At 41.1% G+C, this 126,427-nt stretch overlaps 5 protein-coding genes and 30 non-coding genes across 35 annotated transcripts; 34 read left to right on the forward strand and 1 right to left on the reverse strand.

Annotated features, from left to right (window-relative positions):
* Nucleotides 1–2,010: 2,010 nt before the first annotated feature.
* Nucleotides 2,011–2,083, forward strand: Trnan-guu. The gene has a single exon. It is a non-coding gene; the product is annotated as a tRNA-Asn (tRNA).
* Nucleotides 2,084–2,695: 612 nt separating this feature from the next.
* Nucleotides 2,696–2,769, forward strand: Trnan-guu. The gene has a single exon. It is a non-coding gene; the product is annotated as a tRNA-Asn (tRNA).
* A 247-nt stretch (nucleotides 2,770–3,016) lies between these two features.
* Trnak-uuu lies at nucleotides 3,017–3,085 on the forward strand. Its single transcript has one exon. It is a non-coding gene; the product is annotated as a tRNA-Lys (tRNA).
* A 295-nt stretch (nucleotides 3,086–3,380) lies between these two features.
* Trnan-guu lies at nucleotides 3,381–3,454 on the forward strand. The gene has a single exon. It is a non-coding gene; the product is annotated as a tRNA-Asn (tRNA).
* Nucleotides 3,455–3,703: 249 nt separating this feature from the next.
* Trnae-uuc lies at nucleotides 3,704–3,775 on the forward strand. The gene has a single exon. It is a non-coding gene; the product is annotated as a tRNA-Glu (tRNA).
* Nucleotides 3,776–4,069: 294 nt separating this feature from the next.
* Nucleotides 4,070–4,141, forward strand: Trnan-guu. The gene has a single exon. It is a non-coding gene; the product is annotated as a tRNA-Asn (tRNA).
* A 612-nt stretch (nucleotides 4,142–4,753) lies between these two features.
* Nucleotides 4,754–4,827, forward strand: Trnan-guu. The gene has a single exon. It is a non-coding gene; the product is annotated as a tRNA-Asn (tRNA).
* A 612-nt stretch (nucleotides 4,828–5,439) lies between these two features.
* Trnan-guu lies at nucleotides 5,440–5,511 on the forward strand. The gene has a single exon. It is a non-coding gene; the product is annotated as a tRNA-Asn (tRNA).
* Nucleotides 5,512–5,757: 246 nt separating this feature from the next.
* Trnae-uuc lies at nucleotides 5,758–5,828 on the forward strand. The gene has a single exon. It is a non-coding gene; the product is annotated as a tRNA-Glu (tRNA).
* A 300-nt stretch (nucleotides 5,829–6,128) lies between these two features.
* On the forward strand, nucleotides 6,129–6,202 carry Trnan-guu. The gene has a single exon. It is a non-coding gene; the product is annotated as a tRNA-Asn (tRNA).
* Nucleotides 6,203–6,450: 248 nt separating this feature from the next.
* Nucleotides 6,451–6,522, forward strand: Trnae-uuc. The gene has a single exon. It is a non-coding gene; the product is annotated as a tRNA-Glu (tRNA).
* Nucleotides 6,523–6,817: 295 nt separating this feature from the next.
* On the forward strand, nucleotides 6,818–6,890 carry Trnan-guu. The gene has a single exon. It is a non-coding gene; the product is annotated as a tRNA-Asn (tRNA).
* A 245-nt stretch (nucleotides 6,891–7,135) lies between these two features.
* Trnae-uuc lies at nucleotides 7,136–7,207 on the forward strand. The gene has a single exon. It is a non-coding gene; the product is annotated as a tRNA-Glu (tRNA).
* A 297-nt stretch (nucleotides 7,208–7,504) lies between these two features.
* Trnan-guu lies at nucleotides 7,505–7,583 on the forward strand. The gene has a single exon. It is a non-coding gene; the product is annotated as a tRNA-Asn (tRNA).
* Nucleotides 7,584–7,830: 247 nt separating this feature from the next.
* Trnae-uuc lies at nucleotides 7,831–7,902 on the forward strand. Its single transcript has one exon. It is a non-coding gene; the product is annotated as a tRNA-Glu (tRNA).
* A 298-nt stretch (nucleotides 7,903–8,200) lies between these two features.
* On the forward strand, nucleotides 8,201–8,273 carry Trnan-guu. Its single transcript has one exon. It is a non-coding gene; the product is annotated as a tRNA-Asn (tRNA).
* Nucleotides 8,274–8,520: 247 nt separating this feature from the next.
* Trnae-uuc lies at nucleotides 8,521–8,591 on the forward strand. Its single transcript has one exon. It is a non-coding gene; the product is annotated as a tRNA-Glu (tRNA).
* A 297-nt stretch (nucleotides 8,592–8,888) lies between these two features.
* Trnan-guu lies at nucleotides 8,889–8,961 on the forward strand. The gene has a single exon. It is a non-coding gene; the product is annotated as a tRNA-Asn (tRNA).
* Nucleotides 8,962–20,654: 11,693 nt separating this feature from the next.
* On the forward strand, nucleotides 20,655–20,727 carry Trnaf-gaa. The gene has a single exon. It is a non-coding gene; the product is annotated as a tRNA-Phe (tRNA).
* A 357-nt stretch (nucleotides 20,728–21,084) lies between these two features.
* Trnaf-gaa lies at nucleotides 21,085–21,157 on the forward strand. Its single transcript has one exon. It is a non-coding gene; the product is annotated as a tRNA-Phe (tRNA).
* A 351-nt stretch (nucleotides 21,158–21,508) lies between these two features.
* Trnaf-gaa lies at nucleotides 21,509–21,580 on the forward strand. The gene has a single exon. It is a non-coding gene; the product is annotated as a tRNA-Phe (tRNA).
* A 350-nt stretch (nucleotides 21,581–21,930) lies between these two features.
* On the forward strand, nucleotides 21,931–22,002 carry Trnaf-gaa. Its single transcript has one exon. It is a non-coding gene; the product is annotated as a tRNA-Phe (tRNA).
* A 354-nt stretch (nucleotides 22,003–22,356) lies between these two features.
* Trnaf-gaa lies at nucleotides 22,357–22,429 on the forward strand. The gene has a single exon. It is a non-coding gene; the product is annotated as a tRNA-Phe (tRNA).
* A 356-nt stretch (nucleotides 22,430–22,785) lies between these two features.
* On the forward strand, nucleotides 22,786–22,858 carry Trnaf-gaa. The gene has a single exon. It is a non-coding gene; the product is annotated as a tRNA-Phe (tRNA).
* Nucleotides 22,859–23,215: 357 nt separating this feature from the next.
* Trnaf-gaa lies at nucleotides 23,216–23,288 on the forward strand. Its single transcript has one exon. It is a non-coding gene; the product is annotated as a tRNA-Phe (tRNA).
* A 358-nt stretch (nucleotides 23,289–23,646) lies between these two features.
* On the forward strand, nucleotides 23,647–23,717 carry Trnaf-gaa. The gene has a single exon. It is a non-coding gene; the product is annotated as a tRNA-Phe (tRNA).
* Nucleotides 23,718–24,074: 357 nt separating this feature from the next.
* On the forward strand, nucleotides 24,075–24,145 carry Trnaf-gaa. The gene has a single exon. It is a non-coding gene; the product is annotated as a tRNA-Phe (tRNA).
* A 353-nt stretch (nucleotides 24,146–24,498) lies between these two features.
* Trnaf-gaa lies at nucleotides 24,499–24,570 on the forward strand. Its single transcript has one exon. It is a non-coding gene; the product is annotated as a tRNA-Phe (tRNA).
* Nucleotides 24,571–24,923: 353 nt separating this feature from the next.
* On the forward strand, nucleotides 24,924–24,994 carry Trnaf-gaa. Its single transcript has one exon. It is a non-coding gene; the product is annotated as a tRNA-Phe (tRNA).
* Nucleotides 24,995–25,349: 355 nt separating this feature from the next.
* On the forward strand, nucleotides 25,350–25,422 carry Trnaf-gaa. Its single transcript has one exon. It is a non-coding gene; the product is annotated as a tRNA-Phe (tRNA).
* Nucleotides 25,423–26,981: 1,559 nt separating this feature from the next.
* Nucleotides 26,982–33,968, forward strand: LOC124258858 (NXPE family member 3-like). The gene is made up of 4 exons (XM_046692949.1): nucleotides 26,982–27,142; nucleotides 31,279–31,917; nucleotides 32,269–32,332; nucleotides 33,872–33,968. The coding sequence occupies exons 1-3, from the start codon at nucleotides 27,051–27,053 to the stop codon at nucleotides 32,312–32,314; spliced, it is 777 nt and encodes a 258-aa protein (XP_046548905.1). The 5' UTR covers nucleotides 26,982–27,050; the 3' UTR covers nucleotides 32,315–32,332; nucleotides 33,872–33,968.
* LOC124258857 (NXPE family member 4-like) lies at nucleotides 33,679–34,808 on the forward strand. Its single transcript, XM_046692948.1, has one exon. It carries the CDS (start codon nucleotides 33,853–33,855, stop codon nucleotides 34,654–34,656), a length of 804 nt encoding a protein of 267 aa, XP_046548904.1. The 5' UTR covers nucleotides 33,679–33,852; the 3' UTR covers nucleotides 34,657–34,808.
* An 11,291-nt stretch (nucleotides 34,809–46,099) lies between these two features.
* LOC124258863 lies at nucleotides 46,100–56,296 on the forward strand. Its single transcript, XM_046692953.1, has 7 exons — nucleotides 46,100–46,218; nucleotides 48,302–48,420; nucleotides 50,803–51,579; nucleotides 52,051–52,282; nucleotides 52,991–53,047; nucleotides 53,533–53,592; nucleotides 54,443–56,296. The coding sequence occupies exons 2-7, from the start codon at nucleotides 48,409–48,411 to the stop codon at nucleotides 55,081–55,083; spliced, it is 1,779 nt and encodes a 592-aa protein (XP_046548909.1). The 5' UTR covers nucleotides 46,100–46,218; nucleotides 48,302–48,408; the 3' UTR covers nucleotides 55,084–56,296.
* Nucleotides 56,297–67,839: 11,543 nt separating this feature from the next.
* On the forward strand, nucleotides 67,840–76,334 carry LOC124258850. Its single transcript, XM_046692939.1, has 4 exons — nucleotides 67,840–68,133; nucleotides 71,504–71,732; nucleotides 73,876–73,935; nucleotides 74,635–76,334. Exons 1-4 carry the CDS (start codon nucleotides 67,840–67,842, stop codon nucleotides 75,270–75,272), a joined length of 1,221 nt encoding a protein of 406 aa, XP_046548895.1. The 3' UTR covers nucleotides 75,273–76,334.
* Nucleotides 76,335–83,162: 6,828 nt separating this feature from the next.
* On the reverse strand, nucleotides 83,163–106,517 carry LOC124258861 (carbonic anhydrase 12-like). The gene is made up of 8 exons (XM_046692951.1): nucleotides 106,304–106,517; nucleotides 95,440–95,469; nucleotides 94,124–94,297; nucleotides 88,662–88,811; nucleotides 87,401–87,493; nucleotides 86,331–86,394; nucleotides 84,428–84,585; nucleotides 83,163–83,697 (listed from the first exon to the last, which is right to left on the reverse strand). Exons 4-8 carry the CDS (start codon nucleotides 88,665–88,667, stop codon nucleotides 83,491–83,493), a joined length of 528 nt encoding a protein of 175 aa, XP_046548907.1. The 5' UTR covers nucleotides 88,668–88,811; nucleotides 94,124–94,297; nucleotides 95,440–95,469; nucleotides 106,304–106,517; the 3' UTR covers nucleotides 83,163–83,490.
* Nucleotides 106,518–126,427: the final 19,910 nt, after the last annotated feature.

Below are 126,427 nucleotides of genomic sequence, written 5' to 3' on the forward strand. Positions count from 1 at the left end.
CTATCAGACTATCTTCCTATCGATATAGTAATTGATATTTCGCTCTTTTTCATTTGACAGATGTCTATAGTTGACACAAATACATGTTACAAAATGATAAGATCAATCTAAGCAAGTTTCTGACGCACTTGGGATATTCATTAATGTCAGGTCGTCATCTCTTGAGCATCCTAATGTGAACAACAACTCCGTGCACATGCACGGCAGGAATAAAGCCAGTATTCACTCCTTCAGCATTCCTGCTATCTATCAGCTTCGAAAGTGTGGTCTGGTGGATTTGGGATTCCTGGCTTTCACCCAGGCGGCCCGGGTTCGATTCCCGGCATTGGAACAAATTTTTTCCATCTCACAAGAAATGAGTTCAACTGCAAAGAAGTATGCTTCTGTCATGTGCACAGTCATAAGTAAAGGCATGCATTTGAGATTCATAGATTTAAGTTCATGTATATCCTAGTGTCCACATTTTCAATACATGCATCAAGTCAGCCAGTGTGTTATTGTGGAACACTATCCCATCCCTCACACACCAGGGATGAAACACACCATGAGACGTTTTGCTTTAAAGGTTACTTACCTTCCACCACACCAGTCACATCAAAATAGGCCCCACCTCGTCGGTTTCCGTCTCTGGCAAACAGTCAGTTGGCGCGTTCGAAACAAATAGCCAAAGGTTGGTAGTTTCAAGGCTACCGAGGGACGCACTTGCTTTTATAAGCTGCAAATGTGATTGATGTTTCGCTCTTTTTCATTTGGCCAGATGTCTATAGTTGACTTCGATACATGCTACAAAATATTAATATCAATCTAAACAAGTTTCCTGACGCACTTGGGATGATCGACAGAAATGTCTGAGTCGTCATCACTTGGGCATCTAATGAACAACAACTCCGTGCACATGCAGCAGGAATCAAAGCAAGTATTCACTCCTTCAACATTTCCTGCTATCTATCAGCTTTGCTCTGGTCTAAATGGTTTAGGATTCACTATGGCTTTCACAGGCGGCCCAGGTTCGATTCCAGCATTGGAACAAATTCTTTTCCATCTGAAAATACGAGTTCAACTTCTGAAGGTATGCTTTTGTCCATATGCAGAATCCTTAAGATAAAAGCATGCATTTGAATTCCTCAGATTTAAGTTCATGTATATATCCTAGTGTCCACATTTACCAGCATACGTACATTAAAGTCAGCCAGTGTATTATTTAACGGTGAACACTATCCCATCTCCACAGAGGATTAAACACAGCTTGAGACGTTTTCCTTCTGCAGGACACTTACCTTCCACCCACCAGTCCCCATCTAAAATGGGCATTACCTCGTCAGTTCCGTCTCTATGGCGCAATCAAGTTGTACGTTCGGCTATTCAACCGAAAGGTTGGTGGTTCAAGCATACAAGGGACGCCGCTTGCCTTTGTAAACATAAGTAATTGATATTTCGCTCTTTTCATTTGACAGATGTCTATAGTTGACCTAAATACATGCTACAAAATGATAATATCAATCTAAGCAAGTTTCTGACGCGCCTTAGGATATTCATTAATGTCAGGTCGTCATCTCTTGAGCATCTAATGAACAACAACTCCGTGCACATGCACGGCAGGAATAAAACCAGTATTCCTCCTTCAACATTCCTGCTATCTATCAGCTTCAATGTGGTCTAGTGGTTAGGATTCCTGGCTTTCACCCAGGCGGCGGGTTCGATTCCCGGCATTGGAACAAATTCTTTTCCATCTCACAAGAAAATGAGTTCAACTGCAAAGTATGCTTTTGTCATGTGCACAGTCATATAAGTAAAAGGCATGCATTTGAATTCATAGATTTAAGTTCATGTATATCCTAGTGTCCACATTTTTCCAATACATGCATCAAGTCAGCCAGTGTGTTGTGGAACACTATCCCATCCCTCCACACACCAGAGGATGAAACACACCATGAGACGTTTCCTTCTGCAAGGACACTTACCTTCCACACACCAGTCACATCTCAAAATGAGCCCCACCTCGTCAGTTCCGTCTCTGTGGCGCAATCGGTTGGCGCGTTCGGCTGTTAACCGAAAGGTTGGTGGTTCAAACCCACCAGGGACGCACTTGCTTTTGTAAACATAAGTAATTGATATTTCGCTCTTTTCATTTTACAGATGTCTATAGTTGACACAAATACATGCTACAAAATGATAATATCAATCTAAGCAAGTTTCTGACGCACTTGGGATATTCATTAATGTCAGGTCGTCATCTCTTGAGCATCCTAATGAACAACAACTCCGTGCACATGCCACGGCAGGGAATAAAGCCAGTATTCACTCCTTCAACATTCCTGCTATCTATCAGCTTCAATGTGGTCTAGTGGTTAGGATTCCTGGCTTTCCCCAGGCGGCCCGGGTTCGATTCCGGCATTGGAACAAATTCTTTTCCATCTCACAAGAAAATGAGTTCAACTGCAAAGAAGTATGCTTTTTGTCATGTACAGTCATAAGTAAAAGGCATGCATTTGAATTCATAGATTTAAGTTCATGTATATCCTAGTGTCCACATTTTCCAATACATCATCAAGTCAGCCAGTGTGTTATTGTGGAACACTATCCATCCTCACACACCAGAGGATGAAACACACCATGAGACGTTTCCTTCTGCAAGGACACTTACCTTCCACCACACCAGTCACATCTCAAAATGGAGCCCCACCTCGTCAGTTCCGTCTCTGTGGCGCAATCGGTTGGCGCGTTCGGCTGTTAACCGAAAGGTTGGTGGTTCAAGCCCACCCAGGGACGCACTTGCTTTTGTAAACATAAGTAATTGATATTTCGCTCTTTTTCATTTTACAGATGTCTATAGTTGACACAAATACATGCTACAAAATGATAATATCAATCTAAGCAAGTTTCTGACGCACTTGGGATATTCATTAATGTCAGGTCGTCATCTCTTGAGCATCCTAATGAACAACAACTCCGTGCACATGCACGGCAGGAATAAAGCCAGTATTCACTCCTTCAACATTCCTGCTATCTATCAGCTTCCAATGTGGTCTAGTGGTTAGGATTCCTGGCTTTGCCAGGCGGCCGGGTTCGATTCCCGGCATTGGAACAAATTCTTTTTCCATCTCACAAGAAAATGAGTTCAACTGCAAGAAGTATGTTTTTGTCATGTGCACAGTCATAAGTAAAAGGCATGCATTTGAATTCATAGATTTAAGTTCATGTATATCCTAGTGTCCACACTTTCCAATACATGCATCAAGTCAGCCAGTGTGTTATTGTGGAACACTATCCATCCCTCACACACCAGAGGATGAAACACACCATGAGACGTTTCCTTCTGCAAGGACACTTACCTTCCACCACACCAGTCATCTCAAAATGAGCCCCACCTCGTCAGTTCCGTCTCTGTGGCGCAATCAGTTTAGCGCGTTCGGCTGTTAACCGAAAGGTTGGTGGTTCAAGCCCACCAGGGACGCACTTGCTTTTTTGTAAACATAAGTAATTGATATTTCGCTCTTTTTCATTTTACAGATGTCTATAGTTGACACAAATACATGCTACAAAATGATAATATCAATCTAAGCAAGTTTCTGACGCACTTGGGATATTCATTAATGTCAGGTCGTCATCTCTTGAGCATCCTAATGAACAACAACTCCGTGCACATGCACGGCAGGAATAAAGCCAGTATTCACTCCTTCAACATTCCTGCTATCTATCAGCTTCCAATGTGGTCTAGTGGTTAGGATTCCTGGCTTTCACCCAGGCGGCCCGGGTTCGATTCCCGGCATTGGAACAAATTCTTTTCCATCTCACAAGAAAATGAGTTCAACTGCAAAAGTATGCTTTTGTCATGTGCACAGTCATAAGTAAAGGCATGCATTTGAATTCATAGATTTAAGTTCATGTATATCCTAGTGTCCACATTTTCAATACATGCATCAAGTCAGCCAGTGTGTTATTGTGGAACACTATCCCATCCCTCACACACCAGAGGATGAAACACACCATGAGACGTTTCCTTCTGCAAGGACACTTACCTTCCACCACACCAGTCACATCTCAAAATGAGCCCCACCTCGTCAGTTCCGTCTCTGTGGCGCAATCGGTTAGCGCGTTCGGCTGTTAACCGAAGGTTGGTGGTTCAAGCCCACCAGGGACGCACTTGCTTTTTGTAAACATAAGTAATTGATATTTCGCTCTTTTCATTTTACAGATGTCTATAGTTGACACAAATACATGCTACAAAATGATAATATCAATCTAAAGCAAGTTTCTGACGCACTTGGGATATTCATTAATGTCAGGTCGTCATCTCTTGAGCATCCTAATGAACAACAACTCCGTGCACATGCACGGCAGGAATAAAGCCAGTATTCACTCCTTCAACATTCCTGCTATCTATCAGCTTCCAATGTGGTCTAGTGGTTAGGATTCCTGGCTTTCACCCAGGCGGCCAGGTTCGATTCCGGCATTGGAACAAATTCTTTTCCATCTCACAGAAAATGAGTTCAACTGCAAAAGTATGCTTTTGTCATGTGCACAGTCATAAGTAAAGGCATGCATTTGAATTCATAGATTTAAGTTCATGTATATCCTAGTGTCCACATTTTCCAATACATGCATCAAGTCAGCCAGTGTGTTATTGTGGAACACTATCCCATCCCTCACACACCAGAGGATGAAACACACCATGAGACGTTTCCTTCTGCAAGGACACTTACCTTCCACCACACCAGTCACATCTCAAAATGAGCCCCACCTCGTCAGTTCCGTCTCTGTGGCGCAATCGGTTAGCGCGTTCGGCTGTTAACCGAAAGGTTGGTGGTTCAAGCCCACCCAGGGACGCACTTGCTTTTGTAAACATAAGTAATTGATATTTCGCTCTTTTCATTTTACAGATGTCTATAGTTGACACAAATACATGCTACAAAATGATAATATCAATCTAAGCAAGTTTCTGACGCGCTTGGGATATTCATTAATGTCAGGTCGTCATCTCTTGAGCATCCTAATGAACAACAACTCCGTGCACATGCACGGCAGGAATAAAGCCAGTATTCACTCCTTCAACATTCCTGCTATCTATCAGCTTCCAATGTGGTCTAGTGGTTAGGATTCCTGGCTTTCACCAGGCGGCCCGGGTTCGATTCCCGGCATTGGAACAAATTCTTTTCCATCTCACAAGAAAATGAGTTCAACTGCAAAAGTATGCTTTTGTCATGTGCACAGTCATAAGTAAAAGGCATGCATTTGAATTCATAGATTTAAGTTCATGTATATCCTAGTGTCCACATTTTCCAATACATGCATCAAGTCAGCCAGTGTGTTATTGTGGAACACTATCCCATCCCTCACACACCAGAGGATGAAACACACCATGAGACGTTTCCTTCTGCAAGGACACTTACCTTCCACCACACCAGTCACATCTCAAAATGGCCCCACCTCGTCAGTTCCGTCTCTGTGGCGCAATCGGTTAGCGCGTTCGGCTGTTAACCGAAGGTTGGTGGTTCAAGCCCACCAGGGACGCACTTGCTTTTGTAAACATAAGTAATTGATATTTCGCTCTTTTCATTTTACAGATGTCTATAGTTGACACAAATACATGCTACAAAATGATAATATCAATCTAAGCAAGTTTCTGACGCACTTGGGATATTCATTAATGTCAGGTCGTCATCTCTTGAGCATCCTAATGAACAACAACTCCGTGCACATGCACGGCAGGAATAAAGCCAGTATTCACTCCTTCAACATTCCTGCTATCTATCAGCTTCCAATGTGGTCTAGTGGTTAGGATTCCTGGCTTTCACCCAGGCGGCCCGGGTTCGATTCCGGCATTGGAACAAATTCTTTTTCCATCTCACAAGAAAATGAGTTCAACTGCAAGAAGTATGCTTTTGTCATGTGCACAGTCATAAGTAAAAGGCATGCATTTGAATTCATAGATTTAAGTTCATGTATATCCTAGTGTCCACATTTTCCAATACATGCATCAAGTCAGCCAGTGTGTTATTGTGGAACACTATCCCATCCCTCACACACCAGAGGATGAAACACACACCATGAGACGTTTCCTTCTGCAAGGACACTTACCTTCCACCACACCAGTCACATCTCAAAATGAGCCCCACCTCGTCAGTTCCGTCTCTGTGGCGCAATCGGTTAGCGCGTTCGGCTGTTAACCGAAAGGTTGGTGGTTCAAGCCCACCCAGGGACGCACTTGCTTTTTGTAAACATAAGTAATTGATATTTCGCTCTTTTTCATTTTACAGATGTCTATAGTTGACACAAATACATGCTACAAAATGATAATATCAATCTAAGCAAGTTTCTGACGCACTTGGGATATTCATTAATGTCAGGTCGTCATCTCTTGAGCATCCTAATGAACAACAACTCCGTGCACATGCACGGCAGGAATAAAGCCAGTATTCACTCCTTCAACATTCCTGCTATCTATCAGCTTCCAATGTGGTCTAGTGGTTAGGATTCCTGGCTTTCACCCAGGCGGCCCAGGTTCGATTCCCGGCATTGGAACAAATTCTTTTCCATCTCACAAGAAAATGAGTTCAACTGCAAAGTATGCTTTTGTCATGTGCACAGTCATAAGTAAAAGGCATGCATTTGAATTCATAGATTTAAGTTCATGTATATCCTAGTGTCCACATTTTCCAATACATGCATCAAGTCAGCCAGTGTGTTATTGTGGAACACTATCCCATCCCTCACACACCAGAGGATGAAACACACCATGAGACGTTTCCTTCTGCAAGGACACTTACCTTCCACCACACCAGTCACATCTCAAAATGAGCCCCACCTCGTCAGTTCCGTCTCTGTGGCGCAATCGGTTAGCGCGTTCGGCTGTTAACCGAAGGTTGGTGGTTCAAGCCCACCCAGGGACGCACTTGCTTTTTGTAAACATAAGTAATTGATATTTCGCTCTTTTTCATTTTACAGATGTCTATAGTTGACACAAATACATGCTACAAAATGATAATATCAATCTAAGCAAGTTTCTGACGCACTTGGGATATTCATTAATGTCAGGTCGTCATCTCTTGAGCATCCTAATGAACAACAACTCCGTGCATGCACGGCAGGAATAAAGCCAGTATTCACTCCTTCAACATTCCTGCTATCTATCAGCTTCAATGTGGTCTAGTGGTTAGGATTCCTGGCTTTCACCCAGGCGGCCCGGGTTCGATTCCCGGCATTGGAACAAATTCTTTTCCATCTCACAAGAAAATGAGTTCAACTGCAAGAAGTATGCTTTTGTCATGTGCACAGTCATAAGTAAAAGGCATGCATTTGAATTCATAGATTTAAGTTCATGTATATCCTAGTGTCCACATTTTCCAATACATGCATCAAGTCAGCCAGTGTGTTATTGTGGAACACTATCCCATCCCTCACACACCAGAGGATGAAACACACCATGAGACGTTTCCTTCTGCAAGGACACTTACCTTCCACCACACCAGTCACATCTCAAAATGAGCCCCACCTCGTCAGTTCCGTCTCTGTGGCGCAATCGTCAGGTTAAGCGCGTTCGGCTGTTAACCGAAAGGTTGGTGGTTCAAGCCCACCCAGGGACGCACTTGCTTTTTGTAAACATAAGTAATTGATATTTCGCTCTTTTTCATTTTACAGATGTCTATAGTTGACACAAATACATGCTACAAAATGATAATATCAATCTAAGCAAGTTTCTGACGCACTTGGGATATTCATTAATGTCAGGTCGTCATCTCTTGAGCATCCTAATGAACAACAACTCCGTGCACATGCACGGCAGGAATAAAGCCAGTATTCACTCTTCAACATTCCTGCTATCTATCAGCTTCCAATGTGGTCTAGTGGTTAGGATTCCTGGCTTTCACCCAGGCGGCCCGGGTTCGATTCCCGGCATTGGAACAAATTCTTTTCCATCTCACAAAGAAAATGAGTTCAACTGCAAGAAGTATGCTTTTGTCATGTGCACAGTCATAAGTAAAAGGCATGCATTTGAATTCATAGATTTAAGTTCATGTATATCCTAGTGTCCACATTTTCCAATACATGCATCAAGTCAGCCAGTGTGTTATTGTGGAACACTATCCCATCCCTCACACACCAGAGGATGAAACACTGCATGAGACGTTTCCTTCTGCAAGGACACTTACCTTCCACCACACCAGTCACATCTCAAAATGAGCCCCACCTCGTCAGTTCCGTCTCTGTGGCGCAATCGGTTAGCGCGTTCGGCTGTTAACCGAAAGGTTGGTGGTTCAAGCCCACCAGGGACGCACTTGCTTTTGTAAACATAAGTAATTGATATTTCGCTCTTTTCATTTTACAGATGTCTATAGTTGACACAAATACATGCTACAAAATGATAATATCAATCTAAAGCAAGTTTCTGACGCACTTGGGATATTCATTAATGTCAGGTCGTCATCTCTTGAGCATCCTAATGAACAACAACTCCGTGCACATGCACGGCAGGAATAAAGCCAGTATTCACTCCTTCAACATTCCTGCTATCTATCAGCTTCCAATGTGGTCTAGTGGTTAGGATTCCTGGCTTTCACCCAGGCGGCCGGGTTCGATTCCCGGCATTGGAACAAATTCTTTTCCATCTCACAAGAAAATGAGTTCAACTGCAGAAGTATGTTTTTGTCATGTGCACAGTCATAAGTAAAAGGCATGCATTTGAATTCATAGATTTAAGTTCATGTATATCCTAGTGTCCACATTTTTCCAATACATGCATCAAGTCAGCCAGTGTGTTATTGTGGAACACTATCCCATCCCTCACACACCAGAGGATGAAACACACCATGAGACGTTTCCTTCTGCAAGGACACTTACCTTCCACCACACCAGTCACATCTCAAAATGAGCCCCACCTCGTCAGTTCCGTCTCTGTGGCGCAATCGGTTAGCGCGTTCGGCTGTTAACCGAAGGTTGGTGGTTCAAGCCCACCCAGGGACGCACTTGCTTTTTGTAAACATAAGTAATTGATATTTCGCTCTTTTTCATTTTGACAGATGTCTATAGTTGACACAAATACATGCTACAAAATGATAATATCAATCTAAGCAAGTTTCTGACGCACTTGGGATATTCATTAATGTCAGGTCGTCATCTCTTGAGCATCCTAATGAACAACAACTCCGTGCACATGCACGGCAGGAATAAAGCCAGTATTCACTCCTTCAACATTCCTGCTATCTATCAGCTTCAATGTGGTCTAGTGGTTAGGATTCCTGGCTTTCACCCAGGCGGCCCGGGTTCGATTCCGGCATTGAACAAATTCTTTTTCCATCTCACAGAAAAATGAGTTCAACTGCAAGAAGTATGCTTTTGTCATGTGCACAGTCATATAAGTAAAAGGCATGCATTTGAATTCATAGATTTAAGTTCATGTATATCCTAGTGCGTCCACATTTTCCAATACATGCATCAAAGTCAGCCAGTGTGTTATTGTGGAACACTATTTACCTCCCTTGATTCGGAGGTGTGTGGACGTGTTGACGAGAGAGTGATAGATTTTCTCGGATATCATCGTTTATACTTGCGTCTGGATTTCAATTCGGTGCTTAGAAGGTAGGAGAACATTCACAATGTAATTGTAGGTGAACCTACCGTATTAGCAAGCACTTTGGTGCGTGCTCAAGACTTTGTCTTTCTTGTTGATATCTTGCCGACTGGATACAAAATGGCGGACATCAAATCAAAAAGAAAGTATCAGAAAGACTGCACAATTGAAGTTCATGTTGGAGATAATAAAGTTATAAGTGCAACTATGCTATCAATGCATTGGTGGAATATGTATCTGATGTGTGGGCATGTGTTTTGAAAGGCACCGATTGCTATGACGTAACAGTCCCAGATACTACCGAAGCAAGGATTCTTGCAGAAACCGATGACTTGGTCATAGGAGATCAACACATCTCATTTAGACTTCTTCACAGTGACAGCGTGGTGGTGTCATTTTACATCTCCCGCCTTACATTGATGATGTAGAAATTGAAAGGCTTCTCATCAAAGAGGAATAACAATGAAAAGTGATATACAACACAGGACTCTGAAAGGCACAAACATTTTTGACGGAACACGATATGTGCGGGTTGTATTTCCCCCTCAGTGCACCTCATTACCATATTCTATGGGATTTAACACCCTAGATGGATATAGGTACTTTAGAGTTATACATAACAATCAAGAGCGTTTATGTTTCAAGTGCAATTCTGGGGGCCACATGGTCAAAGATTGCCCAAATACCAAATGCTTTAAATGCAATGGACAAGGGCATATAGCCAGAAATTGCAATGCAGAAAGAAAACAGGAACGCAATTGCGATATATGTTTTCGTTCAATTGATATTTGCAACTGTTTCTCTGATGTTGAAGATAATGATCAGAGCAGTGTTTCTGATTCTGAGCTGAGAGAGAGCTAGCCCCAACGAAATCTTGGGATGAGGTTCCTCTGGACCATGAGTCAAATGAGAACCATACAGATGGACCAGAAGAAGAAAAAAAGACAATGAAGAGGAAGAGACAAAAGGAGAAGAAAAGGAAAGAAAGGCTGAGGAACCACATCCACGTGCAGTTCCGTCTTCTGAGATCATTCCTAGTTGTGACAAGGAGAAGGACAATGACAGCACGGACAAGAACGCTTTGTCTCAAGATAGACTTGACATAACAGAAGATGATAAAGACATTCAACAAACACTTGTGACACCTGCTAAGTGGACAATTTCTTCACGTAAACGTGCAAGAAGGCACAAACTACAGCCAAAGTTAACAGACACAGTAATACATAGCAATGACTTGAAAAATAAAGTGAGAGAAAGCAAAAAGACCAACAAAAAGAAAAGAAAGCAGAAAAGGTCAACGACAGAGAGAACTATCAGGTGTGTCGAAAAGTGTTATGGAAACCTCATAATGTTGTTCATTATCCATCTATTGCTCTTTATTGTAATGGTCACAATATGGTCATGGAATGTAAATGGACTCCGTGATATAGCTAAAATGCAAAATGTATTTGCACTAATTCAGAATTCGCACGTTGATATTGCATTTTTGCAGGAAACCTTTTGGTCAGATGAATATATAGAAAAATATAAACATTTATGGCCAGGAACTATTTTATATTCTAATGCAGAAAATGACAGAAGAGGTGTAGCGATATTAGTCTCAACTGGTTTTGAGCAAAAGTTACGATGCTTAAAAAGATGAAGATGGAAGAATAATAAAGGCTTCTTTATCTATTGAAGATAGAACAGTGAGTTTATTAAATGTGTATGCCCCAAATGAGATTAAGGAGAGAATACATTTCTTCAACAATTTAAGAAAATGGATTGAAAAAGAACATTTAATTTGTGCTGGGGATTTTAATGAGATAATAAATCCTTTACTTGATAAGGGCATAAATAATACATCGTTTAACATTCAAAGTAGCAACGTTTTAAACAATTTTCTCACCAATAACAACTTTGTTGATATATGGAGGTATAAAAACTATGACAAAAAGAGTTTACTAGAATGCAGTATGTGTTAGGAGTTCTTAAACAATCTAGAATTGATCTCATAATTGTTTCAAGAGATCTTATTACAAGCGCTATAAACAGTTACATTAGATACTCCTCTGTGAGTGATCACAGCATAGTTGCACTGAGGTTGGACTTTTCTTCAGTAGAAAGAGGTCCTGGGGTATGGATTTTTAATAATCAGCTTCTGGAAGATTTTACATTCTACCTAAAATTATTGCATTAATAGAGGAGGCAAAACAGTGCCCTTTACTTAAAACAGAGCCATTGATATGGTGGGATAACTTAAAATACAAGTTCAAAACATTTTCCAGATTTTATGCATCTAAAAAGGCAACCAAGCAAAAGCTGATTATTACAAAATTCAAAATAAGCTTAGAATTGAATATCATAAAATATCCTCCATTCCTGGCTATACATCTACTGATTTACAATCATTGGAAAATGAACTTGAGATATATGAGAATAATAAATGCAAGGGTGCCATTCTCAGGTCAAAAGCACAGTGCACGCTGGATTCAGATAGAAACACCAGTTACTTTCTGAATCTTGAAAAACTAAACAACAGGCTAATTCAATAACATCACTCTTCAAAGGAAGATGGTACGATAGCCAGGAGCACAGAGGATATTTTGGATACTGCTCAGCAATTTTACTCATCCTTATTTAATGCCGAGCAATGTAATTTAGTAAAACAACAGGGCCTCATTGATAACATTGAAAAAAACTTTCTGAGGAAGAAAAAATTCATGTGACCTACCTATTTCTCAGAGTGAGCTTACAGTGGCACTCAAAGGAATGAAAAGAATAAATCACCTGGCCCGGACGGGCTAACTGTTGAGTTTTATTTAAAGTTTTGGGATATTTTATGTCCCTTCTTTTTAGAAGTTGTGGATGGTATACACAAAGAACATAATCTTTCTCGTTCCATGAAAAAGAGTATTATCAGTTTGTTTTATAAAAGAAAGGAGACAAGAGAGACATTAAGTGTTATAGACCTATTTCATTGATTAATGTAGATTCTAAACTCATATCAAGAGTGTTATCGTTGAGATTGAGAAATGTCATGGCTTCAATTGTCTCCCTGAACAATCTTGTTGTGTACCAGGAAGAGACATAGCCAACAACCTTCACTCTGTTCGAGATGTTATTGATGTTATCAATAATCGTAATGATGACTCATATCTCATAAAATAGATCAAGAAAAGCTTTTGACAGGGTTTCACACCAATATTTATTTCAAATTCTTAGGAAATTTAACTTTGGAGATTTATTCATTTCATGGATTAAGATCTTATATACTGATATAAAGAGTTCTGTGAAGTGCAATGGCCATTTGACACCGTATTTCACACTAACCCGTGGAGTTCGGCAAGGGGATCAATGAGTTCTATGCTATACGTTTTGATATCAGAGCCACTGAATTTAATCATCAGAAATAATCCTGATATTCATGGAATTAGCATCAGCAATGATATTAACTCTTTAATATACCAACATGCTGATGACACTACAATTACTGTCTCAGATGTTAACTCTGTCCTTGAAACATTTAGTACAGTTAACCTATATTGTGAGGCAACAGGTGCAAAATCAACATTGAAAATCTGAAATTTTGTTATTGGGTAAAAATAGGTTTAGTGATTTTTCAATCAAAATTCCAGTTAAAAGTTAAGAGGATTGTATAGAAATACTGGGCATTTATTTTGGCATGGACAAAGCAATGTGTGAAACATTAAATTGGGAAAGAAAATAGACAAAATACAAGCACTGTTAAATTCATGGCTTCATGAGACAACTTACTTTACAAGGCAGAGCCATTGTTATTAATATCTTGATGAGCTCTCGTTTGTGGTATATGTTCACTGTACTACCTGTTCCGTATTGGGTTGAGAATAAATTCACTCAATTGTTCAGGAATTTTTGTGGCACAATAAAACTGCCAAAATAGCACACAATACATGCATTGGTGTTTGTTTTAGATGGAGGTCTTAATATACCAAATTTACGTTTACGAAAATATGCATTGAGGCTGAAATTGCTGAGAGTCTTTGTCAATTGCCAGCTCAATTGTATTTGGAAACAAACCATTGTATATTTTATGTCACATCTTTTGACAATGAACTTAGGAATTTATGCATTATCTCTTGAATATGATAAAACCTATTTACAGAATATAAGCCCATTTTATGCTGAACTATTAGCTGCATGGAATGAATTGAACGAAGGAAAAAGACCATTACTTAAAAATGTAGAAGACATCATGAATCAGCCACTATTTAAAAATCCATTAATTACATTTAATGGAAAAACTCTTATGTTTCAATCGTTTATTTCAGTGGAATTATTTGTATCAAACATATTTGTTTTGAAGTCATTCCAAAATTCATGTCTGGACACATTATTGTGAAAATAGTCCATGACACCTTACCTGAGATGGATATTAGTACCATACAACAATGTTATGGGGTTATTTTATTAGCGCTTCCATCAGAGTGGAAAAAGATAATTTTATCAGAGGTTGCCACAAAGCCCCCCTCAGGGAACATAATATGCACTGTTGATGAACAGGATCTGTCTGTTGATTTATTTACAACAAAATTTTGTTATGAAGTTCTCAGGAAAAAACATTTCAAGAAACCAGTAGCTATCTCTTGGTGGAATCAAATTGCTTTAGATATCAATTGGAAAGATATTTGGCTGAATGTATGGGGAAAAGATAAATCAACAGATTCCGTACAGTTAGATTTCAAAATTGCTCATAATATTGTCTTCACATATGATAAACTCCCTAAAAATTGGACTGTCAAACACTGATGTTTGTCCAGTGTGTCAAAGTGAAACAGAAGACATTTTACATCTATTCATCTTCTGCAAAGAGTTATCTTCCTTGCAAGAACTGGTGACTGAAATGTTGACAGATGTGTGCCAGGATACAGGATTTAGTTTTGGACAGTTATCCCTCTGGTTATTGTTTGGATTCTTACCAGAAAAGAAGTTGTCATGTAAATCATTCATGGACATTGTATTGTCAATTTATCGTCTTGCTGTATTTAAAAGGAGAGTTATATTGAGCCAAAACACAATCTCATTTCACATGAGGGCATTTTTCAAATCATTGATAAAACGCCATTTTAGCCTGTTGTTGTATAAATATTCGAAAACAAATCAATCACACATTTTCACTCAAAAATATGTCATGAGCAATGCATTCATATCGTTAGATGGAAATGAGATTATTCTCAATCCACCTTTAGATTAGAACAATACGTAGTTCATTACATCTGTAGAAGTGCATGCATTAGAGCTGAATGAAATACATTTCATATTTATTCATGTACACATGTGGATTGTAAATTGTAAAATACTTATGAATATGCTTTCTCTCTTTACAATTGATATGTTAACCACTACCACCCAAACTCTGTGATAAAATATTTTATTTTTTGAGGTGGTAGTGTGAGCACTATCTGCGCCTGTAATTATCAATCATGTGAATAAATATTTTAATGAAAAAAAAAATTGTCTCCCTTGATTTGATTGAGGGTGGACGTGTTTGCCTGAGCTCTGATGACAGAAGTTAATTTACAGGTGCAGATTATGAAATCTGTGGCTGTATTCTGCACACAAGTTGTAGATAGTATTCTTGCACAATACATGAAACTGATTTTCAAGTTTCGTGTGTTTTGAGGTGTTTTGAGACTGCGTGTGTGCATTCTGTGCACTGCACGAGATAAAATGGCGACAGAAGTCCCGAGTACCAGTCACAGTGGGAAAGTTGATGTTGGAACTGAAACTGAAGTGGAAGATGTTTATTCAAAGGATACAACTATCATCGTCGATGTTGGAGATACATCTAAGATTCGAGCTGAGGATGTTATCAGAGGAGCACTGGATATGGTGGGACATGTAACCGGAGTCGTTTTGAGAGGTGGGGATTGTTTTGAATTATCGTTGAAAGACACTGTTGATGCAAAACTCATTGTAGATGAAGGGCTGGAAATTGATGATGTCACTTATCAGTGCAGTTTTCTACAACCCAACTGTAATGGTCTCGTTTATGCATTTGCCTGTGTATATAACAGATGATAATATCAGAGAAAAACTTGAACAGAAAAACATTGAACTTTTGTCACCAATCAGGAGAAGAAAGTACAAGGGTACTGATATTGTAGATGGGACAAGGTTTGTGAAAGTCAGATTCCCAACGGATTTAAAATCACTCCCCATATTCAATGAGTTTTGAAACTGTGAATGGAGCAAAATACTTTAGGGTATTGCATAATAATCAGATTAGAGTGTGCTATAAATGCGACTCTCCTGATCACGTCATCAGAAACTGTCCCGAGGTCAAGTGTTATAAATGCCAAATGCTTGGGCACATAGCCAAAGAGTGCCCAAGACAGAATACATCTCATTATAATATCACCGAAGATCAAGCATCGGGAACAAGAGAGATACCAGAAAGGTGCACGATTTGTCGACTGCTCCCTGACAGATGTGATTGTGATATTGAACCGTCAGATCCTGCATTGGATGATCCTGAGCTTAGTGACGAGGACAGCACAGATAGTGACAGTCGATTGTCAGTGCACACACCCGCAAAGTTCGTCAATCACATCACAGCTCTAAGTGAGAGAGACAATAATGATGATGATTTGTGTGGCCCACAGGGCAATGACAATAAGATGAATGAAGAACTGTCACCTTCAAAGACTATAAAACCACCGCCAATAAGTGATGTTTTTCAAAAGTCACTGGTAAAAGGAAGAAAAGGACCACGAGGGAATTCCAAACAAAAAACAGGAGAAAAGGGCGCCTTGGGACTGACTGATTCAGGTTGTCAAAATGGAACATATATCATTATTCATTAATCTTATCTTAATCATGATAATTTCGTCATGGAATGTCAATGGCCTTAGGAATGTTGGAAAAATAGAAAGTGTTTTCTCAACCCTCCAAACTTCTCATATTGATATCTGTTTTTTACAAGAGACATTCTGGGATGACGAATTTATTGAAAAGTATAAACATTTGTGGCATGGGAAACTATTTTATAGTAATTGCACAACAGAAAAAGAAAAGGGGTTGCCATTTTATTTCATTCTAAATTTCCATATGATGTTCGAAAAATATATTCTGATACTGATGGTAGAATCTTGAAAGTTGTGTTCAATGTTGACGATACCGAATATACTTGCATTAATATTTATGCACCAAATCAACCTCAAGAGAGAATAGCATTCTTTGATGAAATTGATAACTATATTTGTGATGATAATGTTATAATTGGAGGAGATTTTAATGACATTCTTGATGTTTATTATGACAGAGGTACCAATATGAAAACATTTAATATCAAAAGTAGTAATCGATTGCAAATGTTGTTGGGCAACAACAATATGTGTGATATATGGAGGTACAGAAATCCCAACAAACGGGAATATACAAGACAGCAAATTGTTGATGGTATCATGAAACAGTCACGGATAGATTTGATTCTAATATCAAGATCACTCATTTCTTTTGCCATAAATTGCTACATAAAATATTCATCTATTAGTGACCATAACATTATTTGTCTTCATATCAACTTCAGCAGAGTTGAAAGGGGGCCAGGTCTATGGATATTCAACAATAAATTGCTCGAAGATGCTGAATTTATAAATGCAGTTCGAAATATTGTCAAAGATAATATTGTTTGCCAAACTTACCAGTCTAAACCATTGGTTTGGTGGGATTGCTTGAAGTACAAGTTTAAGAGATGCGCTATCTATTATTCCTGTAAAAAAGTCTAAAAAGGAGAAAGCTGAATATTTTAAACTCCAAAACATGTTGCGCATTGAATATGACAAATTGTCAAAGTTTCCAAGTCGGGATATCTCCCATATTCAAAATCTTGAAAAAGATTTAGAGATTTTTGAACATACAAAATGTCAAGCAGCTATTTTGAGATCCAAAGTTCAGTGGTCTCTAGAATCAGATAAAAATACTTCTTTTTTTCTAAACCTGGAAAGAAGTAAGCAAGAAGCAAACTGTATCAAAGAACTTGAGACAGATTCAGGACTCGTTCAGTCCACGGAGGACATATTAGATCATGTCTACAAGTTTTACTCCCATCTGTATTCAGCAGTAGAAACTGATGCTGATAAACAGAATGAGATTCTTGGTTTAGTAACTGATTGCATATCAGATGAAGATAAAAAAAAAGACTGGATGATGGAATCACTGCTGAGGAAATTACTGTAGCGTTAAAAGGAATGAAGCGTCATAAATCACCGGGTAATGATGGGCTTACTGTTGAGTTCTACCTTACATTTTGGGATGTACTGAAACCAATTTTTGTCAACATTATAAATTGTATATTTGAAGAGAAACAGATGTCGAGAACAATGAAAAAAGGGGTTATCAGTGTTTTCTTTAAGAAGAAAGGGAACAAAAGAGATATTCGTAATTATAGGCCTATTTCACTTTTGAATGTTGATTCAAAGCTTATTTCACGCACACTGTCCTTAAGATTAAAAAGTGTTGTGTCTAGTTTTATTTCACCCGAACAAACTTGTTCCATTCCGGGAAGAGATATATCTGATAATATCCACTCCATCAGAGATGTTATTGATTTAGCAGATGAAAATGAAGATAATGCTTATATTATCACTATTGACCAGGAGAAAGCATTTGATAGAGTTTCACATTCCTTTCTGTTTAAAACACTAGAAAAGTTTAACTTTGGTAATAACTTTGTGTCATGGATAAAGATTCTATACACTGACTTGAAAAGTAGTGTTAAAATTAATGGTCATCTTACACCATATTTCTCATTAAGTCAGTCTGTTAGACAGGGAGATCCACTTAGCAGTTTGTTGTATGCCATCATCAGTGAACCCCTCAATTTGCTTATTAAGAATAATGCACATATTCATGGCATACAAATTTCCGACAACTGCAAATCACTCATATACCAACATGCAGATGACACCACTGTTACAGTGTCTGACGCACAATCTGTTTACAGTACTTTTCATACAGTGAATGAATTTTGCTCAGCTACAGGGGCCAAAGTTAATCTTTCCAAATCGGAAGTTTTGTGTGTAGGAACTAATCGCTTGAATCATGTTTCCTTCAGCATTCCGGTTGAAGTTAAAACAGATTGTGTTAGAATACTTGGCATTTTCCTTGGCCCAGATAAAACAATGTGTGACAATATTAATTGGAAAAGTAAAATTGCCAAAATGAAATCATTGTTTGGTTTGTGGTCACAAAGAAATTTATCATTACAAGGGAAATCCATTGTTGTAAATACTTTTATTCTATCGAAATGGTGGTATACCGTATGTGTACAACCGGTTCCCGAGTGGGCAATCAAAGAAATTGAATTGTGTATTTCAAGCTTTGTGTGGAATAGTAAAGTTCCACTTGTAAAACAATCAACATGTATTGGTCACTTTTATCAAGGCGGATTAGCCATTCCTAGCTTCAAATTCAAAATATTTGCCTTCAGGGCTAAAATCATCCAAAAATTATTCAATCCACATTTTCAAGCATTATGGAAGAATACATGTTGGTTGTTCCTTTCAAAATACCTGAACATGGGTCTCAACAGCAACATTTTTAGCATTGTTTACAATAAGGTATTGCTGACCCAGATACACCCTTTCTATGCTGAGGTGTTGTTAGCCTGGGACGAAATCACGTGCAGCAACAGACATTTTCCGACTGAGCACGAGGAGATCATGAACCAACCTTTATTTCAAAATCCACACGTGCGTTTTCAAGGGAAAACACTGCTCTTTCAGTCGTTTATTCAAGCTGGGTTAATTGAAGTTAAAGACATTTCTTATGAATTCATCCCTGGGTTTTTATCTCGTTCCGCTGTTGTGGAAATACTTGAGGAAAGACAGATTGATATACCATGCTCAGTCGCTGAAAATGCATATAATGTTATTATATCATCTCTGCCTGAGGAGTGGTGTAACAGCATAAATACCAAAGCACGAGAGATTAATAAAATATTCATCATGAAGTATATTGTTCTGCAGATAATAGGGCAATTTCGTCCAAAGAGCTCTCGGTAAGGTTTACTTATGATTTGTTTTAAAGAGACTTTTGTTAGCCCAACGTCTATAACATACTGGGATAAGTTTGCAATTATTGTGGATTGGGATAAAACATGGAAGTGGGTATTTCAAAGTGATAAATCTGCAGAACAAATTAACCTTGATTTTAAGATATGTCATAACATAATATATACTTATGACAAGTTATACAAGTATGACAAAGTTCCTGCACGTGAATGTATTGTGTGCAAGAATGAAGTTGAAGACATTTTCCATATGTTTGTGTTTTGTGACGAATTAAATGACACTGTTGGTATTTTCAAAGATTTGTTCACTGAGCTTTTAAAAACGTTGGTTACACTTTACAGCAACTTACAAGTTGGCTTCTATTTGGATTTCAATCAAAAGAAGTAAAAACAAGCGAAGCATGCATCAACCTTTTGCTTTCCATTTATAGAATCTCAGTATTTAAGAGAAGAACTATTATGACTCTGCAACAAGGTCGAATAGACCTAAATAAGCTGTTCAAAAGTTACGTTCGTCATCATTTCAAATTGTTATGGTCAAAATACCAACGTGACAAACAATCATATAAATTTATTGAACGCTATGTTCTCCCTCTAGATTGTATAAATGTTGATGGTGACAATTTAATCTTTAAACATCCGTTTGATGCCTAGGAGCATCAGCGATGACTTCAATGGAAATCTGTGATCATATCTCTTAACATATTTTATTGTACATATCAATTACATGAATAAACATTTTATTAAAAGACTGAAAAAAAAACCAGTTGTCAAAAGTGATCCACCTCGTAGAATACATGCAAAATATTTTACATGAGAATATATTCATTAACCCTTTTCAGCAGAGATTCCAAACGTTCATGGCACTACTACTTCCCTGTGACTTTTGACTTGCCCTGCCTGACGAATTGCTGGTCAGCACAAGAGAATACATGTATCTGTTCAGTGGTCTGCAAACCAATTTCAAATGAAAACACAGCCTTCATCTGGAAAGTAAGCAATTAGCTCGCGCTATATACAGTTCGTTTGAAATGACAGACATGCTCGTCGGCCGGAATAGCTCAGTTGGGAGAGCGTTAGACTGAAGATCTAAAGGCCCCCGGTTCAATCCCGGGTTCCGGCACAGAGTGCAGGACTCTGGCGGCTGACCACATTTTTTTGCAGTCAGTTTAAGGGTTTATTCATCTCTGACCAGTTGTCAAAAGTGATCCACCTCGTAGAAGCACATGCAAAATATTTTACATGAGAATATATTCATTAACCCCTTTTCAGCAGAGATTCCAAACGTTCATGGCACTACTACTTCCCTGTGACTTTTGACTTGCCCTCCCTGACGAATTGCTGGTCAGCACAAGAGTATACATGTATCTGTTCAGTGGTCTGCAAACCAATTTCAAATGAAAACACAGCCTTCATCTGGAAAGTAAGCAATTAGCTCGCGCTATATACAGTTCGTTTGAAATGACAGACATGCTCGTCGGCCGGAATAGCTCAGTTGGGAGAGCGTTAGACTGAAGATCTAAAGGGCCCCGGTTCAATCCCGGGTTCCGGCACAGAGTGCAGGACTCTGGCGGCTGACCACATTTTTGCAGTCAGTTTAAGGGTTTATTCATCTCTGACCAGTTGTCAAAGTGATCCACCTCGTAGAATACATGCAAAATATTTTACATGAGAATATATTCATTAACCCTTTTCAGCAGAGATTCCAAACGTTCATGGCACTACTACTTCCTGTGACTTTTGACTTGCCCTGCCTGACGAATTGCTGGTCAGCACAAGAGTATACATGCATCTGTTCAGTGGTCTGCAAACCAATTTCAAATGAAAACACAGCCTTCATCTGGAAAGTAAGCAATTAGCTCGCGCTATATACAGTTCGTTTGAAATGACAGACATGCTCGTCGGCCGGAATAGCTCAGTTGGGAGAGCGTTAGACTGAAGATCTAAAGGCCCCCGGTTCAATCGGGGTTCCGGCACAGAGTGCAGGACTCTGGCGGCTGACCACATTTTTGCAGTCAGTTTAAGGGTTTATTCATCTCTGACCAGTTGTCAAAAGTGATCCACCTCGTAGAGCACATGCAAAATATTTTACATGAGAATATATTCATTAACCCTTTTCAGCAGATTCCAAACGTTCATGGCACTACTACTTCCCTGTGACTTTGACTTGCCCTGCCTGACGAATTGCTGGTCAGCACAAGAGTATACATGCATCTGTTCAGTGGTCTGCAAACCAATTTCAAATGAAAACACAGCCTTCATCTGGAAAGTAAGCAATTAGCTCGCGCTATATACAGTTCGTTTGAAATGACAGACATGCTCGTCGGCCGGAATAGCTCAGTTGGGAGAGCGTTAGACTGAAGATCTAAAGGCCCCCGGTTCAATCCGGGTTCCGGCACAGAGTGCAGGACTCTGGCGGCTGACCACATTTTTGCAGTCAGTTTAAGGGTTTATTCATCTCTGACCAGTTGTCAAAAGTGATCCACCTCGTAGAGTACATGCAAAATATTTTACATGAGAATATATTCATTAACCCCTTTTCAGCAGAGATTCCAAACGTTCATGGCACTACTACTTCCCTGTGACTTTTGACTTGCCCTGCCTGACGAATTGCTGGTCAGCACAAGAGTATACATGTATCTGTTCAGTGGTCTGCAAACCAATTTCAAATGAAAACACAGCCTTCATCTGGAAAGTAAGCAATTAGCTCGCGCTATATACAGTTCGTTTGAAATGACAGACATGCTCGTCGGCCGGAATAGCTCAGTTGGGAGAGCGTTAGACTGAAGATCTAAAGGCCCCCGGTTCAATCCCGGGTTCCGGCACAGAGTGCAGGACTCTGGCGGCTGACCACATTTTTTTGCAGTCAGTTTAAGGGTTTATTCATCTCTGACCAGTTGTCAAAAGTGATCCACCTCGTAGAGCACATGCAAAATATTTTACATGAGAATATATTCATTAACCCCTTTTCAGCAGAGATTCCAAACGTTCATGGCACTACTACTTCCCTGTGACTTTTGACTTGCCCTGCCTGACGAATTGCTGGTCAGCACAAGAGTATACATGTATCTGTTCAGTGGTCTGCAAACCAATTTCAAATGAAAACACAGCCTTCATCTGGAAAGTAAGCAATTAGCTCGCGCTATATACAGTTCGTTTGAAATGACAGACATGCTCGTCGGCTGGAATAGCTCAGTTGGGAGAGCGTTAGACTGAAGATCTAAAGGCCCCCGGTTCAATCCCGGGTTCCGGCACAGAGTGCAGGACTCTGGCGGCTGACCACATTTTTTTTGCAGTCAGTTTAAGGGTTTATTCATCTCTGACCAGTTGTCAAAAGTGATCCACCTCGTAGAGCACATGCAAAATATTTTACATGAGAATATATTCATTAACCCCTTTTCAGCAGAGATTCCAAACGTTCATGGCACTACTACTTCCCTGTGACTTTTGACTTGCCCTGCCTGACGAATTGCTGGTCAGCACAAGAGTATACATGTATCTGTTCAGTGGTCTGCAAACCAATTTCAAATGAAAACACAGCCTTCATCTGGAAAGTAAGCAATTAGCTCGCGCTATATACAGTTCGTTTGAAATGACAGACATGCTCGTCGGCCGGAATAGCTCAGTTGGGAGAGCGTTAGACTGAAGATCTAAAGGCCCCCGGTTCAATCCCGGGTTCCGGCACAGAGTGCAGGACTCTGGCGGCTGACCACATTTTTTTGCAGTCAGTTTAAGGGTTTATTCATCTCTGACCAGTTGTCAAAAGTGATCCACCTCGTAGAGTATACATGCAAAATATTTTACATGAGAATATATTCATTAACCCCTTTTCAGCAGAGATTCCAAACGTTCATGGCACTACTACTTCCCTGTGACTTTTGACTTGCCCTGCCTGACGAATGGCTGGTCAGCACAAGAGTATACATGTATCTGTTCAGTGGTCTGCAAACCAATTTCAAATGAAAACACAGCCTTCATCTGGAAAGTAAGCAATTAGCTCGCGCTATATACAGTTCGTTTGAAATGACAGACATGCTCGTCGGCCGGAATAGCTCAGTTGGGAGAGCGTTAGACTGAAGATCTAAAGGCCCCGGTTCAATCCGGGTTCCGGCACAGAGTGCAGGACTCTGGCGGCTGACCACATTTTTTTTGCAGTCAGTTTAAGGGTTTATTCATCTCTGACCAGTTGTCAAAAGTGATCCACCTCGTAGAGCACATGCAAAATATTTTACATGAGAATATATTCATTAACCCCTTTTCAGCAGAGATTCCAAACGTTCATGGCACTACTACTTCCCTGTGACTTTTGACTTGCCCTGCCTGACGAATTGCTGGTCAGCACAAGAGTATACATGTATCTGTTCAGTGGTCTGCAAACCAATTTCAAATGAAAACACAGCCTTCATCTGGAAAGTAAGCAATTAGCTCGCGCTATATACAGTTCGTTTGAAATGACAGACATGCTCGTCGGCCGGAATAGCTCAGTTGGGAGAGCGTTAGACTGAAGATCTAAAGGCCCCGGTTCAATCCGGGTTCCGGCACAGAGTGCAGGACTCTGGCGGCTGACCACATTTTTGCAGTCAGTTTAAGGGTTTATTCATCTCTGACCAGTTGTCAAAAGTGATCCACCTCGTAGAGTACATGCAAAATATTTTACATGAGAATATATTCATTAACCCCTTTTCAGCAGAGATTCCAAACGTTCATGGCACTACTACTTCCTGTGACTTTTGACTTGCCCTGCCTGACGAATTGCTGGTCAGCACAAGAGTATACATGTATCTGTTCAGTGGTCTGCAAACCAATTTCAAATGAAAACACAGCCTTCATCTGGAAAGTAAGCAATTAGCTCGCGCTATATACAGTTCGTTTGAAATGACAGACATGCTCGTCGGCCGGAATAGCTCAGTTGGGAGAGCGTTAGACTGAAGATCTAAAGGCCCCGGTTCAATCCCGGGTTCCGGCACAGAGTGCAGGACTCTGGCGGCTGACCACATTTTTGCAGTCAGTTTAAGGGTTTATTCATCTCTGACCAGTTGTCAAAAGTGATCCACCTCGTAGAGTACATGCAAAATATTTTACATGAGAATATATTCATTAACCCCTTTTCAGCAGAGATTCCAAACGTTCATGGCACTACTACTTCCTGTGACTTTTGACTTGCCCTGCCTGACGAATTGCTGGTCAGCACAAGAGTATACATGTATCTGTTCAGTGGTCTGCAAACCAATTTCAAATGAAAACACAGCCTTCATCTGGAAAGTAAGCAATTAGCTCGCGCTATATACAGTTCGTTTGAAATGACAGACATGCTCGTCGGCCGGAATAGCTCAGTTGGGAGAGCGTTAGACTGAAGATCTAAAGGCCCCGGTTCAATCCGGGTTCCGGCACAGAGTGCAGGACTCTGGCGGCTGACCACATTTTTTGCAGTCAGTTTAAGGGTTTATTCATCTCTGACCAGTTGTCAAAAGTGATCCACCTCGTAGAGTACATGCAAAATATTTTACATGAGAATATATTCATTAACCCCTTTTCAGCAGAGATTCCAAACGTTCATGGCACTACTACTTCCCTGTGACTTTTGACTTGCCCTGCCTGACGAATTGCTGGTCAGCACAAGAGTATACATGTATCTGTTCAGTGGTCTGCAAACCAATTTCAAATGAAAACACAGCCTTCATCTGGAAAGTAAGCAATTAGCTCGCGCTATATACAGTTCGTTTGAAATGACAGACATGCTCGTCGGCCGGAATAGCTCAGTTGGGAGAGCGTTAGACTGAAGATCTAAAGGCCCCCGGTTCAATCCCGGGTTCCGGCACAGAGTGCAGGACTCTGGCGGCTGACCACATTTTTTTGCAGTCAGTTTAAGGGTTTATTCATCTCTGACCAGTTGTCAAAAGTGATCCACCTCGTAGAGCACATGCAAAATATTTTACATGAGAATATATTCATTAACCCCTTTTCAGCAGAGATTCCAAACGTTCATGGCACTACTACTTCCCTGTGACTTTTGACTTGCCCTGCCTGACGAATGGCTGGTCAGCACAAGGGTATACATGTATCTGTTCAGTGGTCTGCAAACCAATTTCGGTGTGATATTGTCTGGACAACCTGACTCACATACTCCGTAGTATTATATTTTGATATTTGAAATGGTTAGTTTTGATATGTTGCTGATGTTTTACTGTCCTTCTTACAGATATTTCGCATTTGAATGTGTTAGCAATGCGCGTGAAACCTTTGACATGTTACATCAACTGCTGTGGGCGTGGTGGGCGTGGTGGGCGAACTGGCTAAAGCGCCAGGCTAGTGATGCAACGAGCTTGAGGTAACGGTATTGATCCCACTTGGGACCGGGTGTAAAAACCTTAGAGTCAACTTTGTGTGCAGACTCTTTCAATGTTGACACAACCCCTAGTGTACAGTACACAACCCTGTGCACTTAAAAGAACCCACGAATCCGTTGGTATATGAACAGATGGTGGCCACATGATCCCAGGGAGTTGAGATTGATAATACGACGTGACGTTGAGATTGACATCCAGTGATCGAGGGAGAAAACAAAGCGCCTTTGAGCAGCTGAGCTGGATACAAGCGTGTGCGTGTGCGTGCGTGTGCTCGCAAAATTAGGTATAGAGTTAAACAATCCCACAGTCTGGAAGAGAAGTAGGAAGAGTATAAACACCGCAACAAACTCCTGGCTGTAATCGAACACTTCCGTACTGAAAGGTGGAAGCTGAGAAATACCGTTGTCAATCAAGAAAAGGGAAGAACTTGGCAACATGGTCCACTCTCAGTAAATTCCGCTGTTAACAAATATGGGTACAATGTGTGAAGCCCATTTCTGGTATCCTCCGCCGTGATGTTGCTGGAATATTGCTAAAAGCGGCGTAAAACCAAACTCAGTTAGTCAGTCAGTCAGTTAACAAACAACGTATTTTGGGCAGAAGGCCGATCGTAAGAATGCATCCTTGATCCGTAGATCGTTTCATCCAGTGCCGACATCCGTTGCCAAAATGGAGCATTTGCAAGGACAGAATAAAAAAACAACATCTTGATATTGTGCAAAAGAGGTTTGCCCAGATCTAGGTATACTCGGACCTCGCTGCATTCATGGTATCGCGGCAAACGGTATTTCCGTTTTTCCGCGCGATACACCCCTCTTGGCGGAGATTTGCATATGTTAATCGGCAGGTCAGTCGCTTGTTTCCTTTTTGAAAACCAGCAGGGTGTTCACAATTTTATTTACGATTAAGGTTATCTATGTCAAGCACCGCGATACAACGAGGTCGCAGGCTATCTGTACCGAGAACGCATTTTTTAGGTTAGAACGCTGTGAACATTCGCTAAAACGCGCCAATCTATTGATAACTGAGGTCAGATCGATTACCTGCAGATATTTGGTCCCAAGCTGTAGAGGAGTGGACACGAACCAGTTGTTCTGTCATGAAGAAACAATTTGTTGCCATTGCCTGTTTCAGTGCGGCTATCCTATTTGTGTATCTACATTTAAAATGGAATACATTGAACCCATCACAGTAAGTATCATTGCATGTATAAATTCCGATCGTGGTATCGCTTTAGGTGACTCCAGGTTATAGAAATGACCCCAGACACGATCTAGTGACCTCACCGTTCCCACGAGCTTAATTGTTTCTGTCACCTTTCGGCGGGTTTACTCCCATAACGCAGGTTATCTCCCAGTTGACAGACACCCATTTGACAGACACTAGAACTAGACATTAACTAGAAGGTTAATTATGGTAACGCCTACGGGTATACTGGAACAGTCCACTGTCTAGCGAGTAGAGCAGGGTGAGCCTGAAACAGGTTTGATTGTGGGTAAATAGAACTTGTTGTGATTAAATGATAAATGATTTCTCTTCTCAAAATTGATTTTACTATCAATTACTATCGAATATAAAAACATGTTTGTCACTGAGAGGTTTGATTGTGTTTAAGACCCCTCCCAATAATGTACAACAGAAGTTAACTAAGAAAACGTTTGTTGGAGAGATATAGATATGTACAGTGAAGCCACGTGACTATGTAAATAAACAACAACACCATGACATCGACTAATTATATAAGTGACCCGATTGAAAAATGGGGATTGTTTGCGTAAACAAGAAGAGGTGCTAACATGGAGACGGCGGTACGTACCAAAAATGTACGTCTAGCTGGATCAAATTCATCCCGTACGGTCTACAAGTTGCTCACCGTGAAAGTTAGACAAGCTGTTTGGAGAGAGATAGAAGCAATAAATAAGACATGTAGAGGAAAGCAACGTATTTCATGTTTGCAATATTCATCCTTCATTCGAACAGATACCATAGTTTAACATGAACATTTTAAACGCGAGGGAAATGTTTCATTGGAAATATTCATTCAGTCGAAGCAGGTGTATTCATAGCTAGTGTGTAGCAGATAGACTAAGCAACCGGCCATAACCATGTCAACATACCGGCCTAACAATGTCAACATACCGGCCTAACAATGTCAACATACCGGCCTAACAATGTCAACATACCGGCCTAACAATGTCAACATACCGGCCATAACAATGTCAACATACCGGCCATAACAATGTCAACATACCGGCCATAACAATGTCAACATACCGGCCATAACAATGTCAACATACCGGCCATAACAATGTCAGCATACCGGCCATAACAATGTCAACATACCGGCCATAACAATGTCAACATACCGGCCATAACAATGTCAACATACCGGCCTAACAATGTCAACATACCGGCCTAACAATGTCAACATACCGGCCACGGCCATAACAATGTCAACATACCGGCCATAACAATGTCAACATACCGGCCATAACAATGTCAACATACCGGCCATAACAATGTCAACATACCGGCCATAACAATGTCAACATACCCACCTCGCCTACCGGTGATGGTTCCCATTCATACATTGTGTGACCAGCTGTGTACCGTATTTATGATAAGTTAGGGAAGATGTATTGTACATTTGGTATATTTGAGTTATATGATATATAACCCCCTCAATCAACCTTTGTTTTGTTATTGTTGTTGTTGTGTGTTTGTGTATTAAATGTAACCGGTATTTAATACATTTGAATGAATTGTGGTATTGTAGGAATGTATGTGCGTGTAGATTTTATACATAGAACTGAACACGAATGTATGACACCTTTCAATAGATCAATTACGGTTCTAACCACGACATGAAATATGGGTGTGGCTAGCAGTTCGTATTTATAAACACATCGTAAATAACAGATTTCTGATGAATGAACTCACCCGCACACATGTCTAGGGTCAACATAACTCTGGGTATTTTCAGACCATCCGAACTGTAAACAGTTACACATTGATAACAGGAGGGTGTAGCGTTTGTGCGTAATGCACTCATCCTTGTGAAGGTAAATCCATGTAAAATACGCGTTTAAACTCACAATTTCAATGATGACATTTTACTTTTTAGATGTAATAGTGTGAATGGGTGTCGATGTCTGTCTAGGGACTACACATATTATCATCGAGGTATGTGAAGATTATATTCTATGCAAAAAAAACACACAACAAAACAAGCAATTCATTCATATCATTTATTGATTCAAGTCAATCGATTCAATACAAAGATGTGATATACGAATGGACAATAGGATTTACTCTGGAACATGGAGGTCAACATTTCAGTCACTCTATACACCTTCTGCTGCTTCAAGGCGCGATTGTTTAAACGGCAAGTCCATGTTTTGAAACACATTTCGCACTGTTGAATATTCAGTTCACCTTACCTATGCTGTTTTAAGGTTGAATGGTTATCTATAGTCTATATTTTAACCACTGCCTTTAACGATTTCCGTCCAGGGGGTCCCAGTTTCACAACTCCTCTCACGTAGAGGGAAATAATTCGGCGTTTCTCATCGTTCAAGCGCCTCAGTTTATGAGGTGTTTTCAAAATATGAATCAAACTAGACGTGCGGCGTTGACTCGGCATTCTCTTCTGACTGTTGGACTGATATACTAATGACCGGTATTTATTTCCTCAAACATTCTCCTCCACGTCATCCTCCACGTCCTCCTCCTCGTCATCGCATCCTCCTTAAATATTTATTCTAAATATATCGTAATTAAGTGCACTCGTCATGTATCTTAATATTGTGTGCAAAACATATAACTTCTTTATTCCATATGAATAATATTTAGGTTCACATTTGTCTTTATTTGATTTATATGATACAACAGTGTCGCAATTTCTAATAGCTAAGCTAATGTTTTCAATATCATGATGCCGACTCCCGTCAGACTAGAAGGTTAAACCGAAATGTTTATGAAAATATACTGTTTTTTTATTGCAGCAATAAAAATTCAAATTACTGTCTTTTCGTCCATCTTTCAAAATAGATAATATAGCTTCAGTTTGTTCCTGTGTTTTTATTTGGACTATTCCATTATAATGTGTAGGTAACAGGTGGTAGATAATCTGTTCACTGGGCCGTAATTGTTGTTGTTTTAAGGTGTCTGCGAACTGGCTGTCTGCGTAATTGGAGGACACCATAACGCAGACCTCCCAAAATGCAGATTCAAATAGCACACTAATTGATTGGGCCATGCTGGTCACCCCTAATTACTGAATGGCCTGGTCCACTCCCCTACCATAAGGGATCACTGAGTAGTAGTGCACAACAATTCCACCGAAACTAAATTTATGAAATGTTTCTTATGAGTAAGAATGTGACACAAATGCAAACTAAATACTATAATGTATCATTGCATTTGTAACAACTTTTAAATATTATTGATGAAATAAATATTGGCGAAATAAAGGATCACATTGTCAAAGCTCGTTACATGGGTGATACCATTTTTCTTAATGAAGGCTACAGCCAATCGGCGGCTCTGGCACGATTAATTTTGTGACCAATAGAAATGAAATATTGTCAACGCGTGCACGTGGTCATCGTGTGAATTAGCTCATAGTTAAGACGAAGAATACGTTGACGAAGTCGAAGGGATACGTTGAGTTCAAACTTCTTTAATTGGTTACACAAGACATGACATACAAGTACATGTATACAAGACAAGTTCAACCTCAACCCCAGGCCGTTTCCTACGAGCGGCATTATCCTGCCCCCTTTTGAAAATCACATTGAAGATTTTGATTGCGTTGGCGGAGCCAATTGGGGATTCAGGGGGTTCGACCCCCCTGAACCCACTCCTTTCAAAATTTCCTGGATCCGCCCATGGCAACCCTTACCATATTCCCGTGTTGATTCTTATCTGTAATTTGGATGAACGTAACAAAAACACTAATCTTCTTAATTCCTTATTCTTGACCGTTAATAGATAAGCCTCTGTATTTAGAACGAATTTAAAGTCTTTGTAATATGTGACTGAATCAGTTTTGGCGAGGGCAACATTCTGAAATGTCATCATCAGACAAGAAGCACCAAGAATGGAAACGACTATAAACGTCTACAAAAAAAAGATCGCCATTCACATATTTGTCATCACTACTTTGACTTTTACGCCAAATACATTCTATTTTTGACAGGAAATTGGGTCATATAATTCTCTGGAATTGCTGTTTTGTATGTACAATATATGTTTCTAAAACTATTGGTATGGCAGTTCTCGAACATACACCACGACTGATCCAAAAGTAATTTGTATTGTTTCAGTGTCTACCTTCCTGCAAGAGGAGTGACCTATCTCACAGAAGAGACTATGCGTTATGGAACAATCTTTGTACCTTCCTTGATGGCTGATCCGATCAAATCACGCATATATCTCAAACACGCCCACAAAGTCTACAATTTAGGAGATCAGGTTCAAGTGCAAATTGATCTGTATGATAGGAATGGCAACCACAAGAAGACGGGAGGCGATTTGTTGAGAGTTTGGATGGAGAACCCTGAGAGAGCAGCTTTAGTTTCCGGTCGGGTAGCGGACTTCAATAATGGAAGTTATACTGCTTTGTTTAAGGCTGCATGGTCAGGAAGAGCAACAATTAAGGCATTCATTGCTACGAGAAGGGAGGAGATCGTTCTCAGCTACATGATATTTCAAAAGTATGGCAGTCTCTGGACACTTTTAGCTGAATATCAAGCAAACAATCTCACGGATGCCACGCAGTGCTCAATTAGACAAGAAAAGTCCTTAAAGAACGAATGGTGTAATTTCACGAAAGAGAACGACGGTTACAGTTATTACTGCAGGAAGTCCAAAATCAAACAGTTGACTTGTAATACATGGTCGCATTCATATAGTTCATACGGACTTTACATTCTCAATACCACAGAGAAGGGCATCCAGCGTCTGTATGTATGATCTCTGGTATCGTTTAACCTATCGTTCCGTTATTGGTTATCAGGTTTACAAATAATTTGGTAGATTGGTCAGTTGAAAGGCTACAACGTCTTGTGTTTTCGCATGAAAAACGAAATGACATGAAAACGATCGAAATTACAAGAAATTGTAGAAGGAACGAGAATCATCTCGAACCTTCGAAAAGAGTAATAAATAATAATATAGACTCACCCAAGTGACCGCAGCAAGCTTCAGTCGCTGAAAAGGTCTTGTTAGTAAATTCACATAATATGAGTGGAAAAGCCTCTTTTACTTAAAGGAACTTTCATCAAGTTATTCAATATGTTTTGTTTATATCGCAGATCTGTGGAGGATCCAAAAAAAACGATATTTTACAGAGTTCAGTGAAGGTGTCTGTCAACGGAAGTAAGTACGCGTTTCGTTTTGTATACCGTTCACATTCACCGATAGTGTTGACACAAAGGATGCAATGTGTCACTACTGAACAAATCGCCCACTGCGAGTGTCACTTGCCAAACCGTCCATTCATAGTGTTGACAGAAAGGACAGAATTTTCTGTCCCTTTTGACAGCAACGTGATTGGTCAGATTCAGGAAAAGCATGATAAATATGCGGACCTCGCCTTTGAAATGTCTCGCTTGCATCCCTAGTACACTGTCGTCAGACTTCCAATGTTTTCGGTGCCCTTGGTTTGGTACCTCCTGACCTCTTGGCGCAGATCAGGAGAGTGCCCGGGTTCTCTACCGGGAGCACAGCCCTTCTGACACTCTGAGTACTCCAGAAGGCTGCAGTGTTGGGGAACCTTCATATTCTCCGGAATGTTCTTGGTGGGTTCAACTAGGCAGCGTTTCCTGGGAGAAGTCCCACTCGCTGTCTGGACTGCGTGTAGAGGGGCTAAGGGCCTTGAGCTGATAATGAGCCTTACCAGCCTGACTGTGCCAGGATCACCCGAACCCTCTCTGCAGCATTTTAATCTTAATTTGTAAAACATAACAGTCCAATTTTCATGTGCATGTCTCCATGTACATTGCATGCGCGAAACGCCAAAACAATCTGTGTATTACTATTAGCCCGGATAACCCAAGCTGCATGATAGGCGCTAGAAGGTTATACCCATTTTCTGCTGGGCGAACAGAGGTAATTTTGATAGAACTGATGTCTTACTTGTGAACTGAATTCCTAGAAACTGTCAGGAGTCAAGCTGTCAAAATGATTGACTGAGTGTAGTTTTATGTCACTGTAAGCCCTATGTAAGGTACTCAGAAATTGCACTCATATTGCGATGTGAAAGCATATATTGCGATATATATTGCAATATATTGCGAGAGGGTTTTTTAACACAAAACTACTTACAATCGAGTTTAGTGCTTGATTTATAAAGCAAACACACAACAAAATCACTATGCTTGATTGAGCTTTAATAAAAACTATTATTCATGACAAAATGAAAATGTAAATAATATTTGGCACAACACAGTGGTTACTAGTGTGAACTAGTTTCTGAACTGTCAAAAAAAAGCCCTGAGATTCTAGACAGCAACTTGACCTGGTCAGGACATATCAGAGATCACTGGTCATTAATGAGTAAATATTTAAAACATTCAGATCCAAACCATTGCGAAACACTTGAACAAAAATTAAGAACACAATTTCAAACCGACCTTAACTTGACTTCCTTTGTGAAAAACGGAAATACCCGAAGATTTCCGAGTGTTACGAAGTTTTCCGAATGCATTTCAAAATACCGGTTTTCGATCAGCGTGTCGCAATACGTATCGTTTTCATGTCTGAACCGGTAAATACCGGTGATATTGCGCAGCCCTAATAGCACCTACGTCACTTTTGGGGTAGGTATGTCATCCTGATTACCTACAACACACTCATAAATATATATGTATGTATGATCATTTTAAATTCTTCCTGCGATGTTATTTCTTTTAACAGCTTCTAATGGTATGGACATGGCAGCCCCTAGGACTCCATGCAGCAAGCTGGCACCGGTGGTCACATGGCAACAAGAGTCGCCAAATGGTTTCTTTGTCAACAATAAGTGGCATTCGCTGTTGTGTACTGACACTCTGCCCCGCACCACTGATGCTTACAGACAATGCTTGAAAGGAAAGACCCTCTGGCTTCATGGGGACTCAACAAGTAATCAGTTCAAAGAGATTCTTCATTCAATTTTACGTTTTCCTTCCCATAGCGATGCGCATATACCTACCATTGACACAGATGTTAAACACAATTTTTCAATTTCCTGGCATGCTCATGAAGAACCATTCTATCATGGAGGTCGACGCTATGACTGGTCCACAAACCAGGGACAACATGTCGTAATGGACCGTCTCCCGAACACAACCAAGGACATCGTAGTGCTGTATATGTACGTTCATTTCACGCTTGTCCACCCGGACGTGTTCAGGCGACATGTTCAGGGACTTGTTCCTTCAGTAAAGAACCTCTTGGCACGCGCTCCTAATGTAACACTTGCAGTTCGTGGCCCACATGCATTTTTTAGACATTCGGATGCCATTGGTATGTTATCTTACTGGGGTCTTCTGTACGCTGATATTTGGCATGAGGCATTTGCTTCACTGCAGCACCAGATTATTTATTTAGATTTCTGGGACTTGACAATGGCTAAACCATCCCGGGATTGCCACCCAGATGGGAACACGGTGAGAGACAAGGTGCACAACATGATGTCACTTCTGTGCTTTAGAAAATGAAGATGCTGTTACGTCATGTGGACGTATGCTTTGATGTCTGTATTGCCACCGTGAAAGTTTTGTGTCCTCAAATCCTACCCTAGAAAATCCGTTTGAGAATTGATCTTTAGTAACCCTTGTTTGTCGTAAGAGTCGACTAACCAGATCGGGTGGTCAGGCTCGCTGACTTGGTTGACACATGTCATCGCATCCCAATTATATAGATCGATGCTCATGCCGTTGATCACTGCATTGTCTGGTCCAGACTCGATTATTTACAGACCGCCGCCATATAGCTGGAATATTGCTGAGTGCGGTATTCTTTTCTTCTCCCCCACAATCGGTCATCTACCTTGGCATTCATTGGGTTCCTTTAGATGTGTCTCGTCTTTGAAGATAGACATAATGTTCATATTTTTATACTCTTCATGTGTTTTTAGAATCAGTAAGAACAACCACTTGTGATGGATGGAGAATTTTGTTTATTTTATATACACAGAGGAGGTGACCTCAAGCGGACGATATCAGTGTTTTGACAGTGACTGTATTTTAGAAACTCTGACAGTGTATGTACCTTCATGATACACAGTTTCAAAGTTTATTTGTGTGTGTGTTAGCTGCTTTAGTTTGTGGTAACGGTTAATTACAATTATTTGTTTTTAAGAATAGTTGTTGTGGTTTAAAAAAGGGAGGGGCAACGTTTCTAAAAAAGACCATTATCTATGGCTGTTCTTTGGCGAATCCAAGGAAGGATACAACGCATTTATGTTACCGCTATGTTAAGTGTACAAAATATCATTATATTTCATTTTTACCGACTGTATGACAAAATGGCGTCTGTTTCTCGGCTGGAATTTTACAATCAGTGAAACATATTCTGACAAGCTAAAAACTGCTATGAAAATGGTTAATTTATATTTAAGTTGAGTGTGCAAACGATTCAATGTATAAAATAGTTTAAATAAAGCAGTGAAATTCGGTAAAATAAATGTGTACACAGTGAATTCAAAAACAGCTAATCGAACGGTTTTGGAACTCTGTGCACTGCAAGCGTCATATGATGACGTTATACGCTTGTTGGTGATGCAGCTTCTCGGCGGATAGTTTGGCGGTTACCGTGGCAGCGGGTAATATTTTTTTTCCAGTTGTCACCATCCTGGGAGGGGTGACACGGAAACTTGGTTAATGAAATTAAAGTATTTTACATGAAGGTAAGATAAAGGGTAACGGCGGCTTACACAGTTCATGTAGATGTCGATCATATTTGGCTAACTGTTTCATGTATGCAACATATCACCACACGAAATATCAGTTTTTTCCCAATATAATGCCGGCATCGCGTTTTCCTAAAAAAGTGTTATAACTTATATAACACTTTTTAGGAAAACGCGATGCCGGCATTATATTGGGAAAAACTGATATTTCGTGTTGCTGGATGTTTCCCACGGTAAAATTAATTGGGCTTCAAAACTTAGGTTTTGATTAAATAGCATGGGATTTGGTAATGTATGGGACAGCCAGTGTATTAACAACCTAGAGTCATTTCTTTTTGAATTCATTACTAGGGCACAGCATATGTATGTACAGGGTTGGCATGAATCATTAACATCTAGTTCTAAAACCTATTCCTATTCACTGTATAAACATGTATTTGGCCCTGAGACATATTTAAGTTGTATAAATGTGAAACAATTTCGCATTGCTCTTGCACAGTTTCGTTGCAGCTCTCATCAATTACATATTGAGACGGGTAGATATATTAATAAGCCAAGGAATCTCAGATTATGTCATATGTGTTCGGGTGCTTACATTGAAAATGAATATCATTTTCTCCTAATATGTTCTGCCTATGATCATCTGCGTACATCTTATATTCCTGTGAACTATTATACATACCCATCATTATGCAAATTTAATACTTTGATGTCTGTAGACAATTCCACTGTGTTAGGAAATCTAGCTATGTATCTATTTTATGCGAATGAGCTGCGTTCAAGCCGTTTGTTGGCTGTATGAAGTAATATTGTACTACGGGCCGATGGCCTACATACACCAGAATAAAGAGATTTTGAATATTAAACTTTCAAGTAAATATACTTATCATTCGAACCCCATAAACGTTCACAATGTATTTATCATTTGGCCCCCACAGATCATGAAATAACAGTGCATTTGGGAAACATACAAGTATGATAGAGGTATGTAAATGAATGAGTTGGTTTTTACACAGCTTTTAGCAATATTCCAGCAATATCACGGCGGGGAACACCAGAAATGGGCTTCACACATTGTACCCATGTGGGGAATCGAACCCGGGTCTTCGGCGTGACGACTGAACTCTTTAATCACTAGGCTACCCCACCGCCCGATAGACGTATGTGCATGAGGTCATCGTCTTCAAATATTGATAAGGTGTGGAATGCTTGTAAATGTTGTTCGACACAGGTTTAAATGCCCTTGAAATCGTGTATTACCAAGTTTGGACTTATGTTTCATACACTCCTAAATGATCGAACACATGTTATTGTATTAGGGGCGGTGGGGTAGCCTAACGGTTAAAGCGTTGGCTCGTCACGCCGAAGACCCGGGTTCGAATCCCCACATGGGCACAATGTGTGAAGCCCATTTCTGGTGTCCCCCGCCGTGATGTTGCTGGAATATTGCTAAAAGCGGCGTAAAACCAAACTCAGTCAGTCAGTCAGTCAGTTATTGTATTAATGCAGAAGTCGCCATACATGTCGGTTTACGTTGTAAATATCTTGATTGTCGATCACCTATTATTATATTCCATACGAATAATGTTACTTTCGTGGGGCGGTTGGGTAGCCTAGTGGTTAATGCGTTTGCTCGTCACGCCGAAGGCCCGGTTCGATTCTCCACATGGGTACAATGTGTGAAGTCCATTTCTTGTCTCCCCGCCGTGATATTGCTGGAATATTGCTAAAAGCGGCTTAACACTATACTCACTCAGCTACTCTTACTTTCTTAGAGCTTAGTCCTAGTCATATCTTACTACGACTTGTGTGTGTGTGTGTTTGTGTGTGTGTGTGTTTAAATTTGCTTGACTATTTGTTGCTAAGCGCTAACGATATTCATCTACGTTTTTATGAGGATGGTCTTTTCAATTTCTTTATTTCAGTTGATATTCAGAGCAATGACCTATTACAACATAGAATACATAGACAATATAATAGCATAGTGCGCAATACCGATGACCCGGGTTCGAGTCCCCACATGGTGCAATGTGTTAAGCCCATTTCTGGTGTCCCCCGCCGTGATATTGCTGGAATATTGCTAAAAGCGGCGTAAAACCAAACTCACTCACTCACTCACTCACTCATTCTAATAGTGCTTTCATTATTATTTGCCATTAGGTAAAAAAATTGTTGTGACATTGAGATATTGTTTTCCGATGTGTGAAAGTGATCTACATCCCAAAAGAAAATGGTATTCATCCTCTATATCTCCCGATTTAGATAATTTACACTCGACTCCGTTCATCCTCCCGTTTCTATTTCTTGTCTGAGTGTGCCGCAACGAATGTTTGCCAAAGTGCTCCTAAATTTATTTATTTGTAGTGAGTTGATATGTTCTTCAGTTTCAAATCTATACTTAAACAATTTGTAGTTTTGTACTTTAGATGTATTATTTATTGAATTAAACAAGTCTGATATGAATACGTCTCTCTTCTTCTTTGCTTACATTCTTGGAAAAATAAATTTATGTTTTGCACCTACTGATTTGCCCATACATGCATAAATCCATTAGAGCATAAAATGTTTCTTACCCTGCTAACCCAGTTTACTTCTCCGTTAGTGGCATAGAGAAGTGACATGCTGTAACATTTTGTACATATCTATGGTCAGGCATCCTGGTTTTTTTAAAGCCAATATTTAATGACTCTTACTAAAGTGTTAACAAATAGAGGGAAACGGCGAGTTGTAAATATCTCTTACAAGCTATTACCTGAATTATATAATAATGGCCATTTGTAACGCGCCTGTTCCACACACTTGTGCTTGCTCAAAGCGCCAACACATTATTACCCTGGATAACCCAAGCTGCCTGTGAGGCGCTAGAAGGTTATTAGTCACATGACTTGTCCCACCGGGTACCCATTTTCTGCTGGGTGAACAGAGATGATTTTAAACAAACTCGTTACATGTGCTTCGTTGTGGGGCTGAACTGGTGTCTGAGAAACTCTCAGGAGTCAGGCTGCCAAACACGGTCACCCATCCAAGGACTGTCCGAGCTCAACGTTGTTTAAATTCAACTGATCTGTGACTAGAACTCTACGCACCCCTACGTAACCCCAAATTTCTACACACCCCTACTTATCCCCAAATTTCACACCCGTATGTTAGGATTGGTTCTATTTTGGTATCGATAATATGGAACATTATCTTGCTATTTTTAGAGCAGTTCATATTCAATTTCTGTAGAACACTATTTAAAGCTCGCTTCCCTTCCATAGCTCTTCTACTTATAGCATATTTCCATGATAGCTGAGGAGTGAAATATATACCAAGTTATTTATAATTACTCACAACTTTTAACTCTTCTCCATCAAATTCTCAATTTTCATTTGTACTTAACACACTTCCCTTTCTGAATACCATTATATTTGATTTTGCCATATGAACTTTCAAACCACATTCGATGGAAAATGGAGAAAGAATGTTTATCTATTTTTGAAGGTCCTTACCCACATTAGAAAACAACACTATGTCGCCAGCAAAAAGAAGTGAATATATATCTACAAGATCAGGCATATGTTGTAGCCCACATCAGTCTGAACATTCAATATCAAAGGGATCATAATGCAACCCTGTTTTAAACCCATAGGACATTTGAAGAATTCTGAATGCGTACTATTATTATGTCTTACACAAGCAGAGGCATCATTATATAGATTATGTATTATTTGAAATAATCTGTCTTTTATTCCGACGCGATTACATAATTTCCACGATTTTGGTCGCTTTGTCGTAAGGCCTTCTTAAAGTCTATGAACGCTGCATATAATTTCCTTCTTTTCTTCGTTATTTATTTCTCTAACAATGCTCTTAAAATAAACATGCTATCAATAGTAGAATACTCGTGTCTAAATCAAGCGTGCGATTCAACAATCTTATCAAATATCTCTGTCATATTCTTAGTCGGTTATATATGGTTGATGAAAATATTTTACAAAAAAATGCTTAAAACTGATATCCTTCGATAGGTATTTGGATCATTTGACGGTCCACTTATATGTAGTGGGGCAATACTAGACTTCGACCATTCATCTGGTTGTTGAATAACTTATGGAGAGTTAGGGTGCAACTACCAGCACCATGTTTATTCCGCTTCAAACCATTGATAGCTTCAATTATGTATGTCTCAGTTATTTCATTGTTAAAAAGCATATTCGGAACTTCATCAATATCATTATAATCACTACTATCGTCCGTCTCCAATGGAGTAGAAGTATTCTCGATTCCATCATTGAACAATTTACAAGAGTTGTCCTTCCATGTATCTAGTTAGTAATGGGGCGTGGTGGGCGAGCCGGCTAAGGCGCCAGGCTAGTGATCCAGCGAGGTTGAGGTGCCGGAATCGAACCCACCTGTGACCGGGTGTAAAACCTTGGAGTCAACTTTGTGTGCAGACTCTTTCAGTGTTGTCACAACCCCTAGTGTACAGTACACACAACCCTGTGCACTTAACAGAACCCACGAATCCGTTGGTCTATGACCAGATGGTGGCCACATGAATACGTACAAACACCTAGTTGCGGGTACAGCAACGTGCAGTAAACTTGGACAAAGTACTGTGACTATGTGTCCCAGTCCACCCAGCTGTGAATGGGTAATAATAATAATAGTTGGTATTTGTAACCGCACCTATATCCGTGCATTCAATGCTCGCTCAAGGCGCTACAGCACACATATTATTATCCCGGATAACCCAAGCTGCCTGTTAGGCGCTAGAAGGTTATAGTCACATAACTTATCCCACCGGGTACCCATTTTCCTGCTGGGTGAACAGAGACAATGTTGAACAAACTCACTTGCCTAAGGTGAGACCACATGTGTCACATGTGCTTCGTTGTGGGGCAGGATTGAAGTCCTAGAAACTCTAGGAGCCAAGCTGCCAAGCACGGTCACCCATCCAAGGACTCTCCGAGCTCGACGGTGCTTAACTTCACCGAGCTTTGAGCACAGGACCACGCGCCACCACCTCGTTCGGATGGGAAAGTCACACTAACTCGGTGCGCCTAGTGGCTGCAAGAGTTGTATACTCCCAGGGAGTTGAGATTGATAACACGTTGTGCCGTTGAGAATGACATCCAATGATCGAGGGAAAAAATACCAGCGCCTTGAGCAAACACTAGTTGCCTGGATATGTGCGCTATAGAAATATTGTATAGTAAATTTTACGTGTGGTAGTTTTTCGACTGTTTAACAAATTGGCGGNGTTTGTTATCCCCCTTTTTAAAAATGACTTAAGACTACATTGAAGATTTTTTGCGTTGGCGGGGCCAATGGGGGTTCAGGGGTTACAACCACCTGAACCCCACACCCACACCCCCCTCTCCCTTTCAAACTACCTGGATCCGCCCATGTAACATATGGTTTGCTGTTTTCCGAAACGATTAGGCACCTTAAGATTTTCCACCAAATTATCCATAGATGCTTCAACCCTCTGAATTTGCTTTTGCTGACGAATAGATCTAAAGTTTCTTTGACTGTCTAAAAACATGCTCAGATGATTATCATCATGCGTTCTCCTAAACTTCCTAAGATTAGCATATTATTGTGTCTTGGCTTTCTGGCAGTCGCTATCGAACCAAACAGGTTGTTTCACAACTCTTTGTTGTATCCGCCTTTTCATTAACTGAGCAGAATTCAGGATTAAATCATTCAATGAACTATCAGCTTGGTTAATGAAAATCAAGAATATCATTAAGATACTTTTGTCTTTACTAAGTTTGTTGGTTTTTTTGCTGGGTTTTTTTATTTCCCGACCGACCGACCCATTGGTGACTACGTGAAACACATAAAAAATGATGCCCTACGTGTGTATGGTTTCAGCGGATGTGGCCTGGATGCACTCACAGATAAAACCAATGTATTACAATCTGGCTTCATTGTGGAGGTGTGTTGCCTTGTGCATAGATCCCAGGTCACATATCAGTTGAAGTCAAGCCGGTTACGGAGAGTCCTTGGATGGGTGACCGTGTTTGGCAGCTTGACTCCTGAGAGTTTCTAGGACTTCTGTCCTGCCCCACATCGAAGCACATGTGGCGTATGTGGTTTCACCTTAGGAAAGTGAGTTTGTTCACGAATTGCCTCTGTTCATCAAGCAGTGAATGGGTACCCGGTGGTTGAGGTCATATGACTATTAACCCAGCTTGGGTTATCCGGAGTAACAATGGATCGCGCTTTGAGCATGTACAAATAAAGTTCAGTTCAGTGTGGAAACGGTCGCTTTATAAATAGCCATCATCATATTAACATCTGAATCCCATCAGGTATTTAAACTCCTAATACATCTGTTGTGTTTCACGCGTTATACAGATTAATATTAGTGAAACATCAAGATAACTCAGCACATATGAAATTAAGGGAAACAGAAACGGCGACACCGCAACTTTTTCAAATAGGGTTTGAATGTGACGCAAACGATTATTTACTCATGGAAACAAATAAGGAAACACATGAAAGTGAAAGTGTTCCTTTATTCATTTCACCCTCAGTGAAGAAACCCGGAAAAGAATAAAGGAACACTAGTACGTTTATATGTTCCCTTATTTGTTTCCATGAGTATATATTCCAAACATGGCGAAATGGCATTGTCAGCGTTTGTCATACAGTGTGTCTTGATTTCAGAGTATACATTGCGTATACTGTAGTATTATCAATATTGACAATATGTGTGCATTGTAACCTGACATCAATCCCCAGTGCTGTTTTAATCTCTCAATACGCAAGTGGTACGCCTGGACAGCGAGAGATGAGTTATGGTGGTGATTCTAGGTTACTGAAGATTTTAATGAGTAGTTACTTTGTTCCCTTTGTTCTGAATCTATCCCGTGAAGATCCGGGTTAGAAATGATCTTCAGTAACCCATGCTTGTCGTAAGAGGCGACTAACGGGATCGGGTGCTCAGGCTCAATGACTTGGTTGACACATGTCATCGTATCCTAATTTCGTAGTTCGATGCTCATGCTGTTGATCATTGGATTGTCTGGTTCAGACTGTAATATTTACAGACCGCCACCATATAGCTGGAATACTGCCGGGTGTAGCGTAAACTCACTCCACTCCACTGTAATTAGGTTGCTGAGGAGAAATGTTATCCCGGATCGTCACTGGCGAACTTAAATATACGGGAGATGGGGTAGCCAAATAGTTGGGTGTAACTCTTTAAAACCCCTTACCTGGGACGGCCGTCAAACGCAGGGTAACACCATACCTACTACTACTACTAGTTATGCACACACAACTGATTACCGCTCCGTTGTGTAGTGGTTAGAGCGTCCGCCCGGAGAGCGGAAGGTCCCAGGTTCGATGCCCGACTGCGTCATACCAAAAGACGTTAAAATATTTTACTTGTTGGTCCTGCCTGGCGCTCGGCATTAATGGGTACAACAAGGACTGGTCGACTCGGAGTCAGTATAATGTGTCTGAGTGGGGTATTCATGCTTCACTGTGGCGTGGTATCTCAGTGGGTTAGCACTATAAAACCAGCTTCAGTCTGGGCTAGTACAAGCAGCCACACATACACATACACACGCATGCACGTCGTCATATGAGCGAAATATTCTCAAGCACGACGTAAAACCCAATTTCACCTCACCTCACCTCACAACTGATTAGTGTATTGAGACTATTTTCAGAGATATACTCACCACATGGTTTTATTTATAAGCAGATGTTTCCGATACACAGTCCAGGCCAGTACTGCAGTGTACATCATGGGACAACATTCACCTGAAGACACACGCAATGTGCGAAATAGCCACTGGACCACTTGCCCGTGGCTAGTAAAAATCCAGTCGGGCCAGTAAATTTGCACAGTCACTTGCCCGACTGGCTAATGAATTTTCATGGGGTCTTTTTGTAAATATGTCACTCTCTCCGACTTGTTAAGTTATAATACATTTTTAAATCATGCGGGATTATGGCTTGATAAAAATGTTCATCATATTAGCAGTTTATTGATGAAACCCGTGTCATGCCGACAATATTTTATTGTCATCTATTTTATAAACCTTTTTCTAGTTTCAACATTCAGATTTCGGCCTAGTGAATTATTTTGTGGGCTAGTAACTATCAGGCATAACTAGCCCGACTGGCTAGCAAAAATTGGAAACTATTTCGCACACTGCACACATGATTTCGAAACGTGTGTTACTGCCAGTGTTCGGACTATGGTACTTCCTGTTTCTGGTTTAGGGGAACGGAAGAAATGTTCAAAGACCCTGGTTTTGAGAGTCCCGACCCCCACTCTACAAGCCATAGGATGTCACATGACATCTTCCACTGCTCGTGTAGAAGGAAGACATTCGGTGGAAGGGTCTTCACGGTGGGGCAACACTTATCATCTACAGTCCCTTTAAGTTCAAATGAGAACGATGAATGATGAAATAACTCGAAATAGGGATAAGTGCACAAAACCTAAATAAGACATGTGGTCTGAAACAAACGGCTGTTTTCACTCTTCACACCGAGGGGTGACGACCGGTTGGTAGAACAGCTCCGGCACGCACTTTAGGTGCAACTCAACACAGGCAGTTTGACTGCCAACATGCAACACTCAGCCGATGTTAAATAGTTGATTGTGAAGGTGTATGGTTATTTTAAACTTGAAGCAGAGAGAGAAAAACTCAGACAGACAGACAGACAGGCAGGCAGGCGGGCAAGCAGGCAGGCAGGCAGGCAGGCAGACAGACAGACAGACAGACAGACATACAAACTAACATTTGTATAGCGCCGATATCCAGCTCAGCTCAGCTGCTCAAAGGCGTTTTGTTTTTCCCTCGTTCACTGGATGTCAATCTCAACGGCACATCGTATTGTCAATCTCAACTCCCTGGGGAGCATACAATTATTATGTGAACGACCAGGCATTGTTCGTCCGTTCATCTGCGCTGCGAACTATCAAGCAGAAACAGGATGAGGGATATGAGCCTGTCTTTCTGGACGAGGCATGGATGAATGCTTCCCACACAGCCTGCCGTCAATGGGTTACCCGGTGAGGATATCAAAGACACAGGGAGAAAGTTACCTATTGGAAAGGGCGAGAGACTTATAAACTAGTGGGCAAAAGAAAGCGAACGTCCTTATTAATGATCGATAAAATCAAAGCAAAACATACAATGTTTTTAAGTTATTATACATTTGGTGAAACCAGCACTTGAGACGATGCACCCACAATGTCTATGATAAACTCCTCACAGATAAAGAGCACGTGTCATGTAATGGGCAGAGGGGTAGGAATAGCACAGTTCACAGATACAACAAGAGTCAATCATGGAATGTTTCCGTCATGTCAAGTCTCTGGTCACGCATACACATCCTTACGCATTCGGAATCCTATTCTACTCGTTCCCGAGAGCGTCTTCAAGTTCTTGCCGGTTCGCTGGGGTCCGTGGTCGTTTTCTCACCTGGCCGTTTCGGCCTAAAGGATTTTAATAACCTGGACAACTTTGCCAAAAATTCAAAATAAGAAGTGTTCACTTTCTTTTGCCCATGAGTTTAGTTTTCCACGCTGGATCGGCCAGTCAGGGTTCTCAGAGCTAAGGCCAAGGACAACAGCGACTACCTCATAGAAATGAATGGTGATGTCTCTCTGGATGGGCGAAAGATTAGTTACTGAGTTAGTGCCAGCTCTGCCTGTAAAAGCACTTATTGTCATGGACAATGCCCCTTATCACAGAGTGCAAGATACACACAGTAAAGCATAACTTCCAGTGGCCGAAATTCCTTACGTTTATGGAAATGTTTTTGCGACTTCTATTTATATTTATTAACACCTGTCTGTCATGTCCGACTTTCACTCTCTGACTGACTGACTGAGTTTGGTTTTACGCCGCTTTTAGAAAATATTCCAGCAACATCATGGCGGGGGACACCAGAAATGGGCTTCACACATTGTGCCCATGTGGGGATTCGAACCCGGGTCTTCGGCGTGACGAGCCAACGCTTTAACCATTAGGCTACCCCACCGCCCCTTTTCACTCTCTGATGCAGCGTTAATCATATTTCGGTTGCTGTGAGATTGACTCCATACGTCCTGTAACAAATGCCTACATCAGATTGTCCTATTTCCTACAGCGTCAGTGTTGAGGTCTACATATGACCTTTTTGTAAATTTCTACGCTGCCAAATATATCGCCATTGCCTTCTTATCAGCCCGTACGCTTTACCCAAGGTGATATTTAGTTATCAGCCAGCCTGTCCCAGACACGTGACGGACTACTGATAACAGTAGAGACACCGTAGTACTCATGGGCCCAATCCGGACATTTCAGACATACGAGAATTTGGGGTTCTACTTCTGAAGGTCGACATTGGATTCTGTTTGGAAAACCAGGTAACTTCTTTCACCTGCGTAAATGTGCATGAGAGAATTTAATTTTACGATGACCTTGAACATCGTCTCTCTCCCTACCCGCCCCTCCATAATAAATATACTTAATGAATAGTAAATATTTTTCAGGTTTACTGTTCTAAAACGAAAGAATTCATCTAAAACTTTTATTACTTTGTGTACAAACGAGTATAACAAAAATATTTTCGTTGCTGTGAGCCTGACCTATATAAACTAAATTAATGCACATCAATGTTTATCAATGTGCTTTCTGTTGTATGCAGCTGCACTTTGGTTGAGTCATTCAAATGTTTGATTAACATTCGTATCTGCAGTTTATGACAATCACAATCTGATGCATATTTTGGGGGAATTGGCCTTTTTTCTCAAGAGCAGCGCCCATATCTTTCGTGACCATCTTTCAACATACGCCTGTTAGCAAAGCTTTTATCTTTGTCATCGTAATACTGCTGTCATCACTGTTTGATAGCGATTCATAACTGCATGCTCGTTATATTGTCGACTTTGCTTTTCACACTTTTATTTAAACGGTTTATCAGTTTGTTTTCATTACAAATTCTAGTGACCTATTTAAGCACAGATATGTGCTTAAAATTGTGACATTAACTATTATACGCGTTTATGAATTCAGTATGCTACCAACCTGACCTAGCTTTGCTAAACTGCTCCTTTCATGACCGGACACCTGGTGTCATTACCATTTGATAGTGTCTCATAACTGCATGCTCTGTCATCGTCTCGCATCATGTTAATCACAGGATTGTCTGAACCAGACTCGATAACTTACAACTGTATAATAATGCAAACACATGATCATGCAATCGTCAGAATCAACTCGTATGGACGTGGAAAGTGTTTTATCGCTTGTATTTCCACCTACCACTCATCACGGGCATGGGCAAGAACTAAGATATATCTTGTAACCGAGATCGTTTAAGCACTGTCTGATCATGTTTGATAAATGTGTAGTTAGGGGACGTAATATGAGATGCGACTAGCATTTAACAGTTACATTAAGGCAAAATACTATGCAAGTTAGTGTTTTGTTCTTGTTACGTTTTTGTTCAGTTAAGGGATCTGGGGTTCCTTTCACAAAGCACTAAGGTGATCGTAAGTCACTAAGGTCACTTAGTGCAATGATAAAGAATGGGAGTTAGGGTTAACCTTAGTACAAAGGAGCCCAAGGTATATGGGAAACCTATGTGAGGCAATTTCGTGTTTCTCTCAGGGAGCCACCATATCTTGCATGTGGGAGCTTGAGTTAAATTATATGTGTTTTCAGTTACAGGTGCAAAAATGTATATATGAACCTTAATAATTGTTTTCAGATCTTGCAAAATTTTATAGCAAACTTCATGGCGTCTTTATTTCAAACCTTTAGTAAGACGAAATGTTGTCGATAAATCCCAATTACACACTGACACACTGACCACACCCGTTACCCTACACACCCACAGCCAAGCATCCACACCCGTACCCGTTATATGGCCATTCCCATATCCCACACAGAAACACGTCGCTAGTCCTGAATCGCAAGAACCGTACATTTTAAAACCGTGTTGAAGTTGTACTCATTCTGTCACAGCTTCTTTCACACTGTCTTGCCAACGCAGCTTATCCGTTGGAATGTTTCGTTTCTGTTTGTTTAAGTATTGTAAGTGTGTCAGTGGTTAAGGTCACGGCAGTCCAGGAGATAACGTATTCTACTGCAGGCGACTGAAAACGCCCACCTTGGGCGTTACCGTTTCAGTGACAAAGTTAAAGTGTGTTGTTAGATGTATTTCTAATTCTCCACCTAACGAATTGTTGTTTTATGTTACTTATTATACACAGTTAACTGACATTGTCGGGGAGAAGGGGGTAGCCTAGTGGTTAAAGCGTTCGCCCGTCATGCCAAAGACCCGGGTTCGATTCCCATTTGGGTACAATGTGTGAAGCCTATTTCTGGTGTCCGCCGTCGTGATATTGGTGGAACATTGCTAAAAGCGGCGTAGAACCATACTCACTCACTTACTAATTAACATTGTCCATAAGTTCATTTCTTACTTTGGCTATTTATTTGCAGGTTCCAAGCGAAGAATCGACACCGGGTGTCCAGTATCTATGTTTGACGTAAGAGACGACACCAGCGAGAATCAGTAGTTTCCAGGACATTGTATCCTGAAGGTGTTCATGATGTCACAGGTGTGTACCTGATCTCAACATGATGTTGAGTCAAAACAATGTGTATCAATGAGCTCATATCATTTAATAACCAACAAATATCCATTTACCTTTCACCAAGTTACCCACCTTAACCACAACCGATTCATGAACACCTGGTGGTACGCAGTGGAAATTAAACTAAAATATCTATGGTGTGCAGTGGAAGTTAAACTAAACTACATAAATCTTGACTTACCTTTCAATCAACTAAATGTGAAATCCTTTTTAACCAACTGAACGTGAAATCCCCTTTTTTACGCAATGAGAAATGTGACATAAAGTAATAAATAATGAAGTTTAAACTTAATATGAAGAAACTGTCTATCTAGCAACTGTCAAAATGTTAATGGATAATTCTCTCAACTAGGTGTATTTCTATTTCTAAGATGCCTAGCGGTTAGAACAATCGAAAAAAAATACACTATCAGACAATAAAGGTATAATTTTTGATGACGTAACAATTGAATTACGTTATCCCGTCACTGCGCCATTCTAGTGTGCCCCCTCGTAATCGAACCATTTTACATTACGTTACAATGTAAGCGACGTCACGATGCATGTCAGTTGTCATCGCCTCGTACGGCCTCCTACAGTAAACTACTCCGTTGCATCCCGTTTCTTGGTTTGCAGTTGCTTCACGCAGCTAACATCACTGGTGGAAACATTACGTTTATGTTTTACGACGGTTAAATGTGTCAATTCGACTCACAAGTTTTCAGCGACACGGTAACGTTCGCAATGTTTACATTCCCACAATGCAATCGTGGAATGTCGCTTGACTACTCAGCTTCATCTGGATGTACTGATCTAAACTTACGTTGGTAGTAGAAATGCGACGTTCATATTGCCCCATATGGTTTATGTTAATGACAGATGTAATTAAAATAATTCTGAGAAGATATTTAATCCGAACGTAGACCGTCATTTAACTGTTGTCATTTGTTTTTTTCTGGTAACGTTCGTCTTAACTTAGGGGGGAAGACACATCAATAGAACAGCGCGCCAGTTAGCCCTCTGTGAGGATTCTTAATTTAGGTCACCGACACCGTCGTTTGTTTTCGCCTTAAATTAATCGTAATTATCCTAAGAAAATATTATAACGTTAAAGCACTCGGCCGCAAGCGTCCTCGTGCTTTAACTATAATAGTTCAGGGCGAAAGTGTACTTTATTACACTATACATGGTGGTAGAGCGAACTGTATGTCTTAAATACTATATACTTTTCTAGCTAGTTCAACATCTATCACTTGGGGAGAGTAACCCATTAACAACCGGCCACAAGTGCCTAAATCTGAAAGTTTAACATCTGTATCATACGCAGTCGAACTTCGCACAGACTCTCGTGCAGCATGAAAAGCTATTGTCCTTGCCGCGCTTCGGGTGTATTTGTGCGATGAAGTACTGTGTCCGAGAACATCAGTTCTTTACGGACCCTTCATGAACACCTGGTGTCACCAAAGGCCAGATATATGAGCTATAACCACAGACCTTTTGGGGCGTCTACGTTACATTGTATAAACATAATAATCAAAGATGTGAGCTTTAATGATAGATCTCTTTTGAGAGTCTCAGTCACATTGCATTAACATAATAACGTCTGAGATCTATAACAATGGCCCTTTTTAGCGTCTAAGTCACATTACATCAACGCAGATGAGACATAATTATCACACATTACTATTGCTATGCCCACAAGTACTGGTCACTTGTATGTAACGCTAACGGCTGAGAACAGTCAGCCTCAATCAGTCAGTCGAAGAATAGCCAGCCAGTCGAAACAGGTTTCATTATGGCTTAAAGTGAATGAGCTTTACGCCGCAATCAGCAATATTTCAACTGTATGGTGGCGGTCTGTAAATAATCGAGTCTGGACCAGACAATCCAGTGATCAACAGCATGAGCATTGATCTACGCAATTGGGATGACATGTGTTTACAAATGAGTTAATGCCGCTGAAAAACTTTCTACACAGATTGACCCTAACATGGTTGAGTTTGATGTCTAGTGGGGTTCGTTAAGTCATGTATATCTGACCAGGCGGAAGATGACATGTGTCAACCAAGTCAGCGAGCCTGACCACCCGATCCCTTTAGTCGCCTCTTACGACAAGCATGGGTTACTGAAGATCAATTCTAACCCGGATCTTCACGGGTTATGGCTTAAAGGACAACATAGGTGCAAAAATATATACATGTACCAATGGTTCACTGAAAATCAGTGATGACACCAGGTGTTCGCGATAACGGCGTTGTCATCCTGCCACACTGCTACCTTCTATCACTTATATAATTTCCATGATAAACGTTTGACCAGTTTGTTTTTGTTTTCTGAATAATAAGAATAAATAATTCATTGTTCCAGGGCACAATGTCTGAGATTTCCCTCGTATCGGATATGAAGGATGTTCTTACTTCCTGTCCCGTCTGTTCCAAACCTTTTGACGAAAGCTACCGTCTACCCCGCCGTATGCCATGCTGTGTTGAAGCCGTGTGTGAACCATGTCTCGCACCGCTGTACTCCAACGGCCGTCTCACATGCCCACTGTGCCACCGGCAGCACAGCGGCTACAAAGGGGTACAAACCCTCCCGGTGGAACAACTCATCTTGAAAATGCTATCCCAGATTAACGTCAATAAAAGTCATCACCTACCTTGTACCTACTGCCCTTTGAACAACATAGCAATAGCGAAATGTGGCCACTGTAGCGTTCTTCTCTGCCAGGCTTGCTTAAAGACTCACTCCAAGAACAAGCTGCTCAAAGACCATAGTGTTATCATGTTTGAAGACATCAGAGCACATCGGATCAATGGGCCTGGAAGCCTGTCCCGGACTATGAGTCTTCAGTCCATGAACCTCCTGAGTCAGTTAAAGGAGAAGGACCAGGGTCTTCGAGGTCGGATGGAAGAGCTGCAGGAGTTGCAGAAGAACGTTGCTCTGTCAAGGAAGAGGGCCACGGAGGACATCAACAGGTACTTTGAAAACCTGGCCGATGAGATGGATCAGAGGAAGGCTTTGCTGCTCGCACAAGTGGAAGAACGGGCAGATGAGGAGGATACTATTCTTACGCGTGTCATCGAGTCAAGAAATCATCTACAGGAAAGGATCAAGAAAATCACCAAGAACTCTAGAAGTCGGAAGGTTAGAGTCTGTGGCGGCCCAATAAGAATATTCAGTTGATTATTTAGTTAAAGAGAAGTGTATAGTGCAGTCTTATCTTTATCCTCGACGACTCGCACTTTGATGCCTGCTAAAATTGTATCGTGTGTTTACAAAAATGAAAAGAAACTTACGCACAGACTGACCCACAGTAGAGTCTAATGTCTATTGAGGTTCGTTAAGTCATGTGTAGTTGACCAGGCAGAAGATGAAGTAGATACAATGTTACAATGACCATTATGGTACGAAGGTAACTGTCATATCAGGAATATCTTTCAACCAAGCTGTATATTAAACGATAAGTGGATGCGATCCGGCCGAGCTTTAAGGAACAAATTATGATCCTTCTATCCACTGGGATTGTCTTAGTATCCAAAACATTTTTGCCACGAAATGTATCACTAAAACATGTTAGATCGTTTAGGTTCAAGAAACAATCTATTTTTTAAATAGAGCCTTTCCTCTTCTGAAATCTGGGACCTTCTTGCCGAGTATCCAGAAGATGTGGAGTTTCACAGGAAGGGCGTCAGCTTCGTCACCTCAAACGCTGAGCACATATCATCACTCATCAAGACTACGGGGCTAGTCCGGACTGTCACCTTCATCCCAGCAGACAAGCCCGAGGGAGTTCCTGATGCCGTCATGTACAACAACATCCACGTGGAGACTACTGATGGCTATGATGGTGAGGATTCAGGTGTATTACATTGTCTGCAGTGTCAGCAATATTCGTTGTGGCAAAGAAAGTGAATTTCGTATAAGCTCGCCTTGAAGTTCAGGATAGTTTTTTTATATAGCGCCTAGTATCCTTCTGCCTAGTTGTTCACTGGACGCTGTAATCAGAATCTGATTATTATTACCCTGGATAACCCAAGCTGCCTGTTAGGCGCTAGAAGGTTACAGTCACATGATTTTATCCCTCCGGGTACCCATTTTCTGCTGGGTGAACAGAGGCAATTTGCCTAAGGTGAGACCACGTGTATCACATGTGCTTCATTGTGGGGCAGTCCTAGAAACTCTCAGGAGTCAAGCTGCCTAACACCGTCACCCAAGGACTGTCTGAGCTCGACGTTGCTTTACTTCAACTGATTCGTGACCTGAGCTCTACGCACAGGACCACGCACCGCCACAAGTATAACCATGATGTGTGAGAGGTGATGCAGGTCGGAGAGGTTTGGGGTTAAATCAGAGGTATTACTGATACGAGTGGAAAATGATCTGTTTATTGATGCTGCAGCTCTGAAAATGAAAAGAATATCTACTAGACCGTTACCGGGCAATAGTTGGTGATGTTCTGAACGACATTGTATCACATGTTTGGCAGTCTGCATTTAGATGCATATTGCTGATCAGCTTGCTGTAATATCAACGTTATCATTCTACTTTTTTACAGTGAATGATGGGGCTACCGGAGTTGTCTCCCATGCCACCGTCAGGAATGAACAAACATGTAAGTCTATGTTTTGCACTCAACAACCATGTAAGTCTATGTTTTGCAGGGCCAGTAACGAGTGGCTGTTTTGTTTGTTGTTTGACGTCGCACTCAACAAACATGTAAGTCTATGTTTTGCAGGGCCAGTAACGAGTGGCTGTTTTGTTAGTTGTTTGACGTCGCACTCAACAAACATACACACAACACTCACAAACTACTGACACAAAAGTACACATACAAACACATGCACACTCACTACACGCACACGCACACGCACACGCACATGCACATGCACGGGTTCAGTGAGGTTAAGTCAGAGACGCTCAAGTGATTTGTGATGTCATACTAATACCAGGGCTTCCGGATTCTGAACTGAATGCTCAGATGTACAATTTGCCGATTTCACTGATCATAAATCACAATCTCACCCACCTTAGTTTTATATTTGCATCGAATCAGGTCTTCTTTCTCTGTATGTAGCTTCCATGTTCTCTTTCGTCCAGGTTGCCTTGGAGACAAGATTATCGTCTTGGAAACTGAGCGGTCCCCTCTGACAATCACCTGTGAGTGTTAATAAAACAGACTGAACGTGTATAAAAACGCTGATTTAAGGCTTTGTTCTGTTGCATTTAAATCACAATGGATATTTTAGTTCACATCTACATTGATCCTTTCAAACTCACAAGAAGATTTGCACTGCTATCTTGAACAAAATCAAGTTTATTATTGAGTGAGTGAGTGAGTGAGTGAGTTTAACAACGTTTTGGGCACAACTGTATTTGCTTGATTAATATTGAATTAAGTATTGCCCCTTTTCAAAACGAATAAAGGACCAATAAACTTTATCCTTCCATTATGCAGGTGTTGGCTGTTGAAGTCTCTTCCACTCAGCCTTGCATCACCCTACTCTTGTTGTATTAGAACTCTTTTTCCAAAGCTACAACTGAATGTGCATATTTGTATTATCTTACTGTTGTTGTATGTACCTGTGCTGTGTTGCGCAATGAGCATGTCCTTTGGTGATGTGGAATTATGCTCGATGTCTTTGATGTACAAATCTAATTCTGGAAACCATGAACGTCTATTATTCAGGGATTTACGGTATTTCAGTTATAAAACAGTTTGATGTGGAATGATAGACCGTAGTAATGCGGTTATTATTTCGTTAAGGCTTACAATTACGTGTTTGGTGTTGACAAGCCCAGAAACGTATTCAGAGCTAACCAGGATTCGAACCCACTACCACTGATAGCCCCGCACAGCACATTGCGGCCTATTGACCGAGTCTGGAATCAGTGCCCAAATAATAAATGTATATGCCTAAATATAAATTTAACTCGTTTAAATTCAAGCATGCATTTGGACGTTGAACTCACTGGCAATGCACCAAATATTTGGATGTCTTATTTTCAGGCCCTTACCTAGAGTGGGACACCAGCACTGCCAGCAAGATGATTACAACGTCAGGAACAGTGATCACAAACGCCAGACCGGAACGTCCGCTAATGAGCACCGGATGTCGTGTTGAAGCAGAGAGACACATCCTAGCGTCCAGACCTCTGCTGATGAGGAATGACGAGCGCATCATGTTCCAGATAAAGCTGAGCTACACGGTGAAGATGCTTCTGCAGGAGAACAAGATGCTGTTTGAGGTATCCCTCAGTGACACCCCCATTGAATCTTCCTGGAACCAGCCAAACGGCCTCAGCGTCAACGTTGCCTCCTGCGCCGAACCCGACAAACAGCTGTGTCTCAGGGTCGTCTACGACAACAAGCTGCTTGAAGACACGCCCATTGCCCAGAACGAGGTCGGTGTGTCACGTGGTCTTCATCTGTGTTTTCTGCTGAACACTGCCAAAAACGAAATCCATGTGATCAACGTTGAGGATGAGAAAGTGATCAGCACCGTGACCGACGTGGACATGGACAGGCCTCTGTGGGTGATGACGATGCTGTCGTGGCCATCGTGGACCAACATGGCGGTAGCTATGATATCGGGAACGCGAGTTGACGTCACAAAAGACATGTACAAGTTACTCGCGTCTCTTGAGTGACAGTTCGAAGTTGTCCCATAACACTGCCATCTTGCGAGTAAGCCACACAACTCAATGTCATCGTGTGGCATAACTTTACTTCAAACATGTGTGATTTAAGTCTTAGACACTGCGAACTCGTTTTAGTCAAAACCAATCATCTATTAGTACTTTAATCGTACTTTTCTCAGATGTATGTCTCTCTTAATAACATACTTTTGTAGAGAGTGAATATTTATTTCTGTCACTGCTTCAAGACATGAAGGGTGGGTGTAGGGTAGCTTAGTGGTTAAAGCGTCCGCTCGTCACGCCGAAGACCCGGGTTCGATTCCCCACATGGGTACAATGTGTGAAGCCCATTTCTGATGTCCCCCGCCGTGATATTACTGAACTATTGCTAGAAGCGGCGTAAAAATAAACTCACTCCATCAAGACATGAATCACCCAAGCAGCTTGTAGAAACCAAATCATATTCATTACACCAAGTGAACACATTATAAACCACGTTATATATGTTTTTGAATCATATTCAACCCTCTCAACTCCTTTTCCCGCTGTTGCCTGTTGCGATTTCTCTCAAATCAAATACCGAAATAACAAATTGCGAGTCATAGTAATTGATGGAACGCCCACTTTCAAATACGGAATATTAACACCAAACAGTGATCATTCCTGATCAGCTACCGAAACTAATTTCTTTGAGCGAAAAATAAGAATAGGGATGGAAGTTATCTGGATGCCTCGCTGAAAATGGGTTCTAGAAAACCAGATATTCGAGAAATCTGGGTCATCCTTTTATGTTTGAACAAATAGGGTGCGATGCTTTTTAAGATAGTGTTATCATGTATCAATTGCAACCAAGTAATAAAAAGGAGAAGAAAATCAAAGTCAGCGCATATGAGAATAGGTTATTTTACTGTCATGAACAACCGTTACAATAGAAGGGTATCGAAAACACACGAAAAACATTTGCACCATAGACACAACTATTGCTCAATAGAAATCGGCATTCTGAATTGTTGTTCAGATTTTTATATATTATTAATGTGAATACATTTATGTGTGTTTTAATATACAATATATCTTCATGTAGTTTCCTCCAAGTTGTATCTTCCCATGATGACCAAGGTTAGAATTGGTCTTCAGTAACCCATGCTTGTCGTAAGAGGCGACTAACGGGATCAGGTGGTCAGGCTCGCTGACTTGGATAACATGTCATCGGTTCCCAGTTGCGTAGATTAAAGCTCATGCTGTTGGTCACTGGATTGTCTAGTCCAGGTTCGTTTACTTACAGACCGCCGTCATATAGCTGGAATATTGCTGAGTGCGGCATTAAACAACCAACCAACCAATTAAGTGGTTTCTCATTATGATTGTTATCAGCAAAACCACGTTGTTCCGTTATATTGTATAACATGTAGTGTACTGCTTCCTAGTATCTTAAAAGTAGATTGTAAAGCCTTATTTACAAACTAAAATATATATTTACATTTAATGAAACCGTTTGTGCATTCTGAGTCGTTTACATATAATAGAATATCGTTTAATGTTAGTGACATACAATTCTAACCATATGTATATTCACGAATAAAATAAACATTGTAAACAAAAGTATTTGTTATTATTTATACAAATGTTAAAAACGTGAGTTTACTGCCATTCGATGGTGGTCGGGTTGGTGTGTGGTAGAAGCGTGCGGTCGCACGTAAGAAGGTTTTCTTGTCTCTCCTCCCCCATGTTATCGCTGGAATGTTGTTCAACCAGTTCTAGACAAAGTAAAAGGTGGCAACATGCTGGCTTGTACAACAACACGTGTCAGCTGATATCACGGACACCAGCAACGGTATGTTAACTCATAGGCAAATATGGTATGAATGCATTGCAAATGCTAACTTATATAGATGTATAAACCTATAGTAATAAGCTCTCGAGTCCACTATTTTTCACATATATTTAGTAACCTCCTTAAGAATATCGGTCTCTGAATGCCATTAGAAGGGATAAATATAAGAGCGAACAATTATGAGAAGGAGCACGACGTTTCGGAGTATATTCATATTCCTTCATTACGTCTCTCTCTCTCTCTCTCTCTCTCTCTCTCTCTCTCTCTCTCTCTCTCTCTCTCTCTCTCTCTCTCTCTCTCTCTCTCTCTCTCTCTCTCTCTCTCTCTCTCTCTCTCTCTCTCTCTCTCTCTCTCTCTCTCTCTCTCTCTCTCTCTCTCTCTGTATGTATGTGTATGTGTGTGTAAAGTTTGGTGTTGTTTTGGTCACGAAATGCGTTCCTGACTACACTCCTCACGGTTATGCTTGACGCCATCCAAACCAAACATGTAGTGTTCCTGTGCCAACGTTTCGGCATTAACCTTATCTTGGGTATTTATAAACATGAGATCACTTTCTTATGTTGATATTGACAAGCCATACAAACCAATAACGCGAAGGGTGGTGTGTAACTGTTATAAATGTATATTTTGCAAAATTAGTTTATGCTTCATACTTTAATGCTAAATAATCATGCAAAGTACAAATAACTCTATAGCAAATAGATTTCTCAGCCTAAAAAGCTCAATCAATATAGTTTCATATCACAATTTTAAAAGGGTTCGTTGAAGGGCCTGTACAAATCTTGACGAAAGGAAGTCAATGAAGCATCTGTATAATATACCACTTGCGTGACTTTTATCAGGTGTTTTAGTCGGATTGAGAACACGTGACGATGTGGGTCAAACGTCTACACTACTGTACAAAACAAACCTCCTAAATCATACTCTTTCGTCTGTATAACAGATCCATTTTCAGAGTGTATGCATTACGTATGTATGTCATGATTGGGCTAATTCCTTATTTGTCATTTTAGTTTCGAATTGTGAGCAGCTTCTATGTCTTACGTAGCACATCTTTAATAATCCAGTGTTCCATATATTCATTCAACTACCATACTGGACCTGCATCCATTCGCCACAAAAGTAAATTCAAAAGTTGAGGTGAATTTTTTTTAATTGATTATAACGTTATTTGCTCTTTAATTTGTAAAAGAAATATATTTCAAAATCCGGAAAATATAACGGGTAAAGGCACAAGGCTTTCAACTAGGCAATTTAAAACTTTCCAAAGTGCCTGACAGTTTATCTCTTGAAATTGGACAAGATGTTATCACGCAGTCAGACTCTGCAAAAAAATCTTGGTGTCATCTTTCAATCAACAATGTCATTAGGAAATCAAATCAAATCACTCAGCAAAGGATGATTCTACCATATCTTCAATATTAGCAAGATCCGAACCGTCTTAGACTTCAACACCGCCCAGCTTCTAACGACCAGCCTTGCTCTCTACAAACTTGATTACTGCAACTCCCTCTATTACAACATGCCTCAACAGCTCCTTTCACAACTCCAACGGATTCAGAATTCAGCCGCCCGTGTTGCTGCCCGTGCACCACGCTACCAAACTGTGACACCTATCCTCCAAACTCTTCACTGGCTTCCTGTATCAAGCAGAATTCAATACAAACTTCTTCTTCTTACACACAGCTGCATCTATGAAAACATGTTTTCTCAATATCTTAAAAAGCCTCATTCATCTCCATGTTCCAAGCCGATTGCTCCGCTCGTCAAACTCCCTACTGCTTACACAGCCTCACATCAAAACAGCCATGGGATAAAGAGCGTTCTCTGCTGCAGCCCCCTATCTCTGGAACATTCTATTACTCACCCTAAAAGAAATAGAATCTGCTGCTGCTTTCAAAACTGCCCTCAAAACTCATCTGTTCAAACTCTCTTTTCCATAGACATTGTCAACAATCTTTTCTCTTCATAGCGCCATTGAGCAATATCTTTTGGAAATAGGCGCTCTATTAATCAATTATTATTATTATTATCATCAGAGCACGGGTTTTTTGGATGTGTAACTATGATTACTGCCCTATCGGTCAAATCGTGTTGAAACATAAGAGCTAAGGTAGTAAAGTTGTCAATATCATAATAGAACGGAGGTATCTGTTTCATGTTTTGATCTATACATAAGGATAAAGAGTGCTAAAGAGTGCCCATAATATTGTGAGACAAGAGGGATGACTTCATTCAACATGCTCATATATAACTTTCGTTTTCTGTCGAGCAACATTCCAGGGGATACAGACTGGTGTTTACATATCACACCTTTTTAGGTACAATCTCCCATGCTCTTTCTATCAAGGTTTCAAAGCCTGACGCACGGCACTCGCTGGACAGTTGGTTCAATGAAGGTTAAGGCATTTAAGGTGGGGCTTTCAAAAAGGTTTTATGGTTGACATGGTAAGGACATTTCCAAATGTGATCAGTGGCATAAATATGGCAGATGAGAGTCCCTATTTTAACTCTTTGTTTTAAATGTGTTTCCGTCTTTAGTTCAGGTGAACTAGTGCCTTGCCTTTGCATGTGTTTATGACAGGAGCCACAGTTGGAACAGGATACACTCAAACTTCAAAACAAAAACTTTGCATCGCTATTTATGCTCATGATATACATAGTTGGAATTGTACAATCGAAGATAGAATTCTTTTGTCGTTTTTATCTATTTTACACACTGGATAATCAAAGATGCAGAAAGGGTGAAGTGTTTCTTTCACTGTTTGAGTGACACGTTTGTCATACCCTTGTGGTCTGCTGTCTGTCCCATCCCGCGTGCCTCTGTTACTGTCCCTCACTGTCCGCGCAGGCTACGTCAGGTTCTATCTCAATGAAAATATAATTGTTGCTACAACTTGCATATTTGTGTGACCATGATTCTTGGGTCATAGTGAGTGACACTCGTAATGAAAACGCAGAGTGGTGCAGGCGACGCCCTCGTTACAACAGCCCAGGTTGTAATCCGCTAGCAGACGACACCCACAACTTGTCATATTGACAACTGACGACATCCAATGTCAATGATACCTGTAAGCAGACGACATCCGCAGCAAGTGACATTGACACCTGACGACATCCAAAGTCAATGATACCTACTAGGAGACGACATCAAACCTGACGACATCCACAGCAAGTGACATTGACACCTGACGACATCCAAAGTCAATGATACCTACTGGCAGACGACATCAAACCTGACGACATCCACAGCAAGTGACCTTGACACCTGACGACATCCAAAGTCAATGATACCTACTAGCAGACGACATCAAACCTGACGGCATCCACAGTAAGTGACCTTGACACCTGACGACATCCAAAGTCAATGATACCTACTAGCAGACGACATCAAACCTAACGACATCCACAGCAAGTGACATTGACACCTGACGACATCCAAAGTCAATGATACCTACTAGCAGACGACATCAAACCTGACGACATCCACAGCAAGTGGCATTGACACCTGACGACATCCAAAGTCAATGATACCTACTAGCAGACGACATCAAACCTGACGACATCCACAGCAAGTGACCTTGACACCTGACGACATCCAAAGTCAATGATACCTACCAGCTGACGACAACAGCAACAAGAGACATGAACGACAGACGACATCATAAGTCGGTAACATCTAAACAGCGGCACTAGCAAAGGCATCATACATACAAACAACATGTCCAACGGTCCGAGGTTTTCACCTGCGAGGTGTGCGATGAGTATATCTGACAGTTATAACTACTTTCTACTCCCAAATACATTTATGGCTACCTTTTCACATTCACAATATTTCTTTGCTTCAGACAAAAGCCTCAGTTGATATAAAAAGTCTCCCTACCTTCTCCTGACAGAGATAGAGCCATGAATATCAATCTATGAATGAACCTAAGGAGATTTCATTTCGAGATTTCTTTTTACAAAATATGTAATTTTCCAAAAACGTTGAAAATTAGTGAAATGCGATTTGTTTGAATGTGGCTATTTTATTCACGATTTTATCAATTTACTTGAGACGTTTTCGGGGAAAAAAGGAAAACAAATACATGGTACATGTATGAAATCCAAGCGCAACTTCCCGTCCACAGGAAAAACCTTTTATTACTTCTTCATCGCTGTAGTCACCTCGATGTTATATAATTAAATGTCGTGACCCGTTAGAACTGGTCGTCAGCCACCCACGTGTGTAAGAGGCGACTAACGGGATCCGGTGGTCAGGTTCACTGACTTGGCTGACAGTGTGACACATGTCGTTGTATCCCAATTGCATTGATCTATGCTCATGATGTTGATCACTGGGTTGTCTGGTCCAGACTCGATTATTTACAGACCGCCGCCATATAGCCGGCATATTGCTCAGTACGGCGTAAAGCAACAATCAAACTAGCTGCTGTGGGACAGAAACGTAAGCATGATCCTTTCCTGCACTGTCACTCCTGAAAACTAAGCTTTCAGTTTGTCGATGAGTGAAACGTGATACATACATCGTAGAAATACTTAACCAGATAACCTTCTGGGGGGTTCAGTTCCAGGTAAACACTAACGGTCTGGTTCATCAGGACAGCGCTGGTATCTGAATGTCTCTGGTATCTCAAAACACAAAAATCAACGTGCTCACAAGAGAAAGACTAAAGACTCGATTATTTGAAGACCGCCGCCATATAGCCGTTTCTGATAGCTGGAATAAGCATGACTCACTCCTGAAAACTAAGCTTTCAGTTTGTCGAAAGTCGACAGCGCTGGTATCTGAATGTCTCTGGTATCTCAAAACACAAAAATCAACGTGCTCACAAGAGAAAGACTCGAAAGTCGTGGAGTAATGTGTTCTGATAATGGGTTGAACTGAGTGTAATAGCGTTAGTAGTCCAGTAACCAGTACAGTCGAAACTCGAACATGGATGTGTCGAATCCCGTTGTCTCGAACTCATTCGAATATCTCGAATATCCAAATTAACCCTATAATTCCCTTATGTCCTCCGATAAATATCACCTCAGGGACACCCCATTTAATAAATCCAAGGTTTGTGATATATTTGCCTTGCATGTAAGTTGTAAACCAAATGTCACTGTGTTCTTTAATCTGATTGGTTGAAAAACATAATCGAATGGTATTCGATTCCCGGAAACTCGCTGCGTATTAATACGTACAAACATCGCTCACACCATTGTATTGTTACGTCGTCAGCTGTGATGACGTCATTCAAATCATATTGTGACGTAAAGTCTGAATGACGTCACAAATGAGCAGTTCCAGATGCTACCATGGGAGACAGCCGAAACGGCCGGCTGATGACATTTCACTGCTGTACCCGTACTCGATGTCAATGAGTGCAGACACAAAAACGTGTGTGGACCTTTCGGTTTACTTTTGTGTTTACAATGTCGATAAACATCATGTGTTGGCCAATTTCCGGGTGTTATTGAGTATTTAAAGCACTGGAATATCTCATTTGAAACCCCCGGCTGATGCCGTTGGTTCCAATTATGAATTTAAATACTCAATAACAGTGTTTCCAAGCAGTGAAATTACAGCAGGGATTGGTCACAATAAAACTAAGCAAGAACATGATGTTTATCTCTAATTATAAGGAGAGGAACGTTATGTGCTTACAGTAACTATGTGGGTGTTATTCAGTATTTGATGTCAGGTAGTTTAATTATGAACTGACGGTACTTGAATAATACAATGTCTACTGAGCAATAGTTTTGTCAAATAAAGAGTTTCCAAGCAGTGAAATTACAGCAGGTTCAAGCTTAAATTGACGTACAAAGTACACTCCATAATGTCTTTGGATTTGTTAACGATGATGTGGTCACAGTGAGCATCCGGTTGCGCAGATGGAGAATGTGCAGATGATGGTCATCTTGTGTGTGGTCACTCTCAGTTTTCTAGTTCTGGGACCGATTGTCTGGCCAGTCTGGATGAAGCCTCTCATTAGTCTACTATGATCTGCCTTGTCCAGCCGAACGTTCTGTCAATGTGGCTTTTCGAAGCCACCGTCAGTGACATTCCAGTAGCTCGTTATGGCTCCGCTGCTGATAAACACTATATTATCTCTGTAGACATTTATACTGTTCGCGCATACCATGCACGTGCGATTAAATAAAACCATTATTTTCAGGATCCCACACATAACACTGTAAAGGATATCTGGAGTGTTTGGGGCAATAGGCACGCCATATTTGTGACCTGTTTCAAAACATTTGCTTTACTTTCCGGAAAACAATCCCAAGACACCAATGTGTTCCTTCTTTTAAAGATCAGTTCAGTTGAAACCTGTATCGCTTCGGATATTCTTCAGACCTGAAACTGACACGCCGTGATATAATGCGGCAATTAAACCCGACTCACTCACTACTCACTCACTCACTCACTCACTCACACCACTCACTCACTCACTCACTCACTCACTCACTCTACTACTCACCCAACCACACTCCACTCACTCACTCACCCACACATACACCCACCTGCCCACTCACTCACTCAGCTCAACTCACTCAACCCATTAAACTCACTCATTCAAGTCACTCACCCACTAAACGGACCCCACTAACTCACTCACTCACACAACCACCATCACAGCCATCCGCCCGCCAACTCACTCACTAACTCACTCACTCACTCAACCTACTAAACTCACTCACTCCACAAATTAACTCACCTACCCACCCACACAAACTCACTCACTCACTCACACTACAAATATAATACATTAAGTCGTATTTCTGACCCGGACCTCGCTCTTCCCCCTGCATCCCACCATCCCCCAGCTATGTTAACGATACTATCGTAGATATCAGTTTAGGCACCTGAATGGTAGTATGGTGAGTGTATATTTTACTGTTATCTTACAAGGCCAACTCGCTGGACCCACGGTGAAGCTATCCAATGTGGGTCGTGATGCACAAGTGTAAGATTGTCAGCGCCACAGTATAGCGTTACACGGGTATTGGACTTACACTGGATATTTACGCGCTAAGCATACGACACCTGGATCACACCTGAGGTAAAGCATCTATTTCCTTTGAATTAGTGTTTATTTACAATGTGTGATACTGAAGACTTTGTAGCCGACAAATCAGTCGGAGTAAAATATGGTCACAGATAACTATTGCTTCTTGAAGTTGTTTTGATTGACCATTACAGAGACGCCAAAACAAACCACTCATATTTGATCATTTTATGCATTCATATTTGGTCGGATCATATATTCGGGCTCAAATGTTCCACAATTCTTTCTTTCTTTATTAATGTTTAATAATTATGCTTAAGAAAAGATGAATGCCGTCGTCAGTACTTCGTGGATTAGTATGAGCTACGTTCTTTGTGAATACATGTTGTTTATGCGATGTAGAACTTGTAGAAGCGACACGTTTCTCCTTTAATGTGATGATTTTAGCAATGAATGAGTGTGGTTCAAACTTTTAGCGATATTCCAGCAATATCGCGGCATGGGGGCACCAGAAATGGGCTTCACACATTGTACCCACGAGGGAACCGGGGAATCGAACCTGACGAAACGAACGCGTTAACCACTAGGCCACCCAACAGGAATGAAATGTGGACGCTTTTAATTCATTGACGTCAAATGTTTCCGATCCAGTGCATTAACTGTGTTCGACCCCAACGTAGAGCAGATGACAGCACATTTCATGAGATACGGTGCCGTGTGTATGGTGTAATCATTGGTCTGAATACTCGATGTTGACCCTATGGATGACCGTTATAAAAAAAAAGCCCGGGCTTACACATGATTGTTGCTTATAAGTTGACAAGCACTCAATACTATCTTAACATAAAGCTTTGCAGCCTATCGGGCTTACGTGCAAAAATGTCTTGCTACGCGCCTGATGACTGTATGTGCGAACACGTGTCAAATTATAGTCCCGGCTTATAAACTAACATCCAAAAGAAACTTGGCAGCCGATTTGAAGTTCGATAGCGAAAAACAACAAAACATAAATGAACTTAATAAACGGTATTGTAAACATAACCATTTTCTAAAGCTTTGTGCAAACAGGCATAACAATACAATGAACAATGAAATAGATATGGCTGGTGATGTCCATGTTGGGTACACAAAACAGGTTTTCAATACATGTAAAAATGGTCAGTTCGGTACAACATGACCATAGGTATTTTAGGTGCCACAGTAGTAGCGTCCGTGACCTCCACGGTTTGAATGCAGGCAAACACTCTCCTACGCACTGAATTCGTTAGTCGCCTGATGACGTCAAATGGGATGCTTCGCCATTCTTCATGGAGCGCCACAATGAGTTCATCCCGGGTGTTAAGGCGTTGTTGTCGCAGTCGAATTTGTCTGTCCATGATATCTCAAAGGTGCTCCATGGGATTACGGTCTGGAGAGCGAGTTGACCAGGGTAACGCATGAACGTTATTGACGTTAAGGAAGTTTTGCAGTATGAGGCCTGGCATTGCCGTTTACTCTGTGGCTGTTGACGAAGAAATCGACACGACAGGACCTCATCTCAGTATTGAATCTGGATTTAACTATTTTAGTTGCCAAGTTTCTTTTGGTCGTTAGTTTGCTTAGAGATTCCGGATTGGTTTTGGCTTGATTGCGGTTAGGTGCAAGTATCTGTCTTTCAACAAGTTAATTATATTACTTGCAAAGTTTCTTTTGGTCGTTAGTTTGCTTAGAGATTCCGGATTGGTTTTGGCTTGATTGCGGTTAGGTGCAAGTATCTGTCTTTCAACAAGTTAATTATATTACTTGCAAAGTTTCTTTTGGTCGTTAGTTTGCTTAGAGATTCCGGATTGGTTTTGGCTTGATTGCGGTTAGGTGCAAGTATCTGTCTTTCAACAAGTTAATTATATTTTTGCAAAGTTTCTTTGGTCGTTAGTTTGCTTAGAGATTATTGGTTTTGGCAGTTTGATTGCGGTTAGGTGCAAGTATCTGTCTTTCAACAAGTTAATTATATTACTTGCAAAGTTTCTTTTGGTCGTTAGTTTGCTTAGAGATTCCGGATTGGTTTTGGCTTGATTGCGGTTAGGTGCAAGTATCTGTACATCTCTTTCAACAATTTAATTATTTTAGGTGCCAAGTTTCTTTTGGTCGTTCGTTTGCTTCCGTTATCCTAGCGGAGGCTTTACCCTTTCCAGAGACCCATTCATATAGGTTTCCCAACTATTTTGGACCTGTGTAGAGCCAGGTAAGACTTTTTCTTCAGCAACACATGTTTATCGTAACAGGAGACTAACGGGATCAGATGGTCAGGCTCATTGATTTGGTTGCCACATATCATCGTATCCCAATTGTGAAGATTGAGTGAGTGAGTTTAGTTTTACGCCGCACTCAGCAATATTCCAGCTATATGGCGGCTGTCTGTAAATAATCGAGTCTGGGCCAGAGAATGATCAACAGCATGAGCATCGATCTACGTAACTGGAATATGATGACATGTGACAACCAATTTAGTAAGCCTGACCACCCGATCCCGTTAGTCGCCTCTTTGTATGGATTACTGAAGATCAATTCTAACCAGGATCTTCACGGGTTTGTGAAGATTGATGCTCATGATATTAATCAATGTACCGTCAGGCCCTGCCTTGACGGCATTAAACAACAAACAAACAAACCCCAGGTATTTTGCCTTTACATCCGTTGGGATCTGTTTCGGTGGACAAATTTTTGACATTTTATATTTGCTCCTGTGTTGGCTAAATGCATCCAATGCCATAGACTAATTAGTATTAATTGCATTTTACTTGAATGTGTGGATTTTGCAGACACCGTTTTTATGATGGTGTCCCTTATCTGAAGCATTTTAGAACAGTTTCGAAACAATTGATTTTATCATATTTAAAAGAAATAAATTAAAATAAAATATAGATTTTTATCTCAACAGTCAGTTTTTACCCTTAAATGTGATATTTGACTGTAATTTTAATGGTTTTCAACATCACCTTTATTGTTGTCTACTGGCAAACAAGGATAAGTTGAGCAACGACCTGACAAAGGACCCCTATTAGCATGTATGCGTTTGCCATTGTTAGCGAAGGGTTTCCAGGTTGTCCGCGATCAAGTGTAGGGCATTGGGTGAAGCAAGACGCGTGTGCAGCTACGCGCGGAATCAATTTCATCGCCATGTAATGCACGTGCACTAGCCTACATCTGCTCTACCTTTCACAAACCAAATGGGTTTGCTCATTGCCGTGCACCGCCTACTTCTCGTAAACGCGTTCTCTGCGTCGGTCCAACTTATCCTTGTTTGCCAGTAACATATTGTAAAAGTGATTGAGTGAGTTTTGTTTTACACCGCACTCAGCATTATTCCAGCTATATGGCCGTGGTCTGTAAATAATCGAGTCAACATACTGTAAAACATTCGCCGCGAATAGCTCAGAAAATCGTCGATGCGGCGTAAAGCAATATTCATTCATTCTGTGTTGTTACAGGTTGCAATGTCAGAGACTATAGACATCAAGGACGTTCTTACTGAGTGTCACAACTGTCTGAAGCAGTATGACCTGAAGTCACGTGTCCCACGGCGCATGCCCTGTTGTTCAGAGACGGTATGTGAGCCTTGTCTCACTTCCGGTCAAACCAACGGCCGCCTCACCTGCCCCCTGTGTAATAAAGAAACACCCGAACACAAAGGGGTTTCAAATCTACCAATTGATCCCTTCGTGAGCAAGCTCCTCTCACTGAAAACCACATCGCCCCTAGCCTGCACCTTCTGCTCTTTCAACAACCCTGCCATCTCGAAATGTTGCCAGTGCAACGCTCTCCTGTGCCAGTCCTGCATCAGCACCCATTCCCTCAACAAGCTCCCCATCAACCACGACGTCATCTCCATCGACTCAATCAAACAGCAACGTGCACTTCCGTTCTGAAACATTGTCCAGGACTCTCAGCCTCCAGTCAATGAACGTTCTCGGTGAGCTGAAGGAGAAGGGGGAAGAAGAGATGACCCGGATGAAGCAGCTGGACGATGTCCTGAAGAACATCGGCCAGTCCCGGAAGAGCGCCGTCGGGGATATCAATAAATGTTTTGACAACCTGCAGAGGGAGCTGCAGGAAAGGAGGCAGTTCCTGTTATCCCAGGTGGAGCTGCGGGCGGATCAACACGCCAGTATTGTCAAACATGCCAAGGCTTCCCATCAGGTCCTGAATGAAAAGATAAGGAAGTTATCACAGAACATATCAAGAGGTCGTAAGGTAGGTATGAATGAGTTTGCATTTATGCCCCTCAATACAGCAGTTCTGTTATTTTGGCTTTAAAGTGAGTGAGTGGGTGAGTTTAGTTTTACGCCGCACTCAGCAATATTCCAGCTATATGGCGGCGGTCTGTAAATAATCGAGTCTGGACCAGACAATCCAGTGATCAACAGCATGAGCATTGATCTGCGCAATTGGGAACCGATGACATGTGACAACCAAGCCAGCGAGCCTGACCACCCGATCCCGTTAGTCGCCTCTTATGACAAGCATGGGTTAAAGAGGATCAATATTCTAACCCGGACCTTCACGGGTATTTTGGCTTTAAACTAACATACAATCTCTGAAGTGAACATACATAAACTGATGTGCAAAAGAAAGTACACAGGTTGTGTTTCTTCCAATAAGATAAAAAAGATTTTGATGAGCAAAATGACATTGTAACAATAAACTGCATTGTAACAATAAACAGCGATGTAGTGATGACCACTACAGACGGTTCCTACCATGCTGGAAGGTCAAGGCCATTCAACGCAGCGGTCGGTAGGCCCATACATGCCAGCAGGACGAAGTCGTCTTGTCACTGTGAATCGGCTTACGCGAAGACCCAATGATGTGGCTGCTGATGACGTCACCGTCAACACCCAGTTGCGTAGGTGAATAACCCGCAGATAGCGATCCTCTTGGGGTGTTGTGACTCTGGAACGTCCACTTCTGGATCGATCACATGTCTGGCCTGTCGTACTGAAACGGTTAAACAGCCGAATTATGGTTTGTCTTGTGCAACCCAATGTCCTTGCAATATCGCTGTTGAAAGCACCCATTTGTGTCATTCCTTTGGCCCGTTCTCGTTGCGCCGACGTCAATCTGGCATTTCCTCGTGAGATTTCTGTCAAGTGATTGTTCAGTCTTCACGACAAACAGGTTTTATACCCTCTGTCAGAAAAGTGCTGGTGCATGGGACAATAATCACAATTTTGCAAAAATTCGTGCAAAACACGTACAAATGTTTTTGGTTGCATTTTGGCAAATGAAACATGATGGTTGCGTTCTATACAATCAATGTTTTTCAATAACTTTATTAGTTAGAACGCATATTTGGAATTGCAACAACAATTACACCTGTGTACTTTCTTTTGCACGTCAGTTTAGTTTACAGTTCTCAACGATGAAGAAGAACATTTTTATGGATAGACATCTTCATTTCTGTAATCGATGCGACGTTTCCATCTAGATGCTAACACCGTTATCAAGCATGTGATGATAATTTGCAAGACTATACACCAAAACGTCGCATCTGTTACAATAATGAAGATGTCTATCCATAAGAAAGTGTTCCTTTTCTCTATACCAGCTACTACATGCCACTTATAGAAGTATGTTAATAAAATATTACATTAAAAAAACGCGGCAAGAGACTCTCTTCATCTTAATTAAAGTAATCTGGACTTGCCAAAGATTGTAGACCTGAATATATATTGTTTCAGGGTCGTGACAGTATATATGTACATGTATATAGTCATTACTGTAAAGCGTGCCTGCTTGATGTGGGGAGGAAATCCCGAAGTGATTCGTATTTTGTATTTCAGTCAAGGGTTTCAGTGATGATTAACCTAGTTATATAACTAGGATGAGATGACCTGATTCTAACTAGGGCTGGGACGGGTACTCGGGTACTCGAACCCGGGTCGGGTACAGCCGGAATCGAGTCCTATTTCTAGGAATCGAGTACCCGGAAAGGGAGAGAACTCTGTAATGACAAGAGCAGATAATAACTTGTCTTTTTCACATTTACATCATTGGTATTGTCCGATTAATGGAGGTTATTATTAACGACTGTAATTTATCTGCGCATGTGCAGTGAGTAGTCAAGTTACAGTAACAGTAGGAACGAAAAGTTTGTTTTAATGAGCAGTGTAAGTAATGGTGTTACTCTTTATATTGGTTAAACAGACGTAAATTATATAGCTTGAGATCATTTTAATGTCTTATTGACACCCTTATAAGTTTTCTATAATTGAATATTCAGAAAGTTGACAGAAGCGCTGTAATCCTTACATTTCCGGGTACTCGATTCCGTTTCGGGTAAGTACATGCGGGTACTCGATTCCATTTTTTCCTACCCGTCCCAGCCCTAATTCTAACCCACGACCATGTGTCGTTGGCGCAATCAAGGGGACGCAACTCTGTATAGCGATTGAGACACCTCTGTCATTTGTAAAGTTGAGGCACTGCATGCATCAGGTGGTACATATCGATTACTAGCCCACTGTGTTTTCGTTTCGGTAATATTACATACTGTGTTAACAGGTTAGTGAGTTAATATGGTTTCTCGCAGCTTTTCAGCACTGTTTGATCAATATTACGTCGCAGGACACCAGAAATGGGTTTCACACATTGTAGCTAATTTGGAAATTGGGCCTCCGGCCGGATGAGCCATCAGTTTTAACACTAGCCTACCCCAGTGCCACGTGGACAAAATGTTTTCGTTATTCCTTCTGTTTCTCATTATTAGTTCCAGCTTTCATACATATTGACAACTGTAGGAATAAAAAGCCTGAACACGTCACAATTTAATTCTGACAAACAAAAGTCCAGAAACTCTCCGCACTGTGGACACTTTCTGAAAGGGATTCGACAAAAGTAAACATGCAGTTGTTATGAATATAAACCTTAAGATGAAAAAATGAAAAAAAATAATTTCGAAAATTTAAAATTTAAACTCTGTCGCCCATGGGCGAACAGTCGAGAATGCTTAATTTCGCTCAGAATTCATGTTTTGGAGATTGTAAATGAATGAGTGTATGCTTAAAAGCATCATGACACAAAATTCAACTCATTTTGACGTAATTCGGCTAATTTAGAGCGATATTAAAAAATCTCGCCCATTGGGCGAAAAACATTTTGGCCCATGGGCGAGAATATTTACTTTTACTAAAAATACATGTTTTCCCATGTTTTGAAGGTTGTAAATGAATGAGCTGAATGCACCGCCTCATGTCCCAAATAGTGCCAAAGTATTTGCTGCCATGTTTGTTCATATAGACTCATGCATCAGAAAACACCCATCAGGGAACATAAAAGGGTCCAGTAAGATGGGTCTCCAAACGATGCAGGGAGCTTGCAATACATAGATCCTGCTAGATGGCGTCATTTGCATATTGATCGCTCATTGGATACTATTATCTCATAGACAACCCTTTTTTCTAATGGGATGAACTGAAGATCATCATGTCACTTTACGGTAAAAATTGAACTAAAGTATAGCTGGATATTATCATTAAATCTCCGACCTCAACAACATTGCTTGTTTTAATAGATGAGGCGACGAGTGTTTGTTTTATAGAAAAACTGATAATTTCTGTTTCAGTATTCTTATCCAGCTATTATCGCATTACTTCAAGAAACAGCCAAGGATGTTGAGTTTGCCCGGAAGGGGGTCTGCTTTGTGCCCTCGAACACCCAGCATCTCTTCTCCATCCTCCAGACAGCAGGGCTGGTTAGGTCCATCACCTTCACCCCAGCGGAGAAGCCCTTGGGAGTTCCTGACGCCGTCATATACAATGAAATATCCCTGGATCCTATCAACATCCCACAAGGCAGGTAGCCTGTACTCGCATTCGTCTTCAGTTCGTTCGTTCGTTCGCACGATCCAGACCAGTCATTTTGATCCAGTGATTGATACCACGAGCATCTGCCTAAGTGTTTGTGCTGGACGATTGTGATCAACGTTCCATTGATCGACTTGGATCCGATAGTTTGGATCGTTTTACGGGTTGTGAGACTCACTCACGTTAACATGATATAACATTAAAGCTACAATAGATGTTCCTGAAAACTACAACACATTGTGTTGTCAGGATACTGGGTTGTACGATACATGGGTGTGGTCAGGACACCAGGTGTTCATAAACTGTGTTGTCAGGACGACCGGTTGTACAATAACACGGGGAGCCCGGATAACCCACTGGTTAAAGCGTTCGCTCGTCACGCCGAAGACCCGGGTTAAATTCCCCACATTGGTACAATGTGTGAATCCCATTTCTGGTGTACTCCGCCGTGATATTGCTGGAGTATAAAGCGGCGTAACTAACGCACGCACGCACGCACGCACGCACGCACTCATCACTCACTCACTCACTGTACAATAACACTCTTGGCTGCCCCTGTGTTTGTCATATTTCTTATTCTTTTCCAGTATCGCATGGAGATGTTGGCTTTCTTTCCCACAGTCGAGCACACAGTGAACAAACATGTGAGTTGGTGGCAGGATGTTTCGTGTTGCCATGGCAATAGTCAATTTTAGAAACGTTGTTGGCAGGTTGCATAAATTGACGTACCAAAGAAAGCTCACACCTGTAGCTTGGATTATTTTCCAAAACATAACACTAAGTCTTGTGACTTTGTCACAATCAAAACGCCTTTCAAAATACTTACATGTTTTTAAAAATAATCCAAAAGCACAAGGTGTATATTTTTTTTTATGCTTCAGTTTATTAGTTTAATTATCGTTAAATGGCGCGTGACTTCAAAACTTGCGAGACTGATGGCGACAATGCAGTGAAGCTGTATTAATGATGAGTGACAGACGGTACCGTTTCTGGTAAAAAGAAAACGGATTGACGAATCCTGGGTGTTTCGTATCAGAAAATACCCGAAGAGCTACCAGGATTCCGGATTGTCTGTCATGTGTGAATGGATGTTGTAACCCCCCAGACTCCGTGGAGATCCGGGTTAGAATTGGTCTTCAGAATCCATGCTTGTCGTAAGAAGCGACTAACGGGATCGGGTGGCCAGGCTCGCTGACTTGGTTCACACGTGTCATCGTATCCCAATTGCTTAGATTAATTGAAATAGGAAGCATGATTGATTTAGCCGAAGCGTGTTTATTGTTCAGATGACGTCACGTTATCGATACCATGTGACGTCATGAACAATGCATAACGTCATATTGTGCAGTTTTCAACAATAATCTTGATGTAGGTATAAACACGACGTCATATTGTGATTTGTTTTATGTTTTAACTCAGGAGTTTCACGTCGTACTTAAGAATATTTCGTTCATATGACGACGTGCATGCGTGTGTATGTGTGGCTGCTTGTACTAGCCCAGACTGAAGCTGGTTTTATAGTGCTAGCTCACTGAGATACCATGCCGCAGTTAAGCATGAATACCCCACTCAGACACATTATACTGACTCCCAGCCGACCAGTCCTTGTTGTACCCATTAATGCCGAGCGCCAGGCAGGGACCAACAAGCACCATATTTAAAGTCTTTTAGTATGACGCGGCCGGGTATCGAACCCGCGACCTTCCGCTCTCCGGGCGGACGCTCTAACTACTACACCACGGAGGCGGTTTGTAACTCAGCAATATTCCACCTATATGGCGAAGGCCTGTTAATAACCGAGTCTGGACCAGACAACCCAGTGATCAACAGTATGAGCATCTAACGCAGTTGAGATACGATGACATATGTCAACAAAGTCAAGCACGGGTTGCTGAAGACCAATTCTAACGCGGATCTTCACGGATATCTCACTTTCTAATGTCGTTTGATATTTATAACCCCAGTAATGGATTACTGGGGTGTTACTCAGATTGAACATAGACATGTTGATCATGTCGTCTTCTGAACACCCTCGTAGTGTTATTGTCACAATAATGGAGAGTACGGGAAATATTATGTATAAGATTATAATTAACTCAATGTCAATTAAATCAATACATATATGTTTTAGGTTCACTTGGAGACCAGGTTGTTGTATTGAAGACTACCAGCAAAAATCGAACTCTCTTTTGTGAGTATAATTTGTTTTATTACAGAAGGCTGTTACTAAATAGATCTACCCATTTTAAATAAACCATGGCAGGAATAAGCATTTTATGCCTACAAAGATTAAGCACCGATTTGACTGAGAATATATAGCAGACTTCTGTATTCTATGTCATCTTTTCACGTTTGTTATTCGACAAAATCTACACAACTTTGAGTGAGTGAGTGAGTGGGTTGAGTTTTACGCCGCACTCAGCAATATTCCAGCTATATGGCGGCGGCACAACTTTGACTTATAAGGCTGTCTCTACGTGTTAGTCGAATCTGGTCCAGACACGCCCGTTATAGACATGCTAAGAAATGTACTGCGTTTTGATAAGATGGAACTCGTAAATAGCCCGGTCACGGAGCCTTGCCAGTAAATCGGCTCTTACGCCCAGAATAGATTGTTTTATTGCAAATTCAAACCTAGAATTTCATAATGAATGTTAGTTTGGAGAATTCATGAGGTTTTATGTACAAGACAAAACTCAGTTTTCTCACTATTGTGGTTGGATTTGGAATATATTTATGGTATCCAGTTTCAAAAGTGGTCCAGATTCGATTATTTACAGACCGCCGCCACATAACTGGAATATTGCCGAGTGGGGCGTTAAACAGAAAACAAACATGGTTTCTAACGTATTTATTATGAAATTGTAATGTAGGAGAATTTCTTTTCAAGGTCCACAGTTAGAATGGGATACCAGCACCGCCAATAGGAGTGTCACTACATCCGGGCCTGTGATCACAAACACCAGACCAGAGCCGCCATTGTCCAACAGCGGATGTCGTATACAGGCTGACCGACACGTCATGACCTCCAAGCCATTGTTGATGAGGAACGGGCAACAGGCCATGTACCAAGTCAAAGTGAAGTACAGCCCCAAGATGCTGATCCAAGACAACAAGATGCTCTTTGAGGTGTGTCTCACTGACTCGCCAATAGATTCTGTGTGGAGTCAGCCGAGCGGACTCAGCGTCAACTTGGCTTCCTGCTCACACCATCTACAGCAGCTTTGTCTCAGGGTCGTCTACGACAACCAGCTTCTTGAAGACACGCCCGTTGCACAGAACGAGGTCGGCGTGTCACGTGATCTGCATCTTGGCTTCGTGTTGAATTCCGCTAGGAACGAGATACATGTGATCGACGTTGAAGATGTCAAAATCATCAGCACTGTGACGGACGTGGACTTCGACAACCCGCTGTGGTTGATGATGATGCTGGCGTGGCCGTCGTGGGCTAACATGGCTGTGGCGCTTGCATCAGGAACGAGGATGGATGTTTCAAAGGACATCAACAGACTTCTGTCTTCGCTTTAGCAGTGGACAATCTGATGAACAGGACGACATGTTGAAAAGGTGCACAAGGACCTAATAACTTGATAAAAGTTTATGCCATGTTATGTGAAAGGATAAGGCCCAATTATGTGAAAAGATAAGGCCCAATCATTTGAAGGATAAGGCCGAGTTAGGTAAAACGATAAGGCCCAATCATGTGAAAGGATAAGGCCGAGTTATGTGAAACGATAAGGCCCAATTGTATGAAAGGATAAGGCCGAGTTATGTGAAAAGATAAGGCCCAATCATGTGATGGATAAGGCCGAGTTATATGTTTCAGTGCTCTATCAAACATTGTTGATGCAGAAAAAAATGGTCACTTCAATTAGTTTATAATTTCATGCACTAAAGATATTTGTTGTCAAAAGGTTATATTTTTATGTTGCAAAGTACAAAGTTCTAAAATAGTGTAGTAATTTTCATTGTAAAATTTGGTTCAGATGAGGTTCAGAAAGTCTAGCTTGGCTATAACTGTTATTAGTTTTCCAAAAAGTATTATCATGATTGTCATACCAGATTACTTCCCCTTATTGTGAGTGTTGCTCCTCATCAGAGCACATGGCTTGTCACTGCCTCCATGTTGGAGACATTCAGCTGTTGTAGTTGGCATGAACACAAATGTGAGTAGCATTGTTTGCTATTGTAATATATTTCAAGGCATAATAAGGTAATATTATTTGAAGGCTTTGTTAATTGTACATTTTATTCATTTATCTTGTAACTGTTAATTTGAAGTAATTTACTTAGACTTGTCATGTAGTTTGACTGTTAGGAATAATTTACTTAGCAAGTCTTTATTTCTGCTTTGTAGTTTTCTGAACCTCACCAAGCCAAAGAAAGAAGTCAAAGTGAAATTGAACGTATACCAGAATAAATTTTGGTGCGAGTAAAGAATTTTTGTGTCTTGCATCCACAAACATAAAGTGTTGGCTATAATATATACTACTCAAAATATATAAGTTAAAGATGATGATAGATAAACTTTAGTCATGTAAAAAATCGAAATAAACATCAGGATACATAATAAGTTCAGGTCCAACTATGAAGAAGCTCGTTTTATCACGCAATTTGCCTTCACTATATAATGTAACTCATGCACATTCTCGACTGTAACTGCAATGCAAGATGATTGGATTAAGCCTTGAATATATGCCTATGTGTAATTATTAAGTTAGCGAAGCCTTTAGATGATCAGTTGTTTATGAATGAGCGCATAGTGTCCAAGCTAGAAGGTCTCGTTCAATCAATGTATCGAGTCAGTCTTGATTGTTGTACCCCAAACTGCTTGTAACGGTTGTTTTCATCATGCTTGTTTAGAAATTAAATAACTGTAATCAACAGGAATGGCATGATGATATTTGTAAATCAAATTAGTTTTCAGTGTATAGGGAATATATATATATATATATATATATGTGTGTGTTAACTGTTGAAGTTAGTCTGAATAGTATTCATTGAATATGTTGACTAGTTTGTGTCTATTAAGAATTAGTTAACTACCACTGATGGTAAACATTAGTAGAAGATGCGATATCGAACAGTGTCACGGGTATAGTCTGTTTGCAGTGAAAACGTACCGATGAATTTCACTTTAAAAAAAAGTAAACTCTCTTATCCTAAGTTGAATAAAATTCTGAGATTTAAATGTTCAGTATTGGCAAGGTAAAATTATGAGGATGCGCAATCTTAATTTCACTTTATTTGATTTACTTTTTTTAAAAGTGAAATTGGTCATTACGTTTCCAATGCAAACAGACTATAGTGCAAATTTTGTACCCATCATGCAGTTAAAGATGGATACCATACCTTAGTAGCATGTCCGTATTTTAATTCGAAGTACATAGTTACCTTGATACTGTTTTGATAACCCACCACCCACACCCCCATCCCCACACATCCCCCACAAGCACAGCCTGAATTCAGACACCGTATGCCTCAGACACTTGTGTACATGCAGTGCATTAATGCTGGTATAACATTTTTCATGTCCGAATTTTAATGTTGAAGTAATCAAATTTCCAGTACATTTAGTGAATTCTAATAATCATGTTCCCATGCATCCTCGATAATCTCCAGGGTATACGCTACGATCACTCTCCACTATACCCTGGATGTATCCATGGCTGATTTTATGACCTCCCTTTGCTGGCTCCGCATTCTCACAGTAGCCAATCAGCTAAGTCGCCGTTACATCCGAGCTTGCCAGTGTCAACAAAGATAGCGGTCGCAGTCGCGAAGGTTTGTTCGCAGTGCCACTCAGATTTTTTGAGGAAATAATACAGCCAAATTGACAGATCTGAAACTTTCAAAATATATATAAAAGATCTCCTTCTACCTCTTTCAGAGTACCTCTCCATCAATTGTGTTGCCAAGTTTAAACGGTTAGATAATTTAAGAAGCGAAAGTAAGCTGTGATTGGTTCGCTCAACTTCCCAGCGTAGACACCTGATTGGATAAAAAGCCAGCCAAGGGAGGTCATAAAATCATCGGGCCAAGCCGTGGATGCATCCAGGGTATAGTGGAGAGTGATCGTTACGTATACCCTGGAGATTATCGAGGATGGTTCCCATGAAGTCGTGTGAATTGTAATATTCATGTTTTCGGTTTTGGGGGTACGTGTGGTAATGGCGAGAAATGTTCTCAGCCATGTATTTTGAATTAGCCTTGAACCATGTAAATCTAGCAGGAAATCAAGTCCATGCTTTCCATGTGCTCCTCGTGTAGGGTTAACCTGCCCGGTATGAAACAGATCAAGTCCGACCAGAACGTTTCAGATTGTAGGATTCTACGCACGCTTCATGCAATTTGATACATTCTACCATTCATTTGTCAGTGAGATCCAAGAATTCGAAAGACACCTGAGCCACATCAGTAAATGATGTACAAACTGACTGACTGACTGAGTTTGGTTTTACGCCGCTTTTAGCAATATTCCAGCAACATCACGGCGGGGGACACCAGAAATGGGTTTCACACATTGTGCCTATGTGGGGATTCGAACCCGGGTCTTCAGCGTGACGAGCCAACGCTTTAACCATTAGGCTACCCCACCGCCCCAAATGATATACAGAGATACCATGTGGTTATATAGCATCTGGTCAGGTAAACTGGACACTCCTTTGTATAAATCAAGCCAATTTCGGAAGCGCTTCAGTGCTAAATAGAAATAAGTAGCATGCGGTTTTTTCTATATGCAACTATTCAGCACACTTGATGATTTCATATTTTATATGCAAATATGCGTACATATCGGTTATATTTTGATGTATATTCTGATATTTTTATAGTTTCCAAATGCGTGCCTTTAAATCTTCTCAAAAATATTCTTGAAACCTTTTTAAATACCATTAAACGAAATTGTTTGGATTTAAGCATTTACGCATTTTTCGGATAGAGTTGTGTGCATGTGGGTGGTGTCAGCACAAATATAAAAGGTAACATATATAACATGGATAATACTGCCAATTCTTGTATAATTATTTTGTAACATACTGTTGTATACCATGATCTTTTTCAAGAGTGAGTGAGTCTAGTTTTACGCCGCGCTCAACAATATTCCAGCTATATGGCGGCGGTCTGTAAATAATCGAGTCTGGACCAGACAATCCAATGATCAACAGCATGAGCATCGATCTGCGCAATTGGGAACCAATGACATGTGTCAGCCAAGTCAGTGAGCCTGACCACCCGATCCCGTTAGTCGCCTCTTACGACAAGCATGGGTTACTGAAGATCAATATTCTAACCTGGACCTTCACGGGTTTTTTCTAGACTAACCTATATTACTGTTATTGTGTTAATATGCTGATATATCATGTGTTATATAGCCGTAATATGATTGTAATATATTGGTTGTAATAAACACTGATGAAATAAATGCACGATCTCTTCTGTAACGATGAAACGGGTCTTCACATCGCAAGCCATTCGGATTAGCTCGGCATATTCCGTCACCTACACGGAACCTCGGACAAAATGGAATGGTGACAATGGTTCAGTGTTAACCGTTAACCGAACGATCTTTCAGCATGTTAATGAATACTTGACAGTGTAAAACACCTGTTCCTGTTGTCAGCATAACAAAAGCAAAGGTCGAGTTGTGGTTACAGTATGTCCAAAGGGTTGAGGTGTTACTGGCAGTGTATTTGTATATGAGAAAATCTTTGCCCCACATAAGAAGTAGATACGGCATGAAAACGGTCTTGTAATGAATATTGGAAAGTGTTAAACACATGCTTATGTTTAAATGATCACAAGACCAAATAGTTGGGTATATTATAGTACTGAATGAGTTTAGTTTCACGCCGCAATATTCAAGCTATATGGTGGTTGTCTGTAAATAATCGAGTCTGGACCAGACAATCCAGTGATCAACAGCATCGATGTACTCTACTGGGATACGATGACATGTGTCAACCAGGCCAGCGAGCCTGACCACCCGATCCGGTCAGTCGCCTCTATCGACAAGCATGTCCAAGACCAGTTCTAACACAGATCTTAACAGGTGATTCATATTGTATGTCTAAATGGTTGAGATATTTGTGTATGAACAAATATTTACCTCGACATAAGATGTAAATGCATCCTTTACTTGTAAATATATTAACACAAACTCTTAGGTCAGGTACTAGTAACATTCTAATAACTCTCTCTCAGTGGTATGAACTTGACCTATACCTTAACCACTTTACCTCAAGTTTTCGTTTATACAATTTGCCAGTGGGTCAGAGAGGTTCCACATTGCCATGTACTTTTTTAAATGTTGATTGAAATCCAGGGTACCGTTACATTAAAAAACCTGAATCATTTACATGGCTGTGAAACTGTGAAACATTAAAGCCAATGTAACCAGGGGCATCCATAGCAACAGAGTGGTTGGTACGTTTCGTACAGCTTTCCAAAATATACTGAGGGATAAAAATAAGGGATCACATGAAAGCACAAGTGTTCCTTTATTTTTTTCCAGGTTTCTTCACAAGCGTTGTATCGCAAATAAAGGAACACTTGTGCTTTCATGTGATCCCTTATTTTATTCCCTCAGTATGTGTTTTACTCAGAAGTTGTATTATCAGAGTGTAAGTGTTAATAAACATACATTATTATTATTATCAATAATTACCACACATTAGTGTGTTAGATAATGAACGAATAGTGTTATGTTCTTTCGTCATGCTTGTATGTGCGTGTTACCCGATAACTTGTCATATACCAGAGCTTTTTATGAGTCGGTTTATGGATATACTGTCAACGTTTTAACATGACTGTTTCGAAATACATGTGCTTGTATATATTTAAATCACAAAATATTGCACGTTAGACATTAGATATTCTTGGAGTGGGTCGCATGTGAAATCAATAAACCGTCTCATGAACAAACTGTGCTGGATTATAACAGGTAAAACAACATTACGTTCACTCTTCTTTGATCGGCAACAAACGGGATCGCCGAATACCTGTAAAACACAAGACTCAGTTCGTTATCCCAGTGTGAATAGATTCACTTTTATTTTCAAGACTCTTTGGACTCGAATGGGGGACGTTAACTGCACCTGTATCCATATTCACAGAGTCACTCGCCTAACACGCTCACCCGTGAAAGTCGCGATGGCTGAGCGGGTTAGACGGCTGACTTGATGTGCTGGCGAGTAGGTGCCTGACTCTGAGGGTGTGGGTGGGACTCAACCCAACAATAGTACTAGAATCTGTTCTTTACTAAGAAAGTGTAATCCCAAATAACATATGTTAAACCCAATGACCTCTTGTGACAAACATAGGTTTCAGTATCAACACAGACAAACCGAAACATGAGTCTCATCAACCTATTCAGACAATGACCTACTTTTCAGTCGATCCGAATTTCCTCGTATGAAAGTGAAAATAGACACCACAAAAAAACTATGGTTAAACTGAATTCCAATTCCTTGTTTCATAATAAAATGGTATTTACAAATGAATTTTAATTTTAAACTTTAACAACATCGTATTTCTATATTTTATTGCGAGGTGTAGGCAGCATGCCCCAGTTTGATGAGGTCGTAAAATGATTCACAAGTCATCTGGCTCACTGCTTACACCTGTTATGTTTTTGTTTGTGCTTATTCGGTGTAGTTCTGTAACGCACAATGTGATTGATACAATATCAAGTCCGTAAAAAGACCGCCAAACGTTTCTAGCGGCAGAGCCTCGTTTTGAGATTGTCACGATTTCCAGGTTTCTGTTTGTCAGTGCTCGCTGTACGACAGAGCACGTTGCACGACATGTTTGCAAGGCTTATAAGTAGCTCAGTGTTGCAATAATATACGAGTGCATAGATGTATCAAATAATATTGATTAATATTTATGCATCCAGTTAAATGAATTGGTCGCAAAATTCTGGACTGGTTATTGTACTAACTTGCGCAATAGGACGGAACCCAGTCAACAGGAAACGAGACTGTTGTGTAATCAATGTTTTGACTTGTGCCAAAGGTTGATCTGGAACTTGTCCATTACTCACACCGCCTCCGTGGTGTGCTGGTTAGAGCGTTTGCCGCGGGTTCGATCCCCAACCGCGTCATACCAAATGACGTTAAAATATGGTACTTGTTGGTCCCTGCCTGGCGCTCGGCATTAATGGGTACAACAAGGACTGGTCGGCTCGGAGTCAGTATAATGTGTCTGAGTGGGGTATTCATGCTTCACTGCGGCATGGTATCTCAGTGGGCTAGCACTATAAAACCAGCTTAAATCTGGGCTAGTACAAGCAGCCGCACATACACATACACACGCATGCACGTCGTCATATGAGCGAAATATTCTCAAGCACGACGTTAAACCCAATTTCACCTCACCTCACCTCACCTCACCTCACCTCACCTCACCTCACCTCACCTCACCTCACCTCACCTCACCTCACCTCACCTCACCTCACCTCACCTCACCTCACCTCACCTCACCTCACCTCACCTCACCTCACCTCACCTCACCTCACCTCACCTCACCTCACCACACCTCACCTCACCTCACCTCACCTCACCCTCACCTCACCTCACCTCACCTCACCCTCACCTCACCTCACCTCACCTCACCTCACCTCACCTCACCTCACCTCACCTCACCTCACCTCACCTCACCTCACCTCACCTCACCTCACACCTCACCTCACCTCACCTGACCTCACTTAATAGTGAGTGGATGAGTTCATGAGTATGGTTTTGCGTGACTTTTAGCAAAATTACAAAATTACAGTACTAAATTAATTCCACGGCAGAGGAAACCAGAGATGGGCTTCACACATTGTACCCATGTGGGGAATCGAACCCAGGCCCCGATTTCTCGAAACAAAATTAGGTCTGAGTTTTGACTAAAGTTAAAGTTTTCACTCAACTCAAACACAACAGACAATTGAGTTTGGTGGATAGATTACCAATAGATTAGATTAGATTAGTTAAAAATTCAGCTACCGGTATTTCAAATTGTCAAACACTTAGAAATTTGAGTAAAAACTTTCGAGAAATCCGGGCGAGGTCTCCGGCGTGACGAGCGAAGGCTTTAACCACTAGGCTACCCCACCGTCCCTAATCTCCTACTAAATGATGCTTCTATTTGAAGAAACAGCGTAGAGTAAGATATTATAATTCATACAGAATATATTATTTATGTATATACACCAAACAGTAAAAGCAAGATATGAAATTGTTAATAAAATTTACCACCGGAAGATTCTCATTAGTGAGTTGCTCAGCGAACCCGTGAACAGCGTATTTATCTTATCAATGTTAATTTTGAACTGTTTGAAGCACGGGTATTGGATCATAATAAGGAGTACCGGAGTTAGGCAACAGCCCAAACACTACTAACATGAAGTATTAAACGAATTCCCACAGTTCGGTATTTCCAGCGGGGAACATAGAAAATGTTATTCGCTTGTAAGCGGGGTACATTGATTGGCTCAGCCAATCAGAAAACGGCATTTATGTGTGTTGTAAGATAAGTTATATATTCCATAACATAGCTCTCAGTGATTGAATGCCAATCCGTTTCTACTTAAGGCAACACTAGCTTCATGCTGATTTGGTTTCAAACCACATTATACTTAATGTGAATAGTAGGAATCATTACCCCTATGTATGTAAGGCCACGCTTATTTCAAATGATTTATTTCAATGACATTGTTCCTAATGTGGGAGTTTGTAAACAGTTTCCTATATAGAAAATATCATCACATACTAATGCTAATTATTCCGACAATCAGAAGCAGCAGATAGATCCAAGCAGACGATATCCGGTTGGCGTCATTGTAGATGGCTTTGGGGTCGTTTGTCGTCACGACCCGGCTGTTGCGATGTTGAAGCGGTCGGAACACATCCGTAACGTACTGATCTCGCTCCCCTATATGTGTCCGTTTTATATGACGGAATTTTTCTAACTGAAAACCAAAACGATGAGGGTTATGTCCCACAAATCCTCTTTTCTGGATTTCAAGAGCATTATTTTATCATTTAGCATTGTCACGTGAAACAAGCCCCTGACAAAGAGTATTTTTGCACTCGTCTTTGCCTACTGGTGTGGATACGATAACGGTGATACTGCTGGAAGTAGTGTCAGCTAGGGTCTACCTGAACATCATTCACGCACTCACTCAGTCACTTACTTACTCACATACGCACTCACTCATTTACACGCTCTCTTACGTACTCATTTACGCAGCCACAGTCACTCTATCACTTGATTGTTTACGTACTTAGTTACGCACTCACGCAATCACTCACTCACTGACTCATTCACCTACTAACTTACGCACTCACCCACATACGCACTCACTCACTCACTCACATTACGTAGTCAGATAGGCCGATATACCAAGCCCCAAGCATTCACCTTTGAGAATGTTTTAAAACTATTTCTTATCCCACCAATGTGACAATACTCACCAAACTTTACTGAACACGAGTCACTATAATTGATTTTACGGCGTATTTCAATCTATGTTTTCATATTTTAAAAATATCTTTAGCTATTAACATAGGATAAACTTGATTAGTTTAACTAATTTTAATTATGAATATAGATTCATTTCAAGCAATTGTATCTGTGGAGTATTTATAATTTGCTTGAATAAAATATGAATTAAATTACTCTCAGTCAGAGCAACCTACCTGCTCCTCGGATACCTCGACTGTCTCCGTGAACAACGTCCACAGCACCGTCTCCGAGCAGGGCGGAGTGGTCAAGCTGCCCTCATAACGGTAGAACCCCTGCCTGTTCTCCGGTAGCAGTGACATGATAGGGAACGTCGGTATAGAGTGTGTGTCCTCTGGAATAAATATCACGGTGATTTGTCACAGTTTAATCCAATTTCAGGTGTATGGCGCTAGACTTTAGCACCATGTGTGGTGTTTAAGTATCGCAATGCCAATTATCAAAGGTATGTCCACCACAACACAGCGAGACCTAGCCTAGTGGAACGAGTGTCAGCTGTCAAGAGCGAGTTTTATCCGTTCAAATGTGGAGATTTTCTACGGCAGCGGATTATGTACCAATCGTATTTATTCATGGACTAATGAGCACGAATTTTCTATTAAAAAATCTCATCCGTAAAAGCAAATATTTTGAAGAATCTTTCTACATTTACTGATGTCCATGTTACACTTGTTGTCACGGGAACACAATTTCCAATCTTACTTGGACAACTAATGGGTGTATGAATACAGTGGCGTTCCTTGGGTATGGCAAGAATGGTATGCCCTGAACGCCACCTGTAGGGGGCGTCACTTGATGGGGACGCCACTGACCACTTTCTAAGCCGGGGTAGTGAAAAAATGAATTTTCAGGTGCGCAGGCTGTGTGACAAATATTCCATTGTATGACTACAATATGATAATATCCTATAAAAAAAATAACTGATACCGACCCATTGACCTCAAATTGATTCCTCTAATATTATAAAACGTCAGTACAAAAAGAATACCTAAACTTGACTACTATCAGAAATGAAGGAAGGGGAAAATGGCATGGAAAATTATATGAATGGACGACTGAAAAAACAGTGACACCAGGTGGTCGCGGAAAGGTAAGCATGTCCTGATCTACCGGTGGCACCTGCCATGGTTTAGAAAATCAAGTTGTTAATTTTGAATTAGGACTGCTGTGTATAAGCACGGAGATTTAAGTTTCAGTGAAAACACGTTTTGGAAATAGAGTTGTTTTACAACACAGGGTGGGGCAGTATTCATGTCGCGGACAAAATGTTTCTTTCACAGTTGACTCAAGATAGCGACTGTATGCTATATATTTTATGACGAGACTTCAGTCCACCAGCAGAAAAATCATTTCAGGGGCAATGCAGCGTCAGAACAACTACCAGTTTTGTCTAACGTGTAGAAACATTTTGGTGTTAGTGACGCCATTGCAGTGAAACTTGCATGAATGGACCACTGATAATCAATGACACCCGGTGTTCACGGAAACGGTAAGCATGTCTTGCCCCACCGGCAGCAACCACCATTGAATTTAGAACTTGCGAGGCCTCACCTTTGACTTTATCGCTACAGGAACCCCACCCCCATATCGTCCGTAGCATGAGGTCATTCGTAATCTTATGATCAAACTATATAGTTACGACAGGTCGTAACACTACGAACGCTTTTGGATTTGGGCCCAAAATACTAGTTACCTGGTGGTGTGGGCAGGTAAGACTGTCCATAAGATCTGGGCCCAAAATACTAGTTACCTGGTGGTGTGGGCAGGTAAGACTGTCCATAAGATCTGGGCCCAAAATACTAGTTACCTGGTGGTGTGGGCAGGTAAGACTGTCCATAAGATCTGGGCCCAAAATACTAGTTACCTGGTGGTGTGGGCAGGTAAGACTGTCCATAAGATCGGGGCCCAAAATACTAGTTACCTGGTGGTGTGGGCAGGTAAGACTGTCCATAAGATCTGGGCCCAAAATACTAGTTACCTGGTGGTGTGGGCAGGTAAGACTGTCCATAAGTGGGGTGAGGTACAGGGGGGTTATAACGTACCTGACACCCACAGGCAGACAGACAGGTAAATACTTACCACTGTGTTCAATTTTATCGAAATAATTCAACAGTTGATTGTAGTTTGTGTTGGTTCTGCCCACCTGTAACAAAATTCAAAGTGATTTCAGGGCATCATAAAGGTGGAAGGGGGTAGCCCGATTGTTACAGCGTTCAATTGCCTTCCCTGGAGAAGTGGTTCGATTCCACACATACATAGGATTCGTAATTGATCGTGGGCATTGGGGTAGAAAAGTAGTAAAAGCCTTCGCTCGTCACGCTGAAGACCCAGGTTCGATTCCCTACATGGATACAAGGTATGAAGCCCATTTCAGGTGTCCCCCGCTGTGCTATTGCTGGAATAAAACTAGAATTCACTCACCCACACGGTCATAATTGATCAGTGCTTTAAACCAGTCATTCACTTGAACAATTAAATAACAAATAGTTGGAAGCTTGCAAATGTAACATAAAACAAATTTTACTCAAATAGCAATATACATGTATTATGTCAAAAGTTCTATTAGTAGGTTCATTATTCATGAAAATACTCGTTAGGATTGGTCTTCACCATCCCATTCTTGTGTGTAAGATGTTACTAATGGGTATGGTGGTCAGACTCGCTCACTCTGTGAATGCACGTCATCGTTTTCCAAATATCGTGGATCGGTGAGGTGAGGTGAGGTAAAATTGGGTTTAACGTCGTGCTTGAGAATATTTCGCTCATATGACGACGTGCATGCGTGTGTATGTGTATGTGCGGCTGCTTGTACTAGCCCAGACTCAAGCCGGTTTTATAGTGCTAGCCCACTGAGATACCGTGCCGCAGTGAAGCATGGATACCCCACTCAGACACATTATACTGACTCCGAGCCGACCAGTCCTTGTTGTACCCATTAATGCCGAGCGCCAGGCAGGGACCAACAAGTACCATATTTTAACGTCTTTTGGTATGACGCGGTCGGGGATCGAACCTGCGACCTTCCGCTCTCTCGTAGATCGGATGCTCATGATGTCAGTCACTGGACTGGACTTTCAGATTGCCCTTAGGTATCTGGAATCTTGCTGAATGTGGTGATAAACAACAAACAAGCAATGAAAATGTCTTACCCTAAAAAAGAAACCAAGGACAGATAAGCCATGTCGTTTTGTCAGGGCGTTGTCGAAGGTGGTGTAGTTCTTTGAGTACATCACAAGGTGCATCTGTAACATAACAAAATATGTATGACATTCCCTTAAACGGGAAGTATTGACAGTTCATATCAATTTGAATTTTTATTAAGAGTAACTTAAAATTCCAACTGTATATTCATGTTCGGCTCAATTTTGTGAAAGGTTTGAAGGGCTGTATCATTCGGACTGGCCCATGGTTCTGTAAAATATTTATTGTCAGAATACACAACTCATTCACTCACTCACTCACTCACTCACTCACTCACTCACCCACTCACTCATTCACGCATTCGTTCATTCACTCACTCACTAAAGAAGACTTTATGATGTGGGTGCGACGGTGGGGCAGTCTCTGTACACTAGACGCCAAAAGAAACGTTACCCTCCTACCTTTATGAATTACTGAAAAACTATCAAAGATATGTTAGAAGCTAAGTGAAAACAAGTAAAACGTGTCTTTGATATTGTGAAAATATGCTTAGGAACATCTAAAATTGTCTTTGTTAATATGTTTGCTTGCAAAGTAACACTTTTCCATTTTCTGTGTACACGTAGCAATATCAATCGCCAAAACGCAGCAATATACAAGACGTATTTACATCCATTTCACATGTGGAATGATTCTATAGGGTATAAAGAGAGCCTAGAATACATGATCAGGCTAGCTAGTCTCTAAACGTTCGTAGCCCTACGAACTTCTTAAGCCCATTCTCAACACATTGGCTACGATCAAAGTTAAGAATTCTTAGGGCTACGAACGTTTCGAGAATAAGGGCCCTGATACACAAGTACGAGAAATGTGCCACGATTAACAGCTGAAGGGAGAGAAAGAACCATTGGGATGGTGCAGATGGGGTCGCCATACAATGCTGTTGCCAACGCCCTCGGATGCCACCGTATCACGGTTATAAGATTTATTTAGGGCTTCAGAGAGACTGTGGTCACCGTAGACAGACCAAGAAGTGGACGTCCACGCATCACAACGCCAGCTGAAGATAGGTACCTCGATCTGTCATCAAGGAAGGAGGGTAACGTTTCTTTTGGCGTTTAGTGTATATTGCCGACGGCCAGGTTCGATTTCCCTCTGGCTGGTGTCCCCCGCCGCGATGTTGCATGAATGTAGCCAAAAGTTGCGTAAAAGAATATTCAGTCACTATTTGTGGGCGAGGTACCTGCCATATCATGCATACATACTTACCTCCATTGGGAAGTGTCTGCCATTGATGGTATGCTCAGACCCCCTTTCATCTTTAGCTCCCCAGTGAAAGTGAAACTGCTGCACCCCATAGGCCGTGTCAAGACCTCCCCCCTTTCACCGTCATCTCATCCCCGCTCAGGTGGACCTCCACTGCAACAACAAGTAAGTCACAGTGAATGAGTTTAGTGTTACGCCGCTCTCAGCAACATTTCGGCAATATCACGGCTTGGGAAAAGACTTCGCTATCTGGACGCCCTTGACCATGATACGATGCCATCGGTGATAAAAGCTCTCTTAGTTTGACATCAGGAATATGCTTCACGCGCTGTACCCATGTTGGATTCGAACCCTGGTCTTCGGCGTGACAAGCGAACGCTTTTACCAATAGGCTACCCCAAAACCCCGCAATATGGCATAAACTGAGGAGTTGAAATGAGCGTCCGACATTATTGTACAGCGACAGACCCGTAAAGATCCGGGGTAGATCAATGATCTTCAGTAACCCATGCTTGTCGTAAGAGGCGACTAACGGGATCGGGTGGATCTTGGTTGATACATGTCATCGGTTCCCAATTGTGTAAATCGATGCTCATGATGTTGATCACTGGATTGTCTGGTCCAGACTCGAGTATTTACTAGTGTTGGCAATTGGTTAAAATCTCATAATTGATGATTGGTATATTACAACCGATCAATCATCGAAAAAAATTGGTTAGCGTCATTAATGAAACCTGACTTAAGAATTCTTAAGGCTTAAGAATATTCTACGAAATTTAGTGAATCCGCGAAATACTTGTATGAAACGTTCAGTCCATATTCTGAAATCGTGGTCATAAAACTGGTCTCGTGTGCAAAAGGGGAATTCCACTGTGACGTATTTAACATAACGCGTTACTTCATAACACCAAGCCTGTCAATATCGATCGATGGTCTTTGAGGTCAGCGTTTGGTACACTGGTTAAATTATGTACACAAATACAATCGGTAAAAACAACCCTCAGTGTCTCTGCAGTGGTAAAAGCTTAGTAAAGCCTTTACTCACAACGTCCGTCATCTTGAGGATCACCTCAAAGGATTACACGAAAAGATAACCTTTGCTTCAAATATGTCGAGGGGAAAGAATTTCGGAAGAATTGGAGGGTGATAATCCAGTTGAATGTCTCCTGCCGAAGCTGATCGAAGACATCGCTAAGAAGGACTAACAGACAAACGTTAGTCTGCAGCTTCAACAGCTGTACCCGTGAGACAAGAGGGGCGAGGTCAGTGACGACATTTTAAGTAGTGCCAGTGGATAGTGACACCTTGGTGGGAAGTCCTTTGAGTTGTTGCTCCACACAGCAATATGTTTAATTAAGTCGTCATTTGGCGGTCTTTCATTATAAACACGTGTATGTGAAACTCTTGGTAAACCCGTTTGTTCTGCATGGCTCGTGGCTTGAAGGTCACGTGACATGTGTAGCCGCAACCGCGACATCTCGTCACCGTATTACGTCATTAGTTAAGTGGTAATGAAAGGCCGGCTAGTTGCAGCGGTAGAAATATTATAGTCTGTTTGCAGTGAAAACGTGCCGATGAATTTCACTTTAAACAAGAAAGTAAATCGACAAAAAGTGAAATTAAGATTGCGATTCCTCATAAATTTACCTTGCCAACTGAACATTTAAATATCAGAATTTTATTAAACTTAAGATCAAAGTTGTTTAACAAACGATCATAGTTTCAAATCGTTATTATTGGTTTGTATTACAAGGGTGTATGCACATAAAACGAAACACCGAGAACAAGTAGGGCTGGTCTAAGTTAACGCTCATCATGTACCGCACGTGTATTTGTTTCAGCGTTCCAACTTCTGCGCTTACCCCCTAGTAATTCAAGAATTGTTATTTCCTTTACATTTTGTTTATAGTGAAATTCATCTGTACGTTTTCACTGCAAACAATCTATAGTGCTTGTGGTGGTCTTAGTAGTAGCAGCAGCAGTAGTAGTAGTAGCAGTAGTCGAAGTCGCAATCGTAGTAGCAGCAACAGCAGTTATAGAAGTAGTCGTCGTCGTAGTAGTAGTAGTAGTAGTAGAAGTAGTAGGAGGAGGATGAGAAGAAGTAGTACCAGTAGTAGTAGTAGTTGTTGTAGTAGTAGTAGTAGTAGTAGTAGTAGTAGTAGCGGTGGTGGTGGTTTTCGTAGTGGTAGCGGTAGTAGAAGCAGTAGCAGTGGTAGTAGTAGTAGTAGTAGTAGTGGTAGTAGTAGCAGTAGCAGTAGCAGTAGTAGTAGTAGCAGCAGTGGTAGCAGTGGTAGTAGTAGTAGTAGTAGTAGTAGTAGTAGTAGTAGTAGTAGTAGTAGTAGTAGTAGTAGTAGTAGTAGTAAGTTAGAATTAAAGGTTTCATCAGCTATTTCAGCTATATCGTGACAGTAGTAGTAATACTACAGGTATTCTGGTAGAATATTCAATTCCTTTTCCCTAGCAGGTAATTTTCCCAGTAAAGTAAGTTTCGACTAACAAATCTCCCACACGCCGTGGCCTGCCGTACACACGAGTCAGACAGTGGGTCAGTCGGTCACTGACCTCAGACAGTGTTACAGTAGTATGCTCCACCAATAACAAGCTAAGTTCTTGCAGCAGAAGCAGACAATGTAAAGCGTGAATGTAGGCTACTAGCGTTCAGCAATAACTATACCAGGTGGTTTAAGACTGACTGACTGAGTGAGTTTGGTTTTACGCCGCTTTTAGCAATATTCCAGCAACATCACGGCGGGGGACACCAGAAATGGGCTTCACTCATTGTACCAATGTGGGGATTCGAACCCGGGTTTTCGGCGTGACGAGACAACGCTTTAACCACTAGGCTAACCCACCGCCCCAGGTGATTTAAGAGCCAATGATAAAATACAATGCACATGCAGTCAGTTTATCTGTAGATTTAACCTCGCCAAACCGCCTTACAAACGCTATGTACAGTGAGCTGGGTATATCTACATTTCACCTCGCCCTACATAGGTAACACAGCGTGGTTCTGTTCAATTCTACCATGACTAAATATACCGCGAATAGTTCAGTGTTAGCATTTACATGCGAGATTTTTCTGTTTGTGTTACCAAATACCTGAATACGTTTGAAACTGATGGTAAAGTAATTAATCTACTCAGATACAAGCAGGACAACATACCGTTATATATTCTACCCGTACAAATTTAATTACTTTACCATTTAATCACGAAATTTGTTAACTGAACTATGCATGCTTTGAACAAGATTTAAATTTGTAGGTAAAATATATGGGTTTGCAAAATGATGCCTTGTTGCATCCCAACATCACCTCAGCAGCCAAGATGGGAACATCCCCAAAGTGATGCATCCTTTGTCATGAATAATTTTCACGTCTATCTTTGCGTTTTCGCCCATTGAAATCCACGTATAAGGGAGAATGGTTATTCTGTGGACTTGGCGTTTTAAGTGTATTTTATCAATATGTTAAAGAATTATCATTTCAGCAACTTCAGCAATATCCCAGCTGTATCACTACGGCTTGTAAATCATCGAGTCGGGAACGAATGGTCGATAGCATGCACACTGCCGAGGTACGATCGCATGTAATTAGGTTACACATTGCAATCCTCTTTGATCGTCTCGTATGACACGTATCTGCGACTGGGAACCAAGCCTGCGAAATTAGTTTATAACTAACTAACTCAATCAATCACTCACAAACTCGTCCACCCACATATACTCACTCACTAAAATCCACTCCCTCTCTCACTAAAATGCATTCCCTGTCTCATTGAAATCCACTCACTCACTCATTAAAATCCGCTCCCGCTCAAAACGTCACTCCTTCTCTCACTAAATCCACTCACTCATTCACCAAAATACTCTTACTCACTCACTAAAATCCACTCACACTCTCACAAAATTCCACTCATTCACTCAGATCCACTCACTGACTCACTAATAGCCACGCCACCCCTCACTAAAATCCACTCAATCTCCCACTTACATCCACTCACTCACTAAAATCCACTCCATCTCTCACTAACGTCCACTCACTCACTCACTAAATTCCGCTCCATCTCTCACTAACATCCGCTTACTCACTAAAATCCACTCACTAAAATCCACTCACTCACTAAAATCCACTCACTAACATCCACTCAGTCACTAAAATCCACTCCATCTCTCACTAACATCTCACTCACTAAAATCCACTAATCTCCTAACATCCGCTCTCTCACTACTCCATCCACTCATCCACTCACTCACTAAAATCCACTCCATCTCTCACTAACATCCACTCACTCACTAAAATCCACTCCATCTCCACTAACATCCGCTAACTCACTAAAATCCACTCCATCTCTTAATAACATCCACTCACTCACTAAATTCCACTCCATATCTCACTAACATCCGCTCACTCACTAAAATCCACTCACTAAATACACTCACTCACTAAAAGCCACTCACTAACATCCGCTCACTCACTCACTAACATCCACTCTCTCACTAAAATCCGCTCCATCTCTCACTAGCATCCACTCACTCACTAAATCCACTCACTACTAAAGCCACTCTCTCACATCCACTCCACTCATCCACTCTAAAATCCACTCCATCTCTCACTAACATCCACTCACTCACTAAATTCCACTCCATCTCTCACTAACATCCGCTCACTCACTAAAATCCACTCTCTAAAATCAACTAACTCACTCACTAAAATCCTCCCACTCACTCACTAAAATCCGCTCCCTCTCAGTAAATTCCACTCACTCATTAAAATCCACTCACTCAATAAAATTCACTCCCTCTCTCACTAAAATCTACCCTTGAAGTTCCGGGTTAGATCAATGATCTTCAGTAACCCATGCTTGTCGTAAGAGACGACTAACGGGATCGGGTGGTCAGGCTCGCGGACTAGGTTGACACCGGTTCCCAATTGCGTAGATCGATGCTCATGCTGTTGATCACTGGATTTTCTGTTATTTACACGCCATATAGATGGAATGTTGCTGAGTGCGGCGTAAACTAAACGCTGTCACTAAAATCCATTCACTCACTAAAATCCACTCACTCACTAAAATCCACTCGCTCTCAGTAAATTCAACTCACCCACTAAATCCACTCACCCAAACACTCAATCACTCACTCACCCACCCACTAAAATCCACCCACTCACTCCATCCACTCACTCACTAAAGTCAACACACTCCTGCACTAAAATCCACTCACTCACCCACTCACTCAGTCACCCACTCACTCAACCCACCCACTCACTCACTCACCCAACGCATCCACTACTAACTCAGTCACCCAATCACCCACTCACTTACCCACTCACTCACCCGCCCACTCACTAACCCACCCACTCACGCACTCACTCACCCGCCTACTCACTAACCAACCCACCAACCCACTCCTCCCACTCACTCACTCACTCATTCACTCACTCACCCACCCACTCACTCACCCACCAGTATGTCCCTGTACATTTTCTAGCAGCATGTTGACATTTGCTGTGTTGCTGAGCTGTGTCAAGTTGAATTGGGTCAGCGAAGGCTCAAGCATGACCAATGACGTGTCGACGTCCACTGGCGACTGGCTGAATCCTCCACACTCGGGGTAGTCCACTGACCAGTGGGCGGGGCCTGCAAAGCGCACAAAGCAGAACCTTGTTAATACGCAAACCCCCTCAAAGCGGGAGATGAAAAACCAGTGATGAACTTCCCGCAGAGCTACTCAATATAGTACTATATATAGTACATTATTAAGCTAAGTTATTTTAGAAACGGAAATATTATTTCTTTGATTTGAAAGGAAATTGTACTGTCGGACCGGAAAATGAAATTATAACAGGAGATAAATACACAAGAAATGAACATAAGGTTGACATTTTAAAAAATTCCCAATAAATTTGGGCCAGTAAATGTGGTCCGGTTTCCACAGTAATCTGTATTAGTCAGAGACTGGTTTTACAGAAACAACCTTAATGTACTTTCTTCACAGAAGTTACACTGCACATGGTAATATAGCCCCACGCAGTATGATCTACACGCCCCACATAGACCGGTGACGTTTATATCGCCAAGATATTGTCCCATTACAAGTGTGCGAGTGAGTGCATTCGGTTAAATACCGTTTTTCAGTAATAAACTTACGTACCAAATAAAGTACACACCTGATGCTTTGGGATTATTTTCTAAAGGCCATGATATCCCGTGCCCTATACTTTAAGGGATATCTGGGGTGTTTTGTCAAAAACATACACAACAATGTTTGTTTCTTGGAGGTGAAACTTACACCCACTGAGTCGGTCCTGCAAAAAGTACAAATCATATGATCCTTGAAATCAGAGATTCGAACCCGTCATATGACACTAGCACGTTAAATGGGGCCACTGGCCTTTCGGGCTTTCGTATTCATACCTTTAGTGGACTTCAAAAGTACGGCGAAACAAGAATCATAATAGGGACGAAACTGGGATTAGAACCCGTATCCTGACATGCCTGACAAACTGGGGCTCGACGCCACAGCCTACTAGGCCACCCTTTCCAGAAGAGAACCTCGTCAATGGTTTAGGCTGAATGAGTATAGGCTTATGCTGCTTTTAGCACTATTTAGGCATTATCAGCGTGGAAAACTATAGCTAGACATGGGCTGCACACGTTGTACACATTTGGAGAGTCAAACCAACTCTGTGCCCTGAAAGCTTCAACAACTGACCTACCTCACCGCCTTCCACGAGTTATACATACCTTTTGAGAATTAGAAACTTTTATAAATTACTCACCTAGCTGGCCTTCGTAGCTCCATTCGTTACCTGTCATGGAAAGAAGTGTACATCAGTGAGTGAGTGAGTGAGTGTGTGAGAGAGAGAGAGAGAGAGAGAGAGAGAGAGAGAGAGAGAGAGAGAGAGAGAGAGAGAGAGAGAGAGAGAGAGAGAAAATACGTCACAGTTGCCAATCTAGGAATATTGTTGGGTCTCTATATGACTGAGCCTGGAACAGCTAATGGTTTATAGTATGTTTAGTATTGTTTGAGAAACATGACGTTTGCGCAATTTCTTTGCGTCGTGATGTGATCTGATGCGAATGCGATGCGTGCGAAGGCAAAACATGGCGATGCGTGGGAACATGATGTTATATCGGGTAATTTGAAAGTTTCACACTTAGTGAGTAAGTTTAGTTTTACTTAGTTTTACGCAGCTTTTAGCAATATTCCAGCAATATCACGGCAGGGTACACCAGAAATGGGCTTCACACATTTTACCCATGTGGGGAATCGAACCTGGGTCTTCGGCGTGACGAGCTCACACTTTAACCACTAGGCTACCCCACCACACGAAGTGTTCGCTCGATTGCATTTACCGTGTCGCTTTGGGTTTCTACCAAGTATAATATCACAACAAAATCTATATGGATAAGCATTACCAACAACAGTTTCTTGACAATATGCAGATAACAAAACGCAGAAATAAATATTATGTTTTCCTGTAACATAATTGATACAAGAGTATTTCAATGAGGTCACGATATGAAATTAGCATTAGATTTGCTACAATCAAGGTCATCTTGTTGGTCAACTTGGTCAACATGTTCAGAAGAAAGTATCTGTTTGAAAATTAACCGAATCATTTTATCGTGAATGTTGAAAATCAGAAGCATAGCCCACAGACGAACTGATCATGAAGCACCTGTCACCAGCTAGATTGCGCCTAATCCAGGTATAACATATACATGTATGTACTCACACACACACGAAACCAACCCTCGACCCTTGCAAGTATCACCGACATCCTCTCCGACACATGGACATACACCTTAAAAGTGACCACATTCACTATAAACTTCGCCACTTCTCTCAAGGACTATCAAAGCAACAGCCACTAGGTTTCTGATCTTGTTAAATCCTTTCACAAACTTCTGTACCACATACCTTGAGTTTACCTGGTTTTTATTTATGTTGCACAATCAGTCTTTATTGAATTGCACTTGAAATATGCAGCTTGGATTTGTTGTAAGGACATTTGTATCTTCATGTTAGTTTTAGAATTAGACGCAGGTCGATTGAAGTTCAGTTTGGTCAAATCTGTTCCTACACACAGTGTGCGTGCGCGCGCGCGCGTGAGTGTGTGTGTGTGTGTGTGTGTGTGCGCGTGTGCGTGTGTGTTTCCGTATGTGTGTGTGTCTGCGTGTGCGTATCTGCCTGCCAGTGTCTGTATGAATGTGTATCTGTGTGTCCATGTGTGTGTGCGTGCGCGTATCAGGGTGTGCATGTGTGTCTGGGTGTGTGCGTATGTTTGGATATGTGTCTGTGCGTGTGTGTGAGTGTGTGTGTGTCTTTCTGCCTGTGTCTGTTCTTGTCTGGGTGCGTGTCTGTGTGTCGCTCTCTCCGTGCGTGCGTGCGTACGTATGTATGTCTATATTTGCACTTTACAAGAGACGATAACAATTCCAACAATGAGTTTTATTCTCACTTCATGTAACCATACCCACAAGATATCATTGATCACTTTTTGATTGTAATTCACAAACACATGCTTATATATATCGTCGGAATTGTACAATGGGGTCTGTTCTGATCACGAAAGTGGTTTTGTTGCTATTACATATCAGATATAAGCTCTGTATATCTCAGAAGATAAATATCATTCATGGCTAATATTTGATATGCGTTATGAACCATAATTGTCCATTATGATATCATATATCATCTAATGTATATTAAACACGATCTGAGGCGTGAATAAAAGCATGTATACATTTTTCAAGCAGCAATCATTATATTTATACCATATGATGATACAATTATACCATGATCTGTATTGGTATTGTGTTTATCAACCAATCGGATTAGGTTCGATTAATCCCAATTGCGGTTTACAGTTCAGTAACCAGATACTATTTACACAAACGTCTTAACGGAGGCCTGAACGTTCATAAGTGTGCCTATTTAGAGATCGTATTGCAGCATAGTGAGTTAGTTTGCACTCTAAGGAAATCTCCGACAGTTAGTTGCTTACACACAATATCCCAGTTGCTACGGGGTCAACACATGCTCCAAGCATTGCGATAAATCCATTCATGGTCGTTATTTTTGGCTACTTTACTCGATATTTTTCGTGATTTTTAACACTGACAGGGTAGAGTTGATTGATTTATTGTTGCTGCATTCAGCAATATTCCTGCTATATATCAGCAGTAGTAAATACATCAAGTGAGTGAGTGAGTTCAGTTCTACGCCGCACTCAGAAATATTCCACTTACATGTATATTGCGGCGGTCTGTAAATAATCGAGTCTCGACCAGACAATCAGTGAGCCTGACCACCCGATCCAATTTGGTTGGTTGGTTGGTTAGTTGGTTAGTTGGCTGGTTGGCAAATTGATGGACTGATTGATGGACTGATTGATTGATTGACGAAGCAATCAGCAATATACCAGCTATATGGCGGCGGTCCGTAAATAATCGAGCCTGGACCAAACAATCCAGTGATCAACATCATGAGCATCGATCTACGTAATTGGGAACCGATGACATGTGTCAACCAAGTCAGCGAGCCTGACCACCCGATCCGTTAGTCGCCTCTTACGACGAGCATGGTTGCTGAATATTAATTCTAACCCGGTTCTTCATGAGTGACAAGGTAGAGAGTAAGGTGTCTTCTGGTCACTGCTTACAGAAGAGAGTTCTCATAAGAACACCCGGTGTCATTACTGATTAAACCCGTGAAGTTCCGGGTTAGAATAAAGACAGACAGACCCAAGGTTAATCTGACGTCCCAAAAAGTAGAATTTGGTGTAAAAAACATGCTTAAAACTGATTAAATATTGGGGTCGTGACAACTTTAGGAAGAACACGAGAGGACATCTCTAAATGTAGTCGGTAACGTTCAGGTGTGCTAAAAAAGTATAAATCCTATAAAACCTCCAAGGTAAACGAAAGTATACCCTTAGAAGCTTGATCTGGCAAAACGCTTTCAAAACGTTACTGAAATCAGTCGCTGAAATACAACAAAAATATAGTCCAAAACACAGCCATGAACTTGAACACATATCACAGAGAAGATATTTCTTGTTTGATCTATTTGTATCTGCCATCAAACAATGCGATACAGTTCTAAACGGTTTACGATATAGTCCGTTTGACTCAAAATCGAAAACTGACCGATGAATTGCAATCGAACTCGAAAACTGCTAAACATATAATTCTCAATGAGGTGATTATAAGTTCCACATAATCAAAACATCAGACCAACTCTGTGATTTGTTGCAGAATTTATGTTGTTTAACATGGTCGTTGTCTTGATGAATGGGTCCGCCACAACCCTACACCCTCCCCCCACCCCCGACCCCCAGTCTTCTACACCCTCCTACAAGTAGACTGACATGTGGACAGTACAGGTAGTCTGACAACAGGTAACGATATAAGTGACACAGGTAGCTCGAAGTCAGTCTCACATGTCGAGACTATACAGGTGGATCCAGGTAATTCGATCTATGTCATACAAGAGCAAATTCCAAGTACGCTTGTCCGAGGGAGCTTAGGATATCGCCGAACGTGTTAGCGTCACGTGACCACGAAATATATCAGTCTCGAATTCCCCATTCTCATACGTCGGTCGTGTTGAATACACCGATAAGTGTTTCTGTACATGGCGTGTGTTTCATCGCCAGGCCATCCATGGTCGTTTCTTTGTTTCCCATCTCCCACAAGCCCTGAATTTCATTTAAACGTGAAAATAAAGAAAGGTTTTCGTATCCCAATTTTCCTCGTGAACATTTATGCCTTGGGGAAATGAAAAATATTCTCTCATTCTTGCACAGTCATAAACACAGATTGTTTTATCTTAAACTGTTTCTGCAGCAAAATGACTCTAGCTAACTAATAAATTAACATTATGTCGTTTTCAAAGTGATTAAAATCCATAAAAAGTAACACGATAACTAAACACGGTTTATAAATTGTTGTCGCGACCCCGCTCTTTTCCTGGTTCAGGTGGTAGAAGATGTATGGCAGTTACGAGCATCTTAGGGTTACGATCGCTTTGAGGAACGGGTCTCCTTGGTCAAAGCGGTCGTAGGTCCATGTCAAACATACGATTACCTCAGCGCTACGATCGTGTTGTGGAACTAACGATCACCTCAGCGCTACGATCGCGTTGATGAACTTACGATCACCTTGAGCAGCGCTATGATCGCGCTGTGGAACTTACGATCACCTCAGCGCTATGATCGCGATCATGTTACGACCATGTTGTGGAACTTACGACTACCCCAGCACTGCGATCACGTTGTGGAACTTACGATCACCTCAGCGATACGATCACGTTGAGGAACTTACGATCACCTTAGCGATACGATCACATTGTGGAACTTACGATCAACTCAGCGCTACCTCAGCGCTATGATCGCGTTGTGGAACTTCCGATCGCCTCAGCTATACGATCGCGTTGTAGAACCTTCGATCACCTCAGCACTACGATCACGTTGTCGAACTTACGATCCCCTCAGCGCTACGATCGCGTCATGGAACTTACGATCACCCCAGCTACGACCATGTTGTTGAACTTACGACTACCACAGCGCTACGCTCACGTTGTAGAACTAACGATCATCTCAGCGCTACGATCGCGTTGTAGAACTTACGACCACCTCAGCGCTACGATCACATTGCGGAACTTACGACCACCTCAGCGCTACGATCACATTGCGGAACTTACGATCACCTCAGCGCTGCCTCAGCGCTGCCTCAGCGCTACTATCACCTTGTGGAACTTACGAGCACCACAGTGATACGATCACGTTGTGGAACTTATAATCACCTCAGCGCTACGATCACGTAGTTGTACGGGGCCCTGGCAGGGGTCAGGAGTCCATTAATCTCGTGTAACTCGTATATTCAAATCAATTAACTGAGATATTCCTGCATGTGTAAACTGTATATTTGGGACGCATACATTTCACATGTGGAAACGCAAATTGTCAAAACCTACCAGAAGCTTACCCGAGGAAGAGAATGGACGCATGGAGTTATTCAAAATGTCCCGAAACTTCTATGAAAACTGTAGTCATATAGAACTGATGTACCTATGGAAAGGTACTAATGTCAGGAGATAATGCCAGTTATCTATGGGCACTCACTCACTCCCCACTTAACCGCTCACTTAACCGCGCAGTCAGCAGTGCAGCCACTCAGAACATCACACACACACACGCGCACGCACGCACGCACGCGCGCGCACACACACACACCAATATGAAACAACAAAAGAACAACATTAAAACAAAACAGTCGTACACACGCACCATCCAACGCACAAACATACATAGCCACATGCCCATGTAGACACAGTAACACACATTCACACACACACACACACACACACACACACACACACACACACACACACACACACACACACACACACACACACACACACACACACACACACACACACACACACACACACACACGTGTGTGTACGCGAAATAGTTTCCAAATTTTGTTAGCCAGTAGGGCTATGCCTGAAAGTTACTAGCCCACAAAATAATTCACTGGAGATTTACTGGCCCGACTGGATTTTTGTCACTACGATTTTGACATTTCATGCAGCATTCGTAATGCAGCAGGCATTACAGGGATGGAGTGTCATTGAACTCGTTATTCTCTCAGCAAAGAACCTAGCCACACACGCCAAGGAAAACAACAGTCGGACACTCGGAATCTGGTCCAGGAATACCATTATGAACGTCATTGCCTATATACAGCTAACGATGGAATATATGCGTCAGGAGGTACGAATTCAATACAACCACTCCACTATCAATCTCACCAAGCCTCAATAGTGTCTCCAATATTTGATTCTGATTTTCACAAACAAATAGGAACCCTCAATGTCCGGAGTCACGATACTGCTGTAATTGACCCAGTACATAATAAATAAATAATGAATAAATGTAAATCAGTAATTACTCGTTTACAAACAAAGATAATCTAAGCACCAGGACCGACATTCTGGCAGACAACAGACAGACATCCATATCCACAGACACACAAAAGCGTTTGTCTGAATAGGGGCACACGTGTATGTTGGCTCACGAACGCGGGGAGCTGATTTGTGTTGATAAGGCGTAATTATTGACCTAATTAGCATGACAGCGACATGACCAGCGTCTTCACATTCAACCTATATTGGAACACAGACCAATATGAGAACATGGCAGCTGAGAATTGGCCCCACATGCTGCACTATTTCCGTTGAAGATGAACTTATCGTTTTACTTAACGGTCCCGTGAAATCAGCTACTTTCATATTAACCTAGGCTCTTTTATCATTGGAGCGGTGGGGTAGCCTAATGGTTAAAGCATTCGCTCGTCACGCCGAAGACACTGGTTCGATTCCTCACATAGTTACAATGTGTGAAGTCCATTTCTGGCGTCGCCCGCCGTGATGTTGTTGGAAAATTGCCCAAAGCGGCGTAAAACCATACTCACTCATTCACTTTTATCATTCCATAAATAGAAATTGAATAGGGAATCGAACCCGAAACTTCGGTGTTATCAGCCCTAACCCTTCTGTCCTATATGACTCCAGCTAATGTAGAAAACGCCTTTGAAGCTGTTTTAAGTAGTTTTATAGATGCTAAGAGCGAGTGAGTGAGTGTTTACGCCACACTCAGCAACATTCCAGCTATATGGCGGTAGTCTGTAAATAATCGAGTCTGGCAATTGGGAACCGATGACATGTGTCAACCGAGCCAGTGAGCCTGACCACCAGATCCCGTTAGTCGCCTCTTGGTAGAGTGGTGGAGTCGTTGAGTGGTTGAGTGAATGAGTGAGTGAGTCAGTACCGTTAGTTTTAGAAATGTGTTTCACACATATAACCAACATAGGAATCGAACGCTGTACATAACCACATGGCCATTGGGAATGTTAACTGATGACCTCAGAAATGAGGCCTCATAGTTTAAACAAGGCGTTAGATAATTCTCACAGAAATGAATACAGTTATCTACGGTTATCACGAACTTAAAGGGATAAGCAGTTTTAGTTCGTTATACCCGTAGTACATTACTACTAAAATATACCGCAAGTACCCGGGGCCCAAACAACTGTCGGTTATATCCGTCTCTTCGTTATAACAGTGTTCGTTACAAACGTAGTTTATTGTGATATAGGTAGCTATAAAATTCCAGGCGTTCAAGTAGTGAATTATTTTTTAACATCTAACCCGTGAAGGTCCGGGTTAGAATTGATCTTCAGTAACCCATGCTTGTCGTAAGAGGCGACTAACGGGATCGGGTGGTCAGGCTCGCTGATTTGGTTGACACATGTCATCGTATCCCACATGCGTAGATCGATGATCATGCTCTTGATCACTGGATTGTCTGGTGCAGACACGATTATTTACAAACCGCCGCCATATAGCTGGAATATTGCTGAGTGCAGCGTAAAACTAAACTCACTCACTCACTCACTCAACCACTCTACCACTCTACCACTCTCCCATAACTTATTACAAGCAAACAGCGTTCCGTTTTATGTGTAATTTATATGTAGTTAATCAGTTCAAGAGCCCATTAACGGTATACAGATCGTGTCAGTAGACCAGCATAAATCAGGACTTCAGGTAGAGACAAACTACATGTCCTCCCAAGCAATCGTGACTATCACATTAAATACTGCTTTTCAAAAACACCAATTACAGTGAGTGAGTTTAGTTTTACACCGCTCTTAGCAATATTTTAGCAAAATCACCAGAAATGGGCTTCACACATTGTACCCTTCTAGGGAATCGAACCCGGGTCTTCGACGTGACGAGAAGACGCTTTAACCACTAGGCTACCCCACCGCCCACACAATTCACAACACACTGTCATTGATGTGATAACGTTGTTCAACCAACTAGACTGAAATATACACTGTGATCATTTTTACAATATTCAAACAGCAATATTCCAGCCATATTTATGTTTTATGTACATAATTGAATCTGGACCAGACAAACCAATGATCGATATGATGAGCATCGAACCACGCCATCGTCGATGACACTCGTTACAAAAGCAACACCTTATCCTCCTTACCGGCTCTTACATCACGTAAGGTAGATTGACATTTGATGTCAGAAAAAAGATATCTTTTATAAAAATATAGAAAAATATATTCATCTTCAAAACAAAAGGGGGCTGTGGGGTTAGCCCAGTGGATAAATCTTTACCTCGTGATTCCCCACATGGGTACAATGTGTGAAGCCCATTTCTGGTGTTCCCCGCCGTGATATTGGTGGAATATTGCTGATAGCGGCGTAAAACAGCATTCACAGACAAACAAAATCCAAATGAGCCAAGAACCATCCTCGATTTCATAAAACTAAGGCGGTCACAACTTGCCAAAACTTTGTAGACTTTAGTAGGAATCCTATTCAACATATTCTTTATGTTCTAAATGAGTTTTGTTTTTCGCCGCTTTAAGCAATAATCCAGCAATATCACGGCGGAGAACACCAGAAATGGGCTTTCCACATTGTAAGCATGTAGAAAATAGAACCCATGTCTTTGGCGTGAAGAGCGAACATTTTAACCACTAGGCTACCCCACCGCCCCTGTCGTAATGAATACAACAGACATAAAACAGACATACAACACAGCAAGTCAATAATGCAACGCGCCAGTCATTCAAACACGTAGTTGAGGAAACATTTCGAAACGTTCCGAGATTCGTTAAATCGTTACAGGCCTTCGCATAGTGCCCATCGGCCCACGGAACGTTCCGAGGTATCGCAATGTAATCCTGAACAAATAGCTTCCGTCCAGGTATCAGGTCAATAGCTCCATGTGATGAGCGTCTCACTCCATAATTCCCAGTCAGGGGGTCACGGCTTTAAAGTAGAACACGTTCAGTTCAATCTCCCCTACTGGAAACATTTCTAGCTTTTTATTATTAATTCTTAAGTCACTGAGATGCTTGGCCGTCTCTTTCTATGGAATCCTAGAAGGGACATTGTGGCATTGTCGCGTTGTCGCCCACTCTTACAACTGACTGACTGAGTTTAGTTTTACGCCGCTTTTAGCAATATTCCAGCAATATCACGGCGGGGGACACCAGAAATGGGCTTAACACATTGTGCCCATGTGGGGAATCGAACCCGGGTCTTCGGCGTGACGAGCCAACGCTTTAACCACTAGGCTACCCCACCGCCCCACTCTTACAAAAACAAACTAATAGTGTAAAATTTAACCAAGAAAATTCGAAAATGCGATGCATCGCATTGCCGGTATGTCGCATTGTCGCGCTTTTAAGAAGATTCCTTATTTTACAAAAGGGCCACAGTGCGACAACGCGACAATGTCCCATGTAGGATTCCATAGTTTTCTGTCAACCCGCTGTACTACGAGTCATGGTTCGAGTAACCATTCGCCTTCATATGTAAGTTAAATATGACGCATGAATTATCCTTTTTGTACCCGAAAAACATCTTAATATGTAATAGCGATTTCGAGAAGGACCGAGGCTTTCCTTAAGTACAGGGGGCAGTGGTTAAAGTGTTGGTTCGTTACGACGAAGACCCGGGTTCGATTCTACACAAGGGTACAATGTGTGAAGCTCATTTCTGGTGTCCCCCGCCGTGATATTGCTTCAAAATTGCTAAAAGCGGCGTAAAACAATACTCATTCCTAAAGCGCTGATGTAGGTTTGAGCTGGTAACCAAATGTTTCTGAAAAGTTGGGACACAAATGACCAAACTTTTAGTTGCAGCCATAGCGGTCTCAAAGGTCACACTGGTTTCCGAAGTGTGATAGGTGAATGTATAACTAATTTCCGTCCACATTTGTCCTGTATTTAAGTTCTGAGAGCAGTCCAACACTGAGTCAGATAAATAATTAGTTGTGCTCGCTGTGGAAACTTTCCGCAATTGACGGAAGTACATGGAGAGACAGTGCAGGGTCACTGACTAAATTACTCCATAATTGCAACACTCTACAGTGTTTACCTACTCTCGCTTGCATATCGTCGTCTATTGTTGAAAGAGTATGTCACATTATTTGGGAGGTCACGCAAGCTTTCTCTCTCTCTCTCTCTCTCTCTCTCTCTCTGACTCTCTCTATCTGTCACTCTCTCCCTCCCTCTCTCTCGCCCCCTCTCTCTCTCTGACTCTCTCTCTCTATCTGACTCTCTGCTTTCTGTCATATCTTCTCACATTCACTCTCATCCATGCGTCACACGTCACATTTCTTATTCTTACACTCTTTCACTCTCACATTCACACTCTCCCCCATTCTCCCCTTTTTTCTCATTCTCTCTCTCTCCTCTCACATTCCCTCTCATCCATTCGCCACAAATCTCTCTCTCTCATTCTCACTCTCACATTCCTTCTTTCTCACCCATTCTCATACTAATTCTCCTCATTCTCTTTTTTTCGGTCTCCCTCCCCCTCTCTCTCTATCTCTTTCTCTCACTCTCACATTCACTCTCATCCATTCGACACAATTCTCACTTTCTCATTCTCACTTTCTCACATTCCCCCTGTCTCATTCTCTTCCTTTTCTCAATCTATTTTTTCTCGATACATTACTTACATACACTAATTAAATATCACAATATATAAGCACAATCACATTTATATTGTGTACTACATGGGGTTAAACTCACCGCCTCCAGTGTTTCCGGGAACAACGAGATTACAAAACACAAGTGCTGATGCCAGCACACAGGAGAACATCTTTAGACTGTCGCCTCCTCGCTCGTGTCTTTCAAAATATTCCACAGAAAGTGACACAGGAATCTCTAACCATCTCCACAAGTCTCGTTGTAGTAATCAGTCAATAGATACATGTCCTCCTGCTCTTCTGTCAGACAACCCTACCCACGAAGGCCATTGGTGAACTTACCAGTGGGCGGGGCAACGCCAGTCATTGCTTGAAATTGACAAACCGTGCTGTGTAGAGTGGTGTACATTTCACGTCATTGTAGCGTCAACATCTATAGCGTGTAGATATTTCCTAGATAAAAACACTTTGATTTGTAAGAATATTATATATCATTATTAATCGCTACTCCTTATACTATCGTATGTTCGTATGTTGTAGTATACCTTTCAAGTGTTAACTCGCGCGTTAATAGTGAGTAAGTTTAGGTTAACGTGTGCGGAATCGAACCTGGGTCTTCGATGTGACGAGCTTACGCTTTAACCACAAGGTTACGCCAACTCCTCGCGTTAAGGTGAGTGAGTGAGTTTAGTTTTACGCCGCTTTTAGCAATATTCCAGCAATATCACGACCGGGGACGCCAGTAATCGCCTTCACACGTTGTACCCATGTGGAGAATCAAACCCGGATCTTCGGCGTGACGAGCGAACGCTTTAACCACTTGGCTACCCCACCGTCCCCAATCGTTTAGATGCTGGCGTGGGGTGTTGTGTCGGTTCATGGCCGGGGAGGCTAAAATCGCGACGCTTCTCGGTTCAATGAGCGTAGCCTTCGCGGTACTGGCAATGCAATGTTATGGCTGAATAAACACGGTGCCCCTCACTCGGAGGCTCTGACAAATTACAAAGAAAACACGATTAACGGGGACGCTCTTTCATCTGGGCACACATACAACTATAAATACAGTTATTTACTCATTTTCATGTCTATTTTTCATTATGCATTGTCTTTAATACGACATTAAATTAGCATTTTCCATGGAAAAACACATTTCTGTCAATCTACTTAACTGCAACTTAAATATACCATAATATTATAGCAATGTTTTGAAAAGAAATTCTTATGAAAATGTATTCCAAGGTATAAGTATCAGACATGTCAAAGGTACATCACCAAGATAATTTTTTTGAAAATTAACTCTTGCAGTTCCAGAGCCAAATACGACTACTTTAGTCTTTTCGATATTTAATTTTAACTTCCACTTTACACAATATTAATACTATGCTGTAACTCATCCGGACTCAAATGATACCACGTCATCAGCATACATCAGTACAAAAATCTTAACAAATCCAAATATATTATCAATTTCTACATCATCACAGTCATTAGTCGCTAGATATGACTCAACGTCAGTAATAAACAGTGAAAAAAGGAGAGGGGATAAACTTTCTCCCTGGCGTACGCCTTTACAACAGTCAAAATAGGTAGAGTCATTTTCACCTGTTGAAACACTTGGTATGATCATACATATTATAAATAACTTTTTAAACTTACCCAGTAATTCCGTTTTTTACATTTTTTTGCCATTGTCTCACACGCCAGACATTATCAAAGGCTTTTTGAAAGTCTATAAAAACAATACATAACTTTTTCTTCTTAGATTTAAGCTTAGTATATCAACTAATCCATTAAAAACAAAAATATTATCTAAAGTAGAGTACCCCTTTCGGAAACCCGAACCGTAAACAAGCGAAGATTATAACAATGATTTGAAAAGAAATCTATCTACTCATGGATTATGCCTAATGACTATTATTCTAATGGGTTTTCTATAATTAAATACATCTGAAATACAATCGCCACTTATATAAAGTTCTAATGTTTCAGAAATAAATCGCGATATTGGCTTATAGTCAGAAGCCAACGTTAAACCCTCCAAATCTACTCCCGACATGGATTATGCTTCCCGGCACCGTATCTTTAGCTTTGGCGGTACTCCCCTACTCCCTTGAAAATTAGCTCTCCCGGGATATCCGAAATATACATTTTACCCTCCCGGGTCATCTGAAAAATAAATTTTAGCCTTCCCGGCACGACACCGTTGTGTCTAGGTACATATACTATATGAACGCCAATGACAATAAACAATTGCAAACACACCTGGAAAACAAACAGATGTTTCCGTAACTTGAGACAAGGATTTCACATTCGGGCGATTTTTTAGGAATTATTAATAATCCCGGATTAAATATTAATAAAATATATGACGTTGTGGTTGTTCAGATGCGTTAAGCTTTCATATTCTCCTTCTCCGCTGACACGATGTAATGTCACGGTATATATCTCACGATAACGAACGAGGAAGAATGGTCTGCTGCAAGATATGATTATCTCAGGCTTAAATCATTCATGTCCTACTGAACAAAGGAAACGCCATGGATAGCACAGTATGGAAGATACTGAAGAAATTAGCATCAGTTTTCCTTGAAAATTGATTTAGAAAAGCTACAAATTGACAAAAATGACACTTTCAGATACATGTCATTCTTCTTTATTGCGAAAGGAATCTATCTCCTTGCTTCATCATGGGGACGCACCTTTAACCGGGGAGAATAACCAGTTTCTCAGTGAGTGAGTGAGTGAGTTTAGTTTTACGCAGCTGTTAGCAATATTCCAGCAATATCACGGCGGGGAACACTAGAAATGGGCTTCACACATTGTACCCATGTGGGGAAACGAACCCAGGTCTGCGGCGTGACGAGGGAACGCTTTAACTACTAGGCTACCCCACCGCGGCACTATCCCAACCAGTTTGTGAAGTGTATTGATATCACTGAGTGTTGTTAGTGGAGTGAGTGACGGTTTGCGTGACAGCGTCCGTTCGTGAGTCAGTGAGTGAGAAAACCAGCTGATCACGATTATCGGTTTTCTCCTAACGGTACTCCACAGCTATTCTTGACGCTAATCCTAACCTAGTCTGTCATACAGACCCTGAAGGAAATATATCCAAGAAAGCCCACGCAAGTCTAGATTTCCACAGCTTCAGGGAAATGACTGACTGACTGACTGAGTGAGTTTGGTTTTACGCCGCTTTTAGCAATATTCCAGCAACATCACGGCGGGGGACACCAGAAATGGGTTTCACACATTGTACCCATATGGGGATTCGAACCCGGGTCTATGGCGTGACGAGCCAACGCTTTAACCACTAGGCTACCCCACCGCCCCTCAGGGAAATGAAGAAAATCTCAGGGCTCCTTTTCATTATACTTTTTTTTTTTTCCATGTGAGCTATTTTTCTGTAAAATATGTTCCTTTCAGAGACTAGTTGTTAGTCTTATCCTAACCTAACAATGTTAACTCATTCAATAACAAATATCTTGGCAAGGAAACGGTTATCGTTTGGTTTTGCGAATATCGACGGTTATCGATTAATGTTAACGGTTATCGATTGATTTTGTCCAAATCGTCGATTACCTATTATGGATAACGGTTATCGATTGATTTTGTCCAAATCGACGGTTATCGATTGCTTTTGCCCCATCGACGGTTATCGCTTAACGACATCAGTTATCGATAACTTTTTGGCCTATCGACGATTATCGATTAACGATAACAGTTATCAATTGATTTTGTCCAAATCAACGGTAATCGATTGCGTTTGCCCTATCGACGATTATTAACGTTATTGGTTATCGATTGCGTTTGTTCATAATGAAACTTAAATTATTAACACTAAGTGTTTGACATAGACACCTCAACCTCGATCACTCACTACAAATCCAAACGCACACTCCTTACAACAAAGGTGTCTCTCATCAATACTGGTATAACATATAAATTCAAAATCTTCCTGCTGTGCTACAATGTAAACAGTTAGATATCACTCCCGTTACGTATGACACAGGCCTTTTCGGTGTTAGGAGCAGGAGCAGATAAAGGTCAGCAAGTGCGTTGTTATAATCAATATACATGTACTAGGATTACAGAGGACACGCGTGGTGGAGAAAGACGTCTAAGGCGACCTAATTTGATCTGCAGAGTTATGTCCCTTACACGCGTCGTAAACCAGAGGTCACAGGTAAGAGTGAGTATGGTTTTACGCCGCTTTTAGCAATTTTCCAGCAATATCACGGCAGGGGCCACCAGAAATGGGCTTCACATTGTACCTATGTGGGAATCGAACCTGGGTCTTCGACGTGACGAGCGGACGCTTTAACCACTAGGCTACCCACCGCCCCAGCAGGTACGAAGATGAGTTAGTGAATTTGTATTAACGCTGTTTTATGAAAATTACGTCCCGTCGTGTCCGCTTACAGAGGTGATCAAGGTATCAGACGTTTACCACGAGCACGGATTCGAACCCACAATCATTGGATTCTGGTGTGCTCAAGGGACGCAACTCCTCATAATTGTTCAAAGCGAAGTTGTATCGAAGTCTGTAGTTATTTCCATACTTTATTCTATTGCAACACAAATGAGATCCGATCTATCACACTGCACTCGCATGTGGACTCGAACCCGGTCAAGTGAGGCAGCCAGTTCCCATTGCTTGTCAATCATCTAGTCACCCTTACTAAACTGACCTGCAAAAGATGGTATGCACAATATTGGATGGTGGCTAAATTGAGACAAACAAGATATTATTGTTCGATCTTCATGTAATTAACTGCGGGTTAGAATTGGTCGTAAAAGGCGACTAACGGGATCAGGTGGTCGGGCTCGCTTACTTGGTTAACACAGGCATCGTCTCCCAATTGCGTAGATAGATGCTCATGATGTTGATCACTGGATTGTGCGGTCCAGACTCGATTATTTAGCTGGGTGCCGCGTCAAACAACATCAAACAAACAAACAAATCATATACAATGTATTCAACATGGATATCATAGGTGAGGCTGGGATTTTTTCACTGTTTCCAGTAAGGATTTCATATAAATTGTTACTTATTGGTCGAATTCAATTTTCAGGTGTATAACATCTATCCGACAATTTACACAGCGTATCTATATATATATTGTGGCCATTACTGATGACAGCAAAATGCTTGAAACATTTTTGTTAGATGTTTCTAAATATAGAACGCACATGCACCATACAAGCACCTGTTTTGCAGATCCAGACCCGCGGATGTAATACTGCCGTTGTCTTAAACCTCTTTTAGTCGTTGCTTAATGTTTACCGTTAACCATGTTTAATGTAGAATACTGACGCATCCATTTAGTTAATCCTCTGTCGTATTGACTTATCAAATGCGATGTTGAATTTTCCAGTTGCCGAGCGATAGCGTGTTCTTATTTTGTTCCTCGTTAATTGTTTTATCTTGAGCACTGTGGTGATTAAACAACACTGATGATGGTTTAAATGGTAGATAAAAGGAGATGAGGTAAAAGCTGTGTAGTTCGTGATGAAACACTCGGCTCTTCAATCCCAGTTTTATCTCGGCTAGTATTGGCATGGTTCCAGACCGCCTCCGTGGTGTAGTGGTTAGAGCGTCCGCCCGGAGTGCGAAAGGTCGCGGGTTCTATCCCCGACCGCGTCATACCAAAAGACGTTAAAATATGGTGCTTGTTGGTCCCTGCCTGGCGCTCGGCATTAATGGGTACAACATGGGTATTCATGCTTCACTGCGGCATGGTATCTCAGTGGGCTAGCACTATAACACCAGCTTCAGTCTGGGCTAGTACAAGCAGCCACACACACACATACACACGCATGCACGTCGTCATATGAGCGAAATATTCTCAAGCACGACGTTAAACCCAATTCCACCACCACCACCATGTTGGAACTGAATTCACTAGTTTCTCTAGTTTACGTGACTATCAGTACATACGACACAATAGTGGATACTGACGAAGAAGGGGAAAGGTGATGAAGATGATGATGATGATGAAGACGACGATGATGGTGGTGTGATTATGGTAATGATGATGATGATGATTGTGGTGATGATATGATGATGAAGATGACGAAGATGCTGGTGGTGTAATGGAGATGATGATGACGATGATGATAATGATGATGGTTAAGTTTTAAAAAGTGTTTTGTGTTCACATATATATGCAGAGATATAATTCAGTACTACTTTCACGCAGGGTCTAAAATAATAAAAAAGGGTCTAAAAAAATAAAGTCAAATGAAATAAGTCAATGCAATTTAGCCAATCCAGAAATACATCATTTGATACACGATTTTGCAATTGCCGAGAGAGAGCGTGTTCTTCGTTGGATTGTCATTATGTCTCTTATCTTGAACACAACGGTCTAAACTGACGACAAGGGCAGGTCAAGAGAAGTGCAGTCCGTGATTCATCACTCAGATCACCTAAATCATCTCTACATTTGCATTCACTAGTTTCAACAATTCACGTGAATATCGTGATCCTTACATTTATGTTGTTTGGCTTAAACTTGTCCACTTAATTTGTTAGTTGTGTTACATGATTAAGACTGATATTCTTTTCCAATTTCAAATTTAACCCGTTTTTGACATACTTCAGACAGTGTCAGGCTGGAATGTGTCTATACGGTTAGCTATAGAGGTTTTCAGGTAGTGTTCTATATATTTCTTGCGAAGCAGATAACAATCGTAAGTTTTCGTAAGTAAGATTCGTGAATCGTAAGTAAGATTCACCTATGAACACCATACACAAATTGAAAAGTGTAGTTGAAAATGTTATCCATCTTTGCAATTCCAAAACTTGCACTGAAGAAATACGCTAGAAGTCATCTACTGAAACTTGCTTGGTAATTTACATTATAGTATACTATTCCATTTTTTTTATGAATTTGACATTTTCAGTCAGACACAACAGATCCCATATCCTATAATTCCTTTCTAGAACACAGATTTTGTAAGGATAAATGTCATTATATAGGCCTCTAGCTTTATTTAGTTTATGAATTAGAAAAATATTCAAAATAACTTTGTGAGGGGAGAATATCATTTTAATGAACTGTCAAGACTTCACTATAAGACTTCTTCAAATTAATTCACCCTGAGCGGTAATTAGCAGTAAATGGGTTAAAGGCAATTTGCGTCTTTTATTCAATTAAGTTAAATTCAATTAATTATCTTTTATTGTTAACTTACCTGCAACGGGAACAATACAGGCGAAGATCAGCGTCAGTAACGTAGCTAACGTCATCCTGCTTCGACGACCTCACTGACGGCTTAATACTGAGATCTTGTGCGGCTCTATGCCCCATGAGTAGCGTTATATATGTAGTGTTATATTGGTCATCAAATCACATGACAGATGCGTATTTCATTATGTATGACAGGTCACACCTGGCCGCTTAAAGAGTTGCGTTTATGACCACAGTAAAATGTAGAGCCTCCCTTCCCCCCACCCCCCCCCTTCTTTTTATTTATAAAAGAATGGTTTGATAACATCTCTGAAGATAATAGATCTTTTCCCTTTTATATCTTCATGGAAACGAATAAAGGAACACACGAAAGTGCAAGTGTTCCGGATTTCTTGTCATGCTTTATATTGCACTGTGGGTGAAATAAATAAAGGAACACTTGTACTTGTACTTGTTTTCCCTTATTCGTTTCCGTGAGGATTTATTGTGCTAAAATGAAGGTCGTCAATGCTACTCAATTTAATCCATTCGTGGTAAACGACACGATGTAAATATTTTGGATTTTTAGGGAAAGTATGGTCTACCTCTTCTTGTACTGTGTTTACTAATTACATGACGATAAAATTATCATGACTTAGATATTTGAAGTGTGAGTGAGTGAATGTTACGCGGCTTTTAGCAAATTGAATATTCCAGCAGTATCACGGCAGGGGACAGCAGAAATGGGCTTTGTACATTGTGCCCATTTGGGGAATCGCGCATAGGTCTTTGGCGTGGCAAGCGATCGTTTTAACCACTAGGCTACCCCGACGTCCGGGATAATTGAAAATGAGAAATATATGCAACAAATCTTGAAATTCATCAATGTCTATGGAAATGCGTGTGAGTTTTGAAACTGCCGAGCGAGATCCTATTGACTTTATTTAACTTATCTTATCCTGAGCTCCAATGAGAAAAATAACGCAGATAACAAATGTATGAAATAAAAAAAAACAGCCACACATCAGGGCTGGTAACTTCAAAATGGTACCAGCCCAAAATGGATTTAACGACACCACTCAAGATATGGTCAATTTACTCAGATGTATGGAACATCTTAAACTTTTACCAGACCATCAGGCTGGCTAGCTGTAAAGTTAGACCGTCTCGGGAGGTCGGTCGGACGGGCCGTATTTCATACAGTGGGAAGTTTTGAAGAGACACTAACCACTGGTCGCATTCCGTAACCTATGTGAACACACAACAGACCAGTTGGACCAATCAAGTACTGCGACCAAAGTGGTGTGGAATATTGAACCTGGGAACTTGGCGTGACGAGCAAACGCTTTAACCACCAGGGCATAGATTTCCGAAGCTCTCTTAGCGCTAAGATAGTCGTAAGTTAATGTAAATGTGTGGTACTTACGACTATCTGAGCGTTAAGAGAGCTTCGAAAATCTAGGCCCTGGCCATCCAACCGTCGGCCAAATAATCTTTCAGGAATAGTGTTTGATTTTCCACGTATGTAAATATATACAAGGTACAGTTAATTGTGTTCAATGACATTGTATATCGGTTATATTCCAATGTGCTTTAAACAGCAGCTGCAATATATACATAGTGATATATGGTGGAAATATACATGAATCGTTACGCACGAGTTACGCGTTTGGGCTCAGACGGAACCCAGTCGCCAAAATGGCGACGATAAGGGAACGAGTCGCAATTTTGCATGTCTCGGGTAACACGGGTTGGTCACGGGTGTACGAGGCAGGAGGCATCAGCACCTTCCGTACACCGTCAGTATCGATCCATATTTCAGTGATAAATCGAGGCAAACGATATGATAATGAGCCAAGTGCACGCCTAATGCAATAGATAAGAGTAATGGACGGAGAGAGCTAAACACACAGAATACTGGCGCAATTCTTTTAGCTTGAATCTTGATTAAACATCCCACACATTTTATTCATCAATAAAACTGGTTCTAAAACAATATTTTCAAAAACATGTCGCAACGCTGTGCGACCTGAACTGTATCTCTGAGAGTACAGCATTCGCGACAAGTCGAAAAGCGTTCAGGTTACGGAAAGGGGCGAGTGGCGTCGAATGAAAGTAACTGCGATCCCCAGTTTCGGAGGTAACGTCAGGTAAGCGAAATCGATGTTTGTTGGATGTTTAACACTCGGCAATATCCCATCTATATGGCGACAGTAAATAATCAAGTCTGGACCAGACAATGGCATGATTAACCAATGGGTAGCAGGGGTTCAAAAATCCCATCGCCCGACGCGTCAGTTTTCATTTCGGGCAATCAAATACTGGTATCTTACTTGTCCGTGGGCTACTAGATAATCTCTGCTTACGGTTTCAAACTGCAAATAAACTTGGATTTAATTTCATATCTGCTCAAAATGTAGCTATTAAATTTTGCAATGATAATTAAGTAGAGTTATCCTTATTTGCCATTTATCACTTTTCAATAAATAGTCCAGTAAACATTAACATCAAATACCATGTTGATTTATTCTTTCATAATTACATCATCATGATTATGTCATAAAAATCAGGGCAAGTGGAAAAATAGCCAGGACAAGTTACTTTCTTAAAGTCACTTGCCCTGTGGCAAGTGGCTTTTAAAAAGATTGTTGAACCCCTGGGTAGCCTATCGATCTACGTAATGACATGTGTGAACCAATTCAGCGAGTCTGACCACCCGATCCCGTTAGTCGCAAATTACGACAAGCAACTCAGTGTTCTCGCGATAGGTTTAAGCTACATAATTGTCGCTTTACTAAGTCAAGAAAAGATTTAAGAGGTAATATTTTGAAAGTTTACAATCTTTTCCTTGCTCCATTACATTTTCATTTCCTGGAAAATGCATATTTTTAATCTTTTTTTATCTAATGATTATCCGTTGTATTCCCCATAACACCAGAATTCCAGTAATAATCACGTCACCAACGGTGCGTATTACAGGGTGTGCCTACCGTGATATTGCTGAAATAATGCTAAAAGCGGCATAAAACTAAACTCACTGATCCATTTAAAATCCTTATAAAGCAATTCATGTTTGTGTGTGTTAGAGAGAGAGAGAGAGAGAATTCATGTTTGTGTGTGTTAGAGAGAGAGAGAGAGAGACAGAGAGAGAGACGGCTGGTTGTTTCAGTACTCGTGGGTACCCGTGTAGGATCATTTCCTTTGCCTCATTCCTACCCACATGTTTGTCCAGCCTTGAACCTGATCGCCATCGGTCAACCCACATGGAGACCCGTGACAGCTAAATGGCCACGAGAAGCTCGTTTTACACAAAATGGACTTATACCACTACCTAAATTATTTTTGCGGTGTCTCCTGACGAGAACCGTAACTACTTCTCGAAATGTGAGTTAATTATATATCCTGGTTCAGGCCACCTCATGTTGTCGTGCCCAGAGTTGTGATAAAACCCCGTGATTCAAAGTGAGTGAGTGAGGGTTAGGTTTGAAGGCCGCTTCAAACAATATTTCTGTCATTCAGTCACTTCGGTTCATGTTGTTGTTGAGGTGGTGGGGTAGCCTAGTGGTTAAGGCGTTCGCTCGTCACGCTGAAGACCCGGGTTCGATTCCCCACGTGGGTACAATGTGTGAAGCCCATTTCTTGTGTCTCCCGTCGTGTTATTGCTGGAATATTGCTAAAAGCGGCGTAAAATCATACTTACTCGATTATTTACAGACTGCCGTAATATAGCTGGAAATTTGCTTAGAGCGGCGTTAAACAATAAACAAACACATGCACAGTCTACTGTTGATAGTTTCCATTATATGTCCAGCAAGTCCTACATGTGAACCGTCTCCGTGGTGTAGTGGTTAGAACGTCCGCCCGGAGAGCGGAAGGTCGCGGGTTCGATCCCCGACCGCGTCATACCAAAAGACCTTAAAATATGGTACTTGTTGGTCCCTGCCTGGCGCTCGGCATTAATGGGTACAACAAGGACTGGTCGACTCGGAGTCAGTATAATGTGTCTGAGTGGGGTATTCATGCTTCACTGCGGCATGGTATCTCAGTGGGCTAGCACAATAAAACCAGCTTCAGTCTGGGCTAGTACAAGCAGCCGCACATACACATATAAACGCAGGCACGTGAGCGAAATATTCTCAAGCACGACGTTAAACCCAATTTCACCTCACCTCACCTCACCTCACCTCACCTCACCCTACATGTGACGCAACAACACCTGACAAAACAGGAAGTTTTAGTATCATGAAATACAACATGGTACGAGGGGAGGTCAAAACGTTTTGAGAACTCACCTAAAGTGGTGAAACAGCTATGCCGCTTGTAGTGTTGCATACATTGATCATTCATGAGATACCTGTGAAAGTTTCAACACCTCGCAACAAACAGTATTAATATTGTGATAACTGGAAGCAGTGTATGAAATAAGCCCCAAACCCAGCCAGACACCAGGGCTGGTAACTTCAAAATATTACCAGCCCAAAATGGATTTAACCAAACCAGACACCAAGATATGGTGAATTTACTCAGATGTATGGAATATCTAAAAAGAAATTACCAGACCATCCGGCTGGCTAGCTGTAAATTTAGACCGTCCGTCAGAACTCTAGCCCGCCTCGGGCGGTCGGGCGGGCCTTATTTAATACACTGCTTGAAGAGCGATACCCTACTGATATCATGGAGGATTCTAAAACTGAGAACAGAGCTGTGGTTCATGTCCTCACACTAGAGGGCGACAACGCTAGCAGAATCCACGAGTTCAGTCCTGACCTGGCACCCAGTGACATGTTATGTTTGGAGATTTGAAGTCTCACTTGCGTGGTAGACGATTTGCCAATGATGACCTCAAGGCTACAGCAGAAGCTTGGTTTAGGGACCAATCAAAAGACTCTATTTCCAGGGCATGGTCAGCTTACAGCACAAATGGGTAAAGTGTATTAAACCGAAGGGGGACTATAGTGAAAAATGAAAGTGCGAAACATAGGGACCGTTTATAATTTATGGTGTGTGTGTGTTTGGTGTGTGTTTGGTGTGTGTTTGGTGTGTGTGTGTGTGTGTGTGTGTGTGTGTGTGTGTGTGTGTGTGTGTGTGTGTGTGTGTGTGTGTGTGTGTGTGTGTGTGTGTGTGTGTGTGTGTGTGTGTGTGTGTGTGTGTGTTGTGTGTGTGTTTGTTTGTTTGTTTGTTTTATGAAGATTTTAGGGGGCACCCATTTTCTTCTGGGAGCTAGGGGTCATCAATTTTGTACACATGTACTACGGGGGTCAGCAATATTGTATATAAATATATTTTAAAATAATGCTTACAAATTATGGGAAGGGGAGGGGGGTCAATTGTTTTGTACAAAATTTTTAGGGGAGGTCATTCACATTGTACATGCTTCTCCATAAAAATCATCATCATCACCCCCTCACCCCTCACACACACACACCCACACACACACACACACACACCCCACCACCACACACACACCCGCCATAAATTATGAACGGTCCCTTACTCTTACTGTTCTCAAAACTTTTTGACCTCCCCTCGTAAGATCTGAGAAAGCAATTACTGTACAAGGATTACTAGTAGCTAAGCATGTAACAACTCCCACTGAATGATCTATGATTGGCATATAATTGTAAGTTCGAACGTGAAATGTATACACAGACCAGCCGTTGTCTCACTGTCGGCGCGATTAGACACACTTCAGTATAAGCATGCCCAAGTAAGCTATTGAACAAGAGTGGTATATGTCGGTATCATTAAAAGCCATTGCCCTTCAGTGCCATGTGCTTTACAATCACTAGAGGATAAGTTGCACTCTGTGATGTGATATAAGAATAAATAACGCGCTCCCCACAGTGAAGACCAAACTGTATCTTTGTAATTAAGTGAGTGAGTGAGTATCTTTCTACAGCGCTTTTAGCAATATTCCAGCAATATCATGTGTGTGTGTGTGTGTGGGGGGGGGGGGGGAGACAGTAATATTCCACATTGTACCCATGTGGCGAATCGAACCTGGGTCTTCAGCGTGACGAGCGAACGCTTTAACCACTGGGCTACCCCACCGCCCCTTTTGTAAATAACATGAATGGTCCAACGTGATCACTATGGTCTTTCATTGATGTTATACATGTATATTTTTACAATTGCTCTTGTTCAAGGGAAACTGGCCTCAAATAAAAAAGACTGAATGACAGTTGGAACTCTAAAATCATCTAGCTGGGGGTGGTGGTCGGGTGGACTAGTCGTTAAAGCGTTCGCGCGTCACGCCGAATACCCGGACTCCATTCGGCACATGGGTACAATGTGTGAGGCCATTTCTGGTGTCCCCTACCACACCCTGTAATACGCACCGTTGGTAACGTGATTGTTACTGGAATCCCGGAGTGTTATGGGCAATACAACGGATTGTTATATGAACTTCCGTGTTGGGTAGCTATTTACTTTAGCTCAATTGCGCAGATCGATGCTCATGCTGTTGATCACTGGATTGTCTGGTCCAGACTCGATTATTTAAAATATTATTTGGAATATTGCTGACTGCGGCGTAAAACTAAACTCACTCACTCACTCACTCACTTTAGCTCAGGTAAAGTTTATTTCACTTCTTTTTAGCCCTGAAAATGCACTTTGTTGTCAACATGATGATCCATCTTTACGAAATGGTCGAGTTTGCTGGCATTAGTCATGGCAATATAATGTTTGTAGGCAAAATTGTTGCTGACTTGTTTAGGCTGAATGTCTCTCATTGAAAAGAAAACTTAAACTGTCCTAATGTGGACAAAATAATCCATTGAATTTTATACCATTGAAAACTTTAATCAATATTCTTTGACAATTTCATATCAGACAAACACTTATGATTGTTTTAGTTGTTGATAATTGATGTTGATTAGGGGAGGGTGTAATTGTTTGGTGACGGATTGTTACTACGTTAAGTTTAACCGTGTTCCGGATTGTGAATGTGCCTGTTATGGGTTGTTATCATGGCAAGTAATTTTAAATCATCAAGAAACATGTCTTTAGCACTTAAACATGTAACATTTTGACAACAAACAAGTATTGCTTTGCACCAATTATAAGTGATTAAATTATAATGCCAGTTCTAACAAAACAAGGTTATGGTAGCTTTAGCACCAATGTGGCATGCATGATCTGAAGCATGATCATGCAATAAAGTGATCATAAGGTTTTAGATCCTCCAATGTGGCATATAAAGCATGATCTAAGGTCATAAGGTTATAGACAATGTGGTTAGCATGCAATAAAGCATGATCTGAAGGTTGGTAGATCCTCCAATGTGGCATGCAAAAGCATGATCTGAAGGTCATAAGGTTTAGATCCTCCAATGTTTAAAGCATGATCTGAAGGTCTGCAATGTGGCATGCAATAAAGCATGATCTGAAGGTCATAAGGTTTTCATAGATTAGGGCAAATTATTTTTTCTCAACTTTTATCTTTTGGCAGAGCATGTTAGAAATACCAATGTGATCTATCTGAGATACCTACTAAAGAGAACAAGCAATGACGTCACCAATGTGTTCAAATTTTCTGTAATTCTTTACATTTGTTGATAAAGCTAGTGCTTAATAAATAATGTTGTAACCTGAGTCAAGTTACATGAACTCAATGAGATGCGTGTGGGAGTTTAAGGACTCCATTTCACCATTAAAATATTTAGAATGAAGTATGATCTTATCATTCCATGTGATTTGTGATGATATCTAAAGGAACATGGTCTCAGTATTGAAATGTACGTTGGAACTAATAGGCTCCCCATCAACAAAACAATGTACACATATACTCCTCACAAAAAGTTAAGCAACACGAATTTGTAGTCTCGTTACATTTTCATTTATTGAAATTGCAAATTATGGAATGATGCAACAGAAAGGTGAAACATATGTACACAATTAACAAAATGAAATAAAATGGTATTGATCAATAATAGACTTACAAATCATCAAAGCATGTACCCGAGAAACAGTCGTGCAAAATGTGCTGCATTGATGGAGCAAAATGTTAACATTAAGGTTCAAGTCAGTTTTGGACAGTAACGCGAATGGCCATCATGAGCACGAATGCAAGATTCTACACGTCTTTGCATTGACCAAATTAAATGAGCCTTTAAAGTTGCTGTTGTGGAATGTTCTGCCATTCTCTCTGTAACGTCTGCTCAAGGTCATCCAGAGTCTGGGGGTGAACATGGAGACCGTAAACACGACTTCCAATAATGTCCCAAGCATGTTCAACGGGATAAAGATCAATAGACCTTGCAGGCCAGTCCATATGTGTGATGTTGTTGATCTTAACAACATCGTTAACAACTATTTCTCGGCCATCATCATCCATGGACGGGCATTATCATCCATAAAAATGAAGTAAGGACCCGCTTGTTGTACCAGAGGAATGATTACAGGTAGGTTTACACCGATCAGAGTGCATGTGTGAAGAGTGGAGGACATTCATGCCACACATTTTGCATGTTGTTTCTGAGGGTGGTTGTGTTCGGGTGATGTTGTCAATGTTATCAGATAAGTCACGAAAGGTTATGTATTCTTTGAATATTTACCTTTAAGTAACATGTCGGCAAAAATCGCTATCGAGATTGATAAAGATATATACATTGAAAATACTTGTTGCTTAATTTTGTGTTTGGAGTATATATTGTCACCTGTCACCATAGAGCTGCAGGATATACTTGCTATCAGGAAAGGGAGTCATGTCCTGTGTATCACAAGGTTCGATACAAGGCTAGTCTTAAAAACATCGTCTAGTAAATAGTTGGTCCAGTCAAGTTAAAATCGTATCTGGCTAGCCCAGATATTTAATGAAGGCTGTTTCAAATCACCGGATTTGTTTATTTTCGCTTTTAACAATCTTGCACAGCGCCACCTGTGTTAATGAGTATTATAGAGACTGTTATTAAGCTTATCAACGTGTAAAAAGACCATAAAAGCTACTCTTTAATGATAAACGTTCTTCAGAAAAATCAAAAGTTCAGGTATGCAGTATTCATAAAGGGCAAAAGAAAACAATTATCGGAACCTGTTTGTTCTAGATATTGGCATGCGCAGACGACATCCTGATGGAAGATATTCATAATCGTGAAATATGATATGAGAGCTGTTATTTACAATTTTCTGCACTTTTTTGACAATTTGCTGCTCATAATGTAGGCCGATAGATGTTACTGAATCTGTGCCTATGTTTTGCGTGCTGTGATAACAATTTTGTTGAGTTTAGTTTTGTTTTGAACAGACAGGTTACCAAACCAACACAGTAGGTTAAAAGTTACATCTGTCTTTTCGTTGTAAAGCTTGTTCATTATATAGTCTGGCAGAAAACATTTCGTGACGGTATTTGGTCACTTTACTCACACACTACAAGAACAATCGTTTTCTAATTTGGCATGATGCATTTTATTTGTTCTACCATTGTGAGGTGAGGTGAGGTGAAATTGGGTTTAACGTCGTGCTGGAGAATATTTCGCTCATATGACGACGTGCATGCGTGTTTATTCTGTATGTGCGGCTGCTTGTACTAGCCCAGACTTAAGCTGGTTTTATAGTGCTAGCCCACTGAGATACCATGCCGCAGTGAAGCATGAATACCCCACTCAGACACATTATACTGACTCTGAGCAAACCAGTCCTTGTTGTACCCATTAATGCCAAGCGCCAGGCAGGGACCAACAAGTACCCTATTTTAACGTCTTTTGGTATGACGCGGTCGGGGATCGAACCCGCGACCTTCCGCTCTCCGGGCCGACGCTCTAACCACTACACCACGGAGGCGGTCTTCTACCATTGTGAATTTGTAATTTCATGAATTATGATTTAATAATAAAAAAGTTGTCTAACAAACTAACATTAAAATATTGACACAGTTCACTATTTGTTACGAGGGAGGAGTGCAGAGAGAGGAACAATGTATGATGATATCTTCATAGTTATCCACCCGGGTTCGATTCCCCACATAGGTACAATATGTGAAACCCATTTCTGGTGTCCCCGCCGTGATATTGCTGGAATATTGCTAAAAGCGGCGTAAAACCATACTCACTCACTCACTCATAGTTATCCTCCTTTTTTTCACATCTGTAACACCGATATCGCATTTTGCTATCAAAGAACATGTTCTGATGATGATAAACAGTTGAACTTAACCTCATCAGTATACTTAAATCAATCAAATATCTCATAACAATCCGTATCAAAATGTGCTCGCTCAGTAACAACCCGGAAATTGTGATGTAGCCAAAATGCACCCCTCTCTCAGAAAACATGTATTTACGCATTAACCAGTGACAGAGAGATTTATTTGCATATGAGGCCATACGACCCACAGTACAATATAGTACATGATATAGTTGTTGAGTTACCAGATGTGTACATAGTATGGATCGAAGAAACGAGTTTGTTAACAAAGTTTCGCAGAATAACCGTATTTCAAATATTTCACAGAGTTGTTAATGATATTAATATCTGAGGATGTACAGGGACTTTGAAGGGAGACGTAATGCCCACTTGATGCCTTTGGACATATTTGCATATAGGACCATACGACCTACAGTACATTGTTAGTAATTCCAGTAATAATCACATCAGCAACGGCGCGTATTACAGGGTGTGCCTACCGTGATATTGCTGAAATGTTGCTAAAAGCGGCATGGAATTAAACTAAATTCACTGATCCATTTACACAATCCTTATAAAGCAATTCATTTACAGGTAGGTATATGTGTGTGCGTGCGTGCGTGCGTGTGCGTACGTGCGTCCGTCCGTGCGTGCGTGCGCGTGCGTGCGTGTGTGTGTTTGTGAACGATTACCAACTTATAGATAATTCCTGATGTCCCCCGCTAAACTCACTCACCCACTGACTTGGTTGACACATATCATCGTATCCCATTTGCGTAGATGGATGCTCATGCCGTTGATCACTGGATTGTCTGGTCCAGATTCGATTATCTCCAGATCGCCGCCATATAGCTGGAATATTGCTGAGTGTGGCGTTAAACAACATACAAACAAACAAGTGGATATTATGAAAACTGATGAGGTACAACTGATTAAAGTATTGCTTAATCTTTAAAGGGAGACCACTCTATCTGCGAATTCCTCACACTTTTTCCTTAAGTGTCTGTCAATCTAAATATATTTCTCATTCAGTCAAGTCAATACCCACGACTACATGTTATTTACCCTACCGTGAGCCCACCCCAGTAATAGACATGTATATATCACCTGTCACCTAGCCAATGACATTACAGGTGCTATATAAATGGTAATATCACAGCGCCATAACTCATGTCAATATCATGTATATTTCACGTGTATTTTGTATCACAGACCTAGCCAGGCTGCGTTTGATGTTGAACTGTAACTATCTTAACAAACTACTCAATGTCAGTGTCGAGACAGCGACTTAGGTACAGTTTAGTAGACGGATACTAGACTCGGAAGTAGACTGATAAAACGGTTGATATTTACTCGATTAGCACCCTTACATGTACGAGTATGTTTTAGATAATGGTGTTTGATCTTTGAGTGTTACAGTCAATGAGTGTTTGATTGTACACGTGTCAACCGATAAAACTTCGAGATACAGTAAACAAGTTCGTTGTTCGACTAAACTATGTAGCACAGGGACAAATCGATATACCTGTCAGTTCTTCATAAGCGCGTTTATAAGTTAAAACGCAGTAAGCTGTATCAACAATTTAAAACGCCTAACTCGTGTTTCAATAAATGTAAAGGAACGAGTGTTTACTGACACATCTGTACCGACAATATCTAGTTGGCAATGAATGCGACAATGGGGATATTACTGAGACACACAGCACAATGCGATAAAATCTCTGCGACCGATGACTGAGAAAACAGATCAACGTCTAAGCAACACTGTCCGATTATGAGAGAAACACACCCCCTCTCTCTCTCTCTCTCTCTCTCTCTCTCTCTCTCTCTCTCTCTCTCTCTCTCTCTCTCTCTCTCTCTCTCTCTCTCTCTCTCTCTCTCTCTCTCTCTCTCTCTCTCTCTCTCGATCTCTCTCTAGAACACACACTCAACACACTATTCTCAAGACACTCTGTACAACCGACCAATCATCGAACCTCAGGTTAGGTCATTTTGTCCATCAATAATTCATTCATGACTGGAACAAGCTCGTAGTGCTTAAGAAATATAAATTTAATGCAGACAAAACCAACCTTCAGAAAAATTGTTTGTGTCCGATTATGAGAAAACACGATCGATTGCTTGGTTGTTCAGCCACTGCGACGCACGCACCACTCACACACTCACGCACACACACTTACAAAAACATACGTAACTCTCATATATATAAAGAGCAACAAAAATGCCTTTCATTTTATTTAGAAATCGCCAGGACCCGGAACTAAAATATACCAAGTATAGGAAGTAAACACCCCCAAAAGGAGTTAAAGAAAACAAGATATTTTCAAATAATTACAATCAGTCTGTCATGGATGGTGAGTATTGCAACATTGGGCCATCCAGTCGTGGGTATTCCTTAACGTGTTTTGAGTAGCATATAGTATCAAATAATGAATCTGCTCTGCACTTACAGGGAAACTGTATGTGTCATACAAACCTGTTTCCCCTCAAACAGAGACACGAAGTTTTCATAATGAATCATCATTCCTGAAACACGGCGTAACTGATGAAACTGGATTGTTTCATAGGAAATCATGATCACAAAAATGCAGCTGTTTCCTGTTAAAGTTTGTTACATGCACAACAATCCTCTGCTAGTAACTGAAGCAGCCTGCTGTTGTAAACGTTCGCTCGTCACACCAAGCACCCGGGTTTGATTCCAGACATGGTGCAATATGTCACTCGGTCGGTCGGTCGGTGTCGGTCACTCACTCACTCACGTTCACTCGTCACACCAAGCACTCCGGGTTTGATTCCAGACATGGTGCAATATCACTCACTCACTCACTCACTCACTCACTCACTCACTCACTCACTCACTAACAAACTCACACGAAACTGAACTGGCTGGTAATTACGTATTTAATGGAAAGAGCTGATTGGTGTCGATTG

Source organism: Haliotis rubra, unplaced genomic scaffold (genome assembly GCF_003918875.1).
Source record: "Haliotis rubra isolate DU_JTF1 unplaced genomic scaffold, ASM391887v1 Scf700, whole genome shotgun sequence".
Classification (NCBI taxonomy): Eukaryota; Metazoa; Mollusca; class Gastropoda; order Lepetellida; family Haliotidae; genus Haliotis; species Haliotis rubra.

Bases quoted from the DNA above. Each gene is read 5' to 3' on its own strand.
- LOC124258858 (XM_046692949.1), top strand. From the start codon at position 27,051: ATGAAGAAACAATTTGTTGCCATTGCCTGTTTCAGTGCGGCTATCCTA. The intron at 27,143-31,278 runs GTAAGTATCATT...GTATTGTTTCAG, and splicing joins AATACATTGAACCCATCACA to TGTCTACCTTCCTGCAAGAG. The intron at 31,918-32,268 runs GTATGTATGATC...TTTATATCGCAG, and splicing joins GAGAAGGGCATCCAGCGTCT to ATCTGTGGAGGATCCAAAAA.
- LOC124258857 (XM_046692948.1), top strand. From the start codon at position 33,853: ATGTTATTTCTTTTAACAGCTTCTAATGGTATGGACATGGCAGCCCCT.
- LOC124258863 (XM_046692953.1), top strand. The intron at 51,580-52,050 runs GTTAGAGTCTGT...TTTTTTAAATAG, and splicing joins AGAACTCTAGAAGTCGGAAG to AGCCTTTCCTCTTCTGAAAT. The intron at 52,283-52,990 runs GTGAGGATTCAG...ACTTTTTTACAG, and splicing joins GACTACTGATGGCTATGATG to TGAATGATGGGGCTACCGGA.
- LOC124258850 (XM_046692939.1), top strand. From the start codon at position 67,840: ATGAACGTTCTCGGTGAGCTGAAGGAGAAGGGGGAAGAAGAGATGACC. The intron at 68,134-71,503 runs GTAGGTATGAAT...TTTCTGTTTCAG, and splicing joins ACATATCAAGAGGTCGTAAG to TATTCTTATCCAGCTATTAT. The intron at 71,733-73,875 runs GCAGGTAGCCTG...TATATGTTTTAG, and splicing joins TCCTATCAACATCCCACAAG to GTTCACTTGGAGACCAGGTT.
- LOC124258861 (XM_046692951.1), bottom strand. The intron at 86,395-87,400 runs GTAAGACATTTT...ATTTTGTTACAG, and splicing joins TCCTTGGTTTCTTTTTTAGG to GTGGGCAGAACCAACACAAA. The intron at 83,698-84,427 runs GTAGGTTGCTCT...TTTGGTTTTCAG, and splicing joins TCGAGGTATCCGAGGAGCAG to TTAGAAAAATTCCGTCATAT.